General features: G+C 40.9%; 2 protein-coding genes across 2 annotated transcripts; both read left to right on the top strand.

Annotated features, from left to right (window-relative positions):
* Positions 1-46,256: 46,256 nt before the first annotated feature.
* Positions 46,257-95,878, top strand: Obi1 (ORC ubiquitin ligase 1). The gene is made up of 6 exons (XM_006977974.4): positions 46,257-46,413; positions 60,156-60,291; positions 65,206-65,297; positions 68,762-69,010; positions 72,564-72,652; positions 93,167-95,878. The coding sequence occupies exons 1-6, from the start codon at positions 46,342-46,344 to the stop codon at positions 94,707-94,709; spliced, it is 2,181 nt and encodes a 726-aa protein (XP_006978036.1). The 5' UTR covers positions 46,257-46,341; the 3' UTR covers positions 94,710-95,878.
* A 9,452-nt stretch (positions 95,879-105,330) lies between these two features.
* Pou4f1 (POU class 4 homeobox 1) lies at positions 105,331-111,625 on the top strand. The gene is made up of 2 exons (XM_076545526.1): positions 105,331-105,776; positions 106,510-111,625. Exons 1-2 carry the CDS (start codon positions 105,654-105,656, stop codon positions 107,647-107,649), a joined length of 1,263 nt encoding a protein of 420 aa, XP_076401641.1. The 5' UTR covers positions 105,331-105,653; the 3' UTR covers positions 107,650-111,625.
* The last annotated feature ends 32,554 nt before the right edge of the window (positions 111,626-144,179 follow it).

The raw sequence follows: 144,179 nt of genomic DNA, 5'->3' as shown, positions 1-144,179 counted from the left end.
CACAGTGGGTACATTATGAAATGATTACTATTACTATTAGCTATATAGTTACCGATTCTCTCTCTCTCTCTGTCTCTCTGTCTCTCTCTCTCTCTCTCTCTCACACACACACACACACACACACACACACACACACACACACACACACACACACACAATGTTACTCACATAGAATTGATGTATCCTCTGTCACTTAACTTAGTATTCTTTAAAATTTGATACCCATTTCCTCTCCTTTCGACATTTGACAATCACCTTTCTACTTTCTACTTCTGCCAGTCTATTTTAGACTCTACATTAAGTGAGAACATGAAGTATTTTCCTTTAACTTTCTAAACTTAATGTAATGGTTTCCAGATTCATCCATATCCTCTTGTTTTCAAGTTGAATAATTTTCTATTCTATGTGTGTTGCATGCATGTATATACATACTGCATTTGTGTGTGTGTATATATATATACCACATCTCTATGTATATATCACAATAAATATACATAATATATATTTATATATAATATATAATTACATACTACATTTCTTATTTCAATTTGTGAATTGATAGACAGGTTGTTTTAATTTAATGAATAATTTCACAATAAACATGGGCAGAATGCTCACATTCTGTTTGTTTTGAGACAGGTTCTCTCTCTCCCTTACCCACCCTGGCACCTGTTGTATAGTTCAGGTTAGCCTTGAACCCACAGTAATTCCTATGCCTTGGTGTTCTGAGTGCTGAGACTACAAGTATGAGCTACCATTCCTTGCACAATGTTACTTCATATGAGTAGGCAATGTGTGTGTATACAGGTGTGCAATAAATGTGTGCATATGTGTAGCCAAGAAATCAATATCCAGTGTCTTCAATGTCTTTATCATTCGCCACCTTCTCTTTTGTTTCTTCCCTGATTTATTTTTGTATATGGATATTTGAATATTTTGTCCTCATGTTTGCATGTGCATCATGCTGGATCCCCTGGAACTAAGATTATGGATGAATCCGGAGTTATGGATAGAGCTAAGGATGTGAGACACCATGTGGGTGCTGGGAATTGAGTGTGGGTCCTCTGCAAGAGCAACAAGTGAGTGTTACTGCTGACCCATATCTTATATAAGTGTCCCACCTTATTTTCTGAAATAGTCTCTTGCTGAACCTAGAGCTCACCAGTTTGGCTGAGCTAGCAGACCATCAGTCCACAGGTTATCTCTTGTTTCTGCCTTCTTAGAGATCTGGTTATAGTCATGTGCCACCATACCCAGCTTTGTACACAGGCATGGGAATCTAAATTCAGATCCATACGCTTGCTCGGTGTGCAGCTTACCCACTGAGCCATCTCCCTGCCCTAATATGTCAAATATGGACATGATAAAAGATAGGATACTCAGGAGCTGAAATTTTCCTCTGAGTAGCTTCCTTTCATTTTCTCTGAACAATGAACATTTGAGTTGTTTTTGTTTTGTTTAGTTTTGCCTTTTAAGTAGGAAACAAAGCTAGCATTTATTATCACTTTTCTTCTGACCACTTTCCTAAGAAATCTTCAGGAAATTACTGTCTTAATTCTCTAGGAAAATTTATGTTTATTTTCATTTCTTTAAAAAAAATCTGAACTCCTTCCTCCAATATTTCCAGAAAGAAAAGATTACCAGTAGAGTTGGCAACAAAAGAATAATCACTTACTCAAAGACATCGATGGAGTGACCTCTTATTTGCAATTTTAATATTTGAGTTACTTTTCAGTTATTTCATGGTTATCATCTTATGGCTTCAGCCCAGCAACTCAGAAAGACAGATACAAGCTCCATAAAGAGAGAGAATGAGGAAGAGGAGCGGAAGAGATGATTATTCCCATAAAAAGTCTCAGTTTTCTACCTACATATTTTTAAAGATTTGTTACCTGCAATTTTGATGTGTTCTTTGGTGTATGTGTATGTGGCTGGGGAAAAGGCTCATATTTAGTTTTGTTTCAATATTTATTTTATTTAAATGAGTCACATACATTTTATCACCCATAAAAATGGTCGATAAATTTGTGTTGGATTGATTTAAATGGACCCATATCATAATGCTGGGCCCATATTATAATGGATTGAAGAATGAACTTGACCTGAAATAGACTAATGCATCCATATTAGTCTTTTACTGTAAGTGGGCAGTTTATATTACTTCTGAGCAAGAATAAAATACTATATCAATGTTTCTATGTTTTCAGCATTCTTTCATTTTGTACAAAACAAAAGATTTGAAATAAGGGCAAGGAAAAGATACAAGCAGGAGAAGCCGGATGGGGAAGCTCTCGGCTCCTTCATTTCCCCAACTTCTCATAAATTCTTCACAAAACATTTTGAAGTATTTATCTTTTATATTGCAATAGTATCATGCTTTTATAACATAATGATCTGGTTGAATATTAAGTGAAAAGTACCTGTAAACTACTGAAACCAACCACATAATTAACATTCATCAATCCACTCTACAAACAGATCATGAGTGTCAAGAGTGTGGCTATATGCTGAGTGTACAATTTTGAACAAGACAGAGAAGGCTTGCAGTCTGGTTGAGGAGATCAACAGTAAAATGAGAAACTTAAAAAACAAACTACTGTGAGCACAAACTAAGCCATCCCTGAAAGAATAGGAAAGAAAATAAACAAAATTATCATGAGAGATCATACAAAACAAAGACTCCTTGATGGTTCCAAAATCTGTGTCAAAAAGAAAGAGGGGATAAGAGCCTTGTAAGAAACCCTTCGTTCAAGCCTGCATCTACTGTCAATATCTCAGCCATTGCCATTGGGCAACAGCAAACTTCCAGCTCTAGTCAGAGGTTTGCATGCTCTTTCACAGGAAACCAGTGATACAGCAAGAACACGTAAATTAGCTGAGAAAAACAGAGTACAAAGGCTGTATTTGAAATTCTCTACATAGAGCTGATCTCATAGTGACCTCGCCACAAAAAGCAAATATTTCTGTCTCCGAGAGAAGTAGCAACACATAGACCAAAAGTGAGGCATGCTACTCCAGCATTTTTGATCTGGAAGAAACCCACAGAGTGAGCTAGATTATACAGTAAATGTTGATATCAGGAAGTCAAAATGGCAGTGTGAATAGAGACAGCAAATTGTTATGGTCTGTGCGAGGTTAATCTCCCTTGTGCCTTCTGGGTTACACAAAATGCTTTCATTCTGTAATGAGGAAACTCTCTCCTTGAAAATAGGTAGGTGACTAGCCAATTTTGTCTTTCTTTAAAGACTGACTTTTCCAGGGACCCAAGACTAGTTTTTGATTACAATATTATGTCTCATATCACTTTTACATCTTTAATTAAATTCCAACACAGCTCTAAGAGTTAAAGAAAAGAAAGCCCCCTTTTCATTCCTCTGATATAACTGCCAACACATCCTACAAAGCCCTAGCCAATGTATAGATAGAGAAGAGCATTAAAAGAAAGGGATTTGCACTTTGATGTGGTTGGAAGCCAAGTTATACTACTTACTGCTGTGTGGACTCTCATGTAATGTGCACACAGTGCAGTAGAAAATAGCTACCAATACACTAACGGCCAGAACTGAATGAGGTAATACAACGTATGTATCATGCACAACACACACGGTGCATTCAGTGTGCACTGGCAGCCATGTTCCTGCTGGTCCTCCCAGAACTCATTCTTTAGTCATTTTGATCCATTCCATCCTCCTCCTTTTAAGGACCTCTTACTTGCCCTGCTAGTACACTGGATCACTGAATCATGTAATGTGAGGACAGCGACTGCCTTTTCTCTTAAAGAGGAGCTGAGAACTCTTTAACATAAGACCAAATTTACTTCTTAAAGTTCCAGGTTTGTTAGGAATAAGAATAAGACAGTATCAGCTGAAAGACTAAATTTAAATTTGGATTTCATCAAACTATAACAAAGTGAGAAAAATAGCAGAGAATTTTCTGGAAAACGCGTGCACACACACACACACACACACACACTCATGGCCAGCTGGTCCAGGAATTAATCACTTATTCTCAGCTCAGAGCTTGTCTTTTCCATCAGTAACTGGGTGAGCCCACGTTATAAATAGGTTCTATCAGCCCCTTGGCTAAAGAACAAACTAAACGAGAGATGATCTGAATTTGGCAGCAAAGGGATATTGTGGGGCTCTGGTTAATCCCACAATTTCCTGACAAGACATGAAAAAGGAATTCAGATAATATGATTGACATTTAACTAGGCAACCTAGAATATATTCCTACAAATGAGTTTTGACCTTATAAAAAGCAAGGTCAGGAATTATAAGCCAATGAGGCTCCCATTATGTTTAACTCCTCAGTCATGAAAGCCATTTCCAAATCCAAATAAAAATCAATTTTAAGCTGGGCATGGTGCACATGCCCATAACTGCAGCACAAGCACAGTGTACGCTGAGGTATGAGGAGCATCATTTGGAGGCAACCCTGTTCCCCGGCAAGACCACATCTCACAAAACCAATGAGAAGGAGTACAAAGAGAAGAAAAGTAAGAAGGAGGAGGAGGCAGGGAGAGAAAGAGGAAGAGGAAGAGGAGGAAGAGGGGAGGGAGGAAGGGAGGAGTGAGAACTGGGGCAGTTGGATTTTATCACTTTATAATCACATTATCAGATAGCTTTTTTTTTTTTCGGGGTAGGGTTGAGACAGGGTTTCTCTGTGTAGCCCTGTCTGTCTTAGAATTCACCCTGTAGACCAGGCCTCGAACTCAGAGATCTGCCTGGCTCTGCTTTCCCAGAGCTAGGATTAAAGGTGAGCATCACCACACCAGAGCACTGGGATTAAGGGTGTGGTGTGCTCCACCACACCCAGCTTCTATTTCTTTTTTTTTTTATTTTATAATTTAATTTAATTTTACATATCAGCCACAGATTCCCTTGTTTTCCCCCCTCCCGCACCCCTCCCCCGCCCTCGCCTTCCCGCAAGCCCATCCCTCATTCCCATCTCCTCCAGGGCAAATCTCCCCTGAGGATTGAGTTCAACCTGGTAGATTCAGTCCAGGCAGGTCCAGTCCCCGCCTCCCAGGCTGAGCCAAGTGTCCCTGTATAAGCCCCAGGTTCCAAAGAGCCAGCACGTGCACTGAGGACAGGTTCTGGTCCCACTGCCTGGGTGTCTCCCAAACAGATCAAGCCAATCAACTGTCTCACTTATCCAGAGGGTCTGATCCAGTTGGGGGCTCCTCAGCCATTGGTTTATAGTTCATGTGTTTCCATTAGTTTGGCTATTTGTCCCTGTGCTTTTTCCAACCTTGGTCTCAACAATTTTCGCTCATACAAACCCTTCTCTTTCTCGCCAATTGGACTCCTGGAGCTCCACCTGGGGCCTGGCGGTGGATCTCTGCATCCAGTTCCCTCAGTCATTGGATGGGGTTTCTAGCATGACAATTAGGGTGTTTGGCCATCCTATCACCAGAGTAGGTCAGTTCGGGCTGTCTCTTGACCATTGCCAGTAGTCTATTGTGGAGGTATCTTTGTGGATTTCTGTGGACCTCTCTAGCACTTTGCTTCTTCCTATTCTCATGTGGTCTTCATTTATCATGGTCTCTTATTCCTTGTTCTCCCTCTCTGTTCTTGATCCAGCTTGGATCTCCCACTCCCCTAAGCTCTCTTTCCCTCGACCCTTGCCCTTCATTACCCCCACTCAATTTAGTTTTATCCAGTGGATTTTGTTTCAAACTTAGAAGTAAAGGCTATCTTAAAAGGAGCAAGAGTAGGCTCCACTGAAAATGTGTAAAGTCATCTAATGAAGGCAGGTCCTGAAAAACATAGGGCTGGAGAGGTCATAGGGCCTAAGAGGAAACTCCCTACAGTTGTTTAGCAAAACTGACAGTGTCAAATGCCTTGTAAATGCTATGTTTAAACTCATAAACAAATGTTATTCTCATCCTTACTTACAGATGGGTCTCTTTGCTGTGTGCTGCAGTGAATGCAGAGACCCATGGTTGTTCAAGGGAATAAGTTGAGTCCTCTGCCTAAATAGGAGATTTATACTATTCCTGTTACTGTTCAGAGAGCATCTCTGAAAGGGAGTGGAAACAATGTAGGAGCCATGGGGCTGGAAAGATGGTTCACAATGGTTAAGGGTACCTATAGACCAGACCCCAATACCCACATGGGCAGCTCACAAAGACTGAACCTCCAGAGAGATACAATGCCAATGGCCTCCAGGGGCATATCTACTCCTGTGCATATACAGCTGTCTGTCTGTCTGTCTGTCTGTCTGTCTGTCTCTCTCTCTCTCTCTCTCTCTGTCTCTCTCTCTCTCTCACACACACACACACATGCAGAGAGGGGGGGAGGAGGGAGGGAGGGAGAGAGAGAGAGAGAGAGAGAGAGAGAGAGAATGAATTGGGGATACAGGCTAGGAAATGCTGTCTTCAGGGCATGATACAGCCATTGAGCAGCCGCTGTTACCAGTACAGGGTTCTGAACAAGACTGAACCTGTCAACAGCCAATCATGGATCAGGAAAGGCTCGTGGGGCTCTACCTCTCCCTGAATTATCAGTGACTGTTGGATTCTGGGGGAAGGTCAGACATTTTCTTCGATTGTGTAAACACCGAGGAGCCTACCAAGCTCCAGCCATTAGTTTATAAACTGCAGTTACGCAGACAGCTCAGTGCATCACCAAACAAAAAGACATGATGTGGGAAGGGGACCAGTAGGGAGGAGAAGGGGCAGGAAGGCAATGAAGGAGGGAGACAGGAGAGGCTGGGATGAAAATAAACAGAAATATATATATATATATATATATACATATATATATATATGTATATATATATATATGTGTGTGTGTGTGTGTGTGTGATATATATAGAAAGAGAATTATATATGACATTTTCAAAGGATGAATTTAATCAATAAAAAATCTAAAAAAAGAAAACAGAAAGTCATGTAAATTCTAGGCACGGCTGTTGATGTTCAAGGATGGACTCTGTTGGCATCAGTTGTAGTACATGTACTTTTAAGGGAAATAAAGCTGCCATCTGAACTTTGCTCATGACATTATCCTGCATTTCCTGCCTACACCTACAGATGGGAAGAAATTCTGTCCTGTGATAAATGACTCCCTTTCTGCGCTGCTTCAGGCTTGCTCTTCATCAGCATCCTGGTTAGACTGTAGTTTCCACGGCTGTGGAGCCAAGTCAGCTTTCTGAGGGAACAGCAGCCAGCCAGCTGAGGAGCAGAGGTAGCCATCTGCAAAAGCTTCCCTGTCTAGGGGAATGACTATTTATTGTCATTAAATTGGGAATGAATCACAACATACATCAGTGGTGGTAGCAACGTGATTCATATAATATTTAATAAGTTTATGTAATTGGACCAACTTTCATTAGTACTTGTTGCAATAAAACCACAGACATTTCTCAAAAAGCAGGGCATCCAGCTGGAGGATGTAGACTGTTTATTTAACATTGGTGAATACACAGCCACAGGCATCTAGAAGCCAGAATAAAGATAAGCAGGAGTGATAAAAAGCACAGCAGCCAAAAAAGAGGCTGAGTGGGCAACATCAAATGGGAGATCTAGAATAGCTCATCTAGAATTCAGTTATTCACTCCACAGAGGTCTGTGAGGAGTCACTATTGCAAAATAATTGAGCTGATCTTTTATTGTTTTTTAATTAATAGCATGTGTCTTAGAGTTGATTTTTTATTGGTTTTAAATGTGCCTTGAATACAAAAATAATATTTTTGCAGCATCTGATTTTGTATTCTAGTTTCCATCAGTACATTTTCGACTCATTGGTGAGCTACAGAATGAAAGATAACTATATATCTTTAATATAAGGTGTTCTTTCAGCAAAAATATACAGCTGTGGACTGGGAGATGGCTCAGTCTATAAAATACCTACACCCAAGCATGGGGACCTGAGTGAGGATCACCAGCATCCAGGTAAAGATCCTACGATGGTGAGGCATATCTGTAGCCTTACCACTGGGAGTGGGATGCAGGGAAGAGAAAGGTGGGTCCCTAAAGCTTGCTGGTCAGCCACTCTAGCTAATCCATGAGTTCTGGGCTCAGCGAGAGATCTTGTCTGAAGAGTTAAGATAGATTATATTTTAATCTCAAAAGAAAGACTGTTTTTAATTATGGTTGATACAAATGGAAGAAGATACCTGACATTGAGCCCTGACCTCCACACCCATACGTAGACATGTGCATACATACTTACATGCACATATATAAACACAAACCTGTATCTACACATACGTTGTATGCATAATAAATAAAGGAAATGATTGGGTGAGAATCTATTTCCATTTCATCATTTGATTTAGATAAAGTATCTAAATGCTCCAGCCCGAATCCAATGTAAAAAGAACAAACTGCATCAGCAACAATCACTTTGATGCAATCAGAAAAAAAATTAAGAGTCATAGGACTATAACAGCTCACCATCACTAGACACTGCTCCAAGGACAGCTTGCATGGCCCTAGGCACAAGCCTGCGCTGTCCTCACAGTGTTTACATGTAGAGGGCATTGCTAACATCTCCGCTCCACAGAAGTGCAAATGAAAGTACAAATTTTAAATCCTCATTAAGTACCATGATACAATCCCACTCAAATTGTTTGATATGTATATGGATAAGAAAACTGAAAGCCTGTTGAGAGATATAAGGAGGAGATAAGAAAATATGTTTCTTAGTTGAAAACTTAAATTATGATCTAATGCAATTCAAAGAGCTTCTCCATGAATTTTTGTAGGAACTTAATAAAATGATTTTAAAGTTCATTTAAAAAACATAAATTAATGGATCTTTCATAAAATGTTCTGACAGTTGTCCTATCAATAACACAGTAGTATAGAAAACAATCACTGAAACTGCTTTGTCACACAAATTTAAAAGTTAATCATTATTAATTTCTACATAGTAGAAGAGGACAATTATATTATATTTGTCTTCTTTATATTTATACTTCTTTAGATATAAGTTAAAAGGACTAATAAAATTGAGTAGCCACTTCTTAAAGAAATATATATATATATCCTATAAAAGTTATCCCGTAATGTTATAAATTGAATATTTGTGTCCTTCCCAAATTTATATGCTGAAATGTCACCCACATTTGAGGTAGAAAAAAGGTCCTCATGAAGGGGATCCTTCTCTACACCCTGTAAGGACGCAATGAGAAATTAGCAGTGTGCAACCTGCAAGAGGTCCCTTCTACATCCCACGGTGGTACCTAAACTCCATATTTCCATCTTTAGAACCGTGAAAAAGAAGTTTGGTTTTTAAGCCAGAACACCTATGGTTATAGCAGCCCAAACTGACTGAAGACATACCCAAAGGCAAATATCATCAAATACTGAAGAAGGAATGAAATTCTTAAATTCTGCACAGAGAAAACAAGCTACACATAAGGAATGATTCTTTCATACTATATGTTGACATATATTTCAAATTTAATTATAAATTAATATCAAAAACAAAACAATGTTGGGGCTGCAGAGATGGCTCGGTTGTTAAAAGTACATATGTCTCTTACTGAGGACCTGAGCTCTGTTACCAGCACCCTCATTGGGCATCCTGTAACTCCATTTCCAGGAGTCTGATACTTTCTCTGACCTCTGTAGGCACACACACATGCATGTATTTATGCATGTATGCATTTATGCACACACACACATGCACATAGATACAATTTTTAAAGAAAGAAGAATCTTCAAACTTTAGTTAGCCATGGTGGCTTCCTTCCTATAATTCCAGCACTTGAGGAGCTTTACCAAGAAGGTTACTATTAGCCTAAATCCAGCCTTGGCTGCAAAGTAAGATTATCAAAAAAAAATAATAATAAGAAGAAAAACAAAAACATAAAAGCTTTACTCTGTGAAAGACACTTTTATTCATAAAATAATGAAAATAATGAAAAGATAAGCAGCCAACAATGAGGATATCTTTGCAAAATACAAACTCTTTAAAAAAGTAGTATCTAGACTACATGAGGAACTCTCATAACTCAACAGCAAAATTATAGCCAACCAAGTTAAATATGGACAAAATATACAAATAAACATTTTAAGGAAAATATTACATGGTTTGCAAACAAACACAAAAGTTTCAACAACAATGAACTTTTAGTTAGATCCAGAGAAATTATAACTATTGGAATAGATAAACAAAGTTGACAATACCAAATCCTGATGATGATGTGGACAGTCTGGATTATTCACATGCTGATAGTGGGAATGGAATATGATAGAGCCAGTCAGGGAAACAGCTGGGTAGTTTCTTACAAAACTGAATAGCATTGCAATTATCACATAACATGGAAATTTTCCTCTTGAGTATTTGACCCCAGTTAATGAAAACCTGTGCTCACACTAAACCTATGCATAATTGTTCACAGAATTCTTATTTATTGTGGCCTACATTGGAATCAACCCAGATGTCTTAGTGAATGGCTAAACAAATTATAGAATACACATACCATAAAATACTACTCAACAAGTAAAAAAATGATGATTGATATATACAAAAATTTGAATAAATATCTTGAAAGTCATGGTAAGTGAAAATGGACTATCCCAGCAAATTATGAAAACTGTGATTCAACCTATATAACATTGCCACAGTGAACAAAATAGAAATGAAAAGAAAATAGGAGTCCCAGAAATAAGGGAGCAAGGATGTTGCTTATGTTTATGGTAGCTTCATTCATAATATCCCTAATCTAAAGAAAAAAAAACAACTCAAATATTCATTAACAGAAGAATGCATGAACAAGTATATACCTTAGACTGTTTAGTTTTTTGTCAACTTGACACAAACTAGGATCATGTGGGAAGAGAGAACCTCAAATTGAGATAGTGCCTTTATAAGATTGGCCTGTAGACATGTCTGTGTGTCATCTTGCAGATTAATTATTGATGTGGGAGGACCCAGCCCATTGTGAGCGTTGCCACCAATGGGGAGCCTGTCCTGCGTTGTGTAGAAAAGCAAGCCAGTTGGCCGTGTTCCTCCGTGACTTCTCTTTCAGTTCCTGCTTCCAGCACTCGTGTAGGCTTCTGGTTCTTTTCCTTGATATTTCAAAATGTGTGACACCTACAGAAGAAAGTAGTTCAGGCATACTGTCTCGTTCTCTTTCTATTGCTGTGACGAATGCTACCACTGAAAAGCCATTTGGGAGGAAAGGGCTTGTTTGGCTTGCACTTCCAGATCACAGCCTGTCATTGAGGGATACCAAGGCAGAAACACAAAACAGAAACTCGGAGGTGAGAACTGAAGGGAAGACCATGGAAGAACACTACTTTCTGGCTTGTTACTGTTGGCTACCTTATCTATTTTTCCTTTAAAACCTAGGATCACCTGCCCTCTCACATCAACCATCAATCAAGAAAATGCCCTATAGTCATGGCCCACAGGCCAATCTTACAGAGGCATTTTCTGATTGAAGTTCCTCTTCTCAGATGACTCTAGCTTGTGTCAAGTTGACAAAAACAAACAAACAAACAAACAAACAAAGCCAACAACTAACCAGCACATATAGTGTCCCTCTTGTCCTGACCACAGCTCCCTCTCAGACCAAGAAAGGAGGAATTCAGTGTCAGAAGGATAAAAATAAAACCAGGAAAGCACTACGTGACACTGGTTATTAAGTAGTTACCACCTTCTGTAACATCTACAAGAGCTTGTGGAGTGCTACAAAACCTCAGCTAAGTCATAGCCTGGTTCACCTGACCTGCAGAAGAACTTTTAAAATGCCAACCCAGTCATGGAAAGGCAGGTGAAGCTCTGGGAAGTGTCCTTGTCTTTTCTGCCCTTCCCATGTTTTCCTTTATTTTTTTATTTGATTGTTTTTTATCCTTTCTGAAGCAAATGTGCTCCAAATTTCTCATTTCCTGTCCTATATTCAATATATATAAAATAGATAAAATAAAATTTATTTGAGGTATAAAGTGCTTTGTAGGGCAAAGTGGAATAGGACAGCTAATGACATTGCACACAGTGAGTCACACTGTAAAAAACGACGCATCCCCAGGGTGGCAAAAGCTGTTTGAAAAGTAGCAGTACTAGTTAACAACAACAACAACAAAAACTGCCAATGAAAATTATAGGGTAATATTATCCCTGTGTAATGTGTAGATGTGAAATCTGTTTTAATTAAAGTTTCAGGAAATGAACCCTGCCAGGACATCTCTAAAAGCAGTCATTTCTGACTACTTGGCTTACATATCTGGTAAGCATTCCCATAGTGGGGCAGTGCCTTGGGGCTGTAATAACGAGTTTTCATGATTCCATAGTAACTGGTTTGTGAATGAAATCTAGATTTTCCAGTTCCTGGATTAGTGGTCTGGCTCCAGATCAAAGAAAGACACCTTGTCTTTAAGAAAAACACATTTGCATTTAAGAGTTCTTTAAAATACTTCTTAGGCACCTTTTACTAACAACAGCAGCTTAGATACTACTGTTCATTGTACCAAATCTGTCTAGCATCCTTTCTAAGCAATAGACACTCAATCTTGGTTGCTTATTTCTCATTTCATTCAAACAAAGATGATCATTTAATGTTGATTTTTTTTAAATATAATTTTACGTTCTTAGGATCCATGCTATGAATACAAAGGGATAAATTTGTGTCAAGGAAAAAAATCAGAAGCTTAGCTTACTTATGTAAAATACAATAAAGCCATTTTCATACCATAATATCAGCATTGATTTATGGATTACTTGTTGTAGATAATCAGCCAAAGAGCTTAGAGACCCTAAAATCATTCTACAGGAGGCAAACTGTCATTGCTTTAGAATCAACTCGTTCCTGCCCAGCAGGAGACCATGCCCTAAATAGGGACAGAAAGCTTGCCTTAATAAACTCAATATTTCATATAAGCCAAAGATGGGATTACTTAATTTAACAGGACACAACTATTACATGAATATGAAGCATCTTCTATGCTAGCGGTATTATTACTCACATTACTAACAGAATCCTGGTCCATCTTGGACCAGCCTGAAATGAGAGCAGCATCATTTTAAAACTGACAGCATGGGAGATCTTACCCAAGTAAACTTCAACATTCACTAAAGGGTCTAATATTTTTGTCTGTATTTTAAAAGTGTTGTCCAAATGTTAGCTTATGTGAACAATTTTGAAGTATAGAAAAACGATTAAATTTGCTGATTGAGGTATTCCAGGAAGAGACAAACTAGTAATACAGAGATATCAATAGGATTAGATATAAGTTAGTATAATGCTAACTCATTTTTCCCTTCAGAGTGGATAATCTATTTCTTATTAATGATTTTCTGCCTTAATGATTCACATTTTTAAGTTGTAATTGGAATGGGGAAATGTAGCTCCATGGAGACTGCCAGAAACGCCAGCTGCTTTTTCACAGATCTCTGTAATTTTAGGGAATGGTCATGCTTGGACTTTGTTAGTAAATTAGCATGAAGATCTGTCTTAGTTACTTTTCTGTTGCTGTAAAGATACACTACGACCCAGGCAACTTATAGAATAAAGAGATGATAGGCTACTCGCTTACCGTGATGGAGAGAACCAGCAGCAGGCAGGCAGGCCTGGCAATGATGCAGTCACTAAGATCTTACATGCTGAGACAACAACCATGAGGCAGAGAGAGGTAAGGAGAATAGCATGGACTTTTGAACCTTAAAGAAATGGCTCAGTGGTTAAGAGAACTTGCTGCTCTTTCAGAGGACCCAGGTTTAATTCTCAGCACCCACATGGTGGCTCATAACCATCTCTAATTCCAATCCCAGGGGATCCAATGCTGGCTTCTGAAAGTACTAGGCATATTGGTAGTGTACAGATGTACTTATACTTACATAAATAAAATAATAAAGTTAATATTTTAAAAAGGAAGAAAAGAAATCCCAAAACCTACCCCCCAGTGACACATCTCTCCTCTTAGTTAGGGTTTCTATTGCTGGGAAGAGATACCATGACCATGGCAACTCTTTTAAAGGGGAACATCTAATTGGGGCTGGCTTACAGTTTCAGAGGTTTGGCCCATTATTGTCATGGCAGGAAGCATGGCAGCATGCGTGCAGAATTAGTGCCGGAGAAAGAGATGAGGTTCTACACCTTGAGCCTCAGGAAACAGGAAGTGAACTGTGTGCCATATTGGATGTAGCTTGAGCATATATGAGACCTTAAAGCCTGCCCCCAACATACTTCCTCCAACATGGCCACACCCACTCCAACAATGCCACACCTCCTAATAATGCCACTCCCTATGGGCCAAGCATTCAAACACATGAGTCTATAGGGGCCATACCTAGTCAAACCACCACATCCTCCAATGAGGCCACACCTTCTAGTCCTCCACAAACAGTCCCACCAAAAATTCAAATATATGAGCCTATGGAGTCATTCTCATTCAAGCCACCACAAGATTCTACCAGGCAAAAGACAGTCGTAGTAAAATAATAGCATCTCTTAGCCGGGCGGTGGTGGCGCACGCCTTTAATCCCAGCACTCGGGAGGCAGAGCCAGGCGGATCTCTGTGAGTTCGAGGCCAGCCTGGGCTACCAAGTGAGTCCCAGGAAAGGCGCAAAGCTACACAGAGAAATGCTGTCTCGAAGAACCAATAAATAAATAAATAAATAAATAAATAAATAAATAAATAAATAATAGCATCTCCATGAAGAGGAGGGAGATGGTAACACAGGAGATTCTTAAAGTGCCTTCTTCAAAAACCATTCCCACGTCAGCACTAACTTGATTTGCCTGGTACCTGATCTATGTTTATATCTCAGTCTACAAAGCTGTGTAGTAGTTGCCTTGCTTGTCACTGAGACAAAATATCTGATATAAACAGCTTAAGGAGAAGGGAAGGCCGGCTTTAGAGCACAGATGTGGAGGTTTTACTCCAAGCAGCTGGTTCCATTTCTTCTGGACCCATGTTAAGATTGGTTGCCATAAGGAGGCAGAGCACATGAAGTGGTTATCAAGGATCATGTACAACGAGCAGGAAACACAGAAAGTGACAGGATGGGACCCAGGACAAGGTACATCTTCTAGGGTACAACACCAGTGACCAATTTGCACTAAGTAAACCACACCTTTCATAGTTCTACCATGTCTCTACTGTCTGCTCAGATTTTCTATCTATCAATTGATTAGCTTATTGATCATCCAGTCACCTCCTACAAAGCCCCACTTCTAACACTGCTTGGATTTGGAAAACAAGTCTTCACTACATGAATCTTTTGAAGGAAAATTTCATCTCCAAACCATAACAAGCTGAAATAACACAGAACATCTAAATAATTGCTTTGTTTCTAATTGAAAAAGCAAGATATAAGAGAATCCTAAATTTGCCTCTAATAAGCAGTATGATATTGAATTCTGACATTTTTGAAGTTCAGTTTTCCCACTTATAAACAAAGACAGTGACATCTCCTTCTAGGCTTATTATACACCTTGTTTGGGTAAACATGAAAGTTACTGGGAGCTTATTGGAGTGTGGCTATCCTGAAAATGGTAGTTTCCTCTTTCTCTTCAGGTTTGGGATCAAAAGTTCTACACCTTTATGATCTTCCCACAACCTAAGAATTTGCATACAATGGATACTTAATTCTGAATGACTGCATCAAAATATCTTGACAAGATAAGGAATATGTGAGTTTTGATCACTGTTTCTGAGTAAACTATGTTTCTATGATATAGCTATAGATCCTTAGAATATATTGCTGAAGGCAAGAAGCAATACATATTGATGACTTAGGCTGAAATAAACTTTATTAGGTTTAGAAGAAAATAGCTTTTAACTAGCCAGATGTAAGATCAAAACCTCTCCTTCTCCTTATGTTGAACTTAAATAATGCCCAAATTCACAAGCATTTTGTTAGTACAACAATAGCATTCAGTATTAGTGTGCTTGTCTAAAGGACTTTATCAAAAGCAAGTCTTATATAGAACTTTATGACTTTAATAATTTGTCTAGTCACATCATCATTTGGATTGTAACACTTTTTTTCAGTTTTAAAACAAATGTAAAAACATCAATAGTCTTTTGCTGCCTCTTTGTCTACTGCCAGCCACTACACGATGCTCTTGCATTTTTCTACCCATAATTTCAAATCAGCTGAACATCAAGCTAGGTGTGGTGGTGTATGCTTAGTTCCATCACTTGGGAAGCAGAAGCAGGAGGATCTCTGTGAATCCACAGCTAGCTTATGAATTCATAGCCAGTTCTAGGTCAGCCAGGGCTATATAGTAAGACCCTATCTTGAAGAAGAAGGGGGAGGAGGAGAAAGAGGAGGAGGAGAAAGAAAAGGGGGAAGAGGAGGAGGAAGAGAATCAAAGTGCCACCCATACTGGCATCACTTGAACCTGCCATAATAGTACTGTTACAAAATGAACTAAATTTGCATATGAAATACAGCAAGAAAACTAATCCCTGTCCATGCTAAATAGTTGTTTTTCCTAAACTCAAGCTTCCTTTTATTCCACAAACTTTGTAGGACATTTTTCTGTATTAAGAATTGCCTGTGCCCAGGCAATTATATCAACAACAAAAACGAACAAATGAAAAACCTCGAATTAACAATAGCGTTACTTTTCTGTGATATTGTCTCGATTCTCTCTGTCATTTATCTATGTCTGTTTCTAAGCTGCAGGGCTGCCACAAAAGCTGACTTTTTGCAAGTTCATATTCTCCTGCTGTTTTCCTTTCACCTCGCCAGCCTCCCCTGTTGCAAAGGGCCTGTGCTAATGATCCAAGTCACCATGAGCATACAAAAGAACAACTGAAAAGGCCATCATTCCATTAAGGAAATGAACTTGGGAGGTTTATCAACAGAAAATATACAAGGCCTGAGCTGGGGTCCTGATAGCATAGGCACTATCCCTCCTACCTCCTAAACTGGTTGGTCCAGGTACACAGCCTATAGTGCTGCTAGCATGAAGCATCACAAAATCCCATAGGGAAAAATTGCTATGCGCTCAAACACACAATTCTATTTTAGTCCACAGCTCTGACTGTAGGTCGGGGTTTGCCTGAAGGTAGGTCATTGAGAGTCAATGCAAATGAGGGAAGTTCTTCAACAGTTAACAACAAAATTAACTTGGGGAACTTTGTGAGCATAGGCCTTTCTCAAAACAGCACCACTGATGCCCTTTGGGATGCAGGCCCATCATCCAGGTGCTAAGCCGAAAGGCTCCAGATTTGATTACAAAACTGGGTCTATACCCCAGTAGACATTTTATGTCAACTCCTCTTGGCTGCCATCACTGTAAGTGATGCCAAGGGTTACAGTGAGAAACACAGAATGCACTCTACAATATGGTAATTGCATTGCTAGTCTTTCTTCTACGTAAGTATCATTCACTGGATCCCGTCTGTAGCTCACCATGTTCTCACACCTGAGATCCTTCTGTCTCAGCCTCCCAAGGGCGGAGGTTATTAGCAGGTACCACCTAGCCCAGCTCAGGTGGACTCTTCTACTCTACATTATGACTGATTTTAAAATGGCTTTTGCTTGTCAGACTGTGATAACCACTTCTACCTTAATCCTAAAATGCATGTAGAGTTTTAAGTGTTTTAAAATATGTAAAGTATTTTAATGGAAAATTCATATAAGTAGTAAAGTCTGATCAGACACATCTGATCTTGGGGAGAAGTAGTTTTCTCTGGAGCTGCTGATAAGTACATGGACTTTTAACAAAATCTAGAGCCTTCCACAGCTTGTCTGTGGATTTTTGTGGTCTAGATGTCCAGCTGAATGACTGCTACCCAAAAGAATCCTAAGCCATGCTTGGAAAATACACGTAAATGGCTTGGAATTCACCCTGGAGTCCAGGTGCTGAGAGTGATAGATGAAAAGCATCAGGAACATTCTCATTGAAATCAGAAATCAGCCATTCAGAAAAATCTTCTGAAAGCAATAAAAAAACCATTAAACCACTGAAAATATTTCAGTAAAGTGGTATGTTGCTGAGTGAAAATCCAGGAGATATGTATACTACCAACTCCACAATTAAATTTCCAAACAAAATAAAATTACATAAAAAGGTACAACCCAGTGCCATAAACAGAAGATTCTTGGGAACATGGACAATGTAAAGAAATACATACAACACAATGCAGGACATAAGACTGTTATAGATGAGGCCGGTGTCACGCTCCTGTAATCGATCAGTACTCCACATGCTGAGACAATAAGCGGTTCAAGGTTGAGGCCCCCTTGGGCTACATAATGACACTTTGTCTCAGAGGAGGAAGAACAGGAGGAGGTGTTGTTTCCTGAATAGAAATGAAAATATAAATTTTAAAATATAGGACATCTGAATTGATCAAATATTTTACAACAAATGTTGGAGATGGCATGGGTGAAGAGGAATATTTATTCAGTGCTAGTGGGAATGAAAATCAATACAGCCATATGGACACTAGTTTGGGGGTTCCTCAAAGAGATAAAAACTGAACTACTATGTGACCCAGATATAGAATTCTTGGCCCTATACCTAAAGAGCTCCATACCTTAGCACAGATGTATTTGCGCATCTATTCCTATTGCAGCTCATTCCCAAAAGCAAGGATACAATCAAAGTAGATGTCCATCAATAGATTAATGGATAATAAAAATGTGGCACATATACAAAATAAAGTATTATTAAGCTGTAAAGAAAAATGAAATTGTGAAGTTTGTAGGAAAATGGATGGATCTGGAAAATAAAATATTAAGTGAGGTGACCCAAACTCAGAAAGAAACACACACACACACACACAAACTCAGAAAGAAACACACACACACACACACACACACACACACACACACACACACACACACACACACACGTTCTTCCCTCATATGGGGATCCTAACCTATAATGTATAAATGTAATCAGTTTTAAGTGAGAGTGTAATCTAAAATTCAGAAAAGAGACCAACAGAGAGTAATATAAGGTGATGACAAAGGATGGAACGTAAACAAAAGGATTCATGAGCCTTGAAAGAGGACATGAAGCTACTTTTTCTAGTATCAAGTCTGTCATTCTTTTTCCTGTAATGGATACATGAACTCACCCTTCTTTGTACTGAATCAGTAAGAACCATTTTTTTTCATCCAAAATAATCCAAATGTGTTCTTCCCTTGAGGCAGTGATTGTGAAAGTCAGGCTTTCTTTTTAATTCCATTGACCATCAGTGCAGTAGGAGTCAGACATGACTAGTCACTGAACACAACTGTTGCACTTACCCAATTAGAAAACGTAATTTAAAAAAAAAATGGGGGGGGAGAAAGATTTTATAATGTAAAATGTTACTCATTTTTCTTCTGTTTTAAACTATATCAAAACATTCTATTACAGTGTTAATATATAAAATGTATTGCTATGCATAAAGTAAGTGTGGCTCATAAACACATTCTAGAAGATAAGGTTTGTCAAAATTCATAGGATATGCGAGAACGCGCGCTAATATAAACTATGGACTATCAGTGATTGATCAATACAAGTTCACGGTTAGAGCAAATACCCCATGGTGTGGGATATCAATGGGGAGAAGGTTATAGAGACAGGGGGGTTATGGGAACCTTTTCTACTTTCCACTCAATTTTGCGCTAAACCTAGGAATGCTCTAAAAATTGTGCTAATCTAAAATATGACAAAAGTGGGCCTTAGAGGCACTCAGAGGTAAGGACACTTGCCACACGTGAACCTGGCCATCTGAGCTTGAGCCCCAGAGCCCACTATGGATAGTGGACGAGGAATCCCACCTCCCTGAAGTTGTCACTCCATGGCTCACATGTGCTCCAACATCAAAACAGTAAACACTTAAAAGACCCTTACTAAACACTTGACAGAAACAAACATATGAGGCTGTTCAAAAGGCCTTTCACACCCAGACTTTTAAAATGCTGACTGGCAGGATTGCCCAGTGGGTAGAGGAGCTTGCACACAGGCCTGTTGACCTGAGTTCCATCTCTGGATCCCACAAGGTGGCAGAAGAGAACCAACTTCTAAGACTTGTCCTCTGACCTCCCCAGCCCTCTGCAGAATGTGTGCATCTGCACACACACACACACACACACACACACACACACACACACACACACGATGAAGAAATACATTTATTACAATGTTAATATACTGAGAACCTATCATTTTATTTCTGATAATGGATCTCAGATAATTTGTTTAAACTGTAGTTACAATGTGTGTCTGAAGATACTACTGCTTTATGATGGTAAATACAAACAACAAATACATAGAGGAAAGCAAAGCCTGTCAACAGACATTCTAGACAAGAAGAACTGCAATACTGCATAAAATGCAGTGTGCCTGTAATACTTAGTAGTTTTAAATGCTCATGGAAAAAAATCACACAAAAAGATGTATATTATACACATGCATTATTTCCATCTTGACACATTACAATGTTCATAATAGCCTTTTGAAAACTGAATGGATATCCATCAATGTATTAACAAATTCACCGAACAATGAGAATTTGGTTATTTTTATTTAAATTCCATTTTTTATCTTCTGAATGTTTTACAGAAATCCATTTTATTACATCTAGAATTGAAAGAGAAATGGTAATATTTTCTTTGTGTGTGTGTGGTTTTTTGAGACAGGATTTCTCAGTGGAGCCTTGGCTGTCCTGGAGCTTACTCTGTAGACCAGTCTGGCCTTGTACTCACAGAGATCTGCCTGCCTCTGCCTCCCAAGAGCTGGGATTAAAGGTGTGTGCCACCACCACCTGGCAAACAGTAATACTTTCAACGACTATTACTCAAGGTTAATTCAATGTCTGAAAAGCCAAATTCCACATTAAAGGCATATTTATATCAATTCATATGGAAAAAATACTTAACAAATCCAACATCTCATTATGATAAAATTTGTCATGGAGTCATAAGTAGATGGAGATATATCTAACTGATAAAAGGAGTTTTCAAAAGCACACTTGGTGGCTCCATAGTTCAAGAAGAAATCAACTTAATATCTTGCTGTTTTGCCAACAAGAGAAGAAGTGTTTATGGCTCAGGAACTGAGACAAGAGCAGACCTGGAAACATGTTGGAAGTGCAGGACTGCACATTCTACCCTGCAGTCAATAAATCAGTATCTGTTGTTTAAAAACATCCCAGGATGATATCCTGAGTGAGGTAATCCACACTCAGAAGGACAAACATGATATATACTCACTCATCAATGGATGTTAGATGTAAAGCAAAGGATAACCAGACTACAACCCACAGCTCCAGAGAAGCTAGCTAATAAGAGGGATGCATGGATGGTCCTGGGAAGGAGAAATAGATGAGATCTCCATGAGTAAACTCGGGGTGAGGGATGGGCAATGGAGAGTAGGGGATAGGGAATGAGAACATAAGGGAACAGGATGGTCAAGCTGAAACAGGGATGGAGTGGGAGAGCAATGAAAGAGATACCATGATAGAGGGAGATATCATGGGGATAGAGAGAAACCCAGTGCTAGGGAAGTTGCCTGGAATCCCCAAGGATGACCCCAACTTGGACTACTGGAAATAGTGGAAAGGGTGCCTGAACTGAACTGGCTTACCCCAGCGATCAGACCGGTAAACTGTCATCATACAGCGTTTCTCCAGTAACGGATGGAAGCAGATGCAGAGATCCACAGCCAAACACCAGGCTGAGCTCCAAGAGTCCAGTCAAAGAGACAGAAGAGGGATTCTATGAGCAAGGGGCATCAAGATCATCATGGGAAACCTACAGAGACAACCAAACCAAACTAGTGGGAATCCATGAAATTTAGATCAACAGCCGTGGAGCCTGCATAAGACTGGACTAGGCCCTCTGTATAGTGAGACAGTTGTGTAACTTGATCTGCTTAAGGGGCCCTGGCAATAGGATGAGAATCTAACCCTGGTGCATGAGCAGGCTTTTTGGAGGCCACTACTTATGATGGGACAACTCACATAGCCTTGGGGCAGGGGGAGGGGTTTAGACTTGCCTCTACTGAATGTACCTCCCCATGGGAGGCCTTACCTTCTTGAATGAAGAGAGAGGGTGGGTTGGGAGGGGGAGGCTGGAGGGGCAGGAGGAGAGAAGAGAAGGACCTTTGATAGGTATGTAAAATGAATTAAAAATTTTTTTAAATAAAAATTTTTAAAAAGTCTTAGGTCCCAACTCACATTCCACTTTTAAAAGTCCAAGTGCAAAACAGAACAAACCTACAACTAGACTACTTTGGGTTGGTTGCCAGTTCCTCTCCTGACACTGTGGCTTTAGACAGGTTGTCCCATCTCTTTGAGTGTCAGATCTCTCATCTGTAAACTGGAGAACATTCCACCTCTTCTGTCAGCTTGCCATCAGGATAAAGTACCTGGTAAGATTGTATTTCCAAATGTGCTGATGGTAGTCTTGTTTTTCTAAAGAGCCTAAGGTATACACACTATCTTTGTAACAGCATCATTTGCTAGTGTGTGTCCAAGAAGCTGCGTATGTATAGAGAGAAGGCTAACATTCCTTTAGCTTGAGAAAAAATGAAAATAAGGGCTTATATCTCCTAAATATCAACCAAACTACCATACTCTGTGTTTGACTTGGGGGATCTTATCACAAAGTTCATATTTATCTCCAACCCAGAGTCATTTCCTACATTGTTGAGGTAAACACACACACACACACACACACACACACACACACACATATATATATATATATATATATATATATATATATATATATATATCATAGGTAGATCAGTATTAGTCTGTCTGTCTGTAGATGTGGTATTACTACCATTTTTAAAGACTAGATTGATAACTAGGTAGGATACTTCCTTTTCCAACACACTATATTTGCCATTTCAAACTTTGAGAGAAGAAAGATGGGTATTTCAATCTTGTAGATTGAAATGAAAAAGAAATTTTAAAAGTTAGTTCATCAAAGTGAAAAATGCAAAGTGGCCAGAAGAAAGGACCTGACCTAGCACTTGGCTTATGCTCTAAATAGCAATGAGAAAGTTGGAAAAATGAATTCCATCATTCAGATTGGTCAACAGCAAAGAATTAATGAAGGTAAGGAGTCAAAATGGGGCTTCTTACTCTTCGTTCCAATATTTCAGAAGCCTTATTGTCACAGTGTGCTCTTTCGTCTGATTGATTGACTTCCTGCTGCTATTTTAGCCACTGGCCCCTTTTTGTCTTTAATGAGGACGTAGAACATTTGGCTACCAGTCATGTTCTCTCCCGTGTCCTTATTCTATCATCTCTCACCTTTTTTCCTCATTGGTTTTGCTAAATTTTATCTTATTAACAAATCATTTTTCTTGTTGCCTTTCTCTCAAACAAGAGTGAAAATCTACCTCTTTCTCTTCATGATTTCCCCAAACTCCCTTGTTGAGACTTTTTTTTTTTTTTTGGCATCTGAAAATGATCTTTCTAGAAATAGCACTATAGCTTTCATTTGTACCTCAAACCTCGTGTCTGACTTCACAACACAGAGAGGCTCCCATAGAGCTTGAAAACCAGATTCTAACCTATATTATTGGGCATCAGGGTCCTCCCTCCATCACCATGCAGTACTGCTGGACTGCCTAGAACCACACTTAAACCCACTCTTTCCAGAGACCTTCGGCAGTGAAAGGTAAAACATAAGGGCACTGAAATGGAGTTCGTAAAACTGTTTGTGTTTCCATGGAAACAAGGTGTTTATTTTCCAACATATCTTCCTTAGTTTTTCTGCTTTCAAATATCTTTCTGTTTTTGGAAAAGTATACACTGTCTTTTCCTGAAATTATCTCTCTTTGCAGTACTAGCAATCATAAGTCAGTCTCTTTATCTATGCTGTATTTATTTCTTTATTTATATTCCTTTGTGAAACCTCAAAGTCTAGGTGTGAATGTTAAAAGAACACAGGTTGACCCTCTATGGTCAGGGCTGGACTTAAATCTCTCTGCTGGGTTTTGGTGAATTAACCAATCAAGTTGCTAAACCTTTGTGAGATTTTGCTTGTCCCTCCATCAGTGGAGATGACAGTGTCTGCATTGTGATGTTGTCAAGCAGGATGTATGAAGTGTGTACCGCAGTGCCAGACAAAGAGCAATGAATCAATGACTAGCCATGATTGCCATCACATTTGGCCAAACTTTTAAAATAAGGACTCATCTGCTAACCAGTGTCCTACTTCTGAATGGAACACCAATGTCCAGTCAATGTCAAGACTTTAACCTTTACAGTTCAGCCCTGCTGTTTGGAACTGTCCACCAGAGTCATATAGGACATGGTTCTTTTCTTTTCTTATTTATTTCATGATGCTTCCTAATCTTAAGAACCTTGAAAATCAGGAAAGAGACTGGTCCTCTCATATTCAGCTAATTTCTACAGATAGGAAAATAGTTTACTTTTTATAACACCTTTATGGCCAACTAGTCCAAAAAGCGAATTCTGAACCACCTCCTCTAGCTAACTCTCACACTAAACCAATATGCACCTTGTTTCTAATTGCCTCAAGGTCAGATACTGAACAGGTAGAGATCAGCTTACATTATGGCCCACTCAAAGTACCCACAGCATAAATCCTGAAGTCTTTGCCCTGCCCTGCCTAGCTGAGCATACACCACAGAAACCATGGAGCATGGGGTCCTATTCTTCCTTCTGCTGCCTCCTAACTGCCCCAGATGCTTACCAAGGGGGCCCTGTGTATAGTCTTGATTCTAAGGAATTATGAGTAAAAACTTCTTTATGGTGTCACCACACCTGACAAACTCCAGATATTTCTTAATCCAGTCAGGAAAACAGACCCATCATAGACATTGGGTTTGGGCTGATCACATCCTTAAACTTGCAGGTTATGAAATATTGTCATTAATGTGCTTGCATGTTAACAATTCCTCCACTCTACTCCAAATCACCTTGGTTCTAAACATAAATATAGCACGTCTTCCTTCTGTTTAGAACATATCCTAAAACCCATAGTGAATGTTTGAAACTATGCATAGTAGCAATTATGTTCTTTTTATATATACATAGATACCTGTTGTGGAATATCTGTACACTGTGTGAAGATGTATTGCTGTGATTGGTGTAATAAAAAGGTAAATGGCCAAAAACTAGGCAGGAGGTATAAGTGGGACTTCCAGATAGGGAGAGAACTATGGGAAGAAGAAAGATGGAGTCACCAGCCAGACATGGAGAGGAAACAGGAGGTGCAAGATGGAAGAGAGGTAACACAATGTGGAAGAAAGTAGATTAATATAAATGGGTTAATTTAAGTTATAAGAGCTAGGTGAGAGAAGCCTAAGCTAAGGCCAAGCTTTTGTAATTAATAATAAGTCTCTGGGTCATTATTTGGGGGCTGGTGGTCCAAAGATAGTCTGACAAGAAAGTTTACTACACATACCCCCAACAAAGTTCAACTTAGAATTAGACTCAGCAAAAGATTTAAAAAAGTAAAAAATAATTAACAATATAATATAATAAAACTTAGGTGAGTGTAATCTTTCTTGAGTCAAGATAAATACTATTATTTTCAAATTGAGGTTGACGACAGGTAAATGGAACCACAGAAAGCAAAATGTGAATAAAGGGGGCTTTATTATAGCCAGGATGATGGGAAAATTGATTGGCTTCCCAGGACAACATCTGGAGTTGACTCTCCTCCTGAAGAGCTCACACAGATGCTGATTTCCCCCTGCACCTGCCCACCCCAACTCAGACTTTGATATTGACTTGGAGAAATTTTGAAAGGAGGAATCAGTGTCCTTACAGCATTCCTTCACTTTCTTGCTGTCAACAGCTTGCTCCATAACCACCATACAATGAACTAATAAAGAGCCCAGCTGCCATTTTGCATTTTCTTGAGAAAAAACTAATTCTTGTTAATTTACTCTTCACGCTTGGACAATGGTGAAGAACCTTTGCATGCATACATTGGATTTTGCCACTGTTACCATCATTTCATTCACTCCCTACTTTTTAAATTTTTAAATGAATTTATTGATTTTGTGTGTATGGGTGTTTGCCTGCGTGTATGTCTCTACACCACAGAGGCCAGAAGAGGGTGTCATATCACCAGGAACTGGACTTGTAGACAGGTGTGAGCTGCCATGTGGGTGCTAGAAATTGATCTCGAGTTCTCTGGAAGAGCAGCCAGTGCACTTAACTGCTGAGCTGGCTGTCTCTCCCGCCAATCCTCCCCCATTGTTTTTAAATTAGTTAAGTGCTCTTTGACAGTTTTATACACATATGTAGTGCAGATAAGTAACCTCCTCCCCATGCTATGACCTCCCTCACATGCCTATCAACCTTCTCCTCCTCCCTTTCAGTCTCTTTCCTAGATTCATAATAATTGGTTTTAGGATTTTTAGAATAATTTGTTGTGTTATCATTCGGAGGTATGAATTGTTATAACAGATGAGACTGAGTAAAATATGTGTATTTATTCCATACAATAAATAAACCTCTGGTACATAAAACAGGTTTTTTTTTTAATCTTATTGACTCCCCTAGCAAAACTTAGCCAATACACAAGTTCCTTGCCATCAGCTAATAAATTCCTTCCTCTGTGTGCATGTGTGTGTACACATTTCTGTCTGTCTGTGTCTCTGTGTGTGTTTGTCTGTCTCTGTGTGTGTGTGTCTCTCTCTCTTATCCCTCAGCATCCTTCTCCACTGAGAATGATAAAATGGAGTACAGAATTTTAGTGGCCTGAATTCCTCCTTTTCTTGATTCATTCTGGACATTGACCAGAGTAACCTGCTGGGAGACCCCAATAAAAAGACACTGTGACAAACACTTTGCCTTTCCCTTCATTTATAATTGAGGTGGAGTTTGTCAATAAAGCTTTCCAAAGGCCATTCACCACAATACTCTTAGACAAGTATTTACATTCTTTCTTCCCCTCTATCAAAAGCAAGACTGTTTTGTTACTTTAAAAAAAGAAGAAGAAGAATAGTAGTAGCAGGCAATTGGAAGCAGACCTTAGCCTCTCTATCCTGATAAGATTTTAAAAGGTACACCATAACAAAATACATTGAGGACAATGAAAAGTTGTCTCCCTTCTTCCTCCTGCTTTAGCTCTTGTGATTTGGTTTAAAGCAGTTTCTAAAATGGGGTCCTGAAGTGATTTTTTTTCCTCGCTGCTTTTCCTGCTGTGGCTATTCTGTTGTAGATTCTGTGGGTTCTTTTCTCTGTTCTTTCTTTTTTACTTCCTTCCTTTCTTTTCTTTCTTCCTGTTTGTTTGTTTGTTTTTAATAACAAGTGACACAAGAAATTACTTGTATTGGATCCAGTTGTTTTGCTTTCCTCTTTGTCCTCCAACATTCATTGTTCTTATTTGGTTCTTATTATTGTCTTCACACTTAAACAAACGAGCCTTTGTGGATGCCTATAAAGAAATACAGAATCCAGTAGCAATAATAATAGGCTTGTTGCTTTTCTTCATCTTGTCAATCACAATTACCAGGTGCATGAACATCCAACAAAGACCGCAAGCGGCTCTTCTCCTTCCTTCTGATGTTTACTTCATTTTACTTCAAAGCATATGCAAATAAAGATTAATTTTACCTAGACTATGTAGATCATTTTTTAATTAACAGAGTTCACTGTGCTTAGAGAATATAATGATTAAATAGTACAGCAAAATAGCTAATCCATCATAAAATTTATAAGTTCCTCACCTCAAAAATTTTCAACTTAAGATGCTTTTATTCATTTGAACAATTGAGACTTGCAATAAAAGCAAGAAGGCAAGGAATGTGAGCTAGAGCCCCGTCTTTGCATTAGCATCAGTCAGATAGTAGAAAACAACCTAACTTATTTTAATTATATTCAAGGTGTTCATCCTATTAATCTGGAAATTAACCATGCAAAATGAATTCCACTGGTGAAATACTACATTCTGTGTGTTAGAAAAAAGGAAATAAAATCTCCACAGATATAAAGCAATATATGATGAACCCTTCTTACAAATCCTTGCATGGTGGTTTCCCAGGAAACCAAAACTACAGATGTACAAACTAAAATACAGATGTGGGTATTTCAAATAACTAAATCCAGTTTTCATTCCTAATGAGGCCATTCATTTTCAGACTTTTATGCAGAATACTGTGTTCCTCTAAGTGAACTGAAAATCTAGATCTCCCAAGTATAAGCACTGGTGCTGTTTGAAGATTAACACTTATTTAATCAAATTAGATATTTAAATCTATATAATATGTGATCTCTATAGACTGGCAACTCGAAAACCACCAGGTAACCTTGTTCTCTGGTATCTCCCCAGGGGTTCTGCTGAATCATCGCCTTACAAGCTGTGTGCCAGCTCTGGAACAAACACAAACATATATTTCCTCTCCAAATGCATCACTTCTGCCAGGAAACTAACAGATGCACCCACAAATGTTGCAAGTCTGCCTATTAAACCTGGAACTCATTGACTTTCTATTGCATTTCTCCAGCACAAGTGCATTTGGAGCAAAGAAAGAAATTAAAATGAAGTCAGGTGTCATTCAAGAAAATTACAGTCCCACAGAGGATAGTTTTGAGTTGCAGCTTTGAGTTGCCATGCTGTGCCTTTCACAGCTGCCTACAGTTTTTGTCATTAATAATCAGTAAATAAGATCTGCAGGTGGGCCTGGAAGGCACCCCGAGCCAAGAAGATGGTAGTTAGGGCTTCTGTCCCTAAGATGGGTGGCCAGGCTCATTTGCACAACCCAGCTTATGTTTCCACACAAAAGTGCAACCCTACTTAGCATAGCTTCAGGGAAGCTGCTTCAATACAGGGAATGCTAATTACTGTAACCAACTGGCAACGATGCATCCAAAATTAAATGGCCTGTGACTGAGCAGATGAACAATTTTTATGGCCCAAAGATCAGGGAACAGGGATAGTTTGTTAAATTAACTGACAGCCTCTTTGGTCTAAGTAGGTGAGTTGGAGTCGTTTGAAAGCTGTGTTTCCGTGCCGTTACATACCAGAGTCTCCCCTGCGTAAGTACAGTTCCCCCTGCAGTTTTATGTGGGAGTATGGGTACATTTAGTACATAAAATTCACAAAGTTCCCTGGTTCAGTTTATAAATGACCAGGAGAAGCCATTCTAAATCCCCGTGGGATTGATCTCCGATATATAAAGGTCTGCTCTTTTGAAATTCACCTGAAACTAATTCACAGAGTTATATAGGGAAGCTGAGAGTAACCTACAGAAGAACTCTGCATGAACAAAAGCTTTTAACTTCTAATTCCCAACATCGATCACACTTAGAAACCCAACTGTTTCACCTGCACATCAGAAGTCACTGTTACTACAAGTTTATTCTCAATTTTAATGTATGTATAAAAGTTTCTCTGAGAAACAATGTAGAGACAAGAGCATGGCTTGTACATTGTTCAAGGTGTTTGCAGCAAACGCTGCCCTATCACAACGTATGCTAAGATTTCTCGGATTTAACACTATGCTATCCTGGATTGTATAATTACTTGTTCCTCCCATGGGACAGTCCTGTGTCTCCTATGATGTGTAGTAACATCTCTGACCTCTACTCACCAGATGCCAGTAACAATCTACCCCTCTGGTCTATAACCCCCCAAAGTGTCTCTAGGAACTGCCAATTCAATGCTGAGGAACAAAACCACTACCCAGTTAAGAATCACATTTATTGAATGCCTGTGATATAATACCGGACTCTGTGCAAGATTCAGAGAGGAATAGGAACCAATGTTAGAAGATGTTTGTATTGTAAAGTGAGGAGGCACTCTCAAACATGGACAAAGCAGTAAGTTCCCAAACAAAATGACAGCAGAAAGGGTCTTGGTATTTAAGTCTGTCTTTTAAAAGGCAATAGAAGCCGGGCGGTGGTGGCGCACGCCTTTAATCCCAGCACTTGGGAGGCAGAGGCAGGCGGATCTCTGTGAGTTCGAGGCCAGCCTGGGCTACCAAGTGAGTTCCAGGAAAAGGCGCAAAGCTACACAGAGAAACCCTGTCTCGAAAAACCAAAAAAAAAAAAAAAAAAAAAAAAAAAAGGCAATAGAATGGCGATGGGAGTTGAGAGGGAATCAGGATAGTGATGAGGAGGGAAATGGTAATGTACGTCTGATAAGGCTGGGAAGTTCTGTTCACCTTGGATGGTCTTACACTTAAGTGGTTGGTGAAGATGTCTTCCTTGCCTGCCTTGTCTTATTTCATCATTAATGGTTGTCCTTCTTTAAATATTGTGCTTATGTTCTGGCTACCAGGAACAATTATCGCAATATTTTAATTTTGTTAGAAAATGATTTAAAGCCATTCTTTATCATGTTTTGTAGCTATGCAATCATTTCAAACCTCTAGGAAATGACTTCTGCCGTTCCACTTCCACCCCTAACTTCAATAAAATGACATTCACTTTTCTCAGCCCCACAGAACAGGCAGTAAACAATGCCTATGACCACAGATGCCTCACACCCCTTGGGGACTCCATTGCCTGCAGCCAACAGGCTTAGGTGCATTCCTGCCTAGAGCAGGTAATAATCCAGCCCAGCTAGTTAGCATCCTGCAAGTTAACCCCTTCTGTCCCAAAGGTAGGAGTTTGTGTTTCCCTGACATTTTGAATACAAACCTATAAACTTGATTATAAAAGCATAAGAGGTTGAATACAAACTTTTCTGTTCTGTGACCTCTTAGCTCCAAACTAGAAGCCAGCATCCATATTACAAAACTGAAAAAAGATTCAAGAAAGACATTTCTACCTGTGGTTCTCAAATGCAAGTCTCCATAAGGATAAGATGGAGCTTGACAGCCTAGAAAGTAAGTGTGCAGTGGGAAACATCTATTTTGTGTAGGTGGTTCTGACACAGGAACCAGTTTAGAGTTACAGTTTTTGAAATAACATAAAATATCATTTTTAAAGCATATTTCTGAAATTGAGATAACCTTGGCTTTCTATTTCAATGAAGGAACAAAATGATTAATCCACAGGCAAAGTGTTGTTTCTGAGGCTTCGAGCAAGGAGTAAACAGATCTGGATCATACAACACTTGAAAAAAGCCTGGAATCTTACCACAACCATGTCGCTCAGATTTAAATCTCCCCTGACTTCTCCAGTAATTCACATTTTTGCAAGAGATATAAGGACTTTAAGGAGATTCTTGTTGGGGCTGGGGAGATAGCTCAGTCAAGTTCAAGATCCCCAGTTCCCATGTGATATACCACTCAGGACACCACTTTCGAATTTTCTTAACACACAAACTTGTAAACTAAAGGCTGCCACTTGTGGGAGAGCTGCTGTGTGAGTTACAGTAAGATTTAAGGCCCAAGAAACCGAAAATGGAGCCTATTAGTCTTTCCTTTGAAGATTTATTTTTACTTTTAGTTATACGTGTTATATTTAGTTATAAGTATGTCTGTGTATGTGTGCATAATAGTGAAGTGCCAAGGGACACAAGAAGAGGCCATCAGAACTGGAGTTCTCAGCAGTTGAGAGGTGCTGGGAACCAAACTCGGGACCTCCGTAAGAGCAGTGTGGGCTCCTAACCACTATGTCTGGGCCTCTTCATCTTTTGGAACTGAAGAGAACCTGCTTGTATTTTGCCTTTGCTGGGAAAGTCATTTACAATCAGTTTGCAAGCGGAGAAAAAAAAAAGCCTGTCTATTTATGCCTATCTTAGGCCCAGCATGCAAGGCCCAATACCCCTGTGCTTAGCCTTGAACATCGAATATCACTTTCCAGGTATTGAGCATGTCTGTGACTGACAGCAGCATGCCAGCGGGAGCTGCCAGGTACAGCTGTTGCCCAGCTGTTTACAAGGCCTCTTCATTGCTTCAGGCTGAGCTTATGTGGTTTGTCCTCTGCTACCGTAATGATGATTGCTCAAGCCTCAGTGCTACAGAAATATGCTAAAAACCTGGTATTCTCTGTAGAGTTGAGTCACGTTTTTGTGGGTCCTGCAGTGGTAGTATTCTCCTCGCCCAGAACTTGCCCTGAGATTAGGTTATGCAGCCCAGAAGGTACATTTACCCAATGTGTTGTCATCTTGGGTTGCTTTTAGAGATTTCTGATGCCTGAAGTTCACACAGGGAACTCTCCTGTTTATGCACTTTGCAGTCCAAAGAGCGTTCTTTTTATTCCTAAAATGAAGAGGGATCTCATGGGAATGAATGCTGTTACCCCACTTATCTTCAAGCTCATTCCTCTCTACTATGACCTCCCTCTGACTATTCTTCTAAGCCTATACCAGGCCATCCTTATGCCAGGAAATCTACTGCTCCTGCCTGTGGAGCTCTACCTCTCTTATGCTCACACATCGCCACACTTAGTGCTTAGTAGGTTCTATGAGCTCACAACATGCATACATAACAACCTGCTTTTTCATTCCATGGCTTTATTTCACAGAGTGTCTATAAGGTACCTCTTTGGATACTGATACTTGCAAAGTCCAGAGTGCAGAACCTTCATGGCTGGCCTTGGCCTCTCTCCCCAGCTTCTCTACTTCTGACCTTCACCCAGTGTGTGCTCCAATTAAAGTGAACCATAGACTGTTTCTTCACACTTTATTATTTCCATAATTTAGAATAAGCTATCACCTCCACCCAGAAGAGCATGCCCCTTCCTGTATATGTCTACATAGGACCAGTTCAAATGATGTTTTTTTCATGAAGTTTATTTTATTCACACTTAAAATAACCTTCCCATTTCCCACTGCCACATATTTTAAAGTCTCTGAAGACTCTTAGCCAATGTTATTTTTCTTTTTTTAAGAGTTAGCTGTCTATACCATTTCTTGCCTCTGCCATACTATAAATATCTTAAGATTGGGTCCATATTCAATGTATCTTTCTTCATACTGTCTAGAATACGATAAAACCTTAATAAAGTTCTTTCAAGGTCAGTATTTTCTTCTAAGCAGACACAGCTGGACCAGAATTTGAATGAAGGGAAAGTTTTGAGTCTTTGTGCTAATGTTGGTTAGTTCTGCATTTGGGGACAAGTCATTTAGCTTTAGTGTGCTTAAATGTAAACCTGGAAGAAGAGCACTTTCCCCATCTTTCCAGTCTGCTCACTGGGCCATGATGATGGGCTAATCAGACTATGTGTTGAAAGTGCTCTGATGACTACAGTCCACTACAGAGCAATTAGCACCCTCACACGCCGGCAGATACACTTGTTTCTACACAACTAAACAATTACAGCTAAACCTTTCAGGTCCATAGAACTGCCTAGCTCAATGTGTTCACACAGTACCTGCACAGCAAGAGAAACTTGGGAACTTGTCCCAAATATTATTGTCAGTCATAACATCTAACTTCAGTCTTGTGCCCTGTCCACTAAACCATTTATAGGAGACTCCAGAAATTCTAAACATAATGTTTTCATGTCATAAATACAAATTTGCCGAAACAGATTCTGTGACATTTTGACTGAAGGTTCTAAAGAATTTAGATTTACTTGGCTGACTTAAGAAACACTTTCGAAGCACACTAGTTAGGAGCTCACTGTGTCTGCCCATCACAGGTTGCACAGTATTTATACTGCAACATACCTTTCTCAGCTCTCACCAAAATGCAATCTAGAAAGTTGGCAATTTTGTGTCTGCTTTGATCATTGTTGTGTTTCAAACCTATATCAGTGGTCGGCACACAATACATTTTAAATACATTTGTTTGAACAATATATTTCAAACACATATGCAGTAACAAACTACTAATCACAGGAAGGTTGCTGTGTAGATAACAGTAAAACATAAAACCTAAGAAACTGAAAATGAAGCCTCCTAATGTTTTAGAAATTAATGTTTTCTTTTAAGTTACGTTTTCCGTAATGACTGGCATTCAGAAAATGGAATTCCATAAAAGTGCCACTGTTGCTACTAAAAACAAATCTAGAATAATTTTTCAAGTTTAAGAGGGAGAGAAGCCTCTGGGATGGACCAAACCTCAGCACCAATCTTGGCTGAAATGGATTATAACTTTAGAGAGAATATGAAAAAGCATCCTGGGAAACATCAATTTCAACTTACATCCCTACAAAATAAGCATTATTGATGAATTTTAGAACTTCGCTGATGCCATACATCAATATCTTATGCAGATTTCTTTTGTAAACCAAATAAATATTTTTCTAACAGGATGCCTCAAATTTTTAATATAGAAGGAAGCATATTAAGACAAAAATGTGATATTTAGGTAATAGACCTTTGATTTTGAAGAAGTATTTTATTAAATACAATATTGACACACACAGCTGAAAGACAGGTAATGAATCAAATGTACTAGGTAAGGACCTTTTCAGAATGTTCACACATAGCAAAGTAAAGCACAGTTAAATGTTTAGGTGAAATGAAAACAACAAAGAATAACACACAGGGACAACTGATATTTAAAAATATAATGTACTATAATTAACAATGATATTGACCTTGACGTAGTTTAGTACATGCTTAGGCCTTCCAGAAAGCATCTGAAGATACTTTAGAGTCACAGAATTACAAGTCATTTTAACTGTAGCATTGTCAACCTGAGCTTTCTACTTACTTAAATTCTGGATCACAGATATTTGCTATGTAGATACATGAAGGCAGGAATTAGGAAATGCATGTCTACAAATACAGCATTATATAGTATAAATGCAGAATGCACACACTTGACTCTTGCTTTTCTTTTCTAAAGCATGACTTTTCATTATTTCCCTAAAAAGCATAATACTTTCTAAACAAATACTTGCAGCATTTTAAGAAAGATTGTAGGCAATTGAAACTTTAGTGTTTTTTTTCCATTTAGCACAGTTGTTTTTAATGTGTAAGCATGTTTTTCCTGCCTTTATACACACACACACACACACACACACACACACACACACACACACACACGTATATATACCACATACGTGCACAATGTCCACAGATGCCAGAAGAGGGTGTCAGATGCCCAGAACTGTAGTTACAGATGGCTGTGAGCTACTATGTGGGTGCTGGGAACTGAACTCGGGTGTTCAGCAAGAGCAGCAAGTGTGTTGAACTACTGAGCCATCTCCCCAGTCTCAGCACAGGCTTTGAATCTTGGAAACTTTCACTTTTGTACCTTCACAAGTTTTTATTTATCCCAATAACATGTTGCCCTTTAAGGGTTAGGCGTCCTGCATTGACACATACTGTGATGGGTTTTGTTCTTCCAAAATAAGTGAGCGAAGCAGAAGAAGTTATTAACTTATTCAGTTCTTACCACAGTTTAGTTACTCAAGGCAACTGGTAACCTAACAGGCTGGGAAATGTTCATTTTTTTTTTTCAGAAAATATAAGGATTCACATTGAAGCCATAATATTGAATCTTCATCATCACCACTATTATTATTTAAATTGACCAAAATTGATCATATTCCTGTGGGGAACAATGGTGGTATATTTTCATATAAACATTCTACAATGATTAAATCAAGATAAGCTAATACATGTATAATCTACAATATATTTTTGCTGCATGAACATTTTAAATTCAGTCTTAGCAATTTCAAAACACATATGACATTATTATTAATCACAGTCATCGTGCTTTGTAAGACGTCATCAGTCAAAAACTCATCCTTTCTCGGTGCCTGAAAATTTGCACCCTTTGGCTGACAACATCTCTCATCATTTTTCCACACCTCCACCATTGCAATCTCTCTCTCATGCAGCCTGTTTGACATGTTTGGTTTCCCATGTAAATGAGATCATGCAACACAATACTGAGTAGTCAGTGAACTTTCAATTCAGTAATTGCCTATGTTCTTGCCCCACTCCCATTATTCAAACTAAAATTCCTAGAATAATCCCAACTCTCTTTCCCCATATGTGCTTTCTAATGTCAGAAGGCACCCTCTTGCCAAGTCAGTTTCTCTGCCCATGCAGTCCTGTTGGTTCTGAAAGCCCTGTCCTACAGTGTATTCTGACTATCCTTTCCTAGAAATGGGAAATTTTACACAGTCCTCAGCCTGAAAGGGATCTTCTCAGGATTCTATAGCATATGTAAGCCAAAGTGAGTATTCTCTAGGTGCTGGCTGTCATGGCTATTATTATCTTATTATCATACTCCATTTGATAAATTTGTTATTTATTATGTACTTTTTCTGAGGATTGAACTCAGGGTTTCACAAATGCCAGCCAAATTTCTACCACTGAGCTATATCTCTGGACCTCGATTAACTGATCCAAGGTCTTTGCAAACAAATACTACGCCATCTTGACAACTGACCATGGAATCAACAGCTACTAGCACACAAGTCACAGTGCACTAACAGCACTTGCTGTCTCCGTGGTGCTGCTGCTCCCCTGAAGCCCAGTTTTCTGAACTATAAAACAGGGACCTGGGCAGTTAGTCTTCAGAGTTGTTGAAGGAAACACATACTACACACTCTGGAACTCACTATTCTTGTTGGGTTCTGTAGCAGGAATCTTAAAAGTTCTTATTAATAAAACAAACCAGGGCTGGAGAGATAGCTCAGTGGTTAAGAGCACTGGCTGCTCTTCCAGAGGACCTGAGTTCAATTCCCAGCAACCACATGGTGGCTCACAACCATCTGTAATGAGGTCTGGTGCCCTCTTCTGGCCTGCAGGGATACATGCAAACAAAACATTGTATACATAATAAATAAATAAATAAATCTTAAAAAAAATAAAAATAAAACAAACCTGAGGCCAGTTATTGGGGTGAACACTGGAAGATCAGAGAGACAGAACAAGCCACAGCTGACCTCACCTGGCCAACTTCTCAGCTGATCTTGTTTCCTCAGACTGGAAGCCTCTGTGTCCTCATATCCGAATGGATTTCAGCTGCACTGTGCTGCTCAAAACCTAAAAGCTTAACTAACCAAATGCTTAACCAGTCAAATGCTTCTAGTTTCTGGTCCTCACGCCTTATATACCTTTCTGCTTTCTACCATCACTCCCTGGGATTAAAGGTGTGAGTCACCATGCTTGGCTGTATCCTTGAACAGATGGATTTCTGCCTCTGGAATGCTAGGATTAAAGGCATGTGCTACCACTGTCTATCCTAAGTATCTAGTGGCTTTTCTGTTCTCTGACCCCAGATAAGTTTATTAAGGTACACAATATTTTGGGGAACACAATGCTACCACAGGGTTCCCTTTGTAGCTCTTTAGGAGTTACATGTCTACGAAAAGAATTACAATCAAAATTAAACTCTTTTTTCCCCCCATATGTTTATTCAAAGCCATGCTGTTCACTTTCTTTTGATTTCAAAGTAATGGCTACTCAAGAATTATGGTTTGGATATGAAGTTTCCCTCCAAAAGCTCATGTGTTAAAGACTCAATTCCGATGCAATACTCATGAATGGGGCTTTTAGGTAGTCACTGCTTCATGAGGGCTCTGGTCTACTTAACAGATTAAGCTATTGATGGCTTTAAATTTTGATGGCTGTGCTGCTTAGCTTTGTGTCAACATGACACAAACTAGGTGTGGTGGTTTGAATGAGAATGGCCCCCAAAGGCTCATATGGTTGAATGCCTAGTCCCCAGTTAGTGGAACTATTTGGGAAGGATTAGGGGTGTTGCTTTGTTGGAGTAGGTGTGACCTTGTTGGAGGAGGTATGTTACTGGGAGTGGGCTTTGAGATTTAGAAAGACTATGACAGCCGGCTGATTAGTTCAGTTGGTTAGAGCATGGTGCTGATAAAAAGCCTATGCCAGTCTCTCTCTCTCTCTCTCTCTCTCTCTCTCTCTCTCTCTCTCTCTCTCTCTCTCTCTGCCTGCAACTTGTGTATCATGTGAGCTCTCAGCTACTACTTCAGCACCATGCCAGCCTGCCCACTGCCATGATCCCTAACATGATGGTCATGGACTAACCTTCTAAAACTGTAATCAAGCCCCAATTAAATGTTTAAAAATTCCTTGATCATGTTTCCTTCGAGCAATAGAACAGTAACTAAGACAGGAGATATCTTAGGATTTGTATTGCTGTGATAAAACACCACAACCAAGGCAATTTATAGAAGGAAGAGTTTACTTTGCATTTATAGTTTCAGGGGATTAAGTTCCTTAATGGAAGGGGGGAAAGGTGGCAGATATGGAAGCTGAAAGCTGAGGATTCAAATCTCTAACTGCAAGCAGGAAACCGAGGGAGAACCTAAAATGGTGCAGGTCTTTTAAAACCTCGGAAGTGCACCCCATTAACATATTTCTTCCAGCAAAGCCACACATCCCTAAGTCTTTCTCAGCATCCACCTACTGGGGACCTTCCCTGGACCTGCAGGTCATTCTTCAGTGAGAGATTTCTGAGAGAACAAGGGGATGAGAAAATAAAGAAGATGGAGAAACTGGGGTCAGGAGATCTTACACAAGCTAAGTCTTATGCCAAGCAAGTTTACCAAGAAGTGCGCCATTTTATATACAGTTCGTAGGGGGGGGGGGGGATGGGACAGAGTCAGCAGAAAGCTATCATACAATGGGACAAGAAAACTAACCAAGCAATGTCGAACAAAGGGACACAGGATGTCTCAAGTGCACCACAGACTTGGTATACAGAGGCTTTGGGACTGATAACTCTATTCTCTTCAGGGAAGAGAAGTCAGATTCTCATGAACTGAAACCTTAACTTCTTCGGAACCCTGGCACCAGCCCCAGACTGAACCTCACAGAGTCTTCCCCTGGGCAAGCACACAAAGCTTGCCTTCCCTTTGTCCTTTCATCAGGGACTCTGAGAAAGACATGGATTGGCCTGGCTCCCAACGGCAACCAACTAATTAAATACCAGAACTATGAGGGACATCTCACTAAAACTACTGCACTAGGGTTATGTGGGAAGAGGGAACCTCTGCTGAGAAAATGTCACCATTAGATTGCCCTGTAAGAAAGCCTGTGAGGCATTTTCTTGATTGTTGATTGACGTAGAAGGACCCAGGCCATTGTGGGTGGTGATACCCCTGGCCAGACAGTCCTGGTTGTGCAGGGGTGGTTGTCTGTGATTTACCCTGAAGCACTGCCCCAGGAGGCAGCAGATAACTGCTAGGTACCTGCCCCCACCTGGGGTGTGGCTGAGACCGGGACCCTTTAAGAACTGAAATGCGTAAGTGCTCACTCTCTTGGCTACCTCATGATCCTGGACGTTGGATGCTGGATGGCAGACCAAGTCAGAGTTCTCCAGAAAACCACACTGGATTGCGCCTCACCTCTGCTGGATCCTGTAACCGACCCCTTTGCTTGCTGGAAGTTGACGCAAAATAAACCTCTTTTCATTATGAGATAAACTACGTGGAATTGCCTCGTTAATTGCCACTACATGGTTGTACAAGAAAGAAGGCTGAGCAGGCCATGGGAAGCAAGCCAGAAAGGAGCACTCCTCCAGTTTCTGCCCCGACTTCCATCAGTGATGGACTGTGACCTGGAATATATAATCCAAATAAGCCCTCTTCTACCCAGGTCGCTTTTGTCACGGTCATGATCACAGGTGCAGGAACAAACTCGGACAGTGGCATCATTGGAGGGAGGAGGAAGTGTATCACTGTGGACATGCCCAGGAAGGATGCATCTTGTCCCTGGAAGTGTCTCCCAAGCCTGCTTCCCACCACCATGAGGTGAGCAGCTCTCTCCATAGCATGCCCCTGCTGTGATGCCCTGCCTCATCACAGCCCCAAAGTGGTAGACCGAGACCTCTGAAATTGCAAAGCAAAATCTTTCCTCTTTGTACATATTTCCTCAGGTCCTAACAACCAAATTTAACCCAGCAATGAAAGACACAAGTCACTCAAAACTGATCCCTTCCTTTATAGATTCACTAATCTTCACTTCTTTATACATCCATATGTGAGTTTGTTGAGTATGATAAATACTGACTGAATTTGTATATGCCTGTTTCTGGCTGGGCTTTGGCTGTTGTTGGTTTAGCTTGGTTTGGTTTTGGTTTTCAGAGTCAGGGTCTCACTGGCCATCCTGGAATTTGCTTTGTAGACCAGGCTGACCTTGAAGTCACAGAGATACACCTGCCTCTGCCCACAGAGCGTTGGGATTAAATGCATGCACCACCAACCCCGGGCTTTCCAATCTGAAGTAAGCTATCAGAATTGTAGCAGGGTCCTTGCTATTGTTCCCTTTGGGGGTGGGGGCCAAGTAGGTGCAGAGTCAAACCACACAGACTCCGGGAGAATGTCGAAACAACAAGCTCAGTTTATTCAGGAAGAGACAAGCCTTATATACCCTCCACACCACGCATGGGGGAGGTCTGATAAATATGCATCAGCTGGTGTGACATGGCTGTCTCTCATTGGTCCAGGTCATCTCCAGATCATGTTTCAGCTGCTGTTGCTAAGACCATCAGGCAGACCCAGGCTGGCTCTCAGAAAGTATCTTTTTTACTTGTTTGGGCCTTCTGGCCCTCAAGCCCGTGAGGGATGAGTCATCCCACACAGAATAATCTCCAGTGTGCTCCAAGTGGTATTTTCCACAGCAGTCCTTGGTGCTTCTGACTTTTTTTTAAGGTCTCCTAGGTGATCCCCAAGTCCCAGAAAATGCCTCAGCCACTCATACCCTTCCTTAGAACTATATGGTGAATTCTGTGTTTGATAGTTGTTTTGTGATATGATTAGATTTAACAACTAGGTCACGCCGGGCGGTGGTGGCGCACGCCTTTAATCCCAGAACTCGGGAGGCAGAGCCAGGCGGATCTCTGTGAGTTCGAGGCCAGCCTGGGCTACCAAGTGAGCTCTAGGAAAGGCGCAAAGCTACACAGAGAAACCCTGTCTCGAAAAACCAAAAAAAAAAAAAAAAAAAAACAAACTAGGTCTAGTGATGACTTGTTTTAAACCTAAGGAATCATTCTGAGGTTATTTTGCCCAGACATACAGCCTGGAGAACTAATGCCCACAGAGATGTAGTGACCATCTGCCACATAGGCAGGTGAACAGCACCGCTGGACTTGTCTTCTACCTCCTCAGCTTTCCAGAGTTTGTTAACGTGTATCAAATGTTTACAGGGTATCATACTGATTGGTGTGGGGTGGGAGGGAGGAAGATTACTGATCAAACAGGTGAGGATCCTGAACTGGTGATTGTTAGGATGACAATCCTTGTCCGCTGATGAATAGGTGACTGGACACACAGTTCATGAAAAAAACAAAACAAAACAAAAACAACAACAACAACAACAACAAAAAAAAAACAAAACCAAAAACAAAACCAAACAAACACACAAAAAACAAAAACATGGAGCTCTGTTTCAAGGAAAAGCAGCTTTACAAGACTAGCCAGCTACTGAGGATCCCATGGTCAAGTGCACTACACTGTTTTGGGAGAGCTGGTCTTAAATGGAAGGCAATTATTTGTGGACCCTCAGGAAGTAGTATAAAAACATTAACATTGTTTATAGTAGCCTGGCTTTGGGGTTCCTACGGGGAGCATCACCTTGAAACTTCTGTCCGTACACAAGGCAAGATGTGTGCGGGCATGGTCAGCTCAATGTGGAAAGTAGCTGTTCAGAGGTTGGTTTCCTGTTCCTCACGGTGTTCTGGAAAACCCCACCACCTCACCAACCTTGGAAATTCTTGTTACAATATTCCCAGATGTGATATTTCCTTCCTTTATCTCCTACCATTCAACAAACATTTATGAAGCAACATTTCGCCTTAGGTGGAGATAAAATATTCTCTTAAAAATGACATGATTAAAAACAATCACCCAATTTGCAACATTTTAAAATATTTAATATTATAACCTGCTATGTCACAATGGCCAGGGGCAAACCAACAATAAGAGTATCCAGGAAAGAAATTACTGAAGACATGGCTACTTTTGGGTGGTATACACATGGTAGACTCAGTTGTTAGATTCATAACATGCTTCATTTCTAGTACAGTGACTGGCACAGTATTGATAATCAATAAATATTTGTTCAGTGGATAAATGAAGCCAGGGATCTTGTTTGTTTGATTCACAGTTTTACACCCAGCCCTTGGACACATGCCTAGTAGTAAAAATATTTAAATATTGGTGGAGTGAACAAATGAATAATTATTTTCACTTATTTATTTTCCAACCATTATGCTGTGTCTACATCTGAACTTGGTGTGCACTTTATATTGTTACCCAAGAAGCCATATTTTTGCTTCAAGCCAATGCAGATAACTTTTGCAACAGAATGTAAGCTCTATGAGAGAATTTTATCTGAATGAGCTTTCCTTCATACTTCTAATCAACATGCACTGAATGACAAAGGCATGAATGAAGTTGTACAATGAAAGGGGACCACATATATCAACACATTCATAAGTAAAACACAAAGATATTGCAGAAGAAAACCCCAGTTCCTCAGGTGCAGTAAGAAACATTTTTTTCTGGCCTTCATCTTGGGATATTTTAACTCATAATACCCAGTCTTTGATAGGATGTTACCTCATAGAATGCCCATGCAACTGGGCCAGTACCTCTGATTAATTTTTAATATAATTTTTATGAGTTTTCTTAGTTTTAAGCACAATCCAGGTGGGGTGTATAAATTTAAAACAAAAAAAATGCTCTTTTAGGAATGGAAACTAAATTTAATCTGAAATCAATATTTATGAAGTTGTGATTAATTGACTGATGGTCCAATGATTACAAACCATCTATCTGAAACATCTACTCAAATTTATTAGCTTTAACCAAAAAAAATTTTTTAAAGAAAAACAATCTAAACTGGGTCAATGAGAGAATAATGCATTCCTAATCAATTTTTAATAGCACTTAAGATTTTATTTTTTTTAAACTTGCTTTTAAATTATTTATCATTAAAATGAATCTGATTTAAACAAGGGGTAAAAGGTGTTCCAGGGCTTGATGGTTTTCTTTGCAAAGAAATTCAATTATGACTGACTTTTTATTACTGAACTACTTATTAATAATAATACATCTTGCACTTGCACCAAGGCATTGGGCCAACAACCTCAGAGAGTCCTCAAGTGTGAGCTAGAAGTTAGCACTAATTCTACCATTATCTGCTGTGTTACCATATCCAAGCCTCAATTTCTTCATCTGTGAAGGACTAGGCCTTTATAAAGACCTCCAAGAGCCTTTCGACTACTACAGCCTTATAATTCTAAGGAATCAGGGGTCCTAATTTACCTTTTCCAAGTACCATTTGTAACTGAACTCCTCAGTTCACAGGGTCCCTTGTAAAGCCACTAAGAATATATTGTGTAGGGTCAGTGAGATGGTTCAGTAGCCAAGGCGCTCGTCATCAATGCCTGATGATTCTTTGTTCATTCCCCTAGCCCACGTGGTAGAAGGAAAGATAGAAAAAGATTTCTGAAAATTGCTCTCTGACCTCCACACACACTTGAGCACATACAAATAAATATTTTTTTAAAAAAGATATATTGAACAAAAAATCTATTTCAATTAAAAATAAAGAAAAAAAGTGAAATTGAAAATAAGTATTCAGTGAGCCATGGAATATTGTCCTTTTAGAGTAATGGCAGCATCTTTTAGCAATCTGTGCCAACAATATCTATTTAGAGCATAATTTGTCCAAAATAGGAGATGCTCTTTACAGAGTAGAGAGAAGAGAGTTCTTGCCCTGAAGCTGTGGCCTTATCTAAAGGAAAGCTCAGGAACTGACCTGGAGCCCTTATGGACCTAGAGAGTCCTAGTCACAGTGATATAGGGATATTATGTGGATGTGGATGTGTGCATATATATGTATATGTGTATGCTAAGTACAAAGCATAACGTGAACAAAGCAGGCCTGTTACAGCATTAGGCAATCTGTGTTTATTCATACAGTAATAAACACATTAAAATGTTTGTGAGGATATGTCCTAGAGTGTTAAGAGTGACAGGGAGGTGTATTGAAAATGTAGATGAACTTTTACTTACTATATTGTGCATTTTAAATAGTTTAATTTTCTTAAAATGAACCTTAATATTTTCATAGTTCTGAAAATATATATATGGAGAGATTTCTTTTTACAAGTATTCCAAAAGATATTATTTAAAATAAAATGGTTTGGACTTATAAAAAGGCAGTTAATAGGTAAAAAATACATTATTATTTGCAGAATAATCACTTAGTACCATATACTTGAAAAATTAAATGTTGACCTTAAACTCTAGAAACATTGAGACTGGACATGGTTTTGTGTGCCTTTAGTCTTAGTATTTAGGAGGTAGAGGCAGGAGGTCTCTATGAGTTTCAGGCTAGTCTGGTATACAAAGTGAGTATCAGGCCAGTCAAGGCTACATAGTGAGATACTCTCTAAACCAAACAAAACAAAGGAAAAAATAACAAACAACCACCTCCCATAATTTGTTAAGGAAATAAACCCAAAATCCACTATAATAGAATTAAACCAGTACAGATACAGCTATATGGAGAGAGCATTGGAAAGCTGTGTCAATAATAGCAAAAGTAGGAAGAGATGTTGGAAATAGCTAGATCTTATTATTTTAATTAAACCAGGCTTTATTTGTAAAATTTATCTTTGAAACTAGGTATTGACATGAATCATCAAAATCAGTGGTTTTCAACTTGTGGGTCTTGACCCCTTTGAGATTGAATGACCCTTTCACAGGGGTCACCTAAGACCATCAGAAAACACAGATATTTACGTTACAATTCAAAACAGTAGCAAAATTACAGTTATGAAGTGTCAACAAATCTTTATGGTTGGGGGACACCATAACATGAGGTATTAATGGGTCGCAGCATTAGAAAGGTTGAGAACCACTGATCTAAATGATTTATCAGACGTGCATTTGCGGGTAAGAGGTAGAGCTCTTTTGGAATAGAAGTGTCTTCTACATATCTGTCCCTTGTTGTAGTAATCTCAGGAATAGATGTCACTGACAGGTCATCTCCACTCCTCTGTCTCACTCAGGGGCTGTAGAAGGAGGCCCTGAAACACCATGGGACTTCCTCATTCTAATCCTGGGCTTCAGTCCAGAATGTGAAAGATACATTCTCTAGGCTTGTGAATTCTGGACCTAGAGTAAATATGACTTTGCTTTCAAAGAACCACAAGGTTTTAGAAATAGATTATTCTCCTGATAGGCCTTCTGAAGAAGTGTCCATTACACAGGGACTCAGTAGGGCTCTTTCATTCGGTTCTCTCATTCCAAGGCGACCATAGCCTCTAACTCTTAGGAAACAGATATTGAACTGCCACCAGTGAGCCACTTTTGAATTGGACTTGGGGTTCTCCAGGCCAGTTGTCAACTTCTCCAGTTGCATTTTTGCCTGGTTATTTTAGAGCCATGATGATTGGCCTCCACCTTCATTTCACACAAGACACACACAGAGAGAGAGAGAGAGAGAGAGAGAGAGAGAGAGAGAGAGAGAGAGAGAGAGAGAGAGAGAGAGAGAGAGAGAGAGAGAGAGAGAGAGAGAAAGGCACCAAGGGGCAGATGCTTAATAAGCTGCCTGAGGCCATGACCTAGGAAGTTGTCCAAGGCAGGGATGTCTTCTCCATGAGTCTCTTTAACAAAGAGATGAGCAAAAGGCATTTCGCTTGATTCTGAATTTCCCATCTCTCAAGTTTCGTTCGTTTGTGTCATCTCTCACATTAGCTCTTTCTCATTTACACCAAGTTGCTGTAAAATCCTAAGTTTTACAGGTAAGATTCAGTTGGGAGCGTTTAGATTCTTTTCTTGGTCATTGTTGGGCAATGCTAATTTGTAACCTCACAAATTATCTCCTGGCGTTCAACAACACAAGTGGTTCATCTCACATCCTACGTGTACTTAAAATGAAGTCGTTAAAATGCATTGTGCAAGTGTATGCCTAGCACCGTGCAGTTTCCTCACTCAGGGTGAATCAGAGCCCTGGCTGGAATCTTTAAACCCCCTGAGTGGGGAAGCACAGAAGGGCTAGTGAAAGTCTGTCTTCAAGGAGAACCGAGATTGAATTTACCCAGGTACTTCTGGATAGTTCTGGATGAAGAAAACCATTGCTTTTAAGTCAATTACCGTGCCTTCTGTAAGCACACTGTAGGGAAGGAACTGAGAGGGAACAGTTGTTTTGAAACTATTAAATGAATAGGTAACTTTTTTTTTTCTCGTTATGTTTTGAGGGCTCCATTTTCTCTAGACGTGTGGCTCAACTCCCCACCCCCATTCAACTCTCTGGAGAAAGACGTGGGGATTGAAACACCATAGCTCTCTCTCTCTCCTTCCTTGCACGAATTAATTACACTTTCCATCAATTTTCAAGAGCCTCGAACCCTCTAGTAAACCATCTTCCTCCCTCATCCCCAGCCACTTTTTAGCTCCTGGCCCGGGGACCGATTTTTAATCTGTTATTAATAATAGTGATTGTTTAATAAGGAAAGGAAAAAACAAAAAACAAAAACCGGTGGGGCGACCGCGCGCCTCAGAAGCGCGTTTCCGTCCCCTCGCCCGCCCGGCTCGCCGTGGCCCTGCCAGGCCGCCGTAGCCGGCCTCGCGCGTCCCCCAGCGTGGCGAGGAGCTGCCGTCGGCGGGACTTCCGTGTTGGCGGGATTCTGAACGCTGCCATGGCTCAGACCGTGCAGAACGTGACATTGTCCCTCACTCTGCCCATCACGTGCCACATTTGCCTGGGGAAGGTAATGGGTACGGGCTGGGAGACCAGGGCGGAGGGCCCGGTGCCCGCGGGAGCCGGGCGAGGCCGGGTGCTGGGCGGGGACGGGGCGTGAGGCGCCCCGCCGGGAGGCGAGGCGGAGGGCTGACCTGCGAGCGCCTCGGCGGCGGGCGGCCGGTCCTGGGGGGCGCGGGGGCCGACGCGGACCGAGGGGCTCCTCTGGCGCCGCCCGGAGCGAGCCTGCGGCCCGGGGCTGGGCGGCCTGCGGCGGCCTGAGCCGGCCTGCCAAGCAGAGCGGGTTAGCGCGTCAGCGCCGCAGCCTCCATCCTCCTCTGCAGCCGGTGCGGCGAGCCGCGCTTTCAAAAGCAGGCTTCCCGGGAGCCCCGCCCGAGTTCGCCAGCCTCCCCTGCACCCACTGTGATGATTGTTCAGAGGTCCGTTTTTTAAAGCCCTTCCCTTTTCTTACCCTCGTCCCGAGGGTGGCTTTTGCCATGGGTTCAAGATTCTGACAAGGAAATGATGGTGCCTGCGCCCACTCCCCTCTCTGGGCTGTGCAGAATGAGAAGCGTGGTCTTAACTCCGAGATGGGGATCGGTCACCCGAGGCCAGAGGTGCTCATGGGCTTGTGAAACTGCGTGGAGAAAGTAGTCTGGTATCAGAAACGGAGTTTTGAATGTTCTCCTGCATCCGTGTTCCCCTTTCATTTCCGAGTGTGCCTCCGATTCGGCTCTTTTGAAAAGCGTGCCTTTACCGCGTGGTTCAAGAACGGCAAAGAACTGGAGCATGCATTCTTTTCCACCCTGATTGCTTTTTGTATGTAGTGTGCCCGAGAGAATGTAGGCTGCAGTTTACAGCCTCGGGCTTAACAGGGAAAAAAAAGAAGTGAGTGCCAGCCAATAAGATGGCCTGCCTTTAAGGGTTGAAGGTTCAGCGTAGATTTGCCGATTCAGTAAATAAAAGCAAGTTAGGATTGGAGGCAACTGCTAACCCTAGACAGAGTCAGAGTAAAAGGCCAGTAAAATAGCACATGTTCCGTGAGAAAGAATGGCTTGCTTGATCTCGGGCAAGCTGAAGGATGGCTTCCACAGAGGTGGTTTTCGAGCTGGCCAACTGGTAAATCTGAACTATATTTTCTTCATACCCATAGATTCCATCAGTTCCACCTTTTGCTTCTTTCAAACATACTTTTTTTTTTTTTTCTAACTTCTAGATTATTGTTTCTTAACCTTACTTCAGGGAGGAAAGACTGTGTGTGTGTGTGTGTGTGTGTGTGTGTGTGTGTAATTTTTTAATTGAGTACAATTCAGGCTTTGTCAGGTTTTATTGTTTCCTTATGTCTCAGTTTCCACAGCTGAAAATGTATTTAATTTTATCAACCCCATTAACTTGTTGGAAGGATTTGTGTGGTCCTCAGTGGAGTGGAGATAGATTTTTTTGATCCCCAGGAACATTTGTGAATATGTAGTTACTTTTGATTGCTCCCAGGGATAAGCTAATGGCATATGATTGGTGGATTCCAGAGCCGCTGCTAGCTAAATTTCCCATGATATACAACACAAAATGCTTCAGTTTAGAAAAATATTGATAGTGCCCTGAATGAGAAGCCGCTACCTGGACCAATATATAATTCCTGGTCAATGAGCCTGACATAGTAGGGCTGTTAATGAAGAACTTCAAACTCGAGTCTTCCCAAATACATTTGCTGTTTTAAGAAAGGGATTTGGTCATTCAAGAGGTGAAATGCCATAATAGAAAAACAAGCTGAGTGTGGTTGCACATGCCTTTAATTTGTAACTTGGAAGGCAGAGATGGTGGATCCCTGAGTTCAATGCCAGCCTGGTCTACAGAGCAAGGACAGCCAGGGCTACACAGAGAAACTCTGTATCAAAAAGGGGGGGGGGGGGAGGAGGAAGGAAGGAGATGGATTGTCGAGTTAATCTTTGTACCAGAGACTTCCCCTTCACCTTCCTGTCCATTCACTGTACAGAGCACAGTATTACACTTTACTCTCTCTCCTCTTCCTGTCCTTCACCATCTTGGAAACATCTTACCATGCTTCCTCCTTCAACATGCGTGCCGCTGAAGACTTAGGGATGTTATGTGCTACTTAACCTTTGCCATTATGGTCCAGCCTTTCTATTTTTTAAGAGTACTGTTTTATTGCTAGAGATCTCATCTGAGAGAAAGTTGATTGTGAAGACTAATGACATGGGCAAATTATAATCGTTTCTATACTGTAGAACTTCTAAACCTATGCCTCTTTGGGTATTTTGTGTAGTGGGATCTGGGTAGAGGAACATGGGTAGACAAGAACTGATATACTAAATTCTCTGTATTTTACTGCTTTGAGTACAGTCAAATAAAAGAATTGATTTTAAATTAGTTTTTGTGTTAGTTACTTTTGTTGCTATGATAAAAAAAAAAAAAAACACACCAGGGACAAAAGTGACTAATGGAAGAGTTTATTTTTGCTTATGGTTCCAGAGGGAGAGTCCATAATGGTGGGGAAGGTAGGGGTGTAGGCAGCTGGAGCAGAAAACAGGGAGGTGGTGTAAGCTGGAGGTGAGGTTAAGCTATAAATTCTCAAAGCCCTCCGCTGATGATGTATTTCCTCCAGCAAGGCCTTACTTACAGGCTCCTCCCAAGTAGTATCATCATTCTGGGTTCAAATATTCAAATACCCAAGTTTATGGGGGACATTTCTCATTCAAACCACCACATTCCACTCCCTGCTCCCAATAGGCTCATTGCCATGTCATAACACAGTTGCATTCACTACAACTTTTAAAGTCCTCATGGTCCTTCGCTATCTTAACAGTGTTAAAAAGACTAAAGTCTCTTCTAAGACTCATCAGTGTCTTAACTGTTACCCTCCCATAAGATTTTTAAAAATTGCGTTTTTTCAATATACGATGGTACAGCCATAAATTCCCATCCCAGAATGGAGGAATGGGGCATAGTGAGAAAATACTAGCCCAAAACCCAGGGCACAAAAATCTTGTAGCTCTGTGTCCAGTGTCTGAGAGTTTAGTATCAAAAGGGCTTTCCTGCCTTTAACATAAATCTTCCTCTTGGTGTACCACTCCCTGTATGCAGTTCTCCTTGGCAGATATGGCTTGGACATCAGATATCATGGAGTCTTCACCCACAATGGGCTCTCAGGGCATCTAGCCCTCTCAGCTTCCCCACTATGTGTTGCCTGGCCTCAGTGGCTCAGAAACCATAGAGGAAGGATTCATGACTCTCTCACTCTTATATCCTTTGTGCCTCCAAAGGCACACATAGAGGACACCACCAAGTTTGGCTGCCATCTTTGGATGGAGCCTTTACCCTCTTGATGACTTTAGCAACAACTTTTGTAAGTTGAAGCAATTGTTTTCTATGAGCAAATTACCCCTCCGGCTTTCTCCCTTTAGATGTTGGAAGCTTGGCCTCATAGAATCCTGCCATTAGAGCTCCTTACCCATTGTTTTAAGGCTTCCCCTTAATGTTGATCTCTTTAACAGTAGTGCAGCCTCACTTTCAACACAAGCCTTGGCTGTAACTTTTTCTCTCCAAACTGTATATTTTTAGAATTTCTTTCTGCCCCACTTCTTCCTTTTCTTTTTTAATGAGTTTTTATTACTATTATTATTTTGTGTTACTTCCTGACCACAGTTTCCCCTCCCTCCTTTCTTCCCAGTCCCCAGCCCCATCTGCTCCTCTGTTCCTATTCAGAAAAGGGTAGACCTCCCATGGTTATCAATGAAATACGGCATATCAAGTTGCAATAAAACTAGGCACCTCTCCTCATATTAAAGCTGGACAAGGCAACCCCAGTATGAGGGATAGGGTCCTAAAAGCCAGCAAACGAGTCAGAGACAGCCCTTTCTCCCACTGTTAGGAGTCTCACAAGAAGACAAAGCTTGTTTCTTTTCATTGTAGAATTATATGAATTATTAGTAATAACAGTACCACAGACTCAATATGATGCTATCTTGAAATTTCCTCTGCCAGGGAAATTTCTTTTTAATGTAGGCTTGGGCAAGTTCTTAGGGCATGGGGAGAAGACAGCTATAAGTCGGCCAAAATATCACAGGAATGCTCTTAGCCCAGCTACTAATAATGACCTTGTTCTCTGAACTCTCTTGAGCCAGCCTTCTGCAGTCCTCATTACTCTTGTCACTAATGTCTTCCAGGCTCACATTAGGAAGGCCCTTTAATCTCTGCTTACAGCATTCTACTACTTTCCTAAAAGTCCAGAGTTCCAGTCTTCTACATTTAAAAAAAAGTCAGGTTCTTCACAGCAGTACCCTGTGTCTCCAGGTGCCAACTTCTGTACTACTTTTTGTTGCTCTGCTGAAACACTATGAACACAAGTGACCTGTGGAAGGAAGAGTTTATTTGGGCTTATAGTTCCAGAGGGAGAGGCTATAATGGCAGAAGTGGTATGACAGCAGGTGGCCTGATCAGGAAGCTGAGAGATCCCATACTCAGCCACAAGCAGGAAGCAATTATAAACTCTCAGAACCAGCCTCCAATAATGTATTTCTTCTACTTCTTAAAAATTCTATAACCTCCCTGAACATAATGCCAGTAACCAGGGACAAGGTCTCCAATTACATGAGCCTAGGGAGGACATTTCTCTCTCAAACCACCACCCAGCATCCCAAGTACAATATTTATATTTCTCCATTTTCCTGTTGAATCTTTTCTTCCCAAATAATCTCTCCTGCTTTGTGCCACATGTTATTATATAACCTCCCTTCCCCATTAAGACCTTTCCCCTACTTTTCAGGGTTCCTTTTTTTATTTTCATGACCTAGACAGACATAAAATTAAATCTAGATTATACATATGAACAAACACATTTGATATTCAAGACTTGCTTCTTTCTCTTAGCATAATGGTGTCCAGTTCCAAACATTTTCTTGCAAGATATGACTTCATTTTTGTGTATGTATCCTATTTATTCATCTGTTGATGGACATCTAAATTGGTTCCATATCTTAACTGTTGTGAACATTGCAATAATAAATATGGATGTTCAAGTACTGTATAGCATGTTGACTTAGAATCCTTCCATTTGTACTCAGAAGTGGTATATCTGTATCATAAGTAGTTCTTATGTTAGTTTTTGAAGAACCTACACAGGAACTTCTCTGGTGTCTTCTCCAGTTTACATTTACACCAGCAGTGTAAGAGTTATCGCCAGCATTTGCTGCATTTGTTCTCTTAGTGAATGCTGTTCTGATAAGAGATGGATTCTCAGAGCCATTTTAATTTTCATTTCCTTGGTGGCTTAGGATGTAGAACACTTTCAAATATATATTGGCCATTTTTATTTAAGAACTGTCATGTCAGTTCATTAGCCCATTCGCTGATTGGATGATTTGGATTTTGGTGTTTAGTTTTTCCAGTTCTTTACATATGCTAGATATTAATGCCTCTCTGATGTATAACTGCCTGTCTGATGTATAGCTGGTGATGGTTGCCTTTGCTGTTCTAGAGGTTTCTTATTTCTATTTGTCAGTTCTTTGGATTATTTCCTGTGCTATAGATCTTTTCAGAAAGTCTTTCTTTGTGCCTATATAATTTTAAATATATTTCTTATGTTTTTCTCTAGCATTTTCAAATTTTCAGGTCTTTGATTCACTTCGAATTGTTGCGGCATGCAAGGGTAGAGTGATGGGTCTAGTATGATTCGTCTACATGTAGATATCCAGTTTTCCCAGCACCAGTGTATGTTTTTGTCACCTTCACATATTGCCTATAAGTTCGTTAGATGTAGGCTTATGATCTTGAAATATGTTCCTTTTATTCCAAATTTGTTTGTGACTTTTTGTTTGTTTTGTTTTTGGAGACAGGGTTTCTCTGTGTAGTTTGGTGCCTGTCCTGGATCTCACTCTGTAGACCAGGCTGGCCTCAAACTCACAGAGATCCTCCTAGCTCTGCTTCCCATGTGCTGGGATTAAAGGCGTGCCGCCGCCGCCGCCACCGCCGCCGCCGCCGCCGCCGCCGCCACCACCACCACCACCACCACCACCACCACCACCCAGCTGTTTGTGACTTTTATTGTGAAGGGATAGTGAACTTTGTCAAGGATTTTTGTTTTCTGTCTGCTGATGTGATCCTGTGATTTATGTCCTTAACTTGATTTCTTATATTTATTGTATATATTGATCCAGCTTTGCCTCCCTAGGCTGAAATCAACTTGGTCATGATGTATGATTTTCATGTGTTCTTTAATTTTTTTTTCTAAATTTTATGTGTATGAATGTTTTACTTGTATACGCATTGTGTGTGTACTTTGTGCCTACAGAGGTCTGGTTCCCTAGAACTGGAGTTACAGACAGCTGTGATCCATCATGTAGAGCAGTGGTTCCCAACCTTCCTAATCCATCCTTTAGTACAGTCAATTCTTCATGTTGTGACCCCCCAACTATAAAATTTTAATAAATATATTTTATTTATTTACTTATTTATTTATTATATAAAAATAAAATAAATATAAAATTGCTGTTTTATTTCTTTCTACTTCATAACTCTAATTTTGCTGTTATGAATTATAATGTAAATATCTGATATGCAGAATATCTGACATGTGACCCCAATGGGGTCACAACCCACAGGTTAAGAAACACTGATGTAGCTGCTGTGACCCAAACCTGGGTCTTCTGCAAGAATAGTGAGTGCTCTTAGCCACCGAGTCATTGCTCCAGTTCCCTTACTGTGCTCTTAAGTAGATTTACAAAAATTTTGTCAAAAAGTTTTCTGTTTGTGTTCATCAGCGAAATTGTCCTACCATCTGTCTTTCTTTTTTTCTGTGTATTTATCTGGTTTGGTTATCGTGGTAATATTAGCTTCGTAGAATGAGTTTGATAATGCTCCTTCCCATCTTATCTTGTGTAATTTTAGGATTATTGCTGTTTTACACTTTGAGGAGTATTACTGTTGTACACTTTGAGGAGTATTGGTCTTCTACAATTTAAGGAGCATTGCCATTTTACAGTTTGAGAAGTATTGCTGTTAGCTCTTTTGCTGTGGATATCGCTCTATATAAATAAAACACTGATGGCCAGTGACTAGACAGGAAGTATAGGCGGGACAAGGAGAGAGGAGAATTGGGGAAACAGGAAGAAGGAGAGAGAGAGACACTGCAGCCACCGCCAGGACAAGCAGCATGTAAGGACGCCAGTAAGCCACCAGCCACGTGGCAAGGTATAGATTTATAGAAATGGGTTAATTTTTTTTTTTTTTTAAAGATTTATTTATTTATTTATTTATTTATTTATTATGTATACAGTATTATGCCTGTATGTATGCCTGCAGGCCAGACGAGGGCACCAGATCTCATTACAGATGGTTGTGAGCCACCATGTGGTTGCTGGGAATTGAACTCAGGACCTTTGGAAGAACAGCCAGTGCTCTTAACCTCTGAGCCATCTCTCCAGCCCTAGAAATGGGTTAATTTAAGATATAAGAACAGTTAGCAAGAAGCCTGCCATGGCCATACAGTTTATAAGTAATATAAGCATCTGAGTGATTGTTTTATACGTGGATTGTGGGACTGCGGGGATTGGTAGAACCTGGAGAGAAGCTCTCCAGCAACAAGTAGGTTGTGTGTCTATAAATTTATACATTTCTTACAGATTATGCAGGTTTGGTGGATGTAAATTTCACAATACTTCCCAATGAGCCTCTAGATTTCATTGGAATCTGTTATAATAGTTTCTCTTCATCTCTAATTTCATTAAAGTTGGGTCTTTCTCAACTGGTTAATTTCTCTAGGAGTTTGTCAGTCTCCTTTATCTTCTCAAAGAGCCATCTTTTTCTTGTTCTTATTTTTATGGCCTCAGTGTGTATCAGTGTGTTATTTATTTAAGATATCTTTTTCTAGTGTAAGCACTCATAGCTGTAAACTGAACTTAGTGATGCCTTAGTATCACAAAAGTTCTAGGAAGTTGTGTTTTTAATTTTTATTTCTTCTAGAATTATTTTAATTTTTAATAATTTTTGATTCTTCAGTGACCCACTGATCATCAAGAATGTAATTGTTCAATCTTTAAGTATTTGAGTAGTTTCTGTAGCTTCTCTTGTCTTTGATGCCTAGTTTTAGTTCACTGTTGCCTGACGAGATCCAAAAAATTATTTCTGTTCTTTCATGTTTAAGATTTGCTCTGTGACCTAGAATGTCGTCTGTTTTAGCAATTGGTGACATGAACTGTGGAGAAGAATGTGTATTCTGTTTCTATTGGATGGAATATTCTCTAGATATTTATTAATTCTATTTGATTGATGATGTAGTTTAACTGAAGTATCTTCAATGACACTTAGTACATATATACTTGAAATGGTTACATCTTCTTGACCAATTCCCTTTTGTTGTATAGCAGTTTCTTCCAACTGAATTGCAAGTTTAATACTCCTGAGCCTGGCTACCTGTTTGCCTTTCAGTTCTGTAGATTCAGAAAGCTTTGATGCTCCAGCCAAACACATAAGACATCCACATCCTTCCGCAGTAAGATCAGTACTTAGGGGGCTTGGAAAGTACAAATCCTTTGCCCATACAGTGTTATGGTTGCTTCCTTACTCCCACTGCATTTGGGAGACACCTCTCAGGTTGAACATTGCTGCCCCAGAGAAGGGTATATAGTCTGAAGAGTTTGGGGAAGATGGGAGGACCTGCCCAGTTGATGAACTATGAAGTGCAGTGGATCTGCCAACCACACTTAGCTTTGCAGGGTAGCTGGCCGTCTCTTTCCTCCAGGGGCTCTAGCTTACCTTTTAGATAAGACTTCTGCTTCCTGTCTGCTTGCTGGGGATTCCCATGGGTGAAGCTGTATTAAGTTTGCCTTGCTTCTTTTCTATGCATTGCCCATTCTTTTCTTAGTGCTCTCTGCCATTATATCATCACATGCACATTTCTGAAGCTCTTTTTTGTTTTTGGAGTAGAGTCCATTCTGGCACTAATTTTCCTTCCTAACATGTCCCATGTAGGCAGTTTTTAGTCCACCATCTTAGCTGGAGGATCTTAAGCTAAAGATATACTGCCCTCTGGAAATCATTATCTGATACATAGCCTGTCCAGAGAAATGGATTAGTCAGCTTCTAAAAACCCAACACAGTGACAGTAATAGGACGTTCCAACAGTACAAATGATTCTGTTGTGGGCCTTTGTTGATGGCTCTAAGCAGCCAGAGCAAAGTAGTCTGCCTGTAGGGTTTTTTTTTTTTTTTTTTTTTTATCATTTTGGTACACTAAATGGAGAGGTAAAATGTTTTTCTTACTGTTTGACCATAATCTTTTGCTTCAGAAGACAGTTTGGGCAACATCATCTCACTTTTTCATTTTCTGTGTCAAAATTTACTTTTATTAAATCCCACCATCTTCAAAGCAATCTACCAAGTGAAGTAAGGAGATACAAAGAGCAGGACACTATCCTTCCCCCACTGAGACTAATTCTAATGGGGAAAGTGGAATATAACCAATTGTCTAAGCAAGGCACAAAGTAGAAAAAAAAGAACATTAAAGGGAAAAAAAGAGCATACTGTTATCAAAGATATAGCCATGTAAAAATGTGAGAAGCCTTTCCTGCACTATGAAATATATCATACACAGGAAATATTTATTTTAGTTCACATTTTTTTCTTACAGGAAACATAGAATATCATAACAGGAGTTCATGGTGAGAGAATCTGTTCTTGGAAGCTAGGAAGCAAAGAGTAGAAGCGGAAAGATTGGGTCCCAGTAGCCTTCAGGGGCACACCACAAACAACTTCCTTAGGGTTCTGCTATCTCTCAGTAGGCCACAGGCTGAGGATAAAACTTGCAATACATGGACCTTTGGGGGATGTACAGGATCCAAACTATAGCATTGTATCCCTGGCCTCCACAGTCACATGGCCATCTCAAACTATGAAGTACCTTCAGCCCATCCCCAAGAGTACCAAAATTTTAACTATTCTGTTATTGTTTGAAGTCTCATGAGACTCAAGGCAGACATATAGTTGTGAAACACTGGAGGGAAGAACTGAAAACCAAGTTACATAATTGCAAAGTGGAATAGTATAAGGTAAACATTTCTTTTCTAAAAGGGAGGAATAGGAATACAGAAAGCTTTTTTTTTTTTTGTTTTGTTTTGTTTTTTTGTTTTTTTGTTTTTTTGTTTTTCGAGATAGGGTTTCTCTGTGTAGCTTTGCGCCTTTCCTGGGACTCACTTGGTAGTCCAGGCTGGCCTTGAACTCACAGAGATCCACCTGGCTCTGCCTCCCGAGTGCTGGGATTAAAGGCGTGCGCCACCACCGCCCGGCCTAAAATCCTTTTTTTCTTTCTTTTTTTTTTAAGACAGGGTTTCTCTGTGTAGTTTTGGTGCCTGTCCTGGATCTTGCTCTGTAGTCCAGGCTGGCCTCGAACTCACAGAGATCCGCCTGCCTCTGCTCCCCAAGTGCTGGGATTAAAGGCGTGCGCCACCGCCACCTGGCGGAATACAGAAAGCTTTAAGGTAAGACTGAAACCCAACAAAGTAAACACTAGAGCCTGGTACTCCACACCTGGCATCCTGGACACACTATGGAATTTGATAACCCTAGCGATTGGGAAGCTCTTTCCCCATAGACTGCTGGGGACAGTCCAGATAGTCATGCAGGTGGGCTGGCTCTACTCACTGTAGTTTCCCTACATGTTTTCCTTCCCATGTTTCTGGCATCTTTAACTTCTTTTTATGTATTTGGTCCCTTGGGTATGCAATACTGGTGTGTGTGTGTGTGTGTGTGTGTGTGTGTGTGTGTGTGTGTGTGTGTATGTGTGTGTGGTGTGTCCCCGTGTGAGTGCAGGGGAGTTATGTGAATTTGCTAGCATATATTATTTAACTTAAATTAACACATAAATGAAAGCCATAATTTTCAGAGATTAAAAACTAAGCCTACAATAACCAAAAGGTTTACTTGAGGTTAAAATGTGGGATACTGGGAGCTGGCCCCAGGTTTATCTTAGAAGCCTAAACTCTGTCTCTTACTGAGGTCAGAGAGAGACTTGGGAGTTGTAAGCATAGAATACACATTAACCACACGTGACACATGAGATTAAGAGAGAAATTGGGCATATCAGATAATACGGCCCCAGACAAATGTTAGCAGCCCCTGTGCCTCCCCTGGTATCTTGACCAGATGTGTTTACTCTCTGATCCCATTTTTGCTAAGCTCTTTCTGCTTCCTGAAGCCTGTCATTGATGCTGTGTCACTTCTTCATTGTCATCATTGCCATTTAAGTGCTCATTGTCTTATGACCATTGTGACCACTTCCCCTTTCCTCTTTGGCAAAACCCCAACTCTGGGTAAAACAAACTCTTTATCTGTTTCCTGCCTAAACCTGAGCAGCTCACCAGCTGAAAAATTCACCCCTGTGTGAGTTGGTCTTACATTGCATTCAAGACCACAGACCTCAAATAGAAATTAAACAAAATTAATTAGTCCTGCTAAGTACTCCTAATAAACTTGGTTTTTGCTTTCCAGAATAACTGCTTTATTTTCCTTTTCTCACATCTACATACTGTCCCCTTCTTCACTTTTTGCTTTCTATTTAAAGAGTAAGTCCCAGCTGAGAAAGCCGGAACATGGATCCTCTCTCTTTCCAGTCCTCAGATCAACCCCTGTGTTTGTCTTCCTATGGAAGCTGGCTCCTCCCTCCTGTGTAAGACAAAATCGTCCTGGGGCTCTAATCCCGTTCCCCTTTTGGCTTCTTGGGAATTTTGCTGTCTCTGGCTGTGCTATCCCTACCCTCTCCATCACTGTGACTTGCTAACTATGGTCCAATTTGTATACTTTCTCCTTTATATCTGAGACTTGTCTGTATTTTCTATCTTCAGCGTTCATTGCCTCTCAACCTTCTTGTGTTTCTGTCCCCAACCCTCATTTGCTGAGAAACTCTTTTCAGTAGCAAATCATTTCATACAGTTAAATCACAGTGTCATCTCTACTTCATCAACGTCTTACTTGGGGACTGCCTCCCTGTTGAGAACTGCCATGCTTTCCATCCTGGCACTCAGGTCCTGTTCTCAGCTTTCTTTTCTAGGTGCTCCTCTTGTACTTGCCCTTTTCCTCCAGCCATTTGGCCTGGGCCAGGAATCTGCACCCGTCCTGTGGTTTTAGATGCTGTTCTCTTTTATGCCAGTGACTCTCAAGGCTTCTTACCCCAGGCTTACCCACTTATAATTGAGTTTGATGTAAGAAATGTCATATGACCAAAATAGGACCTGGACTTTCACTACATAGAAAACTGTTCCTCTTGTCATTGGCACTTTGATTTAATCAAAACCGTCCTCTAGATTGAAAGATCTCTTTAACTAAATATATAGAAAATTTTGATTGCTTTTAAATTGTTTCCCTGATTGCTTTTACGTAGTTTCTTACAAGGTGGAGCATCTTGATGTCCCTTATATAATGTGTATGGTTCTGTCTTCAATATTGGCTTCCATAAGTTTTAGAGGGATGGCAGTCATGGTACTGGAGAAGTAATTGAGAGCTACATCCTGATCTGCAGGCAGGGACCAGGGTGTGGGTGTGGGACTGTGCTTGGCTCGGGCTTTTGAAACCTCAAAGCCCAGTAATCTACCTACTTGCTCCCACAAGGCCATGCCTCCGAATCCTTTCCACAGTTCTACTTCCTGGTAACTGAGCATTAAAATATATGAGCTTATGGGAGCTATTTTTATTCAAACCACCTCAATTACCATTCCAAACTGGCTACTAGTCTAAGAAAACAGCTTCCTTCATTACTGGGCTTCTTACTCTTGGGGTATAAGTTACTTTTAAAAATACTACAGTAGTATGTGGTTGGGAAGAAGGGACTATAGGATAAATATGGTGCTGTCATCCTAGTATTTAGAAGTCTGGGGCTCTTAAGAAATTTTATGAACAGCAGGATAAAATTAGAACATCCATGAACATAATATGACCTGAATTTCTAGCCATGTGAAGAGGGGAGAGAAGAAGGAGAAAGAAAGAAAGAAAGAAAGAAAGAGAGAGAGAGAGAGAGAGAGAGAGAGAGAGAGAGAGAGAGAGAGAGAGAAAGAAAGAAAGAAAGAAAGAAAGAAAGAAAGAAAGAAAGAAAGAAAGAAAGAAAGAAAGAAAGAAAGGGAGTTATGTGGTGAGATAGGAAACAAGAGACTAGGGAGAGGGCCAGACTTGGTCTTTGTTTATCAACTAACTCTTGTGGGAATTAATCACTGTTACCAAGACCTGACTTCTCCCAACACAGAGTCACCTTTCTTAAAGGTCGTATTACCCCAGTCCATTATATTGGGCAATGAAGTCATGACAAACCACTTCAAAATCATTACATATCTTTTTGTAATGCTTAGTAGGGGGTTGTTGGTACTTTATGATATAGTGGAATACACTGAAGAATTCAAGTATCACATTGATGATTCTGCTATCCTATAATTTTAGTAGAAAATAGGCTGAGGGGAAAAAGTCCCAGAATTATTAAATAGAAAGTATTTTCTTTTTTGCCCATGAATGTTAAATACATAATAAGCATCTCAGATCAAAGTTGCGGTCTCCATGACCAACTCTGTCATCCAGCATCTCTGTCATAGGAGGACAGCGTGGTCAAGAGAAGCATTGTTTGACACTCCTCAGTGTGCTCTCCTTACCCTACTTACTACCCCATACTTGAAAGGGACGATTTGTTTGCTCTAAACAAAATCATATTGGGAATCCAGTTATGACGGTTGCTCTGTACTAAAAGTAATGTTTCTTTTTTTTTCTCTTTTCTTCTTTTTCAAAGGTGCGTCAACCTGTTGTATGCACCAACAACCATGTGTTTTGTTCCATTTGTATCGACTTGTGGTTGAAGAATAACAGCCAGTGTCCAGCTTGCAGAGTCCCTATCACTCCAGAAAATCCTTGCAAAGAGATTATTGGTAAGGGTCTATTTTATATGTGCATAAGATAGATTTAAGACAATTTATAAACAGTGTTTGTATGGGGGAAGACTGATAAGTTTCCATTGTTAAAGATCAACATCATATTGGGTTTCTCAGTAATTATATATAATATGTTGTGCAAAGGACCGTGAAAGATCTGAAATAATTCAAAGGCCACATGCAGCTTATATTAGAGACTGCATGTGAACAGAAATATTAATGGTTTAAAGTCACGGGTGCTAAGAAGGGGAAATAAAGGGCTAGAGAGTGTTGGAAAGAAGGTGAGGAACTCTGAGAAAGGCTTGATGAAGTTGGTGACATTTAGGTTTGAGCAAGGGAGTGGTGTGCCCCAAGTGTGCTTTAGGAATGTTGCCGGGGTGGTGGTATGTGGCCTGCACTATAGAGCAAGACAAAATTTAGATAGTCAGATTGGAGACTCTGGTCCAGTTAAGGATAATGTGAAGCTAATTAAGGTTTAAAAAGAAAATTAGTGCCACATTAGGGGAGGCAAGAGGAGTTTCAAACAGCAGCTAGGTGGTGCTTTGTTTTCACTTTAGGGGTAAATTTTTGTTTATCTTCAGTAAACATTGAAAGTGAGCCTATAATTAGCCACAGGTACACAGCACCTTTCAGGAAACTTAAGTAGTTGTCGTGGTCTAAAGTTAGGGGAAACTGTCTTCAATACTGTTTGTGATGGAAATGGAAAGGAAGATACATGACAGAGAGAAAAAGACTGAGTGGGACTTTGGGATCCAAGCTGGCTGCGAAGAAGCTTCTTTTATGGCCATGGGTGAAGTCTTGCAGAAGGCTCCTTCTCTGCTACCTTGCAGTCTACTGGTTAAACTCTCTATGCTTAGACTTACTTAATGTTAGCAAGGAGTCAGGTCTTTGTGTAAGATGAGAGCATTGATAATTAAAGTAGTTTAATGCTTTTCCTTAGTTTTTCATCACATCTCTTCCTGCTTTATTCATTGTAGTTGGAAGTTTTTCTGTGTCCCAGCCTGCCGATGGTTAGGACAAATCTCTCCCACTCACATCCCCCAAGTAAACTCATAGAAGCTTCTATTAATTATAACTGCCCAGCCATTAGCTCAGACTTATTACTAACTAGCTCTTACACTTAAATTAACCCATAATTCTTATTTATGTCACGTGACTTGGTACCTTTTCTCAGTTAGACATTTACATCTTGCTTCCTCTGCATCTGGCTGGCGACTCTTGATTCTGCTTTTCCTCTTCCCAGCATTCCTTTAGTCTGCTTGCCCCTATATTTCCTGCCTAGCTACTGGCCAATCAGTTTTTTATTAAACCAGTGTACAAAAGCATTATCCCACAGCATTTCTTCTTTTCTGTCTACACAAAAAGGAAGATTTTAACCTTAACATAGTAAAATTACATATAATAGAACAGTTATCAAGCAAGAATTAAGTTATAATATCTAGTTTATTTGTATTTGGCAAAATTAAAGAAAATATTCTATCCTATATTTGTGAGTCTAAAGTTTCATATCTAATTTATCTTTTATCATAACCAATATAACCATTACCAATAATTATAACTATTTAGTCTTCAACTACACCAAAGACCTCAGAAGGATATATTCCTGAAGTAAACAGGAAGAGCATTGTAACCAATTTTTAAAAAGTTCTGGAAATGACAGATATAGCTGACTACCTGGACAGTTACCCAAAGTTCTTCTGCAATGTTGGGGCATTCATTCTTCAGCCTAGAGGCCTAGAGTCTCTCAGTCACTTTTCTCTGTGTCCTGTAGAATATCTGGCAGGCTCTTCTGTAAAGCAGGAACCTGAAGGACCATCTCATCTTGTAAAGTTCAATGGTCACCTTCCTATGGCTCCTGCATGTCTAGTTGATACAACATTTTGTCAAGCAGTCCAGACAAGAACAGTTTCTTGCCCAAATGGATATTTTTGCTAAGAAGAAGATAAACCCCATATGGAGTATCTTCAATGCCCATCTTTATCTTTGAAGTAAATCAGTCCTGCCAGGAGCAGAAATGTCTCACTGTCCAGAAAGTCTGTTTTTAAAACATTTTAAATGCCATATTCTGTAGGTCTTTGAAGTGTTTGAAGATTACCTATCTAATTGAAATATATCTATGTATACTTAGAAAACTTAACATGACTACAAGTTTGATTCTCGTAGAAGGCTAATTATTAATCTGTATTTCTTAATTATCTATTACAATTTAAATGAGCTGCACAAACATAATACCTTAAACAAGAGTAGAAATATACATACAGTATAACAAAATTAACTTTAAATTTGTATCAATAAACCAAAATCTATATCAATGTAAAATGTTTTTAAAAAGTTGCTCTTTAAAAGTAGGTTCAACAATCCATCCTTTTATCCTATGATACCTATATCCTATATTTCTATATCATGTTCCCCTGTTTTCTTTTAGAAAGAGATTGACTATGACCAATAACCATTTGTAACCATCTACCTAAACAAAGACAAACATCCATAATCTGTTTTTTGGGAGTGTGGGTGTAGTGTTCTAGGCTACTTCCTGCGGATATAGGGCACTGTATTCTTATGGGGATACAAAGAAAATTTTAGGATTATGGTCAAATCCTGACTAGAGCAGTCTGTGAGGCTGTATTCTCTGAGCAAGTTGCCTTGAACCTGTTTTTGGATATTGGATCATCTCGACCATGGTGTCATCGGAGACCTTTCAGGGGGTCTTGGTTGTTCAAACCTGATGTATCTTAACCTAGAAGCCTCTTGCTTCCTGTGAAAACAAAAGCAGAGCCTCCTTTCCAAAGCAACGTATCCTTAGACATAAATTTTGAAGTCAAGATACCTTTAAAATATACATATTGGTTTAATTCGGTAGCCTTTATAATCAAATGTCTCTCTCCAGTTAAAAATCCAAAAAGCAGTATAATCCAGACTCTGTGTGTGATTTTCATCTTTACGTGGCCTATTTTTTATATTACTTTTACTGTCTCTTTAAAAGACTTTAGTTTTTAAAATTTTCTATTTCTTTAATAAAACTGTCTATATTCTTTTTTCTCTCTCTTTCAAGCCTACATACATTTTTACACACAGTGTAAACCATTCAAAGTCTTATTCCATCTGAATCGGCCTTATTGTGAATGTATTGCTTTAAACTCCAGCATTATTAGGACTAAAATAGCAGCTTTGGCTGCTGGCTCCACCTCAGCTTCCCCACATGGGGGAACTACATTTACAGCCAGCTTTGGGAGAACCATGCTCACTGCCGGACTCTGGGAGGCAGTGGGTCTATGCCTCCCAGAATCCGGCAGTGTGTAACCCAAAAACATTTTTTTTTTCTTGTAATAGCAAAAGCTAAATCTGTCACACAGTGCACTGTGTGGCTTGGAGACGCCTCTGTGTACCATGGGAATATGTCATGCTGCACTCAAGCCCACATGCCATTGTGAACCCAACATACTGTAGCTCATGGCTTGCCTGAGAGACACAACTAGGAAGCTGTTTTTAGCTCCGTTTTAGAATCTTTTTTTTTTTTTTTAAAGCTTTCTCAGGTTTTAAGTGGAAACTCTTGCACCTCATTTTGGCACCATTTGTAGTTGGAAGTTTTTGTGTCCCAGTCTGCCGACAGTTGGGACAGATCTCTCCCCCTCACACCCCCCAAGTAAACACACAGAGGCTTCTATTAATTATAACTGCTCGGCCATTAGCTCAGACTTATTACTGACTAGCTCTTACACTTAAATTAACCCATAATTCTTATCTATGTTTAGCCACATGGCTTGGCACCTTTTCTCAGTTAGACATTTACATATTGCTTCCTCTGTGTCTGGTTGGCAACTCCTGACTCAGCCCTTCCTCTTCCCAGCATTCCTTAGTCTGCTCGCCCCGCCTATACTTCCTGCCTAGCTACTGGCCAATCAGCGTTTTATTAAACCAACAAAAACCCTACAAAAGCACTATCCCACAGCAATTCATTCCTATCTAAATCACACGAATGAACTCTGAGATGAAATACTCCATTCATCCTTGTGCTTGGATAGACTGTCCGGAGAAAGAACATCTGTAAAATGTTTTGGCTATCGTGTTGCTAACACAAAGGCAGTAACCCCAGTGTTAGTTCAGAGCTCTCTGAAAGAACTCATAGTGGGTGCATTTCCCACAAACTGGGGTGTACAGCTAGTGCTGGCCCTCAGTCCTGTAACTGTAATGACCTGTAACTGGGTCATTAGATTCAGTGAGAATTGTGTCACTAGTACCCGGATGTGTTTTAATTAACAATTGTCTTCAGATTTGCGGTATTCAAAATTGATAAATTAATCCTGTGTAACCCTTTCTTCCCTTGACTTTGCTATGGTAAGATATTTAGGTAAGTAAACACAACCCTGAAGGTATTTCTTTGGGTGTTGTTCATGTTTTTCCCCCCTCGGGGTTAAAATAAAGAAAGGCCTAATGGTAACCACCCCCCCCCATGATCCCAAAGTCCCACTCAGTCTTTTTCTCTCTGTCATGTATCTTCCTTTCCATTTCCATCACAAACAGTATTGAAGACAGTTTCCCCTAACTTTAGACCACGACAACTACTTAAGTTTCCTGAAAGGTGCTGTGTACCTGTGGCTAACTATAGGCTCACTTTTAATGTTTACTGAAGATAAACAAAAATTTACCCCTAAAGTGAAAACAAAGCACCAGTAGTCTCTCTGAACCTGTTATTCTCCTAGCTGCTGTTTGAGACTCCTCTTGCCTCCCCTACTGTGGCACTAATTTTCTTTTTTAAACCTTAAGTAGCTTCACATTATCCTTAACTGGACCAGAGTCTCCAATCTACCTATTCAAAATTTATTTCTGGGAAGTTGTATAATACAATATGAAAAAAAAGTTCATTTTTATTTTACCCAAACCAAGCAAAACTGAGGAATTTTTCCCCTCCAGGAGGAACAGGTGAAAGTGAACCTATGCTAAGCCCTACAGTCAGGAAGCACCTTCGGAGAACAAGACTCGAGCTACTCCACAAAGAGTATGAGGTAACTGAAACAGCTTTAGTGTGATTTCACAGTTGACTTAGGTCAACCGGTCTGAGACCCACATCCTATGAACCCTTGATCTTTTTATTTTCCTCCAGTCTTCTTTGGGGAGGAGGGATTGTTTATTTTGGAGAGTCTTGTGACCCTTATGATTACACATATTCACCCCCATGCCTAGTCTGAAACATTCAGTGCCAATCAAAAGGTATTTGATAAGTTTTTCCTTTTCTATTTTAAATAGAGAGATTTTTTTTTTTTTTTTTTTTTTTTTTTTTTTTTTTTTTTTTTTTTTTTTGGTTTTTCAAGACAGGGTTTCTCTGAAGCAGTCCTGGCAGTCCTGGAACTCACTCTGTAGACCAGGCTGTTGAGAAATGGTTTTATTTAAGTAAGGACTAGGATTTCATAGAATAGGAAAAAATAGGATTTCATAGAATGGAAACATTTCCCCTTCTTCTTTTCCTTCTTTGAAATTATTTTTTAATTTGTGATTTTTATTTTATGTGTGAAAGTGTTTTGTGTGCATGTTTGCCTGTGCACCACTTGAGTGCCTGGTATCTGAGGGCAGGAGAAGGTGTTGAATCACCTGGGGCTGCCATGTGGGTGCTGGGCATCAAACCCAGGTCCTTTAGAAGAGCAGAGGTGCTCTTAATTGTTGAGCTGTCTCTCTGGCCCCCTCCTTTTTAAAAGAGTGTGTGTGTGTGTGTGTGTGTTGGTCTGTTTAATACTCTGTACTTCTTTGGGTCAATTTAAAAAAAAATGAGCAATTAGATTAAAGAAGCCCACTTAGGGAACTCAATTAATTTGTTACTGCTTATAGATTCAGTGGTGATTATAAACATGATGAATTCTGGTACACTAAATAAATGTTATGTCATCTGTTAGCCCAGGGATTTCAGTGTGAAATATGTATTTCTGATTTTCATCTAAAGGTGAATAAGCTACTGATCTACGGTGAAGGTGGAATTTTTACCAATGAACGACTGCTGCTGGAATAAATATTCTTTTGAATGGTAGACATTCAACCCTGTTGTCATTTTCTCTCCACTAAAGGAGGGGTGGAAGTTTTATAATATATACATCTCCATGTGCATGTGTGTGTAGATTATATTTGATCTGGATGTATAGAAGATATCCATCCCTTGTTTTTAGCAGTTAAAGGCTTTCTGTGGGGGGTAAGGAAACACACGTGCAGCAGACACACAAGGAAAGACTGAGGGGCAAAGCAGAGGGGCCTTGTGAAGCTAAAAGGTCAGTCTCTTCTCGAGGGCTGGGGTGTTTTAAGACTGAAGGGTCTTCATCTCCTAATTTAGGGTTGGTCAATTTGAAGAAAGACAGAATGACTGATTGGTCCACAACAAATATTTATACTGCTATATACATATAGTATGATAGAAAGTAACTTTAAATTAGACTCTGTACATGGAAACTACCTCAGCTGCCTCAAACATTTTAATACACTACAGCATAAGTGATGAAATAAATGTTCATTCCTACATGTTTTCCACGTTTGTGAATAGATAAGTGCATGTTTATTTATTCATTGCTATATTAATTTGAAGAATGCAACTTCTTATATTGGGTATTGTGGCACATCCCTTTAATTCCATCACTTGGGAGACAGGCAGGCAGATCTCTGTGAATTCAAGGTCTTCCTGGTCTACATAGTGAGTTCCATGACAGCCAGGATTACATAGAGCAGTGATTCTCAACCTTCCTAATGTTGCGATCCATTATTCCTCACATTGTGGTGCCCCAACCATAAAATTATTTTCATTGCTACTTCGTAGCTGAAATTTTGCTTCTGTTATGAATCCCAGTGTAAATACACCTATGAAAGAGTTGCTCAACATCAGGTTGAGAACCACTGACACAAAGACCTTGTCAAAACAAACAAACAAATAGTGGGGTCTGGAAGAGCACGGTTTCTTTTAGAAATGCATTATAATTTACTGGTAATTAGTACTGTAACAAATCTAAAATGCACTCTTCCATAATTAATAAAGGCCATAGATATTAATCAGAGAGGTCATTGACTTAAGTCTGTTTTCTCTTGCTTTAAAGTCAGAACACCTTAACCTGGCTTATGTTTCTGCAAGCTAAAGTTAAGGCATTGTCAACATGATAATGGAACAAAGGAACAAGAGAAGTCAGGAACCCATTCATTGATAACCTAGATATCAGTATTAACCCATTCATGAGGGCCTCATGGCCTAATCACCTGTTGATGTTTCCCCCTTGTAATGGTCTCACAATGACAGTTACATTTCAGCAGGAGATTGGGAGGGACATTCAGACAAGCCCTGACATTTGGAGTTTATTTTCTGTTAGAATTTTTGACCATCTCAGATTAAGATGATATGTCCATTATAGAAGAATAAATGCTATTACACTGTGGCTGTGCTTCTTCCTTGGGATCGTTGGCTGCATTGGTCCACGAGAGTGGAGGGAGCAGAAGTGGGAACAAGGTTCAGACAGCTGTGGGTACGATGGAGACAGCCCTCCAGGAGACAGACTTCAGTGAATCAGCTCAACTTTATTCCAGAATATAAGAAATATATAGGATTGGGGAGCCTGGGGACAAATCCTAGTTTGCATTAGGTGGCATGCTCCTATAACAAGGCTTCGTAGGTGGCAACAGGGTCCTATCAAAATGGCTAGAGCACTTGCCTAATTACCATGTGGGTCATGGGGGAAGAGCTTTTGCAGAGAACTATGTCAGGAGTCTCACCCTTGACATAAGTCAGACATCCTGGGCCCAGAGACATCCTCCACATAAGGTGGGGTAGAGAGCAGGAGGTTTTTGCGGAAGGAGGGAGTCCTCCATGTTGCCGAGCCTAGAGAAAGCTGCCAGGCTACAGTAGTCTGCAACCTCTGATCAGCAGAACCTCCCAGCATTACACAGAAGAATCTACTCCAAATGTTTGCTGTCACATGCAAGAGCAACAGCAGTTCCAGAGTGATATTGGGAACAGCTCTGACTAGTAGTTGAAGGCCCACTACTGATATTAATCTGGGGTGAAAAGTGGAAGGATTTCATTCCTATTTCGATACAGAAGCAGAAGTATAAACAAAATTCTCGTTGGCTATTTTGAACAACAGTTTTTAAATTTCTCTCTGTAAAGCAATTAACATGCCTTAAGTTTTCCTTCTCAATTAGAATCTACTTTTTGTTGAAATTCATGTTTTGTTCTTATTTTCTTGATATCTTAACAAAATTGAAGGATTGACATTTATATATAAAACCATAGTTGTCTTTGAATTAAGATGTAAGTAATTGGTACCAATTTTTATAAGAGTCAAAAAGCATTTTGAGAATTTAAACTGACTTTTTCCTTACAAAACTATACATACACTGAATCAGTGTATGTATAAAAGTTTGAGTGTAATATTCAAGAACACATTGGCTCTGGCTTAGCATACAAGAGTTAGTCCATACCTGATTATTGAATTCCATGCTCTTTCAGGATGAAATAGATTGTTTGCAGAAAGAAGTAGAAGAACTTAAAAGTAAAAACCTCAGCTTGGAGTCACAGATCAAGACTATTCTGGACCCTTTAACGTTGATGCAGGGCGGCCAAAATGAAGACAAACATCCAGCAGCAGATAATCCAAGTAAAACTGACCTGGAAACTGTAGCAGAGTGGAAGAAAAAACTCAGAACAGCTAATGAAATCTATGAAAAAGTGAAAGATGATGTGACTAAGTTAAAAGAGGTAAGTTGTAGTCTTGGGGGAAAATCTATGATGGTTATTTTTAAAGTTTTACAGTATTTTAAGTACTTTCACAAGTATAAATAGCCATATACCTTGACTCTTCCATAGCTAATTTGTCAGAGCAGGACTGAACCCTGGATGAGCATTTACATGTAATACGAAAACATAGTCTCATTAGCTGTCATTAGCTGCCAAGAACCATCAGGTGGTTCCATTTGTGACTATATTTGGAGATGCTGTCGTGCTTGTGTATGAGAGTTCTTCTGGAAGAATTGCATCAGTGGAAAGGATGTGTTTCTGTCCCCCATCTTTGGGGTTTGCCTTAATTTTTTTAAGTTTATAGCAGTGGCTGCTTTTTGGGCATTAAAACAAACATATCCCATTTCCCAACTTAGCAAAGAAACATTTATTCACTTATTTTTTGAGGCAAAATCTCACTATATAGCCCAAGATTGTCTGGATCTTGTACCATGTAACCCAAGCTGGCCTCAAACTAACCACCCTCCTGCTTCGACTCCTAGTGTTAGGATTACTGGTGTGTCTCGCTGTACCAGCTGAACAAAAGATTTTAACAGTATCTTTCCTAGCACTGCAGTCTCTGGTCTTGAAAGCTGAATATAAGTACACATTGAAAGTTTACTGACTAATTCAGAGAAAGCTGTGAGAAGCTACTTTAGACCACTTATACAAAAGAGTAATGTGGCATATGAGGCGGATTCATTTTCCTATTGTCTATCCATCCAACAAGATATAGAGAATATTAGTTGAGGGGAGGGGGAGCAAACTTTTAGGATTTTTTAAATCTAGAAAGGAGATAAAGATGCATGCTATTAACACTAGGGCAGTGACAGGTATTGCATTGCTTTCTGGAACAAAGAATCTTTAGTTTGACTTCAGGATTCTACCCTGGAGTACAGTAGTGCTAAATGAGTATGGTTTTATAGCACTCGTTTCTACAACCGCCCTTTTAACCTATCTGCATTCTCTTAAAATGCTCTTCTTGTTCTGAATTACTGCATCCTGAGCCATGAAATCATTAATGGACTCCATATGATATTTTATAGAAGATCCACTGCATATTAGCTCTCATATCTTCAGAGAGGTTAAGTAGTAGAGGAACATTTTCAACTCAGTGTAAACCATTGTCCATATAGAAAACAAATGCTGTGCGATTCATAAAAGGCCAGTGTGAAAGGAAGAAGGAAACTGCTTTCAGAACAAAAAGGAACTACATCCATACTTCCCCGCATGTTTATAAGGGAAGTATATAGTTCACTTGTGTGTTAGCAGACAGCCTTAGTGTAAACACGTTACCTTTGTGAAAAGATAAGAAAAACTAAAAGGAATGACATCTAATATTATTAATCAGCAGTTTCTCCTGTGACTTCCAATGTTTCCTTTGAGCCACCAGCAAGCTGTGTGTGGTCTTCTTTTTTTTTTTGGTTTTTCAAGACAGGGTTTCTCTGTGTAGCTTTGCGCCTTTCCTGGAGCTCACTTGGTAGCCCAGGCTGGCCTCAAACTCACAGAGATCCGCCTGGCTCTGCCTCCCGAGTGCTGGGATTAAAGGCGTGCGCCACCACCGCCCAGCGCGTGTGTGGTCTTCTATAGTTACTAAATTTTTTTGGCAGAAATACTTCTTAGAGCATGAAGCTCTGTGCAGAATTCACTCTGGGCTTATAATATCACTGTGGAGAATATATGAAAAGAAGGCTTTGTAAATCACAATTATTTTTAAATTCAATGGTTACAGATATCCTAAGACATCAGAATTATTTGGGATATTTAATAAGCCTGTTTGGGGTACCCACTGATAGTATTAAGTAATAAATTATAAATGAGTAAGAAACATGGACTATAGAGACAAAACACATGTATGAAGTACAAATAATGATCTAAGTCAGATGCAGGAAAAGAAAGGGTTCAGGAAAGTACAACTTGGTGTGAGCAAATGGACTTCTGGTGCTTCCTGGATTCAGTGAGTTTGGAAACATTATGAGACATCATTCCCAGTCAGTTGAGAATGCACAATTATTAAAGTCTTTGATATCTCTAGGTAGTATAAGTAGGCAGAATTCTACTGTTTATAACCTTTATTTCCTTTTAATGGTTAGGAGCTATCCAGTCTATAATGAGAAGTATTAAAAAGCCACAGGACTGGTGAGGGACCTTGAAACATACTGATAGTGATACCAGTATTAGGGTGTGGGGGAAGGGAAGGAAGTCAAGTGAGTTCTAATTTAAGCTTCTTGTCATCATCAAAAAATATTCACTAAGTGCCTCTCTTTATGGTGCAATGCTTGAAAGCTTAATTCATTGTTGGTATGTATGAGGAAGTAAATGGCTTTCCTTGTATCTTCGGGGGTAATAATGGTGTCTATCAGTCACTTAAAGAATTAACCCTCCACCATCCTGACTTGTGTGCATCCATGAAGGTGAGTGAGTGCTCAGAGCCCAAAATGAACTTGGATAAGTTTGAGTAAGGGTATAGGCTGCAAATGAGTATTCTCCACCCTCCTTTTCTTGTTACTGTTGAGGTACAGTTATATTTAAGTAGGCAAGTAATACATTCTGGAAGTTAGTCAAAAATGGGTCGGTTTTTTTTTACTATATATGTTTAAAAATTCTTAGTTTACCCTTTTTCCCCCTGACAGTAATTCTGTGACTTGTTAACTATGAAAATAAATGTTCTAACCATAGCATTTTCTTTGCTGAGTGAGTTAAGTTTGGTGTCTGATCTATAGAGTTTAATTTTGTTAGTAGTACACAAATGCAGTAATGGAAATTTAAATAAAGGGGCTTTTAAGAAAATCCTAAACTCTAAGAGCATTGGTTTTGTTTGTTTGTTTGTTTTGTGTAGGCTATCTGTGATACTGAGCTTCTAGCTTTCCCCACCCCTTCTTTTTGTGACAGTCTATGTATTCCATATGAGCTACTGGATGTTTTTTAGTAATTTTAGATATTGAACAAATCAAGAAAAAAAAGTTATGCTTAAAGGACTTTTTTCTTACATATGTATGTCAAGGGACAATCAGTAGAACTTACTAGGAAATACTACCCAGATTTCAAGGGTATCAGAAGTTGAAAGACAGAAGAAGGACTTGTTGAATAACGAAAATCAGTAGTTTTCTTGTGTTAGATTTATCACTAGAGAAGTGTTTAAATAGTAACCAAGAAATTAGTCTCATGGTGTAAGAATTAACTCTTTAGCATTAGTTTGTAAATACTTGTGGATGATATAATCTTGTCTTGTTTAGAGCATTCATTTATGGTCAAAACAAAACAAAACCACATGATCCCTTAGTGGCTTTGAGCTAGCTAACTAACACAGCTTCATTTCCCTGAGTAGAGGATTTAGAAGGTGCTTGGGGATTTTAAATGCCTCGTTGTAGTCACAGTTTCAAGCTATACCCCCTGGTAATTTTACATTTCTGAGGGCTATGTCTAGTGTTCAGTTTTTTGATACTGCTGTAAGAATGCAGATGGCTCATGTCATAATTTTTACAAGGAAATTTTATGTTAGCTTATGTTTAATTATTTTTAACTCTTCTTCTAGGCAAATAAAAAATTGAAGTTGGAAAATGGTGGCCTGTTGAGGGAGAATTTACGACTTAAGGCCGAAGTTGACAACAGATCTCCCCAAAAGTATGTATCTCACAGAGCAAGGCCTCTGCTTGTCAGTGCTTTGAAGCTGACTCTGTCATGGCTTGTGGTTTCCATTGACTCATTATTTAGGAAAGTTGAATGTTTCTAAGTCAAGTGCAAGTCTTAGCTTCAGTTGAGGCTAACTTAGAAGAAGGGATTTCATTTTAAACTCCGTTCCTTATTTGATGTTTAAGAATATTGTTTTATGTTATCTAAGACAAATGATCCTTCACTTGGTTTTACATACAACTATTTAATAGTACTAGTGAATTCTGAGCTTAAAACAGTACAACTTTAGCTGTGTTCTGACATAATCTTGATTATAGTCAATTGTCCGTATAATGCCTTCTCTGCCTGATACAGTAAGATGTGATGTAAATTACTACTCACAAGTGAGGTGGGGGCATAGAGATTAAACTCACTTATCTAAATCTGCCCAGGAGTTAGTGATAGAAGTAGGATTTGAGCTAAGGTAGTACCACCTCAGATTCAGAGTGCTTAGCAATTACGGGAAAAGCCTTGTCTGAAATAAAAGGTGGTGTTGTCCACTAAATCTTGAACTACATTGAAACTATAATGAGGTGAATTGACTCTTCTTTTGTGATGGTGGACACTTCTGTCTGTGTTAGAAGTTGTAGGTTTTGACCGTCATAACATTTAATTTGGTTTGTCCGTTTAAAGTGGTAAGAAGGAACTAGGAGTTAAGGGGTGAAGATGGAAAAGAGATGAGAGCACTTTTGGAGTCCTCTCCCCTCCCCCACAGGAGGACACAGGCAAATGAGGAGGTAGTAGGGATGCCAAAGTATGCCGTCTCTGAAGGACGTGTATCAGAATGCCACCATTGCTTTGCTTCTGACCACTAGACTTCCTTTTTCTTTTGTAAGAAGACAAAGCAGGAATAAGTAAATAATGGATGCATGTCCTAGCAGAGAAGAACCAGCTCTTGTTGCATGCAGTGCAGTTAGAGGATGGGAAAGTCAATCCTAATTACACAAAGGGGACATTACAGACCAGTGGTGACAAAAGGTAGAGCCTTTACTCTAAATGTTCCCTTCTCCAGTGCTCATCCAGCCCTGTTTTCTTTCCTGTCAGATAATGTCCTACTTTGACAAATTAGTGAAATAAGCCGAGAAAGTGTTGCTTTTATGTGGGCTTGAATCCCTGTTATTGGCAGCTCGCCCTGCCAGTCACAGTAATGCTTATCCATTAGTCGTTTCCCACAGCGTGCTGAATGGAATGGAAGCTATTTTGTTTGCAGCTTTTATTTCTTGAAAAGTTGCCCACCAGATTTCAAGTTTAATGCCAGCACAAAGATGTGTGCTTTTAAATATCCATAACTTCTACCAAATAAATAACTGGAGAATCTCACCTGAGGAAATCTGGCCTCCATCTACTTGCAACCAAGCAGCCACACATCTGAATCCACCATCACTTGCCATCTTTAATGTGCATTCCTTCTTCTCTTCATGGGAAGGGAATGGTTTCATTTGAATAGTGATTTGAGCTGACCCCTATTCTAGATCAATTTGCGAAGCGCTGAGGTATTAAATGCATTGTATGTGATTTATAGCCTTGTTTACTCTGTATCAGTAACCCCTGATAGGATTTGGAGACAAGCTGGTCAAAGCTGAAAATACTCAGATATGCTTCACTACAGAATACTTATGATTGTATAGAAAAGAATATGAAATTTCAAGAATTTAAAAGTAAATGCAAACATACAAAAATCACCCATTCATTTCCTTCTCTGCATAGGAAGTGCCTTGACCGATGATTACTCCTGTCTAGTTGTCAAGTGTAAAGGAATACTTCTTACACTGTACCATGGTGTTCTTCTCTGATATATCCCACAACTTGAGCAGACTGTTCTCTAAGTCACACATAAGAGTGCACTTTAGACACCAGAGTAGGCAAGAATGAGGAAGGGGTACTAGTCATCTCAGGCTTCCAGAACAAAATACACACACAGTTTGACTTAAATAATAGATTTATGTTTGCACAGGGGCTGAAGACTGAGAACAAGGTTTGGCAGGTTCATTTCTTGAATAGGCTCTCTTTCTGACTTACTGACAGCAACCTTTTTATTATGTCTTCAAATAGTAAAGAGAGGAGAATGACGGGGTTTTTAATCTCTCTTCTCTCTCTAAGAACACGATTCTATAGGCTTAGGCCTCACCCTTGTGACCTAATTTAACTTTAATTACCTCTTGAAGACCTTGTTTCCAAGTATTAGCACACTGAGACAGAGGGCTTCACATAGTCTGTGGCTGACTCCCCTTATTGAAAACAAGGGGAACTTGAAGATTTCTGTTGGTTTCAAGTGAAATAGTTTTATCTTTTAGAATGAAAGTCTGAGTTATCACTTATATTTCTTGCTGTCTTTCAGTTCTATCCTTGATCCTCTGTTATATCTAATCTTAAAGTGTACTGGACATTTTTCCATCCTTAACTTGAATGAAAAAGTCCTCTGGAGCACACAGATGCTCTAGTAGACACGTTCTTCAAGGGTTCAATCATCCACTCTGGTTTTTGTAAAATTATATCTAAGTAGGTGTTCAGAAAATGGAGTCTTTTTTTCCTCTTTAGCATTTTCCTTCTGAATTCATATGCTAGGAGGAGAGCAGCTATTGGCATGGTCAGTTCATCCTGATGTGGCTTCCCAAAATAAATGTCCAGAGTTTAATGTGTTGTGGTATGCCTTTGAGTTTACCAGTCTAATATCTGAAGAATACTCAACTCTAGAGCCAAACCAGAAATATTTAATGTTTTCTCTTTATTTAATATGAAAGGAGAAGCTTTAAACTATGAGAATATATGTCCTGCCAATCACTGCCATAGCCTGGGTTCTTCTGCTCGCATATCTGTTAACAGTCTTGAATTTTTCCTTCTTGGCTCATAGCACGACTAAATTTATATTTTATGTAATTGTTTCATAACTTCTTTCAGCAAAAACTACAGTTTTATATTTGAAATTTTATCTACTACATTTTATAGAATGTTAACTGGTATTCTGGTTTTAATACATGTTGGTTGAGTAAATGAAAGAAACACATAGCCCTGAGACTGTTAAGTATCATGGTTATTTAAGAAAATGTTTATCTTGGACTTTGGGGGCAGTTATAGCAAAATATCCATAAATTGAATGGTTTCCAATTAATTTCTTACAGTTCTGGAGGCAGGGAAGTCCAACACCAAGGTGCTGGCAAACTCCGGCTTTGATGTAGGTCCATTCTCTGATTCATAGATGGTTCTCTTTTTCTTGTGTCTTTGTGTGGAAAAAGGACAAAGAACATCCCTGGGCTCTTTATGCTGTTACTAATGTCATTTGAGAACTAACGGCCTCCAGTGGCTCTTTTGACAAATGGTGTTACAGCCCCATCCCTTTCTCCAGTTGTAACATAACTAGGCTTCCTCTACTAACCTAATTTCACCAGTCAGGCCCACCTCCTAAAGGCTCTACACTCTTCACACTAATACCACAGAGATGACCAGGTACTTGCAACATGAGCCTTAGGGATGTACTCAAGCTATGGTACTCTGACATATGACATTCCACTGTGGCCCCACAGCCCTGCCATTTGTAGAGTTTGTGGCCTGTCTTGTCCTGGCTCCACAAAAGCTTTCATACATACTTATTCCACTATTTTTCTGGCATCTCTAAAATCCTGGAGTCTCTATTGCAACTTAGACTTTACCTCAAAGCTTGACTCATAGCATGCTCAGGTGCTTCTCATAGAGGATACAGGCTCATGGGTGTTTTTTATGAAACCTGGGTACAAGCCTTTGGCTTTATAACTTGCATTCTATGTGCCTATAAAACAGTACCATATGAACAACATCAACTGTTGCCAGTTGAGAAATAGTGTGGCCCCTTTGCACATGCAACAGTCCCCGTCTCTGCCTGCAAGGTTAAACCTGGGAAAGCATTTTACTGGGTGGCCCTAATTCTAGCAGGGGGCCCCTTCAGCTTTCTATTTTTAAATGGATTCCAAGGGCTTTTGCTGTTTTATACCCTGGGCCTTTCAATGGGAAGGTTAACACCTTCAATTATTTCAGTCAATGATACTAATCTTATTAACATCTACATTGAGCCATTTCATAGCCTGAATTCTGTGCTGTGTAGAAACTTTCACTGACAAATAAATTAGACTATTATTAATTCAGCCTCACTTAAAGTTTCAGGACATAGACATAATGTGGCTAGATTCTTTGTCAGAGCATTAAATAAACTCCTAGCTTAATTGTTTCTGATCTTTGTTCCCATCTGAAACTTTGTATGTAGTCCTTACCATCAGTATTTCTGTCAGCATTCTGGTCTTCAGAATTTCCACTGGAGTCACCCCTAGCGGCTTTGAAGACTCCTTCAGCCCACATCTCCAAACTCATCTACATTTTCCCATAAACCATTTCCAAAGGCCTAAGAACTTCATGATCACATTTACTTTATTGAAGCAGTAACCCCATTGTTCATAATAATTGTGCCTAGTCTTTTCACATTGCTGGGGTCAAAATACCCAACAGAAGAACTGAAAAGAGAAAAGGCTTGTTTGTTTTTTTAGCTCACTGTTTCAGAGAACTTTGAACACATCAAAGGTGGAAGACATTGGAAAGGTTTGTCTGTGTTACCAGTGTGTGACATTGGAAAGGTTTGTCTGTGTTACCAGTATCTTGAGGCAACTACTGATCCCGTGGCATGGACCAGGAAACAGCTAGACCAGAACAGAACCAGGGAGAGATATAACCTTCAAAATTTTACCCTAGTGATCTGCTTTCACCTAAATGCTCCACAACCTTCCAGATAACACCACTGGATGGGTTAGTCAAAACAATAAGGGACATTCAAATTCAGACCATAATAGGCAGACATTTTGCCCTGTTGCCAGTTATGGCAAAGCGGCTACTCTTGTCGTCAGTGAGTCACCTCAGTTGTAGAATGTACAGCCAGATGTGGACCATTTCGGAAATTGAGGCTAGAGAGCTAGTTCAGGTAAGAGTGCACATTGCTCTTCTAGAGGATCCCAGTTTGGCTTCTAGCACCCACACCAGGTGGCTTACAATTGCTTCTTACTCAAGCACTCGGAAATCTAACACCCTAGTCTGGCCTCTGCAGGCACTATACTCACATACTCTACTCAGACACATGTTCACACACACACACAGATATTTAAAAAAATAAAAATGTAATTGTTTTTAAATTCTGAAAGTCATTATATAAAACTTGGTTATAAAGTTTTGATTCAATGGCTTTTCTTTCTGTAAATATGTATCTTGGTAATGTGTTATCATTGTGTCTTTGTTATGGTCTATGGTTTGATGTCTTCCTGTATGCAGTTGACTGAACAGCAACCTCAAGGTTTGTCAGTTAGACCTGTGTTCACCCATGCCCACCCTCCTTTTAGGGGAAGTTAAAAGTTCTCTGGACAGTAAGAACCATGTCATATTAGTAGGTAAGAAAATAAGGGCACTAGAAAGGAAGCAGTACACTTTTGGATTATGGCCTGAGATTCCTTACCTTCTTACTATATTTGTGTTTCTTGAACCATCTTGTCTGCTGTGGCTTTAATAATCAGCTACCAGTGTGTCAGGCTATCTAAAAACAAAGGTAAGACATTGACCTTACTTGCTGTTCTGAACTGCAAATTCATGTTGACGTTTTCTACTCTTGTCAGCACAAAGCGTGGTGGTTAAGGGCTTAGTTCCAGAGACAGAGTACCTGAATCCAAGTTTCTGTGCTTCCACTCTGCCCTGTGTTCTCTGCATAATTCATTTCCTGCTACACTCAGAAACTGTCTACGGTACAGTATAAATCAAGTTGCTTAAATTTCCTACTTGAAACTGCCCAGTATTTTCAAAAGATGAAATCCAGACTCCGCATAAGCTCTCCTGTACCTGTCTTTCTTCCTTCTCCATGTTCCCCAGCTCACCTCCTCCAGCTTTCCTGGCCTTCTGTTTATAGAACATGCAAGGCTAGCATCCTCTGCTCAGAATGCTCTGCTTTCTGATCTCTTTTTGATCACCAAAGTCATTTTTCCTGATCATACTGTTGAAACCAGCTCCTGCCTTTATTGTTTCCTATTTCTTGTCATAAGGCCAGAAGAAGAAAACCATACAGGAAATATTCGAGTATGTTGATTATAAACATGGTTCTAGTTCCAGACTCTAGGACTGAACACAGGCTGTTCTTATAACCTCTGAAGTTTTCTCCATCTCAATTTTGGGTTTTTGTGAAATGGGCCCAATGGAACTTACGTACCATAAAAGTTACACTCAGGGTTAAGCAAATTAAAGTTTTAAATGTACTCATAACAGAGGCCATTGTTAACACTCAGCCAGTCTTACAGTATGGTCAGTTTAGTCTTTTCATTTCCTGAAATTACCGTGTTCATTTAGTTGCTTATCTCTTTGTTGTCTATCTCCTCCATTCTGAACTCTGAATTCAAAAGACTAAGAATTTTGAAGCCTATCCTTTTTACTTCTAGAACTCTTAGACCTGTAAAGCACCTGGTAAGTATTTGTTAAATAAACAAATTAACAAGTACATAATATTAAACACATTATTTAGCTTATTGATACTCTCAATTTCTATAGATATATACATTGAGAGGATTAAAGAACTATTTCTACATCTCTATATAACATATATGCTACTTACTGTTCCCTTGCTATGAAGAGACACTGGGACCAAGGTAGATTATAAAAGAAAGAGTTTGATTGGGGGCTTGCTTACAGATTCAGGGGGTTAGTCCTTGGCCAGCATGATAGGGAGCATGGTGGCAGGCAGGCATGGCTCTGGAGCAGTAGCTGAGAGCTCACATCCTCATCTGCAGACAGCAGACAGGCAGAGAAAGACTGGGGCTGCCATGGGCTTTTAAAACTCAGATCCCACTTCTAGTGGCCCACCTCCTCCAACAAGGCCACACTTCCTAATCCTCCCTAAACAGTTCTCCCAACTGGGGACCAAACATTCAAATTTATGAGCCTATGGGGAGGGGGCACTCTTGTCAGACCACCACAGCATGTAACAAAAAATGGAGAAGAGGGTGTTTCTTTGTCTGAGCCTAAATAATTATATCCACTATACTCCATCATGTGCAGAAAACTACTTTTCTCTTGATTTTTTTGTGTCCTTCTCAGCAACTTCACTACTCATCAAGTTGCCAAATATAAGATGTTAATCCTGGTTTTACTGTTTCTCCTCCTTCCACACCTGGCTGTTCAGATGCTCTATTGAACATACTTGTCAGCCCTACGTTTGTAAGCTCTCATCTCATTCCCAGCAGCCAAGATAGCCATCATTTCTTGGTCAGCCTCACTATTTGCTTCTTTTCCTTGAGGGTGCCCTGAACCTTGAGTATCCACTTTATTGTTGCCTGAAATCTAGACTATAAATCTGATCTTCTTGTTCTTCTATTTGATGACATTTGGTGCTCCCAGTCACCTTCATAGTAAAGCTTAAATTTCTAACTCCAGTCTACAAGGCTTTGAGTGCTTGACCTTTAAATTTTCTTGAGTTTTCTCTTGCCTCCTCCTTGTTTTCTGTTCTTGTGGGATTTTCCCCTGGGCTCACGTTTTTGTTTTTGGTTTTTTTTTTTTTGTTTGTTTGTTTTGTTGTTGTTGTTTTGTTTCTGCTGTATTTGCATACCTTGGCTCAAACCTTCTCCCTCATCTTCCCTAGTCCTATCTGTAGCCAAATTTCTAAATGGTCTTATTAAATAAAAAACACGGAGCCAAATATAGGGATGAAAGCCTGAGAGAGATCAGGGAAATAGTGAGAGCCACCAGCCAACCTTACCTCACCAACTCTGCAGCTTCCAAATGCGAGTTACCTCCTGTCTACCCACGCCTTTATTGCCTTGCTGTTCTTCCCTCTCATTGGCTCTCTTAGCCCAGCTACCTCACTTCCTCTTCCTACACAGCTCTGTCACTTTCTGTCTGTCTATACAGACCTCCAGGTCTCTATGGTTGGTACTGAGATTAAAGGTGTGTGTCACCACGCTTGGCTCTGTTCTATAGTGTGGCCTTGAACACAGAGACCCTGCCGGCTAAGTGCTACCACTCCCTGACTTCTTTGTTTACTTAAAATGGCTGGCCTTTTCCCCCTGATCTCCAGACAAGCTTTATTTATTAACGCACAAATAAAATATCACCACACCTGTCCAGTATTATTACTTATTATTATTATTATAAGTTAGTGGCTACCACTATTTGAAATCAGCCCAGTGTCACTATGGTGAGAACCTCCATGATTTCCTAGGCAGAGGTGCAGAGGTGGGCCATGCCTTCCTTTTGTTCTGATTATTCTGATATTCGTTATGGTAGCAGTCATGCTGCATACAGATCAGCACAGTGACAATCATGACAACTGACTCTGCCAGCCCCAGGGCACTTAGATATATTTCCAGATGCATGTATGTATATTTACACTATACAAATCTGTCATGTGTAACTTCCTTTTCGGGGACTGACAGAAGAAAGCTGTCCTTTCGCTCTACTCTACTATCACTTAGAGTAAACTAACTAGAGTGGTGAGATTTTTAAGTTTCTTTCTGAACTTAAAGTGTATGAGAGTTTTAAGATAACAGGACATCAGAGATTAGCGTTTTCTCCAAATGAGATCTCCAAAGAAACAGATTTCAGAAGGTTCTCTAAAGTATGTCAGAAATTAGCAGTTCCAGAGGAAAACAGAGATTAAGTTTCTCCAGTCCTCCGTTTCTAGTCTCTGTGTAAGCTGGATTATCTCTCTGTGCTGGCTTTAAGCTGTGGATCAATTCTAATTCATGAGTCTGCTTTTCCTAAAGGAGCCACATACCAGTCCATTCCGTTTCTTATCGCACTGCTGATCTGGCTGGCTTGGGCTGCTCCTCTCTTTTGACCTATTCCAGCACTTTTTTTCCCCCTCCAGATTCTGCTCTGACAAACACAGTGAATCTTGGTATTTGACCCCAGCCTGATCTGGTGACTGATTCTGTTCTGCCCTTTGGTTTTCCCAGAAGGAGAACTTGTAGACTGTCAGGGGAAGCATGATGATACCCTGGGGCCAGACTGTGACAGCAGCTTGTGCTCTAGCCCTTGGGCTGGGTGCCTGAGGGGCCCTTCTCTGTATATATAGCTAATTGGTGATAGACAGTTACTGCAGTTTTCTGTCGCTTTGTCTTTATTGTGTTGATAGGATACTTTAGGTGCTCACAATGCATGTTGATAACTAAACAGTGTGGTTGTCAGAGAGATTATGAATGAATGTTTGAGAACAAGAACAATGGCTTCTACTTACCTTGTAGTCCTTCCTCATAACCCCCTGAGCACACACTAGTCCTAAATAACTCATCTGAGTAATAATTACTGAGGAGCTAGATCACAGTTCTTTTAGTTTGACTGTTCTTTATGCAGAGAGAGAAGGGACAGAGAAAGAAATGAGAGAATTTTGCTAAAAATGAAAAAATACATATACTAATACTTATCTGGGGAGTTTTCAAAACGACTTCTCACTTATCAGTACTATCTTCTACTGCTGAGATTCTGTTAAGATTACTGTGCTTTGGAGATATGCCTGTTTTTACTCTGTAAATGAAAAAAGATGTAAAATAGTATTTTTTCCATGAATGATTAGGATTACCATCAATGTCATGCAAACTAGTCAAGGGCAATCCTTTACTAAATTTTCCCCCCAAAATGAGATTTATCTCACATTCCAATGAGTCTGTCTCACGATCGCATAGAGAGACTAGAGCTGCCTTGGGAGTGGGAAAGGTGACTCACTGTTACAGTTCTCCAGTGAAGGGCCAGACCCAGGCTCTCACCAGTGACGCAAGAAAGGGAAAAGCTGGCAAAACCACAGTCTGTATTTCCCCGTGTGACTCTAAGTGACCTGGTGTGGGTTCATGCTGTGTTAGAGACTTGCCTGCAGAGGGATGAATGTGACCCATCCCCGGTCATTTCTGTTGAGAATGTCAGGTTCCTATAAGTGCATGGTTACTTTAATAAACACTAAAGAACTTTCTTTAAAAATGATGCTACTGCTGCTGTTTTTAAACCTGCTCTCCATTTGAAAGCTTGCTAAATAGATTCTATCTCGCTATTGTTTTGAGACAGGGTCTCCCTGTGTGTCCCAGATGGCCTCAAACCTGGAATCCTCCTGTGTTAGCTTCTGAGTAGTTGGTGTTACAGGCAGTGCCACCATGCCCAGCTTCCACCTGGTTTTTGAAACGTGACTTTGAGAAAGTGCAGGAAGAGGAGTTGTTCCAGTGCTCTCTGTCTAAGCCCGTCAGTAACCCCCCAGTAAATCAGGTGCTGCTCTACGTGTCACCGTCAGTGGTGGTGACAGTAGTCACTGTTGTCGTTAAATATTTGTTCTAATTATTCTTGGTGAGCCACAGATGAAAATTGTGCTTTCCTTTTTTATATTTTATTTTTTGCATGGTGGGCCAAGGTGCAGAAATCGTTTGTCTTGGGTTTGTAGAAGATGTGTTTCCTGTATCCCCTCAGTATACCTCACTATATTACGTTTTTATAGAGGTATGATGTGACTAAGATTGTCATAGACAGTACTTTTTTGATTGGAAATTGCCTAGGAGTTTAGGTAACTAAGTGCTTAATTTTAAAAAGAGAAAAAGCTTTGAGGAAGCGTTTTCAGGAACATGTCTCAGCAACATGTAGCCAGCTGGCAACATGGCTCAGTGGTATAGAATTTGGCTATCATGTATGAAACGCTCAGTTTCTAAGTCCATGATTTGGGTGGGGCTTAGAATCAATTTTCTTTGTAGTGTCTAGACAGAATATTTCTACGGCATCCTACCAAAGCATATCCAGTGATGAAGTAGACATGGAAAATGTACAGTCAAGCCATAGGAAGGTAAGAGAAAAACCATGCTGAGGCATTTGAGTCTTCTTTCCCACCAAGTATAATTTTGAGTTTCTTCAGCTCTGCTCCTCCCTTTCCTCTTTACCTGAAATACCCACTCCCACCCCCCATTCTGGACCCTCTGTGCCCACATACAAGGCAGGACCTCCAGCTAATCTTTCCTATGTTTCCCATCCCCACCAGACTCAGACTTTTGATAGGTTCATTATGCAGGCTACTCACTTAAGTTATTCCCAATCAAAAAAATTTTTTTTTTTTTCTTTTCGAGACAGGGTTTCTCTGTGTAGCTTTGCGCCTTTCCTGGATCTCGCTCTGTAGACCAGGCTGGCCTCGAACTCACAGAGATCCGCCTGGCTCTGCCTCCCGAGTGCTGGGATTAAAGGCGTGCGCCACCACTGCCCGGCATCCAATCAAAATTTTTTCAAGTCACGGAATTTCCTAATTGGTAGAATTTGTATAATGAAAAAATGGAAAGAAAAATACAACAAAGAAAATACTTCTGCCAGCATGTCTATAATGCCAGTGTTAGAAAGACTGAAAGGGGTAGGGTGATCTTGAGTTTAAGGCCAGCCTCCACCAATATAAGGAGCCCCTCCCTTAAAAGAAAAGAAAACAAGCCCTGTACTTACATACAGGCAACTCTGTGATAGATTTTTCTCTTCTTTCTTCTTTCTTCCTTCCTTCCTTCCTTCCTTCCTTCCTTCCTTCCTTCCTTCCTTCCTTTCTTTCTTTTTTTTTTTTCTTATTTTTGGTTTTGGTGTTTGGTTTTTGAGACAGGGTTTCTCTATTCTCTGTGTATCTCTGACTGTCCTGTAGACTAGTCTAGCCTCACAAAGACCTGCCTGCCTCTGTCTCCCAAGTGCTGGTATTAAAGGTGTGTACCACCATCACCCAGCAATTTTTTTCTTTTTAAAATAATAAAATTATTTTATGACTATGGATGTTTTGCTTGCATGTATGTCTTGTGCACCACATTGCATGCAGCCCTCTCAGAAGCCAGAAGAGGGAGTAGCATCTTCTGGGACTAGAGTTACAAGTGGTCGTGAGCCACCAAATGAGTGTTGGAAACCAAACTCTAGTCCTCTGGAAGAGCATCAAGTGCTCATAGCTTCTAAGTCATTTCTTCAGCCCTAGGTCATTTTTTATTAGAGTAACTGTGGTTGTTCTTAAATATAAATTTTTGAGAATCATGTGTTAACTATTATAATTTAGGTAGTTTTTATTCTGCATAATAGTTCAAAAAATAAGTAAGCAAGCTGTCATAATAGTCACTGGGAAAGTTCACTATTGTCTTATGAACTTTAATATTTTGTCAAAACATTATGTATTATTATCAGCATAAATGTATATGGACATGAAAATGGTAAAACTAATATTTAGTACACTAATATATATACAGCACAATTTAGAAGACTTGAAACTTTGAGACATTAAAATATTTCTTTGTTGAAAACACAAATCTTACAGAGGTTTTGAGTCATGCTTGCCTTCTCTTCATTTATGTGAGTGTGCTGGTTAGTTTTTTGTTAACTTGACACAAACTAGGATCATCTGGAAAGGGGAAAACTCCATTGAGAAAATGCCTCTATGAGATTTACCTTTTGGCCATCTCTGGAGCATTTTCTTGGTTAATGATTGCTGTGGGAGGACCCAGCCCACTGTGGGTAGTACTACCCCTGGGTAGTTGATCCTACATTATATAGGTAAGCAAGCTAAACAGGCCAGGGTGGATAATACTTAAGTAGTGCTCCTCCATTGTCTGTGCTTCAGTTCCTGCCCTGACTTCCCTCAGTGATGGACTGTGATATCAAATGTTTCAAAATGTGCTAAATAACTATTGGTATACTAAATATTAGTTTAACCATTTTTTGTGTCCATATGCATTAATGCTGATAAGAAGATGTAATGTTTTGGCAAAAAATAAATAAATAAAACCTATAGGGACAATTGTGAATTTTCCCCAATGATGACCAAGACAACTTGCCTACTCATTTTATGAATTATTATGCATTATAAGCCAAATAAATCCTTGGGCGTCACTTTTGGCCGTGTTGCTTATTGCAGCAATGGGAAGAATACTAGACCAGTGAGCTAACCTCTTGTTGGTACATTGATAAGTCATCACATTCCTATGTCTGCACAAACTCCCACCATTTTATTCTCTCTGCTCTCGTGTAGTGACATCTACATGCTCTAATGTGAAAGGTTTTTTTCTCCCCACTTGTCATTTCTTTTAGGTATCTTCATCCTCCTCAGTAACTGTCCTCGTCTCTGTGATAAGTTTTCTTCTATTGAGCTTTCCTGGCACATCTGGAGTCTTGTGACATTCTAACAGTCAGCTATTTTTTTATCACCCTTCCTTTGACTGGATTCTGATTTTACTTCTTGTATTACTTCTGTTCAGTGCTGTGCTGCGCCTTCACTTTTGTTTTTCTGCTTCTCTGAACTGTCCTGTGAGGTCTTTCACTGGGCGGTAAGGAGGCAGCATAACTAGTTTGCTATCCCTGTTCTCACTGTGTAGCAGAAACACACTGCCTGGTCACCATGGCCTCTGAAAGGGGTGGCCTGCTGGGTTACTAATTGTGATATCCATCTATTATTTGTATCTTTTGGGGTCTGGAAAGCTAGAAGTCGAAGGCTTTATGTTATGTAGTTACAATATAATGTGATAACTGAAATTTGAGCCGTATTGTTAGACTAGTGTTATTTAACTGAAATAGGGTAATGTGTGCATATTGGAATCATGTTAAGCAATGATATCAGTACTGAAAACTTTTAAAAAATATTTATTCATTTGTTTATTTGTTGGTTGGTTGGTTGGTTTCTCAAGACAGGGTTTCTCTGTGAAACAGTCCTGGCTGTCCTGGAACTCACTCTGTAGACCAGGCTGGCCTCAAACTTACTAAGAGATCTGCCTGCCTCTGCCTTCCACATTCTGGGATTAAAGGCATGCACCATCACCACCACCACCACCATCCGGCCAAAACTATTTTTAATACCTCATTTTACTTAGGATACATTTCTAGCAGTAGGGAAACAATGATTTGTGTCAGTTTTTTAGTGTCATCTTCCTATGGCTCATCATGGTGGTTTCAATAGGTATGGCCCATAGACTCATGTTTGACCTATAGAGAGAGAGTGGCACTCTTAGGAGGTGTGGCCTTGTTGAAGGAAGCGTGTCACTGTGGAAACAGGCTTTGAGGTCTCCTATGGTCAAGCCATACCCAGTAAGGAACACAGTTGCTTCTGCTGTAGAACTCTCAGCTCCTTCTCCAGCACAGTGTCTGCTTGTACACCACCGTGAAGACAATGGACTAAATCTCTTAAACTGTAAGCCAGCCCACAATTAAATGTTTTCCTTTGTAAGATATGCCATTTCAAAAGTTTTAAAAGTAAAAATGTTATATATTTATCTTATTTATATGCATAAAATAGCACTTAGCAATACAGAAATCTTAAAATAGTGGGGAAATCCATCAACAATTTACATGCTACTTAAGAACAGGGTTCAATATTAACATAATGATCTCTAGTGATAAACAGCCATGATACACTGCCAGGAATACAATACATACCAGAGTGATAAAGGAAATATTAAAATTGGAAAACAACAGCAAAAGAAAAAAAAGATTAAAGATTACAATAGACACATGGTCACAACCAAAAAAGAGGGAACTGACTGGCTACAGAGGCATATCCAGTGCTTCATAGCCTTCCTTCTATCCCAGGATAGTATGATATCTTTTTTCTCTTCTTCTTTTCTTTTACCATATTTACTTGTTATTTTGTATGAGTGTATATGTATGGTACAAGGCTTGATGCTTGTGTCCCATGTGCTGCATGTTTTAGACCAACTTGCTGGAATCATCTGTCCTTTCACCATGTGAGTTTCTAAGATTGAACTCAGGTCATCATCAGGCATTATAGCAATCAACTTTACCTGCTGAATCCTCCTGCCAGTCCAGGAAATACTTCTAACCAAATTTGAAAATGAAGGTACAAAGGAGAATCCCTTAACACACCAAGTCTTTAAAGTCTCTTCCTCACAAATTGCCTTAAGGAAGCATACTAGGGAACAGATTATCAGCAATCATGTAGCTTTAACCTGAAGACACCTTTTTCTAGCATTGCCACATCTTACTTTCTGCTTTGTATTTGCGGTTTGGCCTCGGTGCTTCAGCATAAGCCTGGTGGATGGTTCAACTCCAAAGACAAGGGTTCCTTGTTAAGCCAGGACTCTGGGTCATGGAACTTAGGGTTCTTCTTATGCTTGTTATTAACTAGATGGCAAGACAACAGTTCTACCAGAGTTAAAAAAGACACTTCAGAGCTCTACAAAGAAATGTGACAGCATGGTAGAGCCATCTGCAGAAGACCGAGCAGGACAACCTGCATGCTCTTCTGACAGTGTTTGCAGTTAGTTGGCACAGACTCTGGGCCCTCATTTGGCCCGTGTGCCAGAGTCACATGGATTTTAAAAGAAGCACCTTGAAATAGACTTTGATACTTAATACTTAGTAGCACTGAACTCAGATAGGCCAGAGCACAAAATCCAGTCCAGACTCAGAGTGTTTTCACTTTGTTTCTACTAACTCAATTAGTAGGTAAGGAAAAAATGGAAGTCAAGATTCTGCTCCTGCAAGCAAGATACCTGGTGGGTGCTTAGCCTGATGCTGATTCTCCTGTATATCCGGAGGAGGCAAATGGTTTTTCACAAATGCCACGCTCAGGGGTGGCTCAGCAGGTAAAGACATCCGCTGCCAAGCCTTACAACCTGAGTCTCAGGTACCTGAACCCACATAGAAGGAGAGAACTGACTCTGCAATTTGTCCTATGACTCCCACATTCATGCTGTGGTAGGACCACATGTGTGTACATGCACACATGCCGATGCACACACACAAAATAAGAATATGATAAAAAAAAAATCTTTGAGTGAGGAAGAATGCCTTTCTGAAGTTGGTAGTCTTGCCCGTCCCCTATGCTTATTGTATTTAGTCCTTTAATTGGGGTTGTGAATGAGAAGGGCAAAAGTTTCTCAACTAGCTCATCACATAGATACTGAAACTTAGTTCTTCAGATACGAGGCTCTAATAATTGTTCTTGCCTTGTTTGTTTTCTTCTGGCCTCTTTATGAGAAGCTAGGGAGGAACAGTGGTCTTATGAACTCTGTTGTTAGAGATGTCCTAACTTTGGTTGTCATGGTTGCTGTGATATGGTTGCCTAAACAAGACTGTAAAAGTGGACACCACCATTGAAATGCCAACATGGAGGAGGAGTTCTCACGAGACTTGATGTCTAGAAGAATAAAAACTAGGAGCAGTTGAAGGAAGGCTGCTGGGAGAGGAGGAATCGGTCTTTCCAGGAACAAGCCCTGTAGGTCTCAGTGAGTAATTTTAAAAAGAAAAACAAGTATTCAAAAAAAAAAGTCAAATTAGTAAGACTTCCATTTCTCTGTATTCTAGTAGGGACAGACACAGACTTTTGCCTCTGAATCCTTTCCTCTCATCCAGAACCTATACTTCAGTTAACATTGGCAGGCTCAAAATCCTGTAAGCATCTCTAGATTCTGGCAAAAATGCATTTCCAATCTCAGTTCCCAGACTGTTCACAGTGTTTCTCTAGCATAATGAAGCCTTTGGCCATCACTGCTACTTTGAAAATCAAAGCTTTTTGGTCTCTAATGGAATGTTTATAAAAATGCACCATTTTGAAATTTGCTAAGGAAAAGGAAGTAGTGTTAAATGATACTTAGAAATCCCTCTGGCTTGCCTTAGCATTGCTTCATTTAATGGTGTGTACTCTGGAAATATCTGGAATTAGTAGGAATAAGAGAGTATTAAAAGTGAAAGATAAATAAGCCCCTGTGTTCATTATCTTACTTTGTGGAAGTATGCCATTATATGTGTTAGCTTAGTTGTTATTTCTGTGTGAGAACTTATGTTTTGCCAAATTTAATAAAAGTGTCTTGGAATCACTGAAACTTCCCTGACTCCCGTGTCAAAAATCCATCTACTCAGTCTTACTCAGGTGAAAAGGAAAGCTCTCTGGACCAGGTTGTAAGAATGCTGAGCCTATAAGTAAAAGGCTGTGCTATATAAAGTCTGCAATAGAAAGCTACATGCCATTCCATTCCTTTCCATATTGTAAATAAAAAAGAAGGCACATGTATGAAATATATTTAGTGGTAGCTATCAAAATATTCACACATGAAAGGACAGAGGGTTTAGCTTATTCACCCTATAGTGTTGGCTCCGCCTTAACGAGCTAATGTAGCTTAAAAAAGGGGGCTGATACTTACATCAGATGTTTAACCCCAACTCCTGTCTATCATGGACTCTCTTTAGCATCTAGCAATGGATGGAGACTGAGAGGCCCCCTATCCCAGGCCCATCAGCTGTAATAGAGGAGCCAGAAGACAAATCAGTTCTGTCAGTTCGCCTGTTAGCATGGTTAGAAAAATTCTCATCACTCAGTATTTTATGCTTGTGAAGTGTTAAAATGGAACTTTGGGGTTCTGAAATCATTGACCTTGTAGAAAACAGCCTAACTTTTTCAGTGAGTTGTACTTTGCCTGTCCTTTGGGCAGGGGTGGAGGAGTGCTTCTTGTGAGTCCTTTTTTAAAACTTTCTTTTTATTCTTTGTGTCTTTCAAATTATGCATCCCGATTCTACCCATCTCCCATCCCCTCACATCGGCCCCCTGCCCCTGCAGCCCTCCCAAAACTAAAACAAAATTTAAGAGGGGAAAAAAGGGGGAGAAAGTGTGTGTGGGGGAAATCTCATCGTGGAAGCTGCAGTGTGACACAGTGAGTTACGTGGTAAACCCCTTTATCAATGCATCTTTACATGCAGGTGTTCATGGCAAAGAATCATTGGTCTAGTTCGAGGCTCCTGGTCTCTGCTACACCATCACTGCTGGGCCCTCACCAGGACTCTTCCTGGGTATCAACACATAACCCTGGTTCTGGGCCTGGGTAGTTGCAGGGTTGATCAGGCCCCCAGTGCTCCCCTGTCTTCACTACCAGGGTGAGCTCTCCTGCATTGCCCTGGTTGGTTCACCCCTTGCAGCCATGAGCATGAGATGGGGCCAGTTCTCCTGCTTCCACATGCTTGTCCTTAGTATATGTTCAGATGCTGATGTCTGCTAGTTTCCACGGCACTTCGGCTTTTCTCTCCAAAATACAATACAAAAAATATGACTAGGAATATCACTGACTTCATCTCAGAACCTTTATACTTTGCCAGGCGGATCTCTGTGAGTTCAAGGCCAGCCTGGTCTGCAGAGTGAGATCCAGGACTGGCACCAAAACTACACAGAGAAACCCCATCTCCAAAAAAAAAAACAAAAAGAAAGAAAAAAAAAAGAATTACGTAGGGGCTGGGGAGATGGCTCAGTGAGTAAGAGCTCTCACGGCAGAAGCTCAGGGATCTGAGTATAGATTCCCGGCACACCTAGAAAGCTATGCCCGGGCATATACACTACTGTCGGAAGCAGGGACAGGAGGACCACTCTAGCCAGAATACAGCATGCTCTAGATTCAGTGAGAGACTCTGTCTCAGCCAATAAGGCCAAAAGGGAAAGAGGACACCCCATGTCCTTTAGCCTCTGTACACACACACACACACACACACACACACACACACACACACACACGGAAGCATTCCTTATTTGTCACTAGTTCCTAGTGACATCCGTAGCATCTGATGTGTTATCTAGTAGCATTATTTGATTTTTAAATCATCTGGTTTTTTTATGTTTTTTAAGATATCTATGTTATAAAGTCTGTAGTTAAAAATGAATCTCTGTGAGTAAATGTGAGGCTGTCATTTTTGCTCTTTGCATTAAATAAACATGCTACACAGTTTTTCCATTTAAAAACATGCAGGTTGAGTATGCCAGAATAGTTTCAATCAGGAACTCACAAACATGTTTGCAGAATGCACTCCAAAGTCTTTGGCCACCTTTCTAAAGTTCTCTTACAGATCATCTACATCTCTGCCATGGACTATATTTAGAAGCCAAAATGTTTTTTAACAAAGAAAAGCTTCTGTTATTGCTTAACTAAATGCTCATAGTAGCAAACTTTGTCTTAAGATGAAGAGGTTTGCTCCTTTAGTTTTTGTTTTTATTATGTCTCTTGCTTTTGTCTTGCATTTTGGAAGTTGAAGGCAGTGTGCTCTGGGAGTTGAGTTAATTGCAGTGAGCAGATCAATATTCAGCAATCGCGTCTTTTAAAGCCCTTTCTATCCTGAGATGTGAGGATTCTATATTTACCTTTGCTCTTGCTGTTTTCTGTCAGTAGCAAGAGAGCAGAGAGCATGTCAGTGCTCTGCTGGAGAAATGGGCCCGGAGTTTAGGAGATGACAGGCACTGAGTGGCTGTCTAGGACATGTGGTTGACTACAAGGTACAGTTGCTCTTGGCTCCTTGTGCTCTTTCATATGTTTTAAAGCAGATACATTCCCTTAGTTGTAATCATTTTTGTAACTAGGAAGAAAGAAGACAAAGATGGCAGTTTTTAGAAGATACCTTCTCAGATACCTTCCTGCAAACAGACAGCTCCCACATTCTTAGAGCTGGTTAGATGGGAGTTATCAGGAAGATGGCTAAAGCTCTGAAGAAGTGTGAGGCAGTGAAGGGGTTTTTCTTGTCTCCTATGCAGGCGGTTTCCTGTAAAGAGTTCTCCCCCGTTATCAGATAGAATTAGCTTAGGCATTTAATGTGGTTTTGCGCTGGAATAATCTGTGCCTCTAGCCCGAGATGTACCCCAACCTGTACTAGCTGCTAAAATCATTTTCTCAACTGAACCCAGTACCCACTCTTGATGGAATAATGGAAAACAGATAGTACTGGGTAAAGAGGGAATTTTTGATGTTCTTTCTAGTAATTCTCAAATATTCCCTTTCAGAAAGTATAAAAATGTTTTTATGCGTAGTATATTGGAACCACAAGCACTGACTTCGTATTTCAAAGTTGGAAAAAATGAGATTGATGTCCTACACAGTTGTAAAATGCTGAAAATAAGGAGAGCTGAAATGAATTAAAGCCTAGTGTTGAGAAAGGCCAAGAAAAAGCTTCATATCAACAGTGACTGTAATTGAAAGGGTCCAAATAAGTATTTAAAACCTCCTCTCCTGAGACGTCTAGGATTTCTGAATTTCAAATTGACATTTTATGTTTGACAAGGTGACATTGTATAAGAAATGTATTGTAAAACACTGCTGTACGATAGGAAAATGATTGAATGTAAATATTTCAAGATGTGGACCACTGTTCAAATGTTATCATAAATCTTTGCCATTGTTTTAGGGGATAACTCTTCATGCATATGTGAGCTGGATTGATAGCTAGCTCTTGGAAAGGAAACCATCAGTGGATTTCTGCCTTTGTCTCAAATATTAGTCTGACTTTACCACTAAAATGTCTTATTAGATTTTTTCTGTTATGTGCTTCATATTGTGCATTATGCACGTGCAGTCACTTTCTGAGGGCACTACACTAGCATTGCTTTTGTCCTATTCAGTTAAGTGTTCTGAAATGTCACTGTTACATGATTGCAACTGTCACTATTATGTGGGCTGGGACAGTTTGTGTTTAAATTTTGCAAAGAAAACAACCCAGGCTGTGTCATTAACACCCTTCTCTTCTTTTCAGGTTTGGAAGGTTTACCATTGCTGCTCTTCAGTCCAAAGTAGAACAGTACGAACGTGAAACCAATCGCCTCAAGAAAGCTCTAGAACGAAGCGATAAGTACATAGAAGAGCTAGAGTCTCAAGTAGCACAACTGAAACATTCAGATGAGGCAAAGGGAGAGATGGATGCCCTTTGCCAGAGGGCACCCTCTGCAGATGGCAAGGGGTCCAAAGGCAGCGACGAGGTTGCGGCATCAAAGAGTCAGGGTGACAGTGCCAGGAAGCAGGCTGGCTCAGCCACCTCCATTTCGGCTCCTCACCTGACAACACCTAGCAGCAGACTCGCTGACACCAGTTCTGTCAGACAGGAAAGCACCAGCAAGACTGAACCAAACTGTCCCAGGAACAAAGACAGGTACCCCAAGTCCACAGAGGTGCTGCTGGCTATGAGGGAGGCACCAATGGATACTTATTTGGAAGGAGAGTGGGGCAGTAAGCCAAGTGACTGCGCACCCTACAAAGAGGAAGAGCTTTATGATCTGCCAGCTCCTTGCACTCCTTTGTCCCTTAGCTGCCTTCAGCTCAACACTCCAGAAAACAGAGAGAACTCTGTAATCAAAGGAGGAAGTTCCAAAAAGCATGCAAACCATCTGAGAAAACTGGTATTTGATGATTTTTGTGACTCTCCAAATGCCTGTAATAACAATTCTTCAGAGGATGATATAAGTAGAAGCGAAAATGAAAAGAAATCAGATCGTTTTGCTTCCCCCAAGTCAGGATTTTGGGATTGTTGCTCCACAAGCTATGCCCAAAGCTTGGAGTTTGAAGGTTCAGAGGGGAATATAATAGCAAATTCTGTTGGGGAAATACCTTCAAAATTGAGTGAGAGGTCAGGCTCATGCTTGTCTAAGAGACTAAATTGTATTCGCTCTCTTGAAATGAACCGGACAAGAACATCCAGCGAAGCATCCATGGATGCTGCTTATCTTGACAAAATCTCCGAGCTGGATTCCATGATGTCGGAGTCTGACAACAGCAAGAGTCCCTGTAGTAACGGGTTTAAGTCAGCGGAGCTGGAGGGGTCCTCAAAGTCACCTCGGGGCAGTGAGCTTCTGGAGGAACCTGACAAGCTGGAAGAAGGCCCCAAACTGAATCTTTCCAAAAACGCTCTCACTCCCGACCAGTTAGAAAATGGAAGCGAGTGGAAACCCACTTCTTTTTTTCTCCTCTCTCCCTCTGACCAAGAGATGAGTGAAGAGTTTTCTCTCCACCCCACTTCTAATTCAGGCGCCAGTGAGATCAAACCCCAGAGCTGTTTGTTTCAGACAGAGTTTTCCCAGGGTGTTCTGTTGAGTGGTTCCCATGGACTGTTTGAAGAGCAGAGGTTTGGGTCTTCTTTATTCAAGATGTCCTCAGAGATGCAGAGCCTTCACAACCACCTTCAGTCTCCGTGGTCCACTTCCTTTGTGCCTGAGAAGAGGAGTAAGAATGTGAATCAGTCAACAAAAAGAAAGATACAGAGCAGCCTTTCCAACGCCAGCCCGTCCAAAGCAACGAAAAGCTGACTCACCAGAGAGATGTCCTTGTGGCTTTGGCCTGAGCGGGGTGTGGATGCTTTTAATATTACTGTAGTCACTTCATGAAGGTTCTATAAAATCCCGAACTGATAACCTTCAATGAAGTGTCAAGTCAGAGAGGTGGGTTTACCTGTTTCCAGGGCACTTCATCTTGAAGAAACTTTGGTCTTTTCATTGGTGATCTTTCTTACCAGAAAGGTTAGGGGGGAGGGTTTCATTTGTCTCTGTATTGTTTGTTGTTTTGTTTTAAATGAATGTTTATATATCTGTATTGGCTAAATGTTGTTATCTCATATTTAACTGTTAAGTATGGTGGCCTGTTAACTGTCCTCAGAACTTGTGTTTCTTAGAACCTTTGGTATTGTGTGCACCATTCTTTAAAGCTATTTCTAGAGTGGAAATGATTTTGTATGTCCTTTTTTTATTTATGTTTAGTGTTGGCCTAATTATTATGTAAGGCCATGCTGGAGAAATCGTACTCTGACCATAGAGTATTCACTAACTTTTTCTTAGGTTTTACATAGTTACTTATAGCTTGTTTCATTGTGTCCTGTCCATTTTGTATGTGTGTGTGTCTCTGTGTGTGTGTGTGTGTGTGTGTGTATGTGTGTCTGTGTGTGTGCATATGTAAAGTTAGAAACTGTTATGTATTGGCAGGCATGGATCAGTTGGGTTGGGAGGAACTTGAACATCCTAGCTTCATTTTCCAGATGTGTAGGTAGAAAAGCAGTCTGTTAGGTTTTTGATCCATTGTGTCACAGGGAGCCTTTTATGTGATAAAGTTCTTGTTTGCATGTCACTGTTCACTGGGAACTGTACGCATGGGAGCCTTTTTGCTTGCTCCATTCTCCATCCAGAGGAAAAAGAAGTTCCTATTGGCTAATAGAATATCGATTATGTAGAACAATTTTTTTTTTTTTTTTTTTTTGTGAAAAGTAACAAGTGGGAATGGGAATATGTAAGAGCTAAGCACAACTTTTAGTTTAGGCTTTAAAAAGTACATTATTTTAAACATGTTTGGTATGCCCATATAGGCTGTAAAAATGTGTATGCTAATAACTTATCTAATGTGCACTGAACATTTTACATGTATTGTCTTACCTTAACACTGCATGGTTTTTTATGTGAAGTGAATAAAGGATGCCATATGCACTACATGTCTTTGATGTCATCTCAGATAATGAATTAGCCTTGGATACTATTTTCAATTCATTTTAAAATACAGCTATTAACCCAACTATGGACCTAAGGTAGTATGTGCCTGTTTGTGTTTGTAGTGCAGAGGCTGGAGCCCAGGACCTTGTGGATGCCAGGCCAGTCCTCTACTTCTGAGCTGCAGCCTTACCTGCACCTGTTTTGGAAAGGTCTATGAGAAGAAAAAAAAAAAAGAAGGAAAGAAAAAGAAAAATCAGAGTTTTGTAATGTTCCTATGTACATTTTTTTTAATAAAAGAAAAAGGTACCCTGTGCCACAAGAAAATGATCTGAAATTCAAATTATGTTTCAAAATAAAGGCTTATTGGGACGCTGCTGCACTGTAAGTGTCTGTGTCTGCTCCTGAGAGGAGCAGGAGCAGGAGAGTGGAATACTTGTAACAGCAACTGTGGCTTGGAAAGCCTAAAATATGTACTGTCTGCCCTTTTCCTTAAGAATTTGCTGACCCTTGTTATAATAGACTCTGAGGATTCAAGGAAACCATAAAAAATACAACAAATCACTTTTATGATCTAGAGAATCATGTTCTCCACTTTTAGAAGAAACAATAACCAAGGGGAGAAAAGCTAACAGGGTAGTATTTGTTTTATCATACATATTTTCCAGGAATTCATTTTTTTGCCATGGTAAAACTAATGGATATTTTCAGAGCTGGTGACAGTTTAAACATCTTTGATGATACAGTTAGTTATACATTTAGAATTCATATAGAAATTAAGGATTTTTGTCATGGTAAATATAAGAGTGCTGTAGCCTGAATATCCCCCAAATTACTTATATTGAAGTCTAACCCCCAAGGCACTGATATTAAGAGCTGGGACCACTGGAAGTGGTCAAGTCATAGAGGAGTGGTGTTAATGACCACACTTGCCTGCCTCTTCTAGACATAGCCAGTAGCCACTGTCTTTGCAGCAGAGAACAGGTCCATATCAAACCCTGTATCTTCTGATACCTTGATTCTAAACTTCTAGCCTACAAAACTGCAAGACATTTCTATTTTTTTCTATGATCAGCCCAAATGGGCCAAGACAACCTCACAAATTCCATAATCAAGAGTGTGTCTATTTTTAATCAGTTTGCGTACCACCATTATGCCATAGAGGTTGAAATTTGTAGCCTAGTTTTACCAATGACTAGCATGGGTGAGTGCATCCTTCTTGGGCCAGAATATTTCTTAGATGCTTACCTTCAAAAACATCCTTCCATCCTCCCTTAAAAAATATTTATTACAGTGATGTATATTAAAACCATCATCTTCCTCAACTACAGGGGTAATTGTATAGGATTTGACTCCAGTCACATTCTTGTCTCCCTTACTCTCAGTATCTGATTTCCTAACAAACGGTTAGTTTTTTCCACAGATTTTCAAATGTGCATACTATGTCCACTCTGAACAAAGTACCATTGAAGGGTTGGGAATGTAGCTGGGCTGGTGAAGTCCTTTCCTGGCAGGCACTGCATAAATCCTATGCGATGCATCACACCACTGATCCCAGCAGTTGGGGGGTGAAAACTAGATGATCACAGTGATTAAGAACACTGGCTGCTCTTCCAGAAGACCTCTTCCAGTCTCAGCACCCAGGCAACTCAAGGGATCAGCCAGCCTCTTCTGGCCTCTGAGGGCACGTTTGCACGTGGTGCACAAACACAGGCAAAGCAAGCACACATATAAAAGTTTTTGTTTTGTTATTTTAGTTCAAAGTCATCCTCAACTACACATCAAGATAAAGGCCAGCCTGTGGTACAGGGGACTGACTGAAAAAACAAACTAAAACACTTGAAGCCAAATATTTTTCTATCCTCCATTTCATATGATTCACTTGGAAAACTTCCAATTTGTGGAAGCCCAAGCAGAGTCAGTAACCACACGGCTGGAATGGTATGGAACCATAGCTTGGAGCTGGATGTCCAGCTGCAGAGGAGATTATCTTCCTTGTCCACATTTGTACAAAAAAAAAAAAGAAAAAGAAAAAGGTGAGTGTGGTTGGAGTTTCTCAAGGATTCTTTTTAATATGTCTTGGGAGTATCCGTGTGTTTCTAAGTAACATTCAATTTCTGCCTGTTTTCTTGAGTCTAATCTGGTTTGTTAGGATGTCTGGTGGCACAGTTGTTGAGCACACGGTGCTTTTCAGGATTCCCATTAGCTGACATTTGTATGAACTGGACCTTGCCCATTGGTTCATTTCACTTAAGCTATCTATGTTGGAAAATGGTAACACTTGTCCAGACACACTTGGTAAGGACAGTTCATGTTTTTATAGGAACAGCTTTTGATTGTTACTCTCTAAAAAGCTATATCTACTTAGCTCTCTAAACAAGATGTTAGAGGCTTCTTGTTAGGACAGTAGAGTCCTCTTCATTAAAAATCTTCATTCCATTTAAAAGTTAAAAGTTTTATTGAATTAGCTAACACACACACACACACACACACACACACACACATCCTGAAAGAGGACCAAGCTTTACAGCCCCCTGGTTTCTAATCTGCATGGCTTTCCTCTTTTTGCTGTCTGTTGGCTTGGAACAAAGGCACCACTGAACAAGGGGAGACCTTGGTCTTGGGCTGTGTCATGTTTCAGGACCATATTGTTTCTGCAGACCTGATGATTTCTAGTATTAAAAATGTAACACATACAGGGGATTTTCTCCCTCATGCTGTACCTGTGGATGGTATGTGCAGAGAGTATCAAATTGAAATGAACAGTTCTCGGTGTGCAGCCTGTTAGACTAGAAGAGTTTCCCAAAGCCTCACAGAAGGTCTTCCATCCCTGTCTGTGGGAGTCCTACAAAGCAGCCCTCGCCTATCACTATGTAACCCGATCCCCTTAATAATACTTGGCAGAGAGAAAACCTTTTAAGCAATGATCTCAGAGTGCAGAGTGAACATTTATTGCCTAATTCTCGGAACCCTACTCACGGCGAGGAAGCATCTATTAAGGCACAGATTTAAGAATCCATCTGGAGCACGGCTAGGGTGAGCTCAGTTTGGTGTGACTGTGGCAGTCTAGAACACCTTGAGTTGCAGTACCTCTTTCTCAGTAAGGTCTCTGGTTATGTGATAGAGAGCAGTGGGCGGTCTCTAATAAAGGTTGGATGGATTAAACTGTTGTGTAGACCTGAGGACTTTTTGTGTTAGTTAGGGTCCAAAGACCCATTCTCCAAAGGGCAAAGATTTGCTTCAGGCATTTACCAAAACTTCTGTGAGGAGAGAGGATGGAATTTTGGTCCTATTTTATTCTTACAACATAGGTGAAGGGTGAGGACGTCTGGAAGCTTCACAGAGGTGTTTTCTGCTTAGAGTCTTGAAAGGTGAAGACGAGTTCGTTCAGAAGAGGACCTCTCTTGTGCGTGTCTGTCTGAAGGGGAAATGTTTTTTAGCAGCCTTCTTGGAAGAGGTACGGAAGGCAAAAGCTCCTAACGACAAAGGGTTTCCGGTATTGCTCCAGCCACAGCTTTCAAGTGGAGCGTCGCTCCTCCTCTTTTCAGAATCCCCCGAGACTCTGGGTCTCGCTCCAGCCGCCTGAACCGGCGGCCTGGTGACGAGACAGCGGCTCCCTAGGCGCTGGGAGGCTTTGGAGATGGCGGGGCCGGCTATCTGCTGTCCATTAAGGCGAGCTTTGGCCCTCTGAGGGCTTGGGGAAGGTCACCCCAGGGTTTAGGGTGCGGAGGTGGGGTCTGGCCCACCCGCAGCAGCTCAGTCCCTTTCCCCACTGCTCATCCCTAGGAACTCAGCCATTTGGGATCCCTGCCAGCTCCCCCTCTGCCCAGCCCTCCCCTTCGCAGTCACTAGGGAGGACCCACCCGCCCCAGATCCTCCAGCCCAAGTTTCCCGCGCTCTTGAGGGCGCTCTTGGCTGGTCCTTCCCAGGCCGCATTCCACCAGCCGGTTCCCGTGGTTTCCTTTCATTTTATTATCACTCTCGAAACCTGGCGATTAAGACGCGAAACCAACAAAGAGTTTTCTTTCCACCTTAACCTTGCACACAATCCTTTAACAAATTAATTAATCCTAATGAATTAACACTTCATTTATTTAAACGCGCTACAGTCCATGAATTAAATTTTCATGCAGTGATTAAAGGCTGTTAAAATATGCATGATTTCGTTAAAATTTTATAATAAATCAGGGCAATGTGTTACATGACAAGGCAACTATTTCCCAGTCCCTCGCAAGGGGCTTTGATTTGTGCGGGCGGCGGGAAGGAGGGGCGGCTGGCGGCAGCGCAGCGAGCTGGAGAGCCGGGCGGCAGGACCCAGCTCTGCACTCCCGGGCTTGGACTGGCTGCCGCGCGGTTTCCTCCACGGCTTCCAGACCCTCGAGGGATCCAGTTTCTGGAGGCCGAGGGGAGCCAGCGGAGGCCGGCGAGCGCACCCTTCTCCATCCTCACAATGTCCCTTGGGCGGAACTGCTGGTCCTCGCCGCCGGTAGCGGGTCCCAAAAGCAGGGCGAGCGTGTGTCCGGGACCCAGCGGCCGGTCAGCGGGTGTCTGACACGGGAAGGCTACAGAACTTGCATCGTGTCGCGTGGGGTCAGGGGCCAGCGTACCTGTGGACGAGTTTGTCTGTCGTTTTTTTTTTAACCCGGGGACCTGGACGCGCCTTCTCTGAACGGCGGGCTCCTCCAGCCTTGAGCCCGCAGGGCGCAGATGGAGCAGTGGAGCCTCTGTTCTTCAGGGCCCTAAACCCCAGGGGCCGGTGGCCTTGTTAAGCCGACAACAGTGATCGTTTGACCTGCAAAAGTAACAGTGTCGACTGACAGGCAGGGAGGCCCAGCACCCGTGAGGGGTGTTCTCTTGGGTCTCTCCGGGAGGGTTTCCTAAGGTAGGTGGGCTTGATGAGAGATTAGAGTGGAAATGAACACAAATCTGTATATAATGTAACCAACGCTAAGCGCAGTGACCTATAATGAACTTACTTGGGATGCCCAATCCGGCTGCAAGGTCACCTTTGGGTGGGGTGGCCACATTCAGTAAGATGCCCCCAAAGGAAGTTGCATCTCAGCTAAATGACCAGGAAAAGGAGGAGGGGATGGGGGGGAGGGAGGAGGAGAAGAGGAGAGAGTGGAGAGAGAAAAAGAAATCATGGCTTTTCCTACTGTTTCACTTGAGATCTCTGCACTAACTGCTGTCCATCCGAGTGTGGACTGAGAATTCTTGGAAAAGACCGGGGTAGACCCAAAGCTTCTCAGGCCTGGACCTGGCAGACCAAGGGAGGCCAAGTGTGAAGGGTGGGGGTAGAGAGCAAGGACCCGTGGCTTCCCGGAAATGCGCCTGGAGTCCTAACGTGGCATCGCGGGGTTGAGCTCAAGGGTGTACTAGGCCCCGTGGACCACGCAGGACAGGGCCACCAGCCAGCACTAGTCGGGGGCGGCCCTGCCCCGTCCAGAGTCCCAGGACACTAGAGAAGGTCCTGGGCCCTGGGCAGGGCTGGCAAGGCTGAGATGCTCTGGGAGGAAGATATAAGAGGTCAGGCACCTCCCTGGGGAGGAGGTCCTGAGACCACACCAATCCTCCCCAGTGCAGCTTTGGAGTGAGGAGGCACGGGACTTTCAACGTGAGTCCTCCGCTAGGACACCTCAAGCCCTACCTAAGCCGACATCCCCTCTATCTGGACGGTCACACTGTGATACCTGGCCTTTGAAGCCAGCACTCTGGGCCTTTGAGTTGCTTATGGACGCTGATCTCTCTCTGAGCCTGGAAAAGTGTCTCCTGTTAAATTAGACAGTGGCTGCAGATGCATGACTCCCAGTCTGGGTAGCACCGCCTGCATGACCTGGACTTCCCCGGGTCACTCCCACGACACCTGCCACGGCTGTCACCACAAATACCCTCTTCCTGGGGCTTCCCCCTGTTCACAGACTGTCACCCCCTGGAGAGAAGCCACGGAGTTGGAGGGTATACCTGAAACTCAGTTTCCAGCGTCCTGCTGGAAGGAACAAGCTAGTATCCAGATGGGCAGCAGAGGTCATGCTCATCCTCCTGGGTGAAGGGTGGGGCCAAGAGGAAGAGCTTTCTCCCCCGCTGAGCAGGCCTTTGCTCAGATCCTCTCCTGTGTCCTCACCCTAACTAACCAGTGTCTCTCTAGTTCTGTAAAGGGGTGCTGCCAAAGGAGGAGGAGAAAATTAATTAATGAGGGAAAGAAATGTGTCTCTGATCCAGATGATAGACTCCCTGTCCCTGGGGGCAGAAATTCCTTGGAAATCAATAGCTGTGCATTCATTACCCTCTCTTGATAAAATGCAAAGCTATGAGATGGAGAGAGGGGGGGTGGTCATCTGTGTTGGTCATTAAACGAGAAGGTGGGGGAAAACTGCCCCAGAATTCATGCCAAGACACAGACCCTATGTGGGCACCATTAACCCAGGCAGGGGCCAACTAGTTACAGCCCTTGCCATGCCAAGAACACAGAGCAGTGGCATATGGGAGGGCAGAGCCTAGGCCTACCAGCCATTCCTTTGACCCTTCCTAAGGAAGTGTCCCAGGGTAGCGTGGCGCTGAGGGTATGCAGCCTGGGACAGGATGGCTCTCCAAGCATCATTTTGTACTCCCGTGCGTCAAGCTGGCCTCACAAATCCTACACCTATAGCACACATACCCTCTTCCTGTTGCTTAGACCTGCGCATAGATCATCAACATCTAGAGATCAGACCCTCGTAAATCACAGCTCCTTTTATCTCCACCGCCTGGTACTGTCCCAGATCAGGGCTGGGCAAAGGTTTAAGGAAGGAAGATGAGACGCTGGCCAGGGGACTATGAAAAGAGCAGGCAGGGCGCATCTGCCTAGGGCAAGCACATTCTGTTCCGAGCGTGACCTTCTAAGGAGACCCCTTCCCAGGTGTTGTCACCCCCAATCAGCCTTGGCTTGTTGTGCACTTCCTGACTTTTTCTCTTGTTCCTGGCCCCTTCTCTTCTTTAAGTACAAGTGTTATTTGATAAATCTCTGTTCGTTACAAGTGTCACGGTGGAAAACAAAATGAGGCACAGATGACCTTTGGATTGGACCCTTATTTCCAGTCCCAGCAAAAAGGATAGGGTAGAAGTCTGGCCTCACTCAGAGAGAGAAAAGTACCCCAGCTGCCAAAGAGAGGGGAGGGAGGGAGGGAGTCTTGGGATGGTTAGTCAGTCCCTGACTTCAGAATATTGCACGTCCCAGCGGGGTCAGAAGGGTGAACTGAGGTCTGCTTGGGGTAGGTAAGGACACCATGCCCTCCAGGCCCCTCCCAATGGATCCATCTGGCCACAAACCTGTTTGCCTTTCAGTCTGTCCTAAACCATTTAAGGTCCCTAGAGGCAAGCATTTCCCAGGGACCTGGGAGTCCAGACTGCTGGAGTTTGCTACTAAGAAAGCAGGGCGTTCTGTCCTGCACCCCACAAAAGAGCGTGGGGACCCACTGCAGTGGGTGTCAGAAAGGATTAGGTTAAGATTAGATTATGCCCGGCCCCCCGGTGGGACAGGGACCAGAGGACTCACTCTTTCCCTCCAGCGACGTCCCGCTCATGGTCCATTCCTGCTGAGATAAAGTTGCATTTAGCGCTCCCTGGGGAATCACATAATGGATGAAGAAGTGGCTCCTTCTTGCACCAGCAAATGAACATCCTTCTCATTTCCCTCTCAGGCTGGAAGAGAGGGAGGGGGTGGGAGGACAGAAAGGAAAGAAAGAAAAAGCCAGGGACGCCTGTGGGCTCTTCTTGCGATCTGAATAACCCGAGTGGGTATCCTGAAGACACACACATGTTTTAAAGCAAAGGAGAATAAAATCTGCTGGATTGCAGATTCAGGTTTGCAGAAGTGAGATCTGCCCTTTGGTGAAAATGCAGACCTCCTTGGTATGTGAGTGACCTGAAAGATTATTTATCTGATCTCTGCTTCCCATAAGCAGTTTCTTGCCTCTCTCAAGCTCTCTCACTAGCAGATGTGATAACATCTGGACCGTTATTATCACCCTAGGCAAGAACTGTGTCCTTAGGGACTTAGGCACCCGAGCTGAGACTCCCCTGAGAGGCCCTTGATCTTCCTGCTACATGAGAGAAATATAACAGGTTGGTTAATTAATTTCTTCTTAGGTCTGATTTCACAGTCTTATTATTATTATTATTATTAAAGGCTGGACCAGACAGGTACCAGTTCCTTCAATCTGATTTGAATTAATATTTTGAATTACAATCTCCTATAAGTTAGCTTCATCCTGTATCCTAGGGAAGAAAAACAATATAAGCAATCAGAGATAAAACGCCAGGGGCCAAAACGATGCAAAAGAAAGTCCTTTTTTCAACATCTCATTCTCCCTTCTCTGGAGTGATTTTCTTTTCCTGGAGTTTCCAGCAAAAAGTGTGTGCGCGCGCGTGTCTGTGTGTGTGCGCGAGCGCGTGGGAGTGTGTGTGTGTGTGTGTGTGTGTGTGTGTGTGTGACCAGAGAGGAAAAGATCCTCGGCTACACCCTGTTAACTATTTTTCCCTTTTGATGACAAGAAGCCTCAGATCACCTAGCGCCGCTTTGAAAAGTGAGTTTGTACACGGTGAAAGGAGACAAACAATAAGAGAAATGCCCAATTTCATTTCAACAGCCTTTCCTAAGTAGAAAAGCACAGGCTCCTTGTGGCTCCTAAGTGACTGTCACTGGTGGTGCCTGACACAGTTAGATTCACAACAACAACGAAGTATGCAGAGAAATTAAATTACGTGGAAATCAATAGCGTCTGACTGCTTCAAACAACTGTCTGTCACAGCTATTATTCTCCAAGAGCCTATTTATAAACCATGAAAGAAACAAGTTCTGCAGCATAAAGACAGCATCTTCCGCATCGCGTTTCTGTGTTGTTGTTTTTCTCCACATACAGGGGAATGCACGGGCATAATTTAACATCCAAATGCCTCTCTGTATACATTATATAACAGCTTGTTAGGCACCCAGTCGTGGAGGTGTGCCCAAATAATGCGCACATATTCTGGGTATGCGACAGGGTGGCAGGAAATCACACACACACACGCGCACACACGCACACACACACGCACACACACACACACACGGAAGAGTGCGTGCATCCTCCGTCTTCCTCCAAAAGATGCCTACCCTGAGACAATAGCTGGCCTCTCTGATCTTTGCAGACCCGCGGTGGGAAAGGTGAGGCGTGCAGTGCGCATGCCTGGCCAGCTACAGGTGCATCACCTGCCTTGTCCTTGCTGGTGGTCACTATAAGAGCGGCTCCCACGCGCTGCCGGTGGCTGCTCGACGAGCGCGCGCGCGCTCGCTCGCCCGCCCGCCCAGGCACGGCGCCGCGGCCAAGGGAGAACGCGCGCCAGACGGACGGAGACAGCTGATGCCTGTCAGCGCGGCGGCGGCGGCGGCGGCGGCGGGGCCGCGAGCTCTCGCGAGAGCTCCCCGGGCCGGCCGCGAGAAGTGGGGCGCAGGTGTAAGAGGAGTGCAGCCCGTCGGCGCGCTGGGCTAGAGAGCTCTTGGAAGGAGCGGGCTCGCGAGACCGGCGCGCGGGCGGCGCTCTGCGCGGTGCGGTCCGAGGCAGCAGCGGCGGCGGCCGGCGGGAGCAGCGGCGGCGGCAGCGGCGGGAGCAGCCCCGCGGCGAGGCCAGTGCGAGCCGCCCCGGGCCGCCGCGGCCGCAGCCTCGGCAGGGAGGCCGGCCGGCCGGGCGAGCCAGCCGGCGGGTGCGCACTTTGCGGCGGACTTTGCGAGTGTTTGTGGATACCTTTCCATGCCCAGCCGTCAAGATGATGTCCATGAACAGCAAGCAGCCTCACTTTGCCATGCATCCCACCCTCCCTGAGCACAAGTACCCGTCGCTGCACTCCAGCTCCGAGGCCATCCGGCGGGCCTGCCTGCCCACGCCGCCGGTAAGCGCCCCCCCACAAGCCCGCGGCCCCGGCCCGCCCGCGCGCGCGCCCCCTCCCCCGCTCCGAGGTGCTGCATGTCGGGGGGCTGCCGTGCGTCGCCCCGGGTCGGAGTTGTTGTTTTTTATTTTATTATTATTATTATTTTTAGAGGGGTCCCGCTGTGAGGCACGTGTGTCCAGGGGCGCTTAAGGTCGTGTTCCGTCTGCCCGGGGCCTCTGTCCAGCGCCCGCGATCCGCGGGGCAGCGCTGGGGCCGCGGCTCTCGACTTTGCTGCACTTTTCTCTGTTCATTTCACGCCTGCCCAAGGCGATCTCTAGGCTCGCTCGGGTGTGGAACGCGGGTGCTTAGCTTCGAGTGACATCTCCGTTTCTTCTTTTTCTTCTTCTTTTCGCCCCCCCCTTTTTTTCCCCGTCTCCCGTTCCCCTTCCCGGAATGTCTCCCCGTGTCCCCTTCTCCGCCCTTCGCTGCTGCCCTGTCCCCCTCCCCTTATGTTCCCCTGCTCGTTCTCAACGCGTCCCCCACTCCTCCGTTCACCCCGTTCTTCCCACCCCCCGTTGTTATTTTGGTCGCATTGTGTTTGCCTTTTTGCCTGTGCTTTTTTTTTTTTCCGGCTTGTGTGTTTGTTTTTGTGTGTGTGGTTTTTGTTGTTGTTGTTGGGTTTTTTTGGTTTTGTTTTTTGGTGGTTTCTCCCCCTTTTCTTTCCTTTTTTTGGTTTGGTTTGTGTCGCCTGCAGCTGCAGAGCAACCTCTTCGCCAGCCTGGACGAGACGCTGCTGGCGCGGGCCGAGGCGCTGGCGGCCGTGGACATCGCGGTGTCCCAGGGCAAGAGCCACCCCTTCAAGCCGGACGCCACGTACCACACGATGAACAGCGTGCCCTGCACGTCCACGTCCACCGTGCCCCTGGCGCACCACCACCACCACCACCACCACCACCAGGCGCTCGAGCCCGGCGATCTGCTGGACCACATCTCGTCGCCGTCGCTCGCGCTCATGGCCGGCGCGGGGGGCGCGGGCGCGGCGGGCGGCGGCGGCGGCGCCCACGACGGCCCCGGGGGCGGAGGCGGCCCGGGGGGCGGCGGTGGCCCGGGCGGCGGCGGCCCCGGGGGTGGCGGCGGCGGCGGCGGCCCGGGGGGCGGCGGCGGCCCGGGCGGCGGGCTCTTGGGCGGCTCGGCGCACCCGCACCCGCACATGCACGGCCTGGGCCACCTGTCGCACCCGGCGGCCGCGGCCGCCATGAACATGCCGTCCGGGCTGCCGCACCCGGGGCTGGTGGCCGCGGCCGCACACCACGGCGCGGCGGCGGCGGCGGCGGCGGCGGCGGCCGGGCAGGTGGCGGCCGCGTCGGCGGCGGCGGCGGTGGTGGGCGCGGCGGGCCTGGCGTCCATCTGCGACTCGGACACGGACCCGCGCGAGCTCGAGGCGTTCGCCGAGCGCTTCAAGCAGCGGCGCATCAAGCTGGGCGTGACGCAGGCCGACGTGGGCTCGGCGCTGGCCAACCTCAAGATCCCGGGCGTGGGCTCGCTCAGCCAGAGCACCATCTGCAGGTTCGAGTCGCTCACGCTCTCGCACAACAACATGATCGCGCTCAAGCCCATCCTGCAGGCGTGGCTGGAGGAGGCCGAGGGCGCCCAGCGCGAGAAAATGAACAAGCCCGAGCTCTTCAACGGCGGCGAGAAGAAGCGCAAGCGGACTTCCATCGCCGCGCCGGAGAAGCGCTCCCTCGAGGCCTACTTTGCGGTACAACCCCGGCCCTCGTCGGAGAAGATCGCCGCCATCGCCGAGAAACTGGACCTCAAAAAGAACGTGGTGCGGGTGTGGTTTTGCAACCAGAGACAGAAGCAGAAGCGGATGAAATTCTCTGCCACTTACTGAGGAGGGTGTGAGGTGCCGGGTGGGGCAGACTGGGGAGCTGAGGGGTGCGTTTCCTCTCCTCTGGCCTACTTCCCCTCATTTAGAGTGTCCGTTATCCTGCCTGCGTTTGGGGAGTCCCTTCTCTCGCCCTTTCCTCAGCCCCACTCTGCACCCTGCCCCAACCGTCCCCCAGCCTAGAGGACAGGGGTGTTGGATGTGGAGAAGGATGGGATGGTAGGAGAGAATTGGGAGGCATTTGGGTGAGCTGGGCGTGGGGGGAAGGAGAGCAAAGACTAGAGCCGAGGTTTTGAGGAGCAGGATGGTTCTGGGGACTAGGGTGGGGGGGGAGAGATGGGGGAAGAACCGGGGATGGACCGTTTTCTTGACCAGAGACACTTAACAAAATCATCTGGGGACCAAGGAACTATGTACAAAGACAAAACTACCAACCACCACCAAAAACAAAACAAAACATAAAACCCCAGACAAATAAAGAAGGGGAAAATGTCAAAGAAAGATGCTTTAGGAATTTAAGTCCGGGGAGCAGTGTTGTGCAACTTCATTTACCCCAAAGGAAGAGAAAAGAGCAATATCATTTCTACCACCGCCCCAACTCCGCACACACACGAGTGAGTCATAAGTGAAAACCAAGCAAACTGGAGCATGGAATTCCGGATAGGAAGCTAGTAGTTCTGTGTTTAATTTTCCCTTCTGAAATCGGACATCCTCACATCCATACCCTCTTAGATTTATTTCCCTTTCCAAAGAGATGCCAAGGCTTTGCCCCAGCTCAGGAAGGCTCTGGAGCTCAGCTGGAAGGAGTTAGGAGAGCGGCTGGTTGTATAAACTGAACCTTCCTTTCCAGGAGGCGGATGCCAAAGTCCTGGGGCCTGTTCTTGGTCAGGTGAGGATCCTTAGGCAATGAAAGTCTAAACGACAGAAATTAAGGTCTCTGGAATAAGTGTTTTATTCTGGGATAATTACATGATAACAGCTACAGTATGATTTTTTTCTTTTTCATTTTTGTTCATGTATGCATGAACAGATTATCTGAAAATATTTTTTTTTTCTCTCAACCCCACTGATAGAACTTTACCTTAGCCGGCCCTTTGTTTTTCATTCTGCATTCAAACTGTCTGCTGAGTTGACACTCCTTGCTATTAATTTAAATGGAGTGATAGGGTGAAAAGTCTTAGGAGAGGAACTTCCATGTTCAGCTTTCTCCCGAGTAAGACTCATCCTACTATTCTAGGCCCCCTTTCTCTGTCTCTGGGAAGAACATGAAGTTGTGGAAAAGCTGAGAAGTTTCTGCTTTCATTTGGGGGCAGAAGTTGGCTGTAAGAAAAATCACCCACAATCCCAGAAGAGAGGAAGACTTCAAAGATATAAAGACAACCCCCCCCCTCGCTTTATTTGTCTGAAATAGGTCTGCACGTCCCTGGGGAAAGCAGGACACTTGTTCCCTTCTTCTTGTTGTTATTCAGGGTCATTTATTACTGGGGATAAATGTTGAGTTGCAGAAACTTTAGTTTGCACTATGAGTTTCCAAAATAGAAAAACATATATGGTATTTCGTACTAACAACCCAAGCTGCTGATGGATTTAAAAAAAAAAAAAATGAGAAAGACATTGAAGGTGGTTTGGTGAAATGCCTGCTTTGTGTACAAGATACTATTTGGATCTCACGTGGAGATGGTTTGCTACTAACGTTTAACCGTAACTAAAGGTGAACACAGAACAAATGAGGGGGAAACACTACTGTTTAACAAGACTGAAATCATGCATGATTCGAGAGGTGCAGAAAGAAATACGATTAGGTCTTACTCTGGTTAGGCGTTGTTTTAATTATGTTGTATATCATTGTTTGCAGCACAAACATTCTATGCATTTGAAACTGAGCACTAAACTGGGCTAGCTTTCTGGTAGACCGTTTTGTGGATAGTGTGATTTCACAGTCTACTGCCTGTTTCCACTGAGAACACAGCATTATTGTAAATATTTTCTTTCGTGCACAGGCTCACACAGTGGTTACAAACTGCCAGTGTTAATCCTGCAATGTCTCACTGACTGCCGCTCCTGTCCATGTTGTGTCTGCAGAGCTTTCTCCTTGGTTGTGTCTTTGCTCTATTGCCCCCCCACCCCCCTTCTATCAGAACCATTTCTGTGCGCCAACATACAACAGGGAGATGTGTCCCAGAACACTTACAAATAAAACATAACTGAAAGAAGAGCAGTTTTATGGTTCGGGTGCATTTTTGTGTTTACATTGAGCCAAGTGCTGGTAGAGCTGTTCAACAAATGAGACAAGACAACCAAAAACACCAAACCAAACCAAACAAACCCTTAACCAAACAAATTAACAATAAACAAGAAGGGGGAATAAGGGGACGTCAAAAGAAGCGGAAGGATGAGATAGATTTTTGTTTTTGTTTTCTCTAAATCAGAATTAACTTTCAGAAAACTGGTGCTCCAAGTAAAATGGATTACTTGCCCATTTTTTATCAGTGTTTTAATTTTATTTACAGAAACTCTTAAGCCACAGCACTCGATTTGGAGTGGTGATGGAAAGTTGTAAATAGCCAGGCACCTGAAAAGCATTTAGGTTGAATCAGGGATGCAGGCATCTGGGTTTTGAATGTGCTGTTCTACTCTAAAAACACTTCTAAAAAATGTTGTAACTGAATGACTTTTCGTTGACAGTTAATAAATTTTAAAATTATCCTTTGATTTGTCCAGATAACTTGTCAAATGTTTCTCTTCACTTGGAACATTTTGCTTACCACCTAATGCTTCAGATTGAGAAGAGATTCTCTATTTTTGGTGACCTGGTACTAGATCAAATGCCAAATGTACAAACTTTCTTAGTAGTTGGGACTATATCCTCTGAAGTCATCCTATTTTAGCTAAATCTTTTTGATTTCACCGGCATATCTGTGAAAGAAAAGTGATGTTCAGAAAAGAATAGTACATTTTAAAAAGGTGTGATTTTAAAACAGTTGTTAATATTTTAAAAAACACTAGAGGTATTTTTAAAAATAGATCTCTTCCATCAAAATTGATTTGTTTCTGTTATTGACTTGAAATATCATCAGAGTTTCTAATAAAATACATTTGTAAAAGAACACATTATTTTATAGAAAAGTATGACCAGATTTCATTGTTGGAGATCCAGGAATGAACAAATAAAAAGATTTACAAAGGTTGTTTTTCTAATAATCTGCTCAAACAGAAATGTTGCAGGCAAATACATTTGTATTATATAATAATGGATAATGTATGTATTAAGAATTTAAGCATTTGTTTTGTATTAAGTAAATCCTTGCCCAGTACAAAAAAGAAAAGACTATTATGTTAATAAAACATCATGAAAACTCATTGCTTTGCAGGGTTTCCTATTTTATGTAGTAGGAAACTGTGCAAAACAAAACAAAAGTTTTGCTTTTTGGTGAGTGAATGTGTATACCGCAGGAAGGAATGATATGACTCTTCTATGTCTCCTTTAACTCTCAGTCCACGGAAAATTTAAAGCAAAACTCCCGAAGAGATGGCAAAGGTTTGCTGATCTGTGGTAGTTTGGATTTTCAAAGTTCTCTGGTTCCGAAAGTCTGGAATTCACACTAGGGATTTCCTCCTGCGTCTGCTAATGGGTGGAAATAAAAGTGTGTGATTCTGAACTCCTCTAAAGAACACAAGTTTCAGAGGGTTAGGAGAACTAAGCTCAGTTCTGTTTTAGATTCTTAAGGCACGCAGCAGCAGAACAGGAAAGAGAAACATAAAGAGAAAAATAGGCATTAAATGCACCCGCCACAGTAATGCTACTTTCCTCTTAAATTGCTTTCCGAACTCTTCGTTGGGTTCTGTTTTTTTTTCTGTTGGTCTAAGAAAGGATGCCCTCAGCATCCATCAGCTAACTTTTAGGTAGATTTTTGTCTAATGCGTGTTCTGAAATCACTCTCAACTTCAATTATAAGCTGTTAAATAAACCGTAGGCACCCACTGCCGTGATTGTATCGGTTTTTACTTTCTTGGGATAATAAGATTGCGAGGGTCCAGTTCTTACACTTGGTCTTGCAGAAAGAGGACCCAGAGCAAGACTCTGAAGGTAAGTCCCAGCCCCAGGCTCAGATTCGCCTTTATCCCTGGCCTCTCTACTGGAGTGTCACCTGCCCAAACACCCCTGCTCCATCTTGCAAGTGGGTGGGCTTTCCTTATTTAGTGCTTCAAGTATAAATACGAGCTTTTGACTGGCTAAAACCAGTGTTCCCAACCATATTCTAAGGGTCTTGATGGCCAGAGGGGAGGTGACGACCACAATTTATACTGGATAATGTTCTGCCATCGCTTTCATTGCGACACCAGTCTTAGCCACACCAGAAAAGCCACACAGTCCTCGTGGGCTGTTTCAAAGGAGGCCACCGGCTTAATTGATTTTTTTTTTTTTTAAAAGCAGCTGAAATCAAGTTCTCACGGGGGCCTCTTTTTCACCTGCGAGATAAGCCTTGTCGCAATAATTACGTTATTTAATATTTGATCAAACCTTCGCGCCTCTGCGACTTCAGGCGCGCAGCACGGCCGCAGTCCAGCCGGGCACGTGCGATGCGGACGCGCGGCCACCCCACTCGGGTTGCCTTGCTCTCTGAATAATTCATGACCTGAGAGTTCTGGAAATTAATAAAATGAATGATAACAAGAAGCTAATTAAAAACTTTCTTAATTGTTGTCAAGTCAGCTTGATGGGAAACAGCCTTGGGTGACTCCATCCATGAAAACCGGCGGGTTGCGGAGGGTGGCGCTGGCCGTCCGAGCGCTCCTCCAACTCCGGGTGACTGCAGAAACAGCTGGCGGGGCTGCCTGCTCCCCTGCAGCTGCCTTTTGCAGCCCACCCACCTCACCCGCCAAACTTTTCACTACAGGGCCGGAACATACAGTTCCAAACCAGAGTAACTGGGTCATATTTTCAGCGGGGAGGGGCCCCCCTACCCCCACCCATGCGAGCTTCTTACTTTCCCTTGCAACACCCACCCACGCGGGGGTCCCAGAGCCACCAAATGCGCGGCTCTTGCGTCTATGGCCAAGTGACCTTAGTAGGCACTGTGTGTTTGCCTCCACCCGCCAGCTTAGAGACCCCTGGCCCCTAGGTTTCTAGCAGCTAGCAGCCGCAGCCTTGTCAGGACGGCCGAACAGCTAACACTTCCCCGGTCCGGGTCAGCATGCAGCCAGGCACCGCAGGACACGAGTGGGTTAAATGCCCAAAGCCAAGGCATCCCGCGCGCGTGCGCAGAGGTGGCCACCGAGTGCTGACTGCGGCGGCGGGGGCGAGTCCGGGCGGACTCCGAGCGCGTGGAGCGCGGCGGGGGAGGGAGCAGAGTCCGCACATGCGCACTGAACGCGCCCGGGGCCCCTCGGGGAGTCAGCTGCGGTTCCGGTTTTCAAAATTAGGCGCTGTCAGAGGTCGAGTCCCTCTCCGAAGTGCCTTGAGGATTTGGTCTGGGTGAAAAGGGAGAAGACTCAAATCTCATCATGGTTAAAAATACTGTCCCGACATCCCAAGTTGCCTAAGTCAAAAGTCAGCTTAGATGCAGAAGTTTCAAAACTGGTTTTGCATGTTTTTGGTTTTGTTGTTGTTGTTGTTGTTGTTGTTATTATTATTATTATTATTATTATTATTATTATTATTATTATTATTATTATTAAGAATTGGATGAATAGGACCTGACCTAGGCTTTTGTCTTTTTGCCAAGACGCAGCTTGACCGATGCCCTGCTACGGGGGCGAATTATTAGACCAGGGAAGATTTATACCTGAGCGAAAGGATTGGGCTGTTAAGGTTTTCGACCACCAGAATTCGGTGAAATCTTAAATCAAAGTGGACAACCTCAGGTCTGAGAGAAGCTGGCAAAGCCCTTGCGTTCTCACAAATCCTATCCCCCTGTGGAATGAGGAAGTGCGCCCCTGTCTCCGTAGGAGGTGGCTACAGGGAAATTTAGAGAAAGAGAGGATTGAAGGAAGCGGTGAAGGGAAGCGGAAGGGACAGGCAGAGTTGGCAAAGGGAGGGATGGAGAAGAAAGAGACTGCGCATTTACCGAGTAAAACGAATTACAAGCGAAAGTTTGTTTAATAACTCCGACGCCTGCCCTCAGCACAGCACAATGTATACAAACTTGCGTAGACGTGAATCAGAATAAAACAAAACGTTGACAATTTCCAGCCGCGGAAATTCACTTGCACAGGTCTCTTCTCCCCCCCTCCCGCCCCTGCCAAGTGTTGACAATAAACATTTAATGAAGGCAGAGACCTGACCGTCTCCAGACAGTGTCGGAATACTTTAAGCAGGCCATTAGCACGGCTTCTTCTACTTCAAACATCGCACGGCACACCCTTACATTATTAAAAAAAAAAATTACAACGTGTGAGATAAATAATCCGTTCATAAGGCTATCTTAAGTGGTCTGCAGGAGTTCTGATGCCCCTGTACTTACTAACAGAAACTAACTCATTGTAGATTACTCGCGCTTAAAAAATGTTAAATACAGTTAATGCAATATTAATCGCCCTTTGGTGATATAAAATGCAATATTTTCAGGCAGCTATTGAGCTTTTCCAGTGGAAGAGCTGATGAAAAGAGTCACAGCTGAATAGTGGAGAGAAAAAGGCTGGTATTTATTGCTTTTGTTTGGCTTTTGGCTACAGAGACAGGAACCTTCTAATGGGGTAAGGACATTTATTTTATCTGCAATCTATTGCTGCGAGAGCAGGGGCGGCAGATGGGGCTGGTGCGGTATTCACAGTGTAATTTAGAGCAAATCCTAATAACTAATAATGATTTATGTTAATTTTGATCATCTATGCGACTTTACCAAATCGTTGTGATAAAAGAAAGAAAAAGAAAGAGACGCTAAATGTGAGAAGGGCTCTTAGGCTCACTGGTTTGGGAACTGGTGTCCTGGGCTGCACAGAATCTTAATATGCATTCTGTTTTAGCAATGGAAATGCAGGTATTCAAAAAGGCAGGTAGGGTGCCTTTGACACGGTCCAGAGGTGTTTCGACCAGGCTTATCTTTCTTCTCAAATCCACTTAGAATGTACTGTCTTTGAGCGGCTAGCGCTTTTCGTCCCAGTTTTAAACAAAACAGATACGTTTCAGTTTTTTTGTCTGCCTATATTAAAGAATCTCATGTAGGGGTGGGGGAGGTCTTAGGACTGGGAAAAGCGGGGAACAGCTAACTGTACGCTAAGCTAGAGTCTTCCCAAAGAGTAATCTTAGTGGCTGTGTTTGAAGTGAGTTTAAGTGCGGCCAGCAGTCTCAGTCTCGAGCGCACACTGCCACGCCTCATGCAGAAGTTCCATTACTGGTTCTTTAAACTCATTGCCAATTCCTGATCTTTACCTTCTATCTGACACTTGTTTGCCAACATCAACTTAGGGAAAGCATTTCGGCCTTTACCACCCATCTCTACCTTCCTCCTAGAAATTCCCAGGCTTCTAAACTTAAACATGCTTCTTCTCTCTTGACTCCCTTGGTTGAGTGGCACCGGAACAAAACCCCGGGGGCTGCCGATAAAAACCAGGTTCTTCACTAAAACCGGACCGTTTTAGGCTACGGTCCCAGCAATTTTGAAAGGGAGGGTGCGCCTTGCTCCTGGCAGTTTGCTTTCTCGGTTACCTTTTGTGGGTTTTAACGCCTCAGGGCTATAGTTTGAAAGTAAAACAGCATCAAAGCATTGCCTTATTAGCTCTGTATTTGAGAAATCCAGAGATGAAAACTACCTAAAAGGTTTAATAGGGCGGAACAGTATTTATTTGCCAAGCAAACAGCAAGAATGTAGTTCAAAAGGGGTGCAGTGGCTTCTCAGCAGGAGGCTGGAAGGGCAGGAACGCGGGCAAAGCGAATTTCAAGTTTCAGTTCTAAGGTTAAAGTGAATCAAATAAGCTCGAATGAGATGATTCCTTTGATTTCTAATAATATCTCCCTCACCCAAAATTTATATATTCGAACTCTCAGGGTTTGTTCCACCTTCTCAAGTTCTTGTCGAGACTTTTAGTTAGTAAACTTTGAGATTTTTTCCTTAGGAAGATAGGTTATCTAAGGATTTGATTTATTTATTTTTAAAATAAATGTATTTAAAATATGAATACACCTTTTTAAGTTACATTTTTATTATTTTTCTTCCTGTTGTTCTTTTTAAGGGCTACAGTTGTAAAATTGCATTTGATTTCTTCTACTAGGAAAAAAAATACCAAGCCACAAGATTGAGAATAAAGCCTCCCTTTAAAATTAAGTGGTTTTGTTTTTGCCTTTGAAGAATATCTATTAGTAACTGTGCTGGTACTTTACTGATAGTGTTCTGGGTATAAAGAAGACTTTACACAAAATAAATCTTTAAACAAAATAAATCCAGGCAGCTGACGTTGGCTGTTTGCTGATGTGGTTCTCAGGAGCTGTGCCTGTTTGTGAGCTGAGCCTCCACGTGCATATCCGTAGACAAACAGATGTAACCACAGTTGTGGTTTTGTTTTTTTTTTCTTCCTTCAATTGTTGCTGAATGTATCTGAATCTTATTTCTAAATTTCATTCAGTTCCGTCTCAGTGTTTCAGCACCAGCAGCTACTCCCCTAAAGTGGAAGAGTGGTACATTATTGAAACTCTCTATCAAACAGCTCTGGGGTGCAGCCTTTCTGCAAATGCTGGTTCTCAATGAGGTCTGACTGCACATAAGCCCCTAATATGTTAATGGCCGTAGGGGATGCCTAAGGTACCATCTCAAGCTGCTTCGCACACCATATGTCAGGCCGTTAGCCACATGGATCTATTAATCAAAAGGAGCTGGAGAAGGAGGGGAAGCTCTTGGAAAGGGGGGGCATGAGAGAGATGGGGGAGGGGGAGAGGGATCGAGAAAGCATTTAAATATCCCTTCCAGTTACTTTTATTTACAAAAAGGAATAAAATAGATATTTAAAAAAAGTCAATGCAGCCTTCCTTTGTATTAAGTGGAAGACTGTTCACAAGTGTTTACCAAGGAATTAGTATTGTGTCTGGGTGTACCGAACAGAGGAACATTTTGCCTCACGGGTCCTGTCTAGGGTTCCTTTATTTAACAACTTTTATAGACAAGACTCTCTAGGCACAGAAAAACTTTCTGTGATATGTGTTGTTTTATAGATGGATTTTATTAAAACAGAGGGAGGAGCAGGGGGACATGCTTATTATAGGGACACAGAAAGGCATGGAGGGGAGTGTCTGGGGATTTATAATGAATATGTAATACATTAATATATATCTGCATGGGCAATCGGTGTTTTTTTTTTTTTAACCACCTCTAGTTGCTCTGACAGGAAGTGTAACACACATTTTTGCTACTTCCTCTAAGCTGACTTTATAATAAATTAAACTGCAGAATATCCAGGTGGGAAAAGCATTAAATAACAAAACATTTTAAAAGAACTCACCTCTCTCATTTCTGCTTTGAAATATCTCTTACCTTCCAATGTTTGAAATAAGTTTCAATTAGATACTTAGTTTAAAAAGTTGTACAACCTTAGAAATAACTCTACTCAACATGGAGAAGCTGTAAATGCTATGCATTTGCTAAGCACTGTGAGAGGAAAATTAAAATTTTGCTAAGTGATAAATATGTCTATCATATGTCCAAAAATAATTCTTAAGTAAATCAAATGATTATTATTAATTTTAAAAAGGTTAGAAACTATACTAGAGACAGAGCACTGGAAGAAAAATAATTCAGATAAATTTAAAACTTAACTTTTCCCTGTGTTCACTCTTACCTAAGACTAGAGTAAATATAAAATCAAAAGTCAATTTGGGTGTATTTGTTGTTTTCATTGATGGTGATGATAAATAACATGAAAAGTTACCAATTTTCTATTTTAAAATCTACAATAAGTGATATAATCTGGAATAAATACCATTGAAAATGTCTTCTTTTTAAATATTCCCATGATTAATAAGCTTATATTGCAGAAGTTAATTAGTATTATATGGAGTGACTAAAATTTTATTGATCTTATATTTTAAGTGTGTATGTGTGAGTAAATACTCAATTTCTTACATACACTTGAGAGCAAATCTTTCACATACATCATAAGACCTCATCATTAGCATATATACTCCCAACATTCTATTATGTTGAATGTGTAAAGAAGAAAGGTAGAAGAATGTTCTTACTCAAGATGTAAAAGAACATTAAAGGCAAGGGTAAAATAGTGTTTAATTATAAGAAACAAAAATTATCTTAGTGCTATTACAGTATGTACAAATTCAGGTGTAGTACATTGTTTATGTGGTAGATTGAAGGTAATGAGTTTTACAGTTCTCATAAAGGCATCTATCTATCTTAGATACAGGGAAAGGTTAACATTGCTATCTGCCTTTAATAAATATTCCACTTCTTTAGGTTGTTTGGTTTGGCTGGGAAATCATAAGTGACACAGTAAAAAGAAAAGGGGATGGTATATTTAAAAATGGAGAATTCTATTATACAAAACTGAAGTCAGTCTGTAAATATGAAGAATTCTAAAGCATACTTTCATCCAGGAGATGTTGAATACATAAAGATGGATCATCCTAGATTTCAAGAGTAGCTTGGTAGGGAGAAACACTTTTTATCTTTAAATTTTGGTGCAAGCCACTAGCCTTTATTTCTTTCCTTGTAGTTAAAAGGTAGCCCATATATCTGTCGCTTTTGGTTTCCAAAGACTCGTAACTTAATTCCTTCAGGCTATTCATCAGCACAGTAATTAAACTAGCAAATGGATGTAAATAAAGTGAAATTGGTTTCATGACAGATGAGGCAAAGAGGCCTCTGACATGAAACAAGGCAGGACAATAATGATTTCAGCAGCATCAGGCTGTGGAAGGAACCCCAGCTGGATTTATTAGGTGCTGCGGTGATTTGCTGGAAGCGGGCAAGACATGAGCACTCTTTAATTTGACAGGAATTTTGCATCCTAAAGAGCATATTGAAATATAAATCTAGAGATGAGTTCAGGCAACTGTAAACAGAAGTATTTTGGGGAACAAGATGCTATTCAATTTTTTGTTTGTTGTTTGTTTTTGAAAGAGTACATCCTCCTTCCTAATAGCAAGGTTTCATTTGTTACAAGTTATTATCTAATCCTGGGAGCAACAAGGGGCAACAATCTATTATGTGTTCCTTTATGGTAGATTCTATTGCTAGTGCAGGTTGATTTTTAAGTTACTAGGTGTAGTTTCCAGGGAGATCACCTTGCACAGTTGATTTTTAAAGTCCAGGATAGTGAAAATATATGTGTAGTTTAGGGAGGTAGGCTTGTATGGGAAGAGAATATGACAAACTGGGAGAGAAGCCAGGATGAGTGATTTATTTTCCAGAGTGGAACTGTCACTGCATTTAAATAAAGATCTGGATCAAGTTTGTTGCCTGTAGTGGTCTGAGTTTCTAGCCACTTAGAAAGCAAAATTCTGGTTACAAGAACAAGTTATCTCAAAGCCCTAAAGAAGACAAAGCCTTAAAATCAAATGTAGTTTTGTCTCTATACAACAAGAAGCTCCAAAAACTAGAGGCAATAGCAATAATCATGCCATAAGAGAGGGGGAAATCAGAAAAAGAAGAAAGCAGCGAGAATCTATATTTTTTGGGACCAACAGGACACAAGGGGAAACTGAGTCACCCTCCTTCTACAATATATATAAAATAAATAAAAGATTTTTTTTCACACCAAGAACAGATTAGTCTCCTTATTCATGAACATACCAGAAGCAAACTGATTTATTTTTAAATGTAGTCTCAATTATTTAAGGTTTCTTTCAGAAGAAACATGGATAATAATTCCTCCAAATCTTCCTGAGAGGTACCTGAGCTTCCTAAAATGTTGTTACAATTTCAGCACCACGGTCAGCGCATGCATGTGCGTGCAGCTATTGACACTGGAGAAGTGAAATCTTACATACTCCTAAAACTGGGTAGGTAATTTAATTATTTACCAGTGGGTCCTAATCTTCAAATTGGATGCTAACATAGCCCAAGTCCTCAAACTAGACAGAAGTCTATGTTTTGTATTATTAGGGACAGAAGGGAGAGTATGTGACCAAAACTCTGAATGGAAAAGGAAAGGGGGAGGCAGGGAGGGAGGGAGGGAGGGGAGGAGGGAGGGAGGGAGAAAGAGGAAAGAAAAAGAAAGAAAGGAAGGAAGGAAGGAAGGAAGGAAGGAAGGAAGGAAGGAAGGAAGGAAGGAAGGAAGGAAGGAAGGGAAACGCCAAGCATTCTCCCTCCAATATAATTGTGGGTGACTTTCAGGCCAGGAAGGAATTTATTATGAAACTCAATTGGCTTTCTCTCTGAGGCTGCTTTTTTTTTAAACAGAAAAATATGCCTAATTATTTTAAAGTTCCTTTCCAATCGTGAGACATAGGCTAGTCCTTTAATTATAATACAATATGAACAGGGGGAGCATATGGAGGAGAATGTCAAGAAGAGAGTGCTAGGGGCAGCTCCTTGGAAATCTGTATTCATTTCTGGCTCTTATTTGTTCAGTAATCTCTACCATCATAACTAAATCTTGAAGCACTGATGTAGTTCGAGTTGTTGTTGACTTAACGTCAAAATTCAATCACTGGGGGTTTTGCATCAGCCAGGCTACTTATTTGTCTAATAAATCCGTCATTTTGTAAGAAAAATATTTGAGCAGCCGTACTTGACCTCTTGGTATCCACAAGTCACATTTATTTCTCCCAGTTTACAAATGCAAAATCGAGATGATCATCTAACGCCCGAGGAACTGTGTTGATTTCTGATTGGATTTTAGATGGAAATGTCTATTTTAAATACCTTGTGATTAAATTGTACACATAATAGAATCCATGCATTTTAAACTCATTCCTGCTTGGAAACTTAACAACCTAGACTGCTAGTCATACATACCGATGCCAAAAAAAAAAAAAAAAAAAAAAAGTCAGACCACCCCACCCACATTTTTTAAATAAATAAATAAATTGACCTCTAATTGGAAGACTTAACTAGTTCATTTTGGCTATCTCCCCACACTCCTCAATGGGTTTCAGTTCACTGTGGAGGGGAGAGTACTATAATTTATACAGGAGAGGGGAGGGTTTTATTATCTCAGTCTCAGAGATATGACACACAGGACCATCCTGGCATTTCTAGCCCTATGACTAGTCTTGAGTCTCCTGGTAAACTCTAACTGAACTTCAAGAAAATCCACATCACCATCTGTTAACATTAGTAAATGGAAGTAATGTGTTATAGTTGCTTGAGCTAATTTTATTTTCTCCCAGCCATGTGCTTAGAAATTGCTAGAGAACACCCAAGCTGTCTCTCCCTTATCCCCTACTCTGCAGAATATTTTAGTGTAAAGACCACTTTACAACTTAAGAATCTTTCCAAATTCTTTGGCTAAGACATCAAGTTCTTCCACAGAGTTTCCCTGTTTAGTGAGAGCACTCCATCTGTTTGTGCTGGAAAGTGCCTTAACAGAAAGAAAATATTCTGAACCAGACTAGAAGACTAGTTTTGCCGCTTAGTATAAGACAGAGCAAGGACATTGAAACCGGAACAGGGAGCTGATGCGGTTACCATCAGGCTTGTCTAAGGTTTTCAATCCCGACATATGTTGGAGAAGGGGTGTAGACCAAGCTGACTCTGGTCAAATTTGGGGCCCCCTTGTGCTTTCTTGCCCTGGGCATGTGTGAATGACTGCTTGTTGTGTGTGCTGTTCAATAACTAAAGCACGTGTAAAGAAAGTGACATTAGCTTGTTTGGTTCTGAAATCATTGAATGGTCAGAACTCATATAGAACAGATTTTAGGTCAAAGGTGGACAACAAAGGGGACCCTGAACTCCCGCTGTCTCCACCCTGTGCTTGCTCTGGGTCTCCTGCCCTTCTCTGGCCCTCATGACCCCTAGCTGGGTTTGGAGACTTTCTCCCTTGCTCACTGCACGCTGGAAGCTCTGAGGCCATGGACTTCCTAGGGTGGTGAGGATGGGACTCTTCGCCTCTTCCTGTCCCTCCTTTTCCACAGTCTTGGTCATAAGGAGCGCAGTTCCCAGAGGTCCTAGTGGCCCCAGCGAGGAGCTCGGATGTGGCTTCTGTGTTGGGCAGAACTGGAGAAGGGAAAATTTCATAGGCAAGGCCTGTGAAACTCCAGGGTGAAGCCTTTCCCTTGGGTATATTCCCCCCAAAGTCGCTGGGATCCTAGCCCCAGAAGAGCTTCTGTGTTCTGTTGCATCTGCCCCCTTACCCAGAGGGGTCGCTAGTGAGCAACAAAGGGGGCCACAGGGGTCGCCCAGGCAGGAGGTAGAATTTCTGCCTGAGCATGTTTAGAGCTTGCTCCCCAAAGCTTAAGAGGTGCTTCGTGACAAGCTGGCCTTCTGCGAGGCCACTGGGATCTAGGACACTGCCTGTCGGAGCCATTTCTCAGCCTTTCTTATATCACCTCCATTTCCAAGCTGGCCCTCCTGAATCCCATGACTTCATTTCCATTTTCCTCTCATAGGACCTTAAGGCATGGAATACATTCAGAGAAAACGACCAAACCAAAAAGCAAAACAAAACGAAAATCTTCAAGTCTTTACCCAAACTTCCTTCTGAGGGCAGTGGCCAGCACAAGCAACTCACAGTTCCCAGGCGCTGGAGATCTGAAAAGGTGGGCTGTGTGTCTAGACCGAACATATATGTCACTGTCATAAGGGAGTAATTCTTGAGTAGTGACAAAACCAGACTGAAGTGACAAACCTTTCCAATATTTGTTTCTATCACAAAACCTGCAAATCTTTCAGAATAATCATCACTTCTCAACTCTCCCAGCTCTCCCGTCAGTTCTAGAGAGAAACTAGGGGAGGTGTTCTTGGGGGGCCTTAAGATGTGGGCACTTCTGAAGGAACTTCATTCCTTGGCAACAGTAGCTGGGAAAGTAGGGATGTATCTGAAATGGACTGAGTCTGGGGCCAGGGCAGGTTGCTATGTGGGGCAGTTTGTTTGGGTTTCCAAATTTCCACTACTGTCATTAAAGTTGGGGCAAGGACTTTTGCACTTGCACCCCCTTTTTTTGGGGGGGGTATTTGAGCCAATGACTCCATCAGAAGAGTACTGAAAAGCCGGTGTTAATACCCAGGACCTCTGGGAGGTGTGAGTCCCAAAACTTGAGCTCCAACTCCAGTCTCAGCTTGTAGGGCCAGACGTTAGTCTTCACCTACAATAAAGTAGCTTCAAGCTTATGAAGTTTTTAATGGCAGGAGAGTGCTCCCCCAGCGTGGAAATACCAGTGTTAAGTTGTGGAAATAGATGTTCTACATTGTAGTTATTAAAAACTTATAAAATCTTAAATCAATATAAATTAATTTAATTATGATTCGTAATTGCATTATGCATGATCAATTTGAAACACTACTTTAAAGATAATTAGAGCTGGGTGCTGTCACTCCTGACTCCCCTAATAGCTTAATGAAAAAGAATGTCATACACTCACTACCTTTGGGTTAAACCTGTAAATTATGCTAAATGCTTATTTTCCAATAAAAATATGGTAAAATAATTGTACACTTTATAGACATATTTTATGACTCAATTGTAAATGTGTAATGGATTTTCTTGGTGGAACTGTATTCTGCGTTTTTCCATGGACCTAGTTAAGTATTTATTAGGGTTGATTGAGCTGTCAGTGTTTTTTTTCAGGATCAGACCTCAAGGATTTGAATGAAGACTAACTTTTATGTAAAAATATCATGCTGTCCTCGAAGCTTGTGCCAAGAGGTCATTGCAGATGGAGGTCCTAACTTAGCATAATGGGTTTAACATTTCCATGACATCATCAGGGAATCTGAAAGAGTCTAAGGATAATCAGAGTGGTCATTCAGGAGAAGAGTAAATATTTTATGAGGATATATAGAAGACAGGAAAGATGGTCAGAAAGGTGATTCTCAGCTCCTTAGAGTTCTGAGAAGGAAGCATTTCAGCTATGCACAGAGTTGAAAGAGCCACTGAATATGCTGGAATTAGCCAGATGAATTTGAGAGCTTCAGAAGGGAACTCATATCAGGGATTAGTTTGTATAAGATTGCTTTTGTTTCCCAAACTTTTCATGGATTTTTCAGCATGAAGAATTTATACTTTACATGCTAGCATGCAAGAGAATGCAGTCAGTACTCTCCTGACCCTAATTTTCTGGGTTGATTTCTTAATAATTTCTGGTACTGCAGAACAGGCTCTTTGCTTTTAAGATGATTATTGAAGTTATCAAGAGAATGTTAGAAGTATTTTTGAATTAGGTAGATCCAGTAAATTAATATTTATGTATTTTCTTCCTTATATAAAATAGTATTTGATTAGCTGTATTACTACAGGTCTTGATAGGTTAATCATTATCTACCATCAGATTTCTACTCCCAACTCCAGACAGATATTGAAAAATGTGTACATACAGAAAAATAAATAATAAAAAGTACAGAGAACCACATAATTCATAGTTTAAGTATTTTTCTCAAAATGGTGATATCCGTTTTTTTCAAGACAGAATTTCTCTGTGTAGCCCTGGCTGTCCTAGAACTCACTTTGTAGACCAGGCTGGCCTCAAATTCAGAGAGTGCCATCTGCCTCTGCCTCTCAAGTGCTGGTATTAAAGGCTAGTGCCATCACACAGTGCTCAAGGTGATTATTTTTATCAAACTTCACATGAGCAAAAATAAGCATTTGTTGTTATTTGAAAAGTAGTTACATGTTTTCCATATGGTTAGACACACTCAACTTCAATATTATTATGTTATTATTTTTGTCTTACTTTAGATTGTGTGGATTAAATGTCTGACATGAACAATTAAACGTGTCTTCTGGAATGAATACTGAGTCTTGAATTTATGTTTACTTTCATGAAAATTCTCTTGGGTATTTCTAACACAAAAGAACTTTATTCCCTCCAGAAGACACAAATGTATTAAGTGGTGGGAAGAGGAGGTAAATATTTTTAAACTGTAAAAAAATTAATGTTTTCTCTGAAAAATCTTTTCATTTTAACACATTCCCTATCCTGCACAGCTCAGTCACCAGGCCGTGACATGACATCTCAGGCTTGTTCTTCCTTCTGTAGCCTCTCATGTCACTTTGCCTTCTACTGTAAGGATATGTTTGTGCCCCTGGCTTTTCAGCTATAATAATGTCTTCTCAAAAGAAAAGCTTATATGTTTTATCTCTGTATTTCCCCAGATGACTAGCACAGCATATATATATGCATATATATGTCTTAGGATCTATTATATAAATATGTATGTGTAAAAGTATATATATATATGTATATACTATACATATAGTAGATCATAAAACATCAGACATACTCAAGTTATAGAACACACAAGTTTTCCCTTATAATCATACTGAACACACGTAAATGATATGGTTTCTTGCTCCTCTTTCCAATAGTTCCAGTTTACTCTGTTGTTCTCACCAAGGCTGGCAAATGGCAATCGGGATCATTTTCAGCTGTTTTTTTTCTTCCATTTTTGAATTTTATCCTAAAATTATGTTGTGTTCATTTGAATTTGGTTTCACAAATACATTACCATTCTATTTGAAGCAATTTAAATAAGGTTACTATTTTAAATGTCATGATTTTCTCTATGTAATTTGTGTTATCAATTTCTGTGTAATTATGCTATGTCATTTCAATTAGTTATAGACCGTTTCCATGATCAAAAGCCCCAATCTCTTGACCTGAACTGCAAGTACACTCCATTATTTATGCTGTCATGGGCAGGTCTTGTGTTAAAAATTTGGCATTCTGTGGTCACCAGATATTAACTCGGGAGTGTCTCTGGATGATTTATCCTTCCTTTCCCCTTTGCACAGTCACCGCATACAGCTCTGTAATGATTGCTGCAAGTGGACCAGTCAAGTGCCAAATGAATCATTCCTTTATCAGATGCGAAGTTGAAAGTGCCATTTAGCAAGTTTTGATTCTTGGTAATGGGGCTGCTCAGCAAATTTTATTTTCTGATATATTTTACAATGCTTCAGAGTAGGTCCTATTACTACAGAAGACTAGCACCACATTCAATAGGTGCTAGACCCTAACTCTTTTTACTGTAACCGAGTAACTTTTATGACTGACACTGTGGCTAGACCAGTGCATCAAACAGAGCAGCCCTCTTTTGTGAAACTGTGATAACTTTCCCCCAAAGTGAGAAAGAATTACTAATGTTTTTAAAACAGGAAGTGCTGCTTGTTAAGAGGGTCATGCCACATAAATATAAATGAGGTTACTTCTCTTTTAAAAGATAAAATTCAGTTTTCATTTGAAAACACCGAAGAAGTTTTATTTGTAATGACCGTTGTACTTCTACAGCCTGAACCGGGAAAATGCCTCTCATGCTCCAACTTTTTCTTTGTCTATATGAAACAAAAGACAACAAAGCCAAAAAAGCCTGCATTATTTTTAGGCCAAAACTTGTTGTTTTTTTTTTTTTTTTACATCAAACAAAGCCCAAAAGGGGAAAAGAGCTGGTTTTGGACATGTACATTAAATTTCATGACTTGAAGCCATAGTGACGAAACAGCTTGTTAATCAAAATCCATATTCTCTTCTTATTTCGAGCTGTTTGCCAAACAAAGAGAAGACAAAACTCCACACTCGCACATTTCTACATTAAATGTGGAAACATTAAAAAAATTAGATTAGGAAATAGAAGAATATAATGACCTTACTCTCAATCATATGCTGCCAGCTAAGTGTTTGAGACTGAAAAATTGCACTAATGAAGCTATTTGAAGGCTTTTGTGGACAACTGCTTCCTCTTTGAAGATTAAATGAATGATGTTGATGTGATTAATCTTAGTACAGGGAGTGATGCAGCCGCTAGGAAATACCTTGGTGATTTTCATAATTAAACTGAATCAACATTTCAAAGAAATGCCAGTGTTATCGCTTGTATATTAGAATTATGTTCATTAGACAGAAGAAACAAATAATTTGAGCAAACAAGATTTTCCTTTTGGTGTGTTGAGACTTCTGTCATGTCTCGGAGTATCTTACTATAAATCATCATTACTGCTTAATTTTGTCCTTGCTTTTCTTGGCTGGTTTGTGTCTCAGTGTACACTGCATTGTTGCAGATGATGACTAGAAGCATCTTACTTCTTTACCTTCAGATTTTAAAATTTTGTCTTCTCTTAACCTCAGTTCTAAGCTAGCTAACTGCTTACCTGAAGTAAGATTGCAGAAATTTAAGTTCTGGTTAAGTGAGGTATTCTAGAATTGTTCTGTCACTTATAAAGATTTAGGAAAATTATAGCTCCAGCACTTCCCTGTGCCCTTGATATATTTAGAGCTCACAGCACATTTTTAAACTTATGTACTAATTGTTACTAATTTTATTTAATAAATAACTAAAAATAAAGATAAACATAAAATAAAAAATATAGAAACTAGAAAATAGTAAATAAATTTATTTTCCTTATAGTAAGGACTTATACTTTTTCTAGTGTTTTGTGGATAATTTAAAGGAGAAAAATATTCAGCCCAATTCCCTATTAAGCTATGTAGATTTGGCTTGGTAGGTCAATTCTGAGCAGTTCTGGCTTCTCAGTGAATGTACAACTTCAGGCCAAGAGCTAAGGGTCACTGATTCAATAGAAGCACAGTGTCTTACCTCTTCAATCACCACTTTAAATTATTTTAAACATTTCTGGGTGACTCACAGAATCTTTCTTTTCCTGATTGTTTAAAATAAACAAGAAACGATTTTTATCTTTTTTTTTTTTTTAAGTTTATGTGTGTGCCTGAAAGTTTAGGTGCCTGCATGAATGTCTGTGCAACACATGCATGCCTGGTACCTCCAGAGGTCACAAGAGGGTGTTAGACCTTCGAGGACTGGAGTTACAGATGGTTTTTAGCCACTGTGTGAATGCTGGAAAACAAAACAGAACAAAACAAGCCAGTGCTCTTAACTGTGAACCATCGCCCCAACTCCAAGAAATGTTTCTTTTGACATACTAGACAAAGTACACAATTGGAGTTCAATCTGTAGTCTTAAATCAGATGAGTTTGGTGGGTGTTACCAAGCCACAAAGGAGGGAAAAAACATTCATCCTTAAATCTGTTTTTCTTTCACTGTTGTAGTACAGAAAATACTTAATATTTAATCAGGTACCAAAAGCAGCCAAGGGACTAGACTTGTGAAATAAACAATGTACCTGTATTGACAGAAAATGTTGGTCCATATTCCCTGTTGCAGGGAACTAAGATGTAGTTGGGATGGTCAGTAATCTAGTGGCATTTTTCACAAAGTGTGGTAGTTTGAATAAAAATGTCCCCCATAGACTCACAGGGACTGGTCCTATTAGAAGGTGCACTCTTGTTGGAATAGTTGTAGCATTGTTGAAGAAGGTGTGTCACTGGGGTTGGGCTTTGAGGTTTCATATCATCAAGCCAGGTCCAGTGTCACTCTCTCTTCCTATAGCCTGCCGATCCAGATGTAGAATTCTCAACTACCTCTCCACCACCATGCCTGCCTGCAGCATTGCCATGCTTCCTGCCGTGACAATAATGGACTGAATCTCTGAACCTGTAAGCCAGCCCCAATTAAATGTCTTCCTTTATAAGAGTTGCCATGGTCATGGTTTGCCATGGTCATGGTGTCACTTCACAGCAATAAAACCCAAACTAAGATACAAAGATACCCCCCTGTGTTGTCTGACGTGCCACAAAGTCACTCACGGGTCAAAGCTGCCAGCTAGCGACAACAGCCAATGAAAACTGAGATCAGCTTCCCACATATAAAACAAATGTGCTCTTTTGAAATAGACTTTCTGGCATTGAACACTACCTATGACCAATACAAAACCATCACTGAATCAAAAGTACAATTCTCCCTCAAATCTTTCCTCTCTTGCTTGACAGGGCAAGAGAAGGGGACATTCAGGATTCTGGGCTGGGGAGAGACCTGCCTAGGGAGAAAAGATCAGAAAATCTCCCTTATGTCAGACATGTGTGAGATAAGGAAACCAAAGGAACATGGCTGGAGGGGGAGGAAGGAGTTTGGAGCTGTTCAGGGGGGGATTCGGTTTGCATGGGGAGCACACAGTCCAATATTCTGGACCAGTCTGTAGGGATGGTCGCAGCCATGCAAAAGGAACAGGGAGTATTGGGGTAAACCTCATTTTACATGTATGAAGTGCATCTTATATCCATGGGTCGTTCCAGGGAAGAACTGAAGTCACAGACAAGTAGACCTTACTAAACAGAGAGCCCTGTTCTCTCCGTGATGCCGCCTCATGACTGGCTGGAGTCTCATGCACCCTTGAGGAGATGCTCTTCTGGAAGATTCAAATATAATTCATAGACTTTTCTGGTGTCCAGTTCCAGAAAATTGAGGGTGGGAAGAGATAATTATTCAATAAATCATCCTTCTTTTCTGGAACACTAAAGAGTTGGAACCATTGAGAAGCTCTTGTTCATCTGGTGTCCTGGCAGTATTCCCGAGCTTGTCTCCTTCATCCCTTCTTTGACTTCCCTATGAAATACTGGATGCAAATTTTTGGACAGTTCATACGTGGCATAGCCTTTTTATTTTTTTTATTTTTTTTTTTATTTTTTTTTTTGGTTTTTCGAGACAGGGTTTCTCTGTGTAGCTTTGCGCCTTTCCTGGAACTCACTTGGTAGCCCAGGCTGGCCTCGAACTCACAGAGATCCGCCTGGCTCTGCCTCCCGAGTGCTGGGATTAAAGGCGTGCGCCACCACCACCCGGCTGCATAGCCTTTTTAAAAACAGAGATTTGGATGTATATTTATTTCTCCTTCATTTTTCATTCTATTCTATCTATCTATCTATCTATCTATCTATCTATCTATCTATCTATCTATCTATCTATCTATCTATCTATCTATCTATAACATGTCTTATGTCTCATAGCTGGATTTCCCTTAGTGAGGAACTTCTAAAGAAAAGATGACATTGGGGAGATTTCTCAGACTGTTTTTCCTCCATGTAGCCCTTGTGGCTGTAACTACATTTCAGATGGTGTGCATGTTTGCTCTATCTCAAGTGAAGAAAAGTCACAAAGACAGAGGGCACATCAAAATGGAAGGACAATGCTACTGTAACTCTGACGGCCAGATGCCATTCTTTGGGATTCCCTAAAAATAAACATGCATTGATCTTTGCAGTATTCTCTCTTGTTATGTTTTGCCAACAGTGAAAAATCATTTAACGATCCCCAAAACTCAAGATAAGCTTTGTGTTGTTTGGGATGTAGAAAAACACATTTTTAAGATTGCCTTTCAACCTAGTTATAAATTCACTCTCTTGGAAATTCAAATTTCACCACAATATTTCTGATTTTCTGGTTGCTCATTATATTTCTACATATACCCATCTTCTTCCATCTCTTGTGCACAGGACACATGAAATGACCCTTATCTCTCTCCTCCTCCCCCCTTTTAGTGTGTATACTTTTGTCTGTATCATGAATGCTGTACGTGTATGGTTCATGCACATGAGTGTACAGGTACACTGGCTATTTGTTTACACATAGAAGTCACAACAGTAATTTAGGAGTCTTCACCTATCAGTTCCTGCCTCATTGCCTCAAGGTAGAGAGTCTCACTCTACCAGAAGCCTATTGTCTTGGCTGGGATGCCTGGTTAGTGAGCTCTCAGGATCTAGCCGTGTCTGTCCCCCCTCACACCCATGCTGGGCTTTCTACATGGGTGCTGGGCATTCAAACTCAGGGCCCCATGCTTTCATGCCAAGTATTCTTACCTCCTGAGCCACTCCCCTGGATCTAGTCCTTTTTTTCTTTTTCTGAGACAAGTTTCACTATAGATGTAACCAACCGTCTTATTAAATAAGAAACACAGAAACAATGTAAAAGAGAAAGCCGAGAGGTCAGAGCTCAGAGCTAAAATCTCACCCTTCCGCCTGCGGTGTCCCAGCTTCCCGAAAGAGAGCTACTTCCTGTCTGTAAGTCGATTTTCCAGTCATTCTGCCTTCTCATTGGTTGTAAACCCAAACACATGACTGCCTCGTCACTGTACAGCCCCCTAGGTCTTAAAGGCATATGTCTCCAATGCTGGCTGTATCCCTGAACACACAGAGATCTATGGGATTAAAGGCGTGTGCCACCACTGCCACACTCTTGCTATGGCTCTAATAGCTCTGACCCCCGGGTAACTTTATTTATTAACATACAATCAAAATCACATTTCAGTACAATTAGATTACCACCACATTTCACTGAGAAGAGCAAGCTGGCCTGGACCTCTTGCTCCTTCCCCGGCCTCCCAAATGTTGGGATCACAGGAGTGCACTGCTCTGCCCGTCAGTCCTTCACGGCAGAATTCACTCTGTAGGTGAGCGCCCACTTCACAAGCATCAACCGTCACAACTGAACTTAATAGGGAAATGAACAGTTGCACAAGTCTTCCTTTCAGAGGTGGAGAGCCTCTGTCTATAGTCTACATGACCGGCACCAGAGGCCTGGTACAGTGCGCTCTTTCTCTAGTTTTTCTCTTTGGGCTTAGTCCTTGCTATCACAGTAAAAGAAAGAAATTAGTGAGCTAGGTGGACCACATAAAGGGGGATTAAAGAAAAACAGAAAGCAAACCCCTCAACTTTGGTGATCAGTAGGCTTTTGTTCTTCTTATTATAATTTTTCTTCCTTCCTTCCTTTCTTCCTTCCTTCCTTCCTTCCTTCCTTCCTTCCTTCCTTCCTTCCTTTCTTTCTTTCTTTCTTTCTTTCTTTCTGTTTAAATATTTGAAGACTTTGTAGTCTTTATCCCAATAAGCCCATACCTTATACTTTAAGCCTGCTAGGTGTATGATAAAGAATCACATATAGTTGGAAAAATAAGCCAACATAGGCTTTTGTTTTTGTTGAATACATGAACTTAAACAGATCTTGGTGGGAGGAAGAGTATGTAGAAAAATTAAAATTATGTTGAGGAGATGAGAGAAGGCTCAATCAGTAAATTTCTTGTTGCACTAGCGTGAGGACCTGAGTTCAGTTCCCAGACACGCACATACTACTGGTGAGATATGCATATCCAGACCTCAGGGGGCAAAGACAGGGGACTCTCTGGAGCTCACTCACCTGCCAGTCTAGGCAGCTGGCAAGGTCCAGGTTCAGGGAGAGACATTCTGCCTCAAAAAATAAGATAGAGAAGCAATTGAGGAAGACACCAAATGTCAAACTCTGTTACACACACACACACACACACACACACACACACACACACACACACACACACACCTCTACCTCTTTCCCTGTTTATCAAAAGTAAAACAAAATCACTTTTCTAAAAAAAATTAATTTAACTAAACTGTGGATATACAATAATTTTCACTTAAAAAGCCCACATTGCTCATTTGTGCCTTGATTCCTGTTTTTTTAAAGCCAATTTCAATGAACCATGTATAAAATTCTCTAATGCTACATTTTCATGTAGTTCCAATTAGACCCAACTTTCTAATTTTAAAATAGCCATAGTTCTGTGGGAATCACATTTCTTTATAAAAGGCACATATCAAGAAAAATTGCTATTGAAACTTCTACTAGAGCCAACATAACACATTTATGTTCTGCTCTTTTTTTTTTCTTGTTCAGCCCTCTTCCTTGACCTAAATACACTCCAATTGGACTCTAAGATTCAGAACATCTGTCTACAACCTTGTGCAGAATCCCTCCGGAGGCCTAGTTTTGCTCTTTATTGTATGTTACTAACCACAGTAGAAGCCATGAGCGCATTTAGTTTCCCTAGGGTACGAGATTGCTTTAATTGCCAGCGACAGCAATTCATGCTCTTATGACTGCTCACTAGTCTATACATTTACAACGATCCTGTGGCATTACCAATGGGTCCAGTGTAATTCAATTATGTTGCTGTCTGTTTTATAATTTTTAAAGAAATGTTTCCTGTTTTCTTCTTTGAATTTTTTAGAGTTCCAGATCACTGAAAGTCCTATTGTTCATTGGGCCTGCTTATTCATATAATTTAAACACATAGTGCCACAGGCAGATAGATGTGGTATCAAACACATCAGTGCATCCTGCATGGCTCTTTATATAGACCACGGAAAATTGGAACCAAAAGCAATGTGAACAGATTGAATTCTTTAACTATCTGTTATAATCTTCATCTTGACATGCTGAATGTGAGAAACAAAGTGGAATTCACCTTTATGTGAAAAGATTGTTTAGCATTCCACATTACAATCATTCCTAAATAGCTTTAGACTAAGAGCCAACTCTGATTAGGAATCAGTCACTTTGTGTGGGTGACTGACACCTTTTTCAAAATCATGTCCTTTTATCTGGTTTTAGAAAAGGAAACATTCTGTGGAGATGTTGGGATTTCTAACATGAACCAGTGGAACAGACACAATTTGAAGTGCCATGTGGAAATGAAGATCAAGGTCCTTTATGATTGAAATGCAACCCTGTAGGATATGGTCAAGTAAGGGACTTAATCAGAGTTGAGCTGAGGACAGAGTTCCTGAATTACATGAATTGCAAGGAGCAAAAACTCTTCTGACAGGGCATTTTGAAGATAGGCTCAGTATTTGTGGCAAAACACAGTCTTGTGTGGAGCAGAAAGAGGAAGGGTAGACCAACTATTTGGTGACTTGGTTAGATACTTTAGGAAAGAACAAAAGCAATGAAAAGCAGAATGTGTTAAGGTCACAGCCAGAGTGGCAGGATACAAGGTCTTTTGTGATTTTAGTTAAATCAAGGGACAAAGAGATTACAACGTTAGAATGATTTCTACAGAAGCAGGTTTGTGAAATTGATGGTTATTCTGCATGAACTGGGCTTTTGAGTTTAGAGAAAGGTAGTAACACCTAGTGAGTGGGAAACTGGATAGACACTTAAGTAAGATTTACTTAAAATTTTATCTAGTTATTTATTTTACACATTTGGGTATTTTATCTGTGTGTATGTCTACACACCATGTGCATAGAGGAGTGCACAAGGAGGCCAGAAGAGGTTGGTCAGATCCCCAAAGACTGGAGTTACAGATGGCTGTGAGCCACTGTGTGAGTGCTGTGAATTAAACCCAGGTTTCTGGATGAGCAGCCAATGCCCTTAACCATTGACATCTTTCTAGCTCCAAGATGTATTATTAAATTCTATCCTACTTCCTACTTGGTGTCATAGCCCAGCAATCCAATTATTTTAGTTGCTAGTCTGTTTTTCTCTAAAACCAATGTACTCATGAAGTCTAAGGTAAGGTATCTGGGGCTGAGTACTTTATGATCTTTAGAAGGTCACATTTAAGTCCAGTTTCACTTACTAAAGTAAATGTTCCTTATTTCAACCAAATACCCAAGTAAATAGAACATTAAAGAATTTTCCCCATTCAACATTAGAAGTTGCTTGCAGTTCCTTTGTTTTTGTGCCTTTAGCATTGAGAGCAGTGCCAGGTACACCTAAGGCACCGATAGTCTCTAGATATGGTTGATGTAAGATGAGTTGGAATATGGCTAAATTAGATTATTTGGAGAAAATGGATTTAACAAAGTTATTTTATGAGTATAATCATGCTGGCCATGTGAATATTTCCTTTTTTAAAAATCATAAATAAACACACTGGTCATTGTTGCTGAAGTTTTCCTGGTCCTGCCTGGCCCACGGTCAGGACAAATCTCTCTCACCCGCCAGTCCCACAGCCAATCAAACACACAGAGACTTATATTACTTATAAACTGTATGACTGTGGCAGGCTTCTTGTTATCTAGTTCTTATATCTTAAATTAAACCATTTCTATAAATCTAAACCTTGCCATGTGGCTCGTGGCTTACCGGTATCTTTCATTATGTTTCTCATGGCGATGGCTGGCAGCATATCCTTCTCCTCAGCCTTCCTCTTCCCAGAATTCTCCTCTCTCCTTGCCCCTCCTACACTTCCTGCCTGGCTACTGGCCAATCAGACTTTATTTATCAATCAATCATCCACTGCAGGTCATTGCTAACTCTTTGATTTTGCACCCACAGATAAGTATTTTGCATTTCACAAGTGTCGTATTTGATGTGAAATACTGTTTATGGCAGGCAAAAGATCCAAAATGTTTGACACAGGTACTCATGCCCTGTCAGAAGAGAAGAGGCATTGGATCTACTGACTTGTTTCTAATGAATAGAATACATCGAGCTGTGGCATGCCATTTCTAAGATTAGGTTATAGAAAACAAGTACTGCCTTAGTGACATTCATTTGCATGTTATGTTGCCCAGAAAGAATAAGGTGCTGTGTTATAAGACCTATACAGGACTCCCGTGACACAGTGAGAAACTGAGGCCCTTTGTCCAATAGCCCATGATTACCTTTGGCTTAACAATAATGATATTATTGAAGTTGTGAGCCTGATCCTTTGACATTAGTGAATACGTCAAACTTGACAGAAGCCCACAAGGTCTCAACCCTACACGAAGAACTATAGGCCACTAGTAAAAAAAAAAAAAAGAGGATATACATTTGGAGGGAGTAGGAATGGGTATATGGGAAGGTTTGGAGAAGAGGGAAGGGAGAGTAGAAATGTTGTAATCAAATTATAATCTCAAAAATAAAAAAATGCAGGGGGGTGGGGCGGAGCCCGAAGCCTTAGCCCCTTTTGTCTGGAGTTTGCTCAAGGCCGTAGCCAACAGCTTCACTGCAGTGTCATGGAAGACCTTGAGTTAGTTGGAGGGAGCCAGCAAAACCACACCAAACTCCTGAATCACAAAAACAAGGGCATAGCAAACCATTTGCTATCTTTAACTATTGATTGTTGTCCTGATTTACTTTACAGTAATAGATAACTGATACACTCAAATAAAAAGAGAAAAAAAAAACAGGCAAAATGTTTGTAAAATGGAAATGTGCCTTTCTAACATTTTTTTTTTTTGGTGTTGTTGCTAGAAATATGGTTGATGATGATTTTTGTGACAGAAAGAAGGGAGAAGAGAAGAGAGGAGAGGGTGGGTAGGTCAGAGGGATTGATTGCATTTTTTCTTCCACAACATCAATGACTAGCTTTAAATCTTCCCTGCCCAGGCAGCAGAGCAGTCTTGGAGAAGTGAGTTAAATGTATATTTTCTTTAAAATGTGTTTTCCAGACTGAAGCAGAAAGCACAGGAACCTCAATGGTCTGCAAAAGGTCCTCTGCATGCATGGCTGTTAGCTTAGTGTTCTTGTAGGACTTCTAACAGTGGGGGCAGATGCGTCTTGACTCTTTTGCCTGCTCTTGGGACTCTTTTTCTCCTGTTGAGTTGCCTTGTTCAGCTTTGGTATGAAGGCTTTTGCCTTGTCTTACTGTGTTTTGTTTTGTCCTGTTCAGTTGTTGTCTCTTGGAGGCCTGCTATTTTCTGAAGAGAAACTGAGGAGGAGTGGATCTAGGGGAGAGGGGAGAGAGTGAGCTGGAGGAGTGGAGGAAGTGGAAATTGTGGTCAGGATGTATTGTATGAGAGATGAATCTGTTTTCAATAAAAATGTATTTTACAAGTATATGAAACCTGGTTATACAAAAAAATACAAAGCACATATATATATACATATATATATGTATATATATATTCTGTGTACAGAATAGAAGAATATAAGCTCATAAGACAAAAATTGTAGTATTCTAAGTGCTAGATGGCACATGATAGCTTCAAAAGTATTGAGATAAATGTGACAAATATTTTTAAAAGGAAAGGATGGACTGAATCAAAATTGCCATAGATTCTTTATCATGCCATTTAATATGTTTATATTAAGTTGTTTATTTTATTTTATTTTTTTTGATTTTTCAAGACAGGGTTTCTCTGTGTAGTTTTGTGCCTTTCCTGGGACTCACTTGGTAGCCCAGGCTGGCCTCGAACTCACAGAGATCCTCCTGGCTCTGCCTCCCGAATGCTGGGATTAAAGGCGTGCACCACCACCGCCCGGCTATTAAGTTGTTTATATTGATAATTGCAAGTATTTTCTAACATATAAACTTATCCCATGATTCTTGGAAGTCAACATTGCATTTCACTTTCATGTCCACTGTGTCCTGTGTATTTTATGTATCTAATCATAGTAAAGATCATTATCCTGTTGGTTTGGGCTTTGGTAAAACCAACAGGTTAAATTACCTTTAAAATGAATACCTTTCACCTCATATTTTTAATGACGCTATTTTATTCATACAATGGATTCTGATCATGGCTTTTCCTCCCTCTTTCTCCATCTGTTTAATTCCATGTCTTCTTTCTCTCTCTCTTTAGAAAATAATCAGGCTAATAAACATAACAAATGAACCAGTATGTTAAAAAAAAGAAAGTAAAGCACAAGAAACCCACATGTACAAACCCATAAAAACACTGAATCTATAACCATAATATACAAGCAGAAAACCAGTAAGATTAAAAATATCCAAACAAGCAATGAGACAAAAAAAATCTACAAAAATACCACTGAGTTCATTTTGTGTTGTCCATCTACTGCTGGCCATGGGGCCTACCTTTAAGTGTGGTTTATATACTCAGTAGGACTCCATAAAGTTTATTTTATTAGTTGAGAGTATAATGTATGAGATCACATAGCATTTATTATCTATGACTCTCAACCTTTAGAAAATTCTTAGGATAAAGAGAAATGTTTTGTTTTTCTTTAGTCTTGCCACATGTAGTAATTTTCTGAATTCATTATTTTTATAAAGTGCCATTTAAATATGAATATTTGAGGAGTTATTTGCAAAGATCATAAATGTGATAGCTATGGAAAGCACACTGAAGCCAGATACATCTTTTTTTTTTTTTTTTTTTTTTGGTTTTTCGAGACAGGGTTTCTCTGTGTAGCTTTGCGCCTTTCCTAGAGCTCACTTGGTAGCCCAGGCTGGCCTCGAACTCACAGAGATCCGCCTGGCTCTGCCTCCCGAGTGCTGGGATTAAAGGCGTGCGCCACCACTGCCCGGCTGGATACATCTTTTTAATTGAAGACAGAATTCAAAATTTTTTTCATATCTTTCCTCTCATAATTCATGCATATTTATTTCTTCCCACAGCACAGTATTAACATCTACACTTATTCAATTTGACGCCTCCAGATTCACTTCTTCCAAGTTATTTTATCTTAGAACCACCACCACCACCATCATCCCTTAAGATTGTAGAGTATAATTTACTTTACAAGTAGTTTTCCTACATACCATCCCTTTTTCACTCTTAATGACCCTTAAGTAGGAATTATATATGCAAATGCACATTTCTTCCTCATTTATAGAAGAAGAAATTCAAAGAATTTAAATTAGGTGACTTTGAGAATACAGGGACAGAAAGTGGTATGCTCGAGTCCTGGATCTACATACTGACTCATATCCCATTATTTTGCAAATTGTTGACAGGTACAATTATGCCCTTTTTTTTAAAAAAAAAAAAAACTAACCATAGATGTTTAAATGTTGAATCACTCATAAGTAGATTTACTATATTAAACCGGCACATCATGATTATTTCTACACCTTTTACCATAGCTGAGAGCTGGAACCAGCCTAGATATCTATCAACAGACAAAGGGAAAAATAAACACGGTACTATGGAATTTTATTTCACTATAGAGAAAAATGAAATAGGGTTGGAGAGATGGCTCAGCAGTTAAGAGCACTGACTGATTTACTGCTTTTGGCAGAGGACCTGAGCTCAGGTTCCAGTAACCACATCAGATGGCTCACAATTACCTGTGACTCCTGTTTTGGGGGATCTGATGCCCTGTAGCCTCCTTTGGCACTTGTATGCATACGGAGCACACAATTTCATGCAGACACACCCATACACATACATTTACAAACCTCTTTAAAAAAGAAAAATGAAATCATAGCATTTGCAGGTAACTGGATGGAACTGGATATTATTATGTTATGCAAAGTAGCATGGAATGAGAAAGACAAATACCACATTTTCTCTCATATATGGACTCCTGGACCAGTTCCTGTTGCTGTTACAAAAATACCACAGCCCAAAGTAGCTTCCATGTTCTTATTACTGTTCATCATGAAGGGAAGTAAGTGCAAAAACTTGAGTCAGGAATTGAAGCAGAGGCCATGTTGGAGTGCTATTTACTGGATTACTCCCTGTGGCTGGCTCAGCCCTCTCCCTTATACCACTCAGGACAACCTGCCCGGAGGTCACATTAGTCATTAATCATGAAGATGCCCCACAGACTTGCCTACAGGCAACCTGATGGTGTCGTCTTCTCAACTGTGGTTCCTCTTCCCAGACAGCTTTAGCTTGTGTTAAGTTAACAAAAAAACAAAACCAAAACCCAAAAAACAAAAAACAAAAACTATCCAGTGTATATGGACCCATATAATTTTAGGTGTCTATGCATGCTTGCGAGTGTGGGTCATAAAACTAGAAAAGGGACCAAGAAAGGGGAAAAGAAGGCCTTCAATGGAGGAGGAAAAAGAGGAGAAGAGTAGAACACATTTGCAACTAATGCAGAAGCAGGGGATACTAAAGGGAGGAAGGTGTGTGTGGAGGGCACAGGCATACTGGAAAAGGAAATAAAATAAACAAGTATATACAAATATGCCATGACAAAACCTGTTACCTTGTATGCTAGTGTAAAAATGAATAAAAATTAGAATAACTTTTATTAGTTAGTGCATATCAATTGTACAACACTGTAGGTCCATCATGACATTTTTACCTATGTGTATATAAAGTTTTGATTGAATTTACTAGCCCCTCTTACTACCCACACTTAGATGCCCTTTAATGAACTCTGAAACAACTCAAATTAAGTGTGAAAGAAAATACAACCGTTCTAAGTGTCCATGTTTTACTCTATGTGGTACTAACAGCAAATTGCAAGTCCCACTAGGGGCTTTTCCCAGCACATATGTCTACTTAGGCTTACAGCCTAACTTTCTCAAATAATAAGAAAAGAATCACCTCTTGTTTCAGCTCAAAGTAAATTTAATACTAGAAGAATGGGAATACTTGGGCATACTTAATATTCTAAATTATGTCTAGTGAAAATCCAGCCCAAATCCTGATTGATGGTTTCATCTGTGTTGAAAAGTTGCTTTTGTGAAAATATATCTGGTGCTAACTGCTCTGAAAGATCTATGAGCAGGCAAAGCCAGGTACCCACTAAAAGATGCTCCTGTGTTTGTGGGACCCCTACTGTGCTGTTACCTGGTCAGAGTTGGCTATGTCTGCAACACAACTGGGCTGGCTTGGAGCCTCTGGTTCCCACCTGTAACAAGAATTCCTGTGCTTCAGGGTAATGGTATTATTTCTACGGGTTCTGAGCTATGAAGAATCTCATTCCCGTGTGTGCACATTTTAGATGCACAGCAAATATTTGCTGGAAAAAATGGCTTGATACAAACTTCCTTAGCAAAAGTGTTCACAAGCACAGAGGAAACATGGTTCTTAGATGGCTGGGGAAGAGTCCATTATTCTTCCTTACAGAGATTTCCTTAGGTTCTGTTAAGCACGGGCTTGAATGTCCTTCTTGGAGTACCTGTTTTCTGGTTTGTGGTTGAAAGGCAGCTGCAGACAGTATGAAAGTGTTCCTGGAGGGCCCTTACACATGTGAATGGCATGTGATCTTAGTTTTGAGTGTTCTGGCCAGCAGTGGTTCTGATCTCCTGTGAGGAAGTGATGGAGTGAGCACCAGCCAGGCCCTCCTCCGTCAGTGAGAATGAAACCCTTGCACTTACATTTAGAAGTATTCATCATTTCTAGTGAGCTTCCATTAAACAGGCCCAGTAAGAAGGCCAACATCTTATTCCCAGTGTACAAATGAGGAAATTGAGACCTGGGGATGGAAATGACTCACTTCAGGTTGTTCATCAGGTTCATAATGGCAGGAGCTTTGATGGAACTCTTGAACTCTGAACCTTTTTTCTCCAGCTGGGCTCAAAGTTCTGGGAGTTGCTCACCTGGAGTTTTCTACAAATGTATTGATATAAACTCAAATATCTCTGTTCCTTAAAGATGTTAGGTAAAAGGACCACTACTGGCTGGGAGAATTCTGGATAGCTCCCCTATGGCCTTTGCTGATCAGTTATCTTTCAAATTCTGCTTAGAAAGATTATTTCCAGGGTCCCAAGGTCTTTGAGGTCACTCTTGACCAGATCTCCAAGGAAGCTCTGCCCCCCAGGCTTATTATTTGAGATTATATTATTATTATTATTATAATCTCCATTTAGGGGTCTGCAGAGGTGATTAGATCAGGAAAGTGCTTGCTACACTGAAGTACAAGGACTTGAGTTTAGAGTCCAAGAACCCACCTGAAGAAATGAGCCTGGAGGGGTTTACCTGTAATCGCAGAGCCGGGATGGTGGGGTGGTGGTGGAGGCAACAGACTCCTGGGGTTTTCTGGCTAGCCATTCTAGACAACTGGTGAACTTAAGGTCCAATGAGTCTCTGTCTTGAAAAAGTGAAGTGGAGAGTGATAGAGGAAGATATCTCATGTTGATCTCTTGACTACACACATGAACATACCCACACATATATGTTCAAACACACTCACACATAGACAACAAGAGTAATTAATCTCCCCCTTAGAGTCATATTTCATTAAAATAAACAAAGCACAAAACCTTTTTGTCTTCTTGTTGCCAGGCTATGAGGCAACCTGGAGGTAGGAGGCTTGATCAGTCTGTTTTTTTATTTTATTTTATTTTATTTTATTTTATTTTATTTTATTTTATTTTATTTTATTTTATTTTATTTTATTTTATTTTTATAGAACTCAGGACCACCAGCCCAGGAGTGTCTCTGCACAGACAATAGACTGAATGCCTCATCAATAATTAATTAAGAAAATACCATCATAGGCGTACCTACAGCCTGATCCGGTGGAGGCATTTTCTCAGTTGAGGTTCCCTCCTCTCAGATGTCTTTAGCTTGTGACAAGTTGACATAAAAGTAGCCAGGACAAGTTTTCACCACTTTGCAGAAGACATTTCTTGCTTGAACTCCCTAGCCTGCTAGATGTACTTTTGTTTTTGTAGTTATGCATTCTGATGGGTATCATGTAGGACAAAACCCTGGTACTTTGTGTCTCTAAGATCCTGCAGTATATCTGTTTAATCATGAACCCAAAATTAATGTTCCTTAATAAAATAATACATTTATGTCATTTTGTCTTTTATAAATGGCCAAACACTTCATTACTCCTAGAAGACAATAGAAGTGGAGTGAAAAAGAGCAAAAAGAAATTGGAGTTAAGAGGAAAAATGCCAGCATGCTATCTGGAAACCATGATATTATAATTTTATGTAATTTTGCATGCCATAAGTAATAACTCATTTATGAATAAAGAAATAACAAGAGGTAGAGAAAGGGAGAGAAAAATGGATACACGGAGAATGTAGTGATTACTCAGATGAAAATATGCTCAACATTTGTAGGTTTAATTATAATAAGACAAAATCAGCTTGGCGATGAAAACCCCTGATCATCTGTTCTCTAGCAGAACACTGAGAAAGTCGATGGAGGAATTACCTGAGAATACCAGAAGTGCTGCTTTCAAGTGTTGGCTAAGACACTGGATGAATGAATCTCTTGTTTCCCCTTTTAAGAATTTCCTAGATTTTCAATCTGGCTTTTAGTTGAGGATGTGGTGAGGGATGTGGTGATGGATGCCTTCCTAACTCCAGGGTAGCACGCTTTTATTTTCTGTTTTTCATTGATGATAGCTCCAACCTTACAGTGCATACTGAAACATTTAGATACCTATCCTTGAAGTTTTCTCAGTGTACTCTTTACCATAGTACCATAGCTAAGGATTTCAGGAGAAATCTTTTTGTTTCTGATTGGCTGATCAGAGGCTTCACATGACCAGAGGTAGCTGAAAAATCCCAAATTCCATGTCTACATTCATCACTTACTGAATAAGTTATTTAATATTGTTGTGCCTTAGTGTCTTCATTATAGAACAGAATGAGATTATATATAATGGGAAAAGTATAAGGACTGAAATGAAATACAAAATTACTGAATTATGAGGAAAGAAGAAAAACAAACTACAGGAAAATTCTCCAGAGAAAAATAACAACTAATGAATGTAGAAGATATTCTAATATCAGAAAATCATGATTCTATAGTTTCAATTATAGTAATTGATTATGTAAAGTATGATTAGGGAATAATAAAGTCATTGAGAGACATGGTAATGAGGAGGAGGGAACTAGTAGACGAACTGAAATGGGGAAAATGTACATTTATGATAGAGAGGTCAGGCGGTTGCCACTTTACCCATGAGTAAAACTCACCCTACCTCTTAGATGGATAACCTGACTTTAAGCACCACTATATAAAAATGTAAGCTTTCCAGTATGGACAGTGAGCTATATTTTCCAAAAACACTTAATGTTAAGTACAAATCTTCAACTTAATTGCCAGTTTTAGGAAATATAGAAGGTGAAATAGCAGTTTGAATTAGTGTGCAATGTGAAAAAACAACCATATCATCCAGAGTGTGAGGCATAGTACATGAGTCAACTGGACCTAGATTCTTCCAAAAGTCCAAATCATAAAAAAATAGACAGGGAGAAAGACCGGGTTTAAAGAGCTTTAAGGAACCATAAAATTCCAAGAAATATATTAAATACAAGGTGAACTATGAAAACAATTTTGGGAGAGCACCAGTGACTTTTGGGGAGATATGACTATAAACTTGGTGTTTTGTGAGATTAATAAATAACTTTTATACAAAAGTTTCACTATAATTATATTTTCTTCGAAATGCACTTGCATAAATTGTCAAACCCACTTTTTTCTTTCCTTAAAGCAGTACACTTCCCTTTTTGTTTTATATAACATTAGGCTTCATATTTAGTTATTAGATACCACACTGTCCTTAATGAATTTCTCTCAATTTGATATTACTATCAGATACATCTCCCTATTAAAATTATTTTAGATTCTGACTATGAATAAGTGTAATACTTAATATACATAAATATTTGATGATTACCTTTGGTTCACTTGTTCCATCAATTCAGGCAAAGAAGAGCTATTTTGAACTCAATACTCAATTTTAGATGTGAGCAGAAATAATTTAAAATGTTTATTTTATACTACATAATGCAAATGTAACCTAGTTAAATTATCTAAGGTTAAAAAAATCAATAAACATTTTGAATTCGGGAGAATGTTAATATATCATCTTATGCTGTCGGATAATGTGAAATCAAATATGCTATACTACTTCCAGGAATTCTTCCCTGGGCTCCTCAAGAAGGGCTCGGTCATTCCAGCCCGATGGCTGAGCCCTTTTGGGAAGTGGTGTGGCTGGCTAGCAGCCAGGTCTATCTCCTTAACATCTTTCTACTCTCAATTAGCTAGAAAATAAGGAGAAAGGAGTAGTCCATCATTCTCAGAGAAGCTGTCTTCTCTGGACACCCTGGATCTTCCTCTCTGCTCTCTCTTCCTCTCCGTCTTGGTATTGATTTGTGTCTCACTGGATTTTAATAACTAGGGCCTTAGAGATAGCTGAGCTTCCTTGGTAATTAGCTGGATATTTTCTTAGTTGTTACTAGCAACTCATCTAAGGATACATGAAACACTACAGTACAACTTCAATAATCTGTAA

This window comes from Peromyscus maniculatus, chromosome 9, assembly GCF_049852395.1.
Source record: "Peromyscus maniculatus bairdii isolate BWxNUB_F1_BW_parent chromosome 9, HU_Pman_BW_mat_3.1, whole genome shotgun sequence".
Lineage (NCBI taxonomy): Eukaryota > Metazoa > Chordata > Mammalia > Rodentia > Cricetidae > Peromyscus > Peromyscus maniculatus.
The sequence above is the reverse complement of the archived record's forward strand: the minus strand, read 5'-3'. Positions and strand labels throughout refer to the sequence as shown.

Excerpts from the sequence above, each read along its gene's own strand:
- Obi1 (XM_006977974.4), top strand. The coding sequence starts at position 46,342 with ATGGCTCAGACCGTGCAGAACGTGACATTGTCCCTCACTCTGCCCATC. Across the intron at positions 60,292-65,205 it reads TCCTTGCAAAGAGATTATTG|GAGGAACAGGTGAAAGTGAA; the intron begins GTAAGGGTCTAT and ends TTTCCCCTCCAG. Across the intron at positions 65,298-68,761 it reads TACTCCACAAAGAGTATGAG|GATGAAATAGATTGTTTGCA; the intron begins GTAACTGAAACA and ends ATGCTCTTTCAG.
- Pou4f1 (XM_076545526.1), top strand. The coding sequence starts at position 105,654 with ATGATGTCCATGAACAGCAAGCAGCCTCACTTTGCCATGCATCCCACC. Across the intron at positions 105,777-106,509 it reads CCTGCCTGCCCACGCCGCCG|CTGCAGAGCAACCTCTTCGC; the intron begins GTAAGCGCCCCC and ends TGTCGCCTGCAG.